Here is a 125160-nt window from a genome sequence, read left to right as displayed (position 1 = left end):
TTGGCATCTACAGTCAGTGCTTGTATGGAATTCCAATCTAGCTGTATCTTCCGGATCCATTCACATCTTAGTAGTGGTGGTCCTCCATCTGGCAATACATATAGGTCCATTTTTGGTGTTTCCTTGCCGTTATATATAACGTTCACCCTTATTTTTCCTTTGGGGTAGACTTTTTGCCCCGTGTACGTCTTCAAGACAATCTTTGTATCTCTCAAGGGTATATGTAAGAATAGCCGCTTATCGTCCCTTCGGTTTATGACTGTTTGGGCTGATCCTGTGTCCAATTCCATTTTCACTTGGACTCCTTCTATCTTGAGCGTGACCCAGATAGTTTGGTGATCCTCCGTTTTGATCACATTATGTAGTTTCAGACAACCCAGTTCCTTGCTTCCGGAGTCTGTATCACTCTTCTGTTCATCTGAACTACTCTCCGTCACCTTATGTACCTTCTTGTACTTCTCCTGTGGAGATTTCTTGCTGCTGGTTTTCTTTCCCGACCTGCAGACTCTTGCTATGTGTCCTACTTTTCCACACTGTCTGCACACTTTGTCCTTGAACCAGCAATCATTATTGTCATGTGTTGTTCTGCCGCAGCGATAGCACTTCACTGTTCCGTATGACATTTCATTTGTGCCATATTCTTGCGGTCTCCATTGTATCTCTGCAGCGCCCCGTGCGGCTGCTTCGTGTGATACTGCAATGCTGAAAGCCTTGTCCAGCGTAAGATCCTTTTCTGATAGAAGCCGTTTCTGGGTTCCTTCACTTTGAAGCCCACACACAAACTTGTCCCTTAAAGTATCTGCTTGTCCCGTTCCAAACTGGCAGTGTTTCGATAGCTTGCGCAGTTCCGTTAAATACTCAGCATTACTTTCATCTTTATGCTGGTTCCTTTTGTGAAACTTAAATCTTTCTGCTATCAGCAGCGGTATGGGGTTTAAGTGGTCCTGTAGGATTGACACGATGTTTTCAAAATCCTTTTCTACTGGCTTCTCTGGGGTTACTAGGTTTCGTAGTAAGCCATACGTTTTTGCACCCATTGAATTCAACAATACCAGCGCTTTCTTGTCATCTGGCACTTCATTCGCCTTGCAGTATACTTCTATGCGTTCGACATATGTCGTCCAATCTTCGACTTCATTGTCGAACGCTGTGATACTGCCACTCTTCGGCATTTTTGGGTGTGGTTAGACTGGCTTCAAATGGCGTCGCCCACGCTTTCCTTTCTTCCCCGCTGCGGCTTAAAATGGCGTCTCCCGCGCTTTCCTTTCTTCCCCGCTGCGGCTTAAAATGGCGTCTCCCGCGCTTTCCTTTCTTCCCCGCAGCGGCTTAAAATGGCGTCTCCCGCGCTGCTGCCAACGCCACTCTCGGCGGTCCTCGTGGCAATGGCAGCGCCTCGTGTTTTCCTGCGCGTCTCTCTCCCCCGTTGACGCTGCTCGGCCCTTGTACACCGGCTGCGCTCTGCTCTCTCTCGCCTCTCTCCCCCGTTGACTCCGCTCGGTCCTGAACACCGGCTGCGCTCTGCTCTCTCTCGTTGATGCTGCTCGGCCTTTGAACACCGTCTGCGCCCCGTGCGCTCTGCCCTCTCTCTCTCCCCCGTCGACGCTGCTCGGCCTTTTCTGTGCCGCTCGGTCGGCTCTAGCCGCCGCTGTCCGGGAAGGGCCTGCGCAGTACCTGTTGCCAGCCCGTTTCGCTGGACCACCGTGGCTGGAAAGCCAAGCCTGGCTCTCGACAGCCTCCCCTGCGATGCCCGTGCTTCTGGACTCGACCTCCTTCCACTGTTCTCCAGGAGCGAATCCCTGGGAGGTCAGGTAGGTTTGAATCTTTCTCGTCGCCAATGTTAGATCCGGATATCTTAATGTGGTGTCCTTCAATAATCAGACAAAGACTGCAGGGAATGATCAACAGGTGTTTACTGAATGAGGGTTCAAACTGCAACTGACTGTACAGAGCACCACTCAGGGCTTATATACAGGTGTGGTCACTGCCGGTACTACAGGATACAGGAGCTGTAAAAAGTAGTTCTCCCCCTTAAAGGTACATACACTACACTGGTGTGTCGGCCGACCATGGTGCAGGTGTCCTCTCTCTGCATGTGAGCAGTCCTGATGCCACCGCTGGCACGTCAGCAGTGCAGCTGCCACCACCTGCGCGGCAGACTGCTAGCAGACATTCCCAGTTGGAGCAGCCTGCTTGCGGGCCCTCCAAGCCCAGAGGTCGTCCAGGCCGTCCCTCAGGGGCTTCAGCGCTTCCAGGCACTCAGCAGGCGTCCCCCAGCCTTGACACAGCCACTGGGGTCCAATTACGGAGGAGCTGCAGGGAGGGAAGGGGCCGACCTCGTAAGAGGAGTCGGTCTCCATCAAGGGGTCACCAGTAGAGGGAGGTGCTAAGACGTGTCTTTTTCCGGATTTAAGGCCGTTCACACCTGCTGTGTTTGTTTGTTATGTTTTGGTTAGTTTCGCCGGGTTGCCAGACAGTTATCTGTTAGTTTGTTAGTTATGATTTCTGTTACCATTACGTTGTCATGCTGGAAGGAAGCACTTGTTTGAAAATAAAGAAAACTTTTTATTTACAATCGAGCTGTACACTATTTACAATCATCGAGGCCTTCATAGGCTTACTGCGAACCAGAGGGCGCTGTTCGAATCACAGCCACCATTCCGTCCGAGGGGCCTCAAACCGAGTCCTTATGAGCCTCTGACGAACGGCCCTTCCAGTTTCTGGAGCCCTCCCATCTTCCTCCTCCTCCTCCTCCTCCTGATCCTCCTCGCCCGCATGCTCCTCCTCCTCCTCCACCTCCTCCTTGTCCGCCTGCTCTGCTGGACCTTGAGGGTTGGCTAGCATTGGCTGGGTGCGTTGAATGGCCAGGTTGTGGAGCATGCAGCAGACAACAACGATGCGTGCCACATGCTCCGGCGAGTACTGCAGGGTGCCCCCCGAATGGTCTAGACAACGGAAACGCTGCTTCAGCACACCAATTGTGTGCTCCACAATGTTCCTGGTGGCCTGATGGCTGCTGTTGTAATGCTCTTCTGCCGGGGTGCTGGGCAAACAGAGCGGGGTCATGAGCCATGGGCAGAGAGGATAGCCCTTGTCGCCCAGAAGCCAGCCTCGTGGGTGAGCCGGGGCCTCAAAAAGGTCAGCCACTGAGGTCTGCCGCAGGATGAACGCGTCATGGCTGCTGCCAGGGAATTGTGCGTTCACCGCCATGATCATCTGCCGGTGATCACAGACCAGCTGCACATTAAGGGAGTGGAACCCCTTGCGGTTACGGAATTCCTCCGGATTCTGTAATGGTGCCCGCAAAGCCACGTGTGTGCAATCAATGGCCCCCTGCACCATGGGGAAGTCCGCAATAGTCGCGAAGCCCTGCGCGCGCTCCCCCTGCTTCTCCAAGGTCACAGTGAAGGTGATTAATTCGCGCCTCCTTCTGTAGAGGGCAGCTGTCACTTGCCGGATGCAGCAATGCACCGCAAATTGAGAGATATTTGATATGTCCCCAGTTGCTGCCTGAAACGAGCCGCTGGCGTAAAAGTTGAGCACAACAGTGACTTTCACGGCCACCGACAGAGAGGTCCTGCACCGTATCCGCGGCTGCAGATCCCCAGCAAGCAGGTGGCACAGCTCAGTCACAACATCCTTACCAAATCTGAGCCTTCGCAGACACTGCTCCTCCGACATGGTAAGGTACGAGACCTGCTGCCTGAAAACCCTGGCAGCTTATAGTCGGATTTGGCGACGTCCATTGGCCCTCCTCCTTCTGGCCAATCCCGGCCCTCTCTCCCTCCGTCTCTGTGCCCTTGCCAGTTGTTCAGCCAGGATGACGTTCCCCTCCAAAGCAGCTCCCATTATTCTTGCTGACAAGACGCAGTCAGCTTTCTGGATCCAACTGTTCTGGACAGGGCTGAAGGTCCCAAGGCTCCTCTGGCTCAGTAAGAACAACTCTCTGTAACTGAAGGTCTGCAACTCTCTCCAGCAGCGAGCAGGATGGCCAGGCCAAATGGCTGCCACTTTTATACTAGTGCTGTCCCCTTTAAAGAGCGCCCCCCGAGTCCGAGAAGGACCTGGTAACGTTCCATCCAACTGTCACTAATAGCGCCAGGCGGAACGGGGGGGGGCGCCACTGAATTTCCAGTACGGGACGCCAAAAAGGCATTGCACAATGAAATGATGTCATGATCTGGTTGCGCCCGCGAGCAGGCGCAAAGACTTAGCACTGGCGCTAACAGGCTACTCAATATGGCAGGATGCGCTGGGATCACTGCGCACGTCCGAAAATTGGGTAACGCCCCAAATCTCGGGCTCTTTAGGCGCTAATCGCTGGCGCAACCAACCGAATTTCTAGGCCAAAGAATCTTTTTAAAAGTCTTCCGCTACAAATGGAGTCGTATTCCAACAAGACAAAGCTAATCAACCCTCTCTGGGATTGATTACCTACGTCTGGGTAAGGTCTGAAACCTTTCCAAAGATTTTAACAATACTCACCCCAGCTCTCAGCTGGTGCGAGATCTGTTGAGGTGTTATAAGAGTCTAACAGTTGAAATTCGCTCAGTGGCCCAGAATCTTCCTCAGATATTCCGCTTTGACGTAGGGGGCATGGGTGGAGGAATCGCACCACCGCCGCCCCCCCCCCCCCCCACTCCCATGGAAAATAGTGATCTTTAAAAAAACAAGGTGGAATCCTGGTAGAATCCAGTTCTGCCCCAAACTCTGACTGCGAGAATCCACCCGTCCTCTGTCCTTGGCTCCAACTTAAATATTGGACCCTTTATCTTCATTGACAAACTATATAGAAGAGCTGTGCTTGCTCACTCAATGCTCCTCAACCTCCACTGTAGCTGCTGTTAAATATATATGTGTAATTAATTGCACAGCCACGGCTCTAGATGGTTCTGCACTCGGAGCCAATATCTAAGCTGACTACATCAGCTCTAGAATTCACCTTACTACACTGGCTATGCTACCTTTGCGATAAATGTCTAAACTTTCTAACCATGCTACAAGACTACACTGCCTTATTTTCTTCGTAGCTATCTGGTTAGAATAAGACAATGATTGTGGTAAACCACTGTATTGTATATTGCCACCTCTGGGTGGCGCTGTGTATGGAGGCATGCCTCAGCTGACTCCACCCACCACTGTGTGGGTTTCGTTCAGACTTGTTCAGTCACTCACGAAGAAGCATGGTCTCTTCTTAGCTAATAAAAGCCTTATTCATCTCTTCTTTCGACTCGTCATCTCTTCTTCGACTCATCACCTTTTATGAAGTAATTGATAAGCGTATCAATTTTATTAGCTAAAAGTTAAATGGCGACACCTGAGGAGCAACAACAGCAACGGATACAGCAGACATTGCTGAGAGCCCTCAGACCACCACGCCTGGACCTCGACCCTCAAGAGGTGGGTGCATCAGCCAAGTTTGAACACTGGCTGAGCTGCTTTGAATCCTTCCTCGCAATCTCACAGGTTACAGAGGAGGATCACAAACTGAAAATTTTGACCGCCCAGGTGAGCCATCAAGTATATATGCTAATCCGGGACTCTAATACGTACGTGGCGGCCCTCGAGCTACTAAAAGGGCAATATACGCGCCCAGTGAACACAATTTACGCCCGACACCTCTTGGGATCCCGCAGGCAGCAACCGGGAGAATCGGTAGGGGCATTTGCACGGGCGCTACTGGCACTCTGCAGAGACTGCGATTGTAAAGCGGTAACGGCTGTGGAGCACGCGCAGGGACTCGCCTGTGATGCCTTCGTCAGGGGCCTCCAGTCAGACCACACCCGGCAGAGACTGCTAGAAAGCAAGGAACCCGACCTGAAGACGGCCATTGCCCTTGCGCTCTCGTTAGAGGAGGCCCACCGAAACCTCGAGGCATACCCCCGTAACGGCGCCGAGACATGGCAATCGAAACCGTGGGACACGGGACCGCCGCCCCCGGCACCAACCGCTGCAGCGACCCAACCGAGACAGCAGCCTCCGGTAAGAACTGCTTCGATGCCCAGTAACCAGGCCCAAAAATGCTATTTCTGTGGCCAGTTAAAACATCCCAGAGCGCACTGCCCAGCTAAGACAGCTACCTGCTCGGGCTGCGGGAAGAAAGGCCATTACGCTAACGCCTGCAAGGGGAAGCCAGCCAGCAGCGCAGCGTGCGGGCCGTGGGAGCAGCCATCTTATCCGCCATTTTGTGTACCCCCGGCCGCATGGCATCCGCCGCCATCGTATCCAACGCACTCAACCGCCATTTCGTCACCGGAACCGACCACCGTCTCGGCGGATGACTATAGTGACTCACTAAGCCACATACTGGCCTCCGTGACGCTGGATCAAGCCCTCCCTCACCATCTATCCAGCTCCATGATGGATATCGCGGTAAACGGCCGCGCCACCAGTTGCCTGATCGACAGCGGGAGCACAGAGAGTTTCGTCCACCCCGACACGGTACGTAGCCACTCCCTCACGATTCTGCCAACGCACCATCGCATTTCTATGGCGTCCAAGTCCCAGTCAATGGACATCAGCGGCTACTGTGTGGTGACCCTGTCAGTAGGGGGCACTGAATATAAAAAATTTAAACTGCTAGTCCTGCCCCGTCTTTGCGCTGCCGTCCTGCTAGGGTTGGATTTTCAGTGCCACCTTAAGAGTGTCACACTAGCATACGGTGGACCCCTCCCCCCACTCACAGTCTGCAACCAACAACTTTTAAATCGCCCGCTGCAAACCACCTGCAGCCTTTCCACATTAAAAGTCCCCCCCCCTCCCCTGTTCGCTAACCTCACCCGCGACTGTAAACCCATCGCTACCAAAAGCAGGCGGTACAGTGCCGGGGACAGAGCTTTTATCAGCTCTGAGGTGGAGCGGCTATTGAAGGAGGGCATTATCGAAGGTAGCACTAGCCCCTGGCGAGCCCAGGTTGTAGTCGTTAAAACCACTGCAAAACGCCGCATGGTAATCGACTACAGCCAAACCATAAACCGGTACACCCAGCTGGACGCGTACCCCCTCCCTCGCATATCTGATATGGTCAATCAGATTGCGCAATACAAAGTATTCTCCACCATCGACCTTAAGTCAGCGTACCACCAGCTGCCCATCCGCCATGAGGACCACCAGTATACTGCCTTCGAGGCAAACGGCCGCCTCTACCACTTCCTTAGGGTCCCCTTCGGCGTCACCAACGGGGTTTCGGTCTTCCAAAGGGAGATGGACCGAATGGTTGACCAGAACGCGCTGCGGGCAACCTTCCCCTATTTGGATAACGTCACCATCTGCGGCCACGACCAGCAGGACCACGACGTTAATCTAGCAAATTTCCTCCGTACGGCCCAACGGCTGAACCTAACGTACAATAAGGAAAAATGTATGTTTCACACCAAGCGCCTGGCCATCCTCGGCTGCGTGGTGGAGAACGGAGTCATCGGGCCCGACCCCGACAGAATGCGCCCCCTAATGGAGCTACCCCTTCCCCACTGCCAAAAAGCACTGAAGAGATGCCTGGGGTTTTTCTCCTACTACGCCCAGTGGGTGCCCCTCTATGCAGACAAAGCCAGGCCCCTCATCAAAGCCACCTCCTTCCCCCTGACACCAGAGGCGTGTGCAGCCTTCACTCTTATCAAGAACGATATCGCGAAGGCCGCAATGCACGCGGTGGATGAGTCCATCCCCTTCCAAGTGGAGAGCGATGCCTCCGACTTCACCCTAGCCGCGACCCTTAACCAGGCGGGCAGACCCGTGGCCTTTTTCTCAAGGACCCTCCAGGGCCCCGAGACGAGACACTCCTCCGTCGAAAAGGAGGCCCAGGCTATTGTAGAAGCGGTGCGTCACTGGAGGCATTACCTGGCCGGGAAACGATTTACCCTGCTCACTGACCAGCGTTCAGTAGCTTTTATGTTTAATAATAAGCAGAGGGGTAAAATCAAGAACGACAAGATCTTGAGGTGGAGAATCGAACTCTCCACCTACAATTATGATATCTTGTATCGGCCAGGGAAACTCAATGAGCCCCCAGATGCCCTATCACGTGGTACATGCGCCAACGCGCAGAGTGATAGGCTGCAGTCCCTCCACAATGACCTCTGCCACCCGGGGGTCACCAGGTTTTTCCATTTTATCAAATCCCGTAACCTGCCCTACTCCATCGAGGAGGTCAGGACCATGACCAAGAGCTGCCAAATCTGCGCCGAGTGCAAACCGCACTTCTATAGGCCGGACAGAGCAAGCCTGATCAAGGCCACCCGCCCCTTCGAACGCCTGAGCGTCGATTTTAAAGGGCCCCTCCCCTCCGCTGACCGCAATGTGTACTTCCTCAACATAGTTGATGAGTACTCCCGTTTCCCCTTTGCCATCCCTTGCCCAGACATGACCAGTACCACGGTCATCAAGTGTCTGAATGACATCTTCGCTCTGTTCGGGTTCCCCAGCTATATACATAGCGACAGGGGCTCATCGTTCATGAGCGACGAACTTCGGCAGTACCTGCTAACAAGAGGTATCGCCACGAGCAGGACCACCAGTTACAACCCCCGGGGGAACGGCCAGGTGGAAAGGGAGAACGCGACGGTTTGGAAGGCAGTCCTCTTAGCACTAAAATCTAAGGGCCTTCCGACCTCCCGCTGGCAGGAGGTCCTCCCTGCAGCGCTCCACTCCATTCGGTCACTGCTTTGTACTGCCACTAATGCGACCCCTCATGAGAAAATGTTCGTTTTCCCCCGGAAGTCTACATCGGGAACCTCGCTACCGGCATGGTTGACTTCTCCTGGGCCTGTCCTACTGCGGAGGCACGTGAGGACGCATAAATCGGACCCCCTGGTCGAGCGGGTGCACCTCCTACACGCCAACCCCCAGTATGCCTGGGTGACATACCCAGACGGGCGGGAGGACACGGTCTCCATACGAGATCTCGCACCCTCGGGTACCCCTGAATTACCACCGTTATCCCCCTTACCACCGTTATCCCCCTTACCACTGTTATCCCCCACCACCCCTCCCAACCCAACCCCTGCAGACGGCATGCCAAAGCCCCAGGAATCTTCGCCAACCACCCAGACACCAGACCCGACGTCGGATGCTGCAACACCACCGCCGCCACCACGACGATCAGGACGTCAGACAAGGCCTCCTGATAGACTTAACTTGTAGTACCCTTCACCCCGCCGGACTTCACATTAAACAAGGGGTGAATGTGGTAAACCACTGTATTGTATATTGCCACCTCTGGGTGGCGCTGTGTATGGAGGCATGCCTCAGCTGACTCCACCCACCACTGTGTGGGTTTCGTTCAGACTTGTTCAGTCACTCACGAAGAAGCATGGTCTCTTCTTAGCTAATAAAAGCCTTATTCATCTCTTCTTTCGACTCGTCATCTCTTCTTCGACTCATCACCTTTTATGAAGTAATTGATAAGCGTATCAATGATATACAGCTCTCTGATGCAATTGTGCAAGAAGAAAGTAAAATGTCTGACTGAAGACATTTGGTAGGAATCAGAACTGAATTTTTCAAGACTAAGTTCAATACATGAACCAGCTGGTTTTTCTCAGTCCTGGCCTATAGCTCATCTCTTGTGCATGACTTTATTGCCAATTGTTATAAAACTTCCAACACATTCATTTCCAAATAATATGGAGTTAGCTGTTCCCTTCCCCCATTGTGGAAATTCACCTGTTTGTCTATAACTATGAGATTGGAATGTTTTATGTAAAATCCTTGTTCTGCTCCAGTGCCCAAAATGGAAACAGATTGCTTTGAGTTTTGGCTCAGTTCACTACCTTCTCTCTTCATCATAATATTTTGATATGATGTACTGTAACTCTAAATAGTAGCACATTGTACCTTCTTATCATCAAACCAAAGGGTATTTTGAATACAAGCTGTCACCACATTTTCCTGGCTGAATGTAGTTACTGCTAATGAAAGAATTTTCTGTCCACAGATGTCTCGATCCCCCAGTACAGTATCTTTATCCTGAAGTTTGACCTTTCCTCATCAAGTAACAGTCACATAGTTGGAGCCTTCAGCTGGCTGTTGCCACTCAATGGAAAGATGACATCATTCAGCTGTTGATCTGAGGCAAGACAATAGGAGGAAGAAACGGCCATGCAAAACAACTCTGGAACACTCGCAAACAACTGGCTGAATGGCATGCAGTTCTAACAGAGAAAAAGGGCAGCCATTAATCCATTTGTAGTAGTTAGAGCTTCAAATTACACCAAAGATTTTTATCAATCAACACTTTATGTTATTATTAAAGCAGTAGCAGAGATGGTTGTCGTAGGAAATGGAAAATTGTCACGCTGGTACAGTAGGTGTCCAGCTTTTCAGGTTAGGGCTGGGACAGAGGATAGCTAACACTAATCTGCATTTATCTCCTGGTTAGCTTGATCTGGGAGCTGACACTAGTGCCGAAAATGGAAAGTGTTCTATTTCCTAGCAGTGACATCCCTAACCTTGATGAACACACAAAATATTATAAATTGAACACTAACAAAGTAATATTACAAAGCTGTGATCCCAGTGCAGAGTCTTACTCATTGGGAGGCCACATCAGGGAATTGGGTGCACATCCCCCTCCCCAATTTTCAGGCACACCTGAGTTACATAAGCCATGTGGTCTTGTAGCATGCAACAGTAGTGTAGCCAGTGTAGTAAGGTGAATTGTAGAGCTGATGCAGTCACTTTAGAATTGCTGATATGCACTCCCAGAAGGTAAAGGCTCTTTGATAAGAGTGCCATTTTGTAAAATTACCCCTTATATCTCAAAGCTGCAATATTTAAAGGGATACATTGTGGTAGGAAAAATAAGGAGGTCACATACTCCTTGGAAAATAAGGGCGCGATCTTGCCAGCCCTGGGGAGGCGGGTTTGGAGGCGGGACTGCTGGGAAAATGGCAGAATCTGGGGGCGGGTGCCCATCCCGGGAGGCAGGTAGCCGACTCGTGCTGGGTCCCGTCTCCTGGAGGCAGGAAGGGGATTACAGCCACTTAACTGCCTGTTATCAGGTAGTTAACAGGCAGATAAGAGGATTATCCCCATTTTACCCACACAAGTGCGGGCTTTCCGAAGACTGCGAACCCCACTAGGGTCAGCGAGGCGAGCAGTGGGTCTGCGGGGGTCGGAGGGGTGCAAAAGTGCACTGTGAAGGTAAGTGATGGGTGCAAGTGTGGAGAAGTAAGTATGTGAGGTGAGTGGAAAGTGATAGAAAATGTTTACTTACCTTTGTTTCTTCCTGCAGGCTTCAAACATTGGGGATGCAGAGAGACTCACATCCCACCGGCAGAGATGACAGGTGGCTGCTGCATTTGAAGGGATAATTACTAGTCCTAGCCCCTTTAGGGCTACCCCGGATCAGGCGTATTCCCCAGACGTTCACTTTCAACTAAAGTTAGAGGGAGCCGAATCCCAAAGACGCTTAATTGGGTCAAAAGGTCCAGACTATCTCTCCCTAAAGGAAAGGAACAACCTGAAGATGTTACCGTCCTCCAGTTAGCACTTTTAATAAGTTTAACTAGACTGTAACCGTCTGGATATTATGAGGGTCCGGAAAACTCCCCCAGAATTCTGCAACTCCTCACCAAAGAGTGTACAGAGATTGAGTTTGCGAGTTTGATACAGAAGAACTATGTGAGACAATTCTAAAAATATATAGATTTATTAAAGAACTGACATGTAATTACAATAAGTATTTCAATCACAACATTAACAGTTTCAAATACAAAAAGCTTTTACAAACTTATTATCAGAGATTCTTATTCTCAAATCTTAACTTCGTTACATTTTTACAATTCTTAGTCTTATTCCAGGATATCCACCAAAATCAAATACAATACCTTTTTGATCCCCGAGACTCAAAGAGTTGTAGACTTACAGAGCTTGCCTTTGAAGCCGAGAATCACTTTGCCCCTTCAAGCAAAACTGTCTTCCCATTTGAATGTTCAATTTTTATACCCTTTTGCATTGGTATTTCCTTTGAAGTTTTCTGCTGATGTAAGCTAATTATCTCTAGTAATTTTTCTGTTGACTTCTGCAATCTTTACAGTCAGATCAGCTTGTAGCATTAAGAATTGTGTCTCCTGTGTAGGTGTCTCAAGCTTAACACAAAAACAATGTGATGGCTGGTGCATCTATTTGATGTCATTCTTACCAAAGTCTTCTGTTCATATCTTTTGCATTCAGAACACCTCAACCGGGTGCACCATTGTCTTCTTGGTTACCTCAACTGGTTGTAACACAGACTCATGTCGCCGTGTTTCATTTGATGTTATTTTTACGAAAGCATATGTTTCTTTAATTTATGTGATTCTTTCTGAAGTGTTGGTTTAAGACACTTTAACTGGGTATACTATTGTGTTCTTTCCAAAACTTCAGACTTTCAGGAACCTCTAACCTTCTGCTTCAATAAGGCTATTGATTCAGTGTCAACAATTTATCTTATCTTGATAGTCTGTATGCTGTTTACAGTTTTTCCATTGTTAGGTTTTTAGATTTTCAAGCCCAGTATGTCATGCTTTAGTAAAGTCAAAATTCTTTCATGGGATGGTGTATTTTTCTGAATGTGGCTTATTCCTTCACACATTCTCCATTTAATTTCTGCTCACAAAAGAGGTTTGATGAGTCTTGAATACAAGAACTCATCAAACTACAGAGAATGTCAGTGTTTGACAGCTTCACAGAGCTGTCAAACGATGACAATTCATCTGTCAAAAAATTTTGACAGATGAAACATCATACGCTGACATTCTCTGTAACCGGCTTCCCCTTGATTGGCCTGCTAAACCCACTGGGCGGGCTCATCAAGGTCAATCAAGGGAAAATAGCATGGTGGCCAGCAGTCGATGGAGGCGGGATTAAAACCCGACAAGTGGGAGTCCTGCCTCCAAAAGCTCCTCATTGGTAAAATCCAGCCCTGAGTGTCTAAATGGGGTAGAGGAGGAGAGGGATCGGAAGGGGTATAGATACACAAATCACTATATGTAGTGACACAACAACAACAACAACTTGTATTTATATAGTGCCTTTAACGTAGTAAAACATAGTAAAAAGCAGAGAAGTTATGTCAAACTTGTATAGAACCTTCGTTAGACCACACTTGAAGTACCGTGAAGAGTTCTGGTCTCCATATTATAAGAAGGATATAGAGGCACTGGAGAGGGTGCAAAAAAGATTTACTTGAATTATACCAGAACTATGAAGTTATATTTATCAGGAAAGACTGAACAGGCTGGGCTCTTTTTTTCTGGACAAGAGAAGACTGAGGAGTGACACCCCTTCCAGGTGAAACAGCGATTTACTTGTACTTCTTGCAATTTAATATACTGTATTCGCTGCTCACGATGCGGTCTCCTCTACACTGGGGAGACCAAATGCAGATTGGGCGACCGCTTTGCGGAACACCGCCGTTCAGTCCGTAAGGGTGACCCTGAGCTTCCGGTCGCCTGTCACTTTAAGTCACCGCTTCACTCCCGCTCTGATCGCTCTGTCCTCGGCCTATTACATTGTTCCAATGAAGCTCAACGTAAGCTCGAGGAACAGCACCTCATCTTTCGATTAGGCACTTTACAGCCTGCCGGACTCAACATCGAGTTCAACAATTTCAGATAATTATCCCTGCCCCCATTTTTCATGTTATATGATTTTTGCCACTCCCATTTGCAACATTTTATCTTTCCTGCCTCTTACAAAAGTACAGGATGTTCTTTCAATTCCTTCCTCCCCTCCTAAACCCCCACCCCCCTGCCTCTGCACCTGCTTAATATCTGTTACATCTCCAGCTTTTTCCAGTTCTGATGAAGGGTCCCAGACCTGAAACGTTAACCCTGTTACTCTCTCCACGGATGCTGCCTGGCCTGCTGGGTATTTCCAGCATTTTCTGTTGTTATTTAAAACTGAGGAGTGACCTGATTGAAATCTTCAAAATTATGAAAGGGTTTGATAGGGTAGATGGCCAGAACTTTGATCTTTAGAACTGCCGGGTTTTAACTCCACAGCGTGCATGTGACGTCACGGACAGGTTCCCCGTCCGAAGTTCAGCCTGATTGACAGGCTGGGATCCAGTTGGGCAGGGAACGCTGGAGAAGAGGCTGCAACCCCAGGTAGGTGCAAGCCCCGAACTCGGGGTGGGGGGTGTAGTGTATGTGCCTTTAAGACAGAACTACTTTTACAGCTCCTGTATACTGTAGTACCGGCAGTGACCTTTGCGCATGCCTCTGTACACCCAGTCTTGAGGCTACCCTCCTCCAGTAAATACCTGTTTATCGTTAAGTTACAGCATCCGTGTGGTTATTGAATAACAGCATACCCTCAGAATCACGGATCTAACAGTGGCGACGAGTGTCGAATCGAATCTACCTGCAACTAAAAAAAAAGTCGAGGCCAGGAACACGGGCGTCGACCACGAGCAACCGCCCAGTCGTCAGGCAGAGAGTGAACATCGCAGGGGAGGCTGTGGAGAGCCGGGCTTGGTTCCCCAGCCACGACGATCAGCAAGAGACTGACGACAGGTCCAGCGCAGACCCTTCCCGGGCAGCGGCGGCTGGAGCCGACCGACGGCGGAGAGATAGCCGAGCAGCGTCGATGGGGTAAGACAGAGGGTGAAGCGCACAGGGCGCAGCCGGGGGTTGAAAACCGAGCGGCGTCGAGAAAAAACAAAAAAAACAAACCGGAGAGAGAGAGGGTAAAGCAACAGCCGGGTTCAAGACCGAGCGGCGTCGAGAAAAAAATAAAATAAATAAAAAGAAGAACGCGCAGAGCACAGCCAGGGCTCACGGGCTGAACAGGGTCTGTGGGGAGAAGAAGGGAGAGCGCGGGAGACGCCATTGAGCCGCGGGGAAGAAGGAAGAGCGTGGGAGACGCCATTTTTAGAAGCCACAGCGGAGAAGAAGGGCGAGCGCGGGAAGGAAGGAAAGCGCGGGAGACGCCATATTGTGCCAGCGGAGAAGAAGGGGAAGCGCGGGAGACGCCATTTTTGACAGTTAAATCACACCCAGGGATGCCGAAGAGTGGCAGTATCTCTATGTTCGACAATGAAGTCGAAGATTGGGCGACATATGTGAAACGTATTGAGGTGTACTGCAGGGCGAATGAAGTGCCAGATGCTAGGAAAGCACTGGTTTTGTTAAATTCCATGGGTGCAAAAACTTATGGGTTACTGTGAAATCTAATAACCCCAGAGAAGCCGGTGAACAAGAATTTCGAAAGCATAGTAGAAATCCTACAGGACCACTTAAACCCCACACCGCTGCTGATAGCAGAACGATTTAAGTTCCATAAAAGGAACCAACACAAAGACGAAAGCAATGCTGAGTACCTAATGGAACTGCGCAAGCTATCGAAACACTGCCAGTTTGGAGCGGGACTAGCAGATACGTTAAGGGACAAGTTTGTGTGTGGGCTACAAAGTGGAACCCAGAAACGGCTTCTATCAGAAAAGGATCTTATGCTGGACAAGGCTTTCAGTATGGCAGTATCACACGAAGCAGCCGCAAGGGGCGCTGCAGAGATTCAACGGAGACCGCAAGAATATGGCACCAATGAAATGTCCTATGTAACAGGGAAGTGCTATCGCTGCGGCAGAACAACACATGACCAGAAGGATTGTTGGTTCAAGGACCAAGTGTGCAGACAGTGTGGAAAAGCAGGACACATAGCAAGAGTCTGCAGGTCTGGGAAGAAAACCAACAGTAAGAAATCTCCACAGGAGAAGTACAAAAAGGTACACCAGGTGATGGACAGTGGTTCAGACGAACAGAAAAGTGACACAGACTCCGGAAGCAAGGAGCTGGGTTGTCTGAAACTACATAAGGTAACCAAAATGGAGGATCACCAGATTATCTGGGTTACACGCAAGATAGACGGAGTCCAAGTGAAAATGGAATTGGACACAGGATCAGCCCTAACAGTCATAAACCAAAGGGACTACAAGCGGCTATTTTCACATATACCCTTGAAAGCTACAGAGATTGTCTTGAAGACGTATACGGGGCAAAAAGTCTACCCCAAAGGAAAAATAAGGGTGAAAGTGATCTATAAAGGCCAGGAAATACCTAAAATGGATATATATGTATTGCCAGATGGAGGACCACCACTGCTAGGATGTGAATGGATCCGGAAGATACAATTAGATTGGCATTCCATACAGGCACAGAAGGTTGAGGCCAAAAAGGGTGACGACATCACACCTGGACGAATGTCAAAAATGCTAACTGATGCAAAAGAAGTGTTCCAGGAGGGACTAGGAACACTAAAAGGCATAACAGCAATGATTAAAATTGAGGAAAATGCAAGCCCAAAGTTTCTTAAGGCCAGACCAGTGCCTTATGCGATCAGACCAGCTGTTGAAGCAGAGCTGGAAGGGTTGGAACATTCAGGAGTACTGTCCAAAGTGGACTGGAGCGAGTGGGCTACACCCATCGTTCCTGTAATGAAGAGGTCGTTGAGTAATACGCCTGGGGAACCAAAGAAGGTCCGCATCTGTGGGGATTTTAAGGTGACAGTGAACCCAGTCCTTCACACGGTACAATATCCGCTTCCACGAATTGAGGATATTTTCATAGAAACATAGAAACATAGAAGATAGGAGTAGGAGTAGGCCATTCGGCCCTTCGAGCCTGCTCCGCCATTCAACGAGATCATGGCTGATCATCCAAACCCTAGCACCCAGTCCCTACACCGACAGCCATCCCACCCAAGCCCTATCCCCGTAACCCCGTAACCCCACGTATTTAATCCCCCCTAACACTAAGGGTCAATTTTTATCATGGCCAATCAACCTAACCCGCACATCTTTGGACTGTGGGAGGAAACCGGAGCACCCGGAGGAAACCCACGCAAACACAGGGAGAATGTGCAAACTCCACACAGACGGTCACCCGAGGCCGGATTTGAACCCGGGTCCCTGGCGCTGTGAGGCAACAGTGCTAACCACTATGCCACCATGCTGCCCCGCCTCGCTATCTGGAGGTAAACACTTCACCAAAATTGATCTAGCCCAGGCATACTTGCAAATGGAGGTAGAAGAAGCTTCGAAACAATACCTTACGATTAACACTCATAAAGGTCTCTATCAATACAACCGGCTGGTGTTCGGAGTAGCCTCGGCTCCGGCTATCTGGCAAAGGGCAATGGATCAGGTCCTGCAAGGGATTCCAGGGACCCAGTGTTATTTGGACGACATCTTGGTCACGGGCGAAAATGACAGTGACCACCTCGCCAACTTGGAGAAGGTGCTCACCAGATTAAAGGAGTATGGGCTACAAGCAAATCGCCACAAGTGCGACGTTTTCCAGAAACAGATCTCGTATTGTGGCCACGTCATCGATGAAGAGGAGTTACATAAGTCCCCTGAAAAGATTGAGGCAGTAGTCAAGGCTCCAGCACCGGAAAATGTGTCACAACTGAGGTCGTTCCTCGGGCTGGTAAACTACTACCACAAGTTCTTACCAAATTTGTCCACGGTATTACACCCACTGAACACCCTACTGCAAACAGGGGTACCATGGAAGTGGGATGACGAACATAGACGAGCTTTCCAGAAGTGTAAAGAATTGATCACATCAAAAGAGGTGTTGGCCCATTTCAACCCAGCACTACCAATTCGTTTGGCATGTGATGCATCACCCTACGGTATTGGAGCGGTGCTGTCGCATAAATTCCCAGACGGGTTGGAGAGGCCAGTAGCCTTTGCGTCTCGGTCACTAACCTCAGCCGAGCGCAACTACGCCCAGATTGACAGGGAGGCCCTCAGCCTAGTATGGGGAGTAAAAAAATTCAACCACTATCTGCATGGGCAGAAGTTCACCTTGCTGACTGACCACCAACCACTTGTCTCCATCTTTAATCCTAAGAAGGGCGTGCCAGTGATGACTGCACAACGGTTACAAAGATTGCCCCTGTTTCTAGGGGCGAATCAATATGAAAGAGAATATAAAGGCAGGAAACAGCATGGGAACGCTGATGGGCTATCGCACCTGCCACTGCCTACTGTGGAGGAAGCACCAGCAGTGGACCCTATCGAGATATTTTATTCGTCAATAATTGAACGATTGCCAGTAACGAACGCGGATATAGAGAAGGAGACCCGCAATGATCCGACGCTGTCTCGGGTATATGATTTGACGGTGAGGGGATGGCCAACACATGGCGACTCATTGTTGCCAGCATTCTCATCCAGAAGAGAACAGCTGTCAGTATGCCAGGGGACAGTGATGTGTGGATCCAGAGTGGTGATTCCACCCAAGTTAAGGGAGAGAGTGCTAAATGAGCTACATGAAGGTCATGTGGGGGGAGTGAAAATGAAAAGCCTTGCTAGGGCTTATGTGTGGTGGCTGGGAATCGATCAACAAATCGAAGACCTAACTAAGAGCTGCTTAGGATGCCAGAAGGTCCAAAAGGCACCACCACATGCCCCTCTACACCCATGGGAGTGGCCCTCATCTCCATGGCAACGGGTGCATATTGATTTTGCTGGTCCATTCATGGACTCAATGTTCTTAATAGCAGTGGATGCTCATTCAAAGTGGCCTGAGGTGATAAAAATGTCTTCAACCACTACAGAGAAAACGATTGCAGTCCTACGGACCATATTTGCCAGAAACGGTTTGCCAGAGCAGATTTGCTCTGATAATGGACCACAGTTTGTGTCCGAAGAGTTTCAAAAATTTATGAGAAGGAATGGGGTAAGGCATTACACATCCGCCCCGTATCATCCAGCCACAAATGGATTGGCTGAGAGGTTCATACAAACCTTTAAGAAGGCGATAAAGGCCATGTGCGACGATGAAACTCCACTACATCATAAGATGGACAATTTCTTATTAGCCTACCGAAACGCGACACATGCAGTTACGAACCAGACCCCGGCCATGATTTTCTTTAACCAAAGGTTGAGATCTCGTCTGGACTTGCTCAGACCAAATGTGCGAAGAAATGTTGAGGACAAACAATTCCAGCACATCAATGAGAAGCCGACAAGGAGCTTCAATGTAGGACAACCAGTCTTGGCCCGTGACTATCGAACAGAGAAATGGCAACCCGGAACGATATGCACAAGGCAGGGGCCATTAATGTACACAGTGGATGTCGGGGAGAACATTGTGAGACGCCACGTCGATCAGATCTTAGCGTCACAGGAACGCGTCAACCCCATGTCTCGAGTACCTGGGAATGAACCCGACATACCGGTAGCATCTACCTCAGAACCAGTAGCAGTGGAACCCGATGAACTACCCGATCAAAAGGGGTCAGAATCACCTCTGCACCAAGAACAAGAACCTCAGGAAAGGCGCTATCCCGAAAGGGTCAGGAAGCCACCCCAAAGACTGAACCTATAAATGGACTATTGTTGTTTAATGTACATGTTAAAGTGTTAATTGTAATTTAATATTAGGGTACTACTAATCTAAAAGGGGAGGAATTGTAGTGTATGTGCCTTTAAGACAGAACTACTTTTACAGCTCCTGTATACTGTAGTACCGGCAGTGACCACACCTGTATATAAGCTTTGCGCATGCCTCTGTACCCCCAGTCTTGAAGCTACCCTCCTCCAGTAAATACCTATTTATCGTTAAGTTACAGCATCCGTGTGGTTATTGAATAACAGCATACCCTCAGAATCACGGATCTAACAGGGGGGTCCGATCCTGGGGGTGGGGGGTGGGTGGTCCGATCCCCAATCAGGGTTGGGTCCGAACCCCAACCTTGGGGGGGGGGGGAGTCTGATCCCGGGGGTCTGATCCCGGGGGGGGGGGGTTCCGAACCTGGACTCGGATGGGGGTGTTTGTATGGTGGGGTGGGGGGCTGGTTGTGGTGGAGCATGGGGGGGCCGGGATGAAGCACTCCTACTCTTCCCAGCCCATAAAGATTGTTCCCTGAGGCTGTCCTTGCTGCAGCTGCAGCTGCCGGAAATCCCGAGGCCCGGGATCCCCGGTCAGCCACCGTTAAACCTGCACAGCAGGTTAAATCCAATGCTTCCAGCCTTGTTATAATAGTTGAAGTGCCAACCCACCTCCTCGGCAGGTTTGGTTTGGGAGGAAGGTTAAAGTGTTGGAAATCTGAATCCCGACCCCAACCCGTCTCCAACCCGCCCATTTGAGGCCTTAACGGAGGCAGATGGGGGACGGCGGCCAACCCACTCCCAGGAGGCGGGTTAGCACTTTAAATATTATAATGAGGCTGCATGCCTCTTTTTAAAGCACCATTTTAAATTTAACTCTGGGCAGCTGGGTTTCCCGGGGCTTAGGGAGCCCGGCAGCTAAAGGAAGGCGAGGACTGCTGGATCCAGGAGGTAAGTGACTTACCACTTATCTGCTGGATCCAGCGACCCTGCCTCGTCAACCCCCTGTGATCGGACACAACCCCCGGCCCTTCCGATCTCCCCCCCACCTCCCCCAAGAGGCCTCCATTCTCCACCCACACCACCCCCCCTCCAAGGTCCCTGATCTCTGGCCCCCTATCGCCGACACCCAGCCCCCAACCCCCTCTCCAGCCTCCGATCCCTGGGACACGATCTCTGACCACAACCTCCCCCCGATCGGGGCCTTCCGATCCCCTCTGATCTCCGGTCCCCGACCCCCCCACCCCCGGCCTCCAATTCCGCCCTCCCTCCTCTCTGCTCCCCGGCTGTGGCCTGGCGTCGCAGGTCTACCCACCTGACAGCCAGCTAGCCTCTCAATCAGGCTGGCTGCAGGCGGGAAACAGAGAAAAAAATGTTACTCAGGCCCTGCCGTTAAATTCGTTCTCCTGGGTTTCCCGACCGCAATCCAGCCCCTCCACTCCCTACCCGCCTCCAAGTTAAAATCCTGCCCAATGCTTCACAACCAAACTGATTCCTAGCTTAATGCAGAAAGAGATTGTTTACTCTGGGGAAGAGAAGGCTCATTGAAAATAAGCTCATTGTATTAAAAAATCAGAATGAGAATCATTTTGGGAACAAGCAGCAGGTGAGATTTTTCAACCTAACTGCAAAGTGGTTCTTATAATAAACATCCCCTTTACTCTAACAGAGATCCATTAAAATTGGGAAAAAAATGTTTTAACCCCAATAAGATGAAGCCATGCCCCCCTGTCTTGCCCACTTGTCTGTTTACTCCTGTGTTTCAGTGCCTATTCTTTTGCTATTCCTAGAGCCATGATTTTGCCTACCGAGGCAGGTCCGGGGCGACTGGGGTCGGTAGTGTGGTCCCAGCCAGCTGCCTGCTCCATCCCGCTCTGTTGAACTGATGTTACGATGATTGGGCTTGTTAAGCCCGCCCAGCGAGGTTCCCAGCCAATTAAAAGGAAGCGGGTCTGCTGACGTTATTGGATGACACGTCATCAGCCGGTTTCCTTAAAGGGGCCATTCCAAACTTACTTTGACGGTTGTGCTGTCAGTGTTCTGCAGCATTGAGGTGCTGCAAACACTGACGAGCACTGCACAGAGGTGCACGGCTGCACACAGGCTCTCCCATGACTCCCTCCAGATGCTTATAGAGAGAGTCTCAGCACGCAAGGAGGTCCTTTTCCCTTCTGATGGGCGGAAGACACCTCCCCAGGAGACCAATGCAGCCTGGTTGCACATTGCACAGGAGGACACAAGCAGGGATGTTGTCAGGAGGACGAGGCTGCAACCTTTCAATGATCTCAGTAGATCACAAAATGTTATTACAAAGCCACACTCAACCTCATCCTGCTGTACCACTCATCACATCCCCATCACTCTGCCTTCCCTACCCTACTCCTGTACATCCTTACTCACATCAACTTACCTTGCACCTCCACCCATCCCTCGCTATCTATATTATCACTTCCCCATCTCACGAGCCACCCCTTACACTCACTCTCATTCTAGTCCAATCATATCAACTAACAACACACAAGGGTAGGCACTTGGATGTTTTAGCCAATGTTCATGTGAAGTTTCTGTTAATGTGCTGTGAAACATTGAAATCTTTATTTTCAACACTTTACATTCTCGGACAGATTTGTGTGCACCTTTGGAAGTGGCTTAGTGAGCTGCAGTGAATGGTGAGACATAAGGGTACCACGCCCCGCAATGGTGATGAGTGTGAAAGGACTGGCTTGGACATTGTAGGGATGCTGTATGGTGTTGGTGTGGGGTGGTGCATTATGTGGCAGCCAGGGTGTGCAGTGTTAAGTGAAGTAAATCTGGCCATGGTGATGCCATCGCTGGCATCATGAGCAGGTCGGGTGCTGATGCCCTGTGTCCTGTGCAGCATCAGTTGATTGCGGAGAAGGTTGCTGCTGATGATGTGCCCAGTGATGTTGGTGTTTGGGCTGTTCGTGGTGGGATTCTGAGATCCAAGGTGAGATTTTTTCAAGGACACCAATGCTGACGTAATAGATGGTAGGTGAAGTTGAGATGACAATCGTGAGGGACATTGTTCCAATGAGGTGACACTGGATAGGGAGTTTGCTCCAAACATTTGCTAGCTGCATGAAGTTCAATCTGTCTTCCAAAGGCAGTAAGCAACAGCTTCTGAACTTGGAAAGTGAACAGCTGTGAGATGGGAGCTTTTATAGACCATTTGCAGCTGTCAAGTTAATAAATCATCCCTTGATGACACAACACCCGACCTTCTTACCTGATGTGATCATCAAGCAGCGAGGAAGCTGTTGGTGAACTCTAAAAATCTAAAGGTAAGCTTAAATTAATACTTAATTGCCTCTTAACAATCCAGCTTAAGGTTTAAATTGCCTCCCCCGCCGCTTGGTGTCGGGTCTGTTCAGCGCTGAACAGACCCGACACCTGGGAGACTAGCGTGGAGGCGGGTTGACAGCAGGGTCCTGACTCGCTGTCAATCATTACAAATTTCACAGTTGACCCACCTCCAATCCCGTCCTCTCAGCCTTGGTAATATTCCGGCCTATATGTTTAGTGCACAACAAATCTGCTAAAAATATTAAAGTGGCAACAGGCCCAGGGAGTTTCAAGAGCTTAGGCTGAGATAAGTTTTGTGCGCTTGCACCTGCATGCAAAGGTGAGAAGAATTGGCTGGGTCTTCAGGATGTTTGTTATAACTTTGTAATTTAAAGGAAAGTTTGTTATAGTGAGATTTGCCTGGCTATAGCACCGCACTGGTCAAATAGTGCTTTCAATTAGATTGAAAGGCCTTAGCTGCTGTTTATTCCCAATGTGGTTCTCATTCATATGTTTTAACAAAAGGAGCTCTCGATGGAAAAGAATGAAAAATAAACTGTCACTAGCTGCATCTAATAAAAACCTTCTGGAGGACTATTAATGGTAGTCCTTTTCTGGTGGATTTAGACAAGTCCTTTTTGCACCAGTTAATGCTGGGAACTTTAAAGAGTTGATGCTGAAATGTTCTAGTTTTTAAATTTTGGGAGCGGAGGAGGAAAGGGATGAGGGCAGGGGCAAGAGGGGAGGGCTTGAGTTTTTTATGGGCTGGATTTGGCCAACAGGCTGTGTTGGACCATCCTGTCTTAGTGCAAGCAATAGTTACATGATCAGTTGAATAGTTTTGTTGGGTTGTAAATCGTATCAGTTATAAAGTGCCTTAAACAAATCCCTTGTGTGGCATTAAAGAACAATATATCATCACATTGGATGTCCTAAATCCACAGATATGTTATGTTTCTCATTTTTTTTACAGTTTGCTGGTAATTTTCCCCTTATTTGTCTATTTTTCTTCTCCTCAGCCCTGAAAGGCTATCTTGTGTATGGTTCATGGGCACAAGCAGCTCTCAGCCACAGGACTGAAATAACCATTCTACATGTGTGAACCAAGACAGTAAGTGTTGGCAGGATATTCCATCATGAGAATTATCACTGCTGAGCCCAAATGTGCCCTCACCCAATGTGCACACGCAAGTACACTTCCAGCAGGAGTCACTGGGGTGCAACCAGGAGCAGGAACTCTGTCTAATTTTACCGCTCTCTAGCCCAGGGACACTGTAGTGCTATCGCTGATGGTCTGCCTGAGTGGAGCTAGTTCAGCGCAGACCAGAGATCCAATTTGGAAACTTCTTTGTCTGTATGACTCAGTGATACATCAGGTGATGAGTTTGACATTAAGCCATCAGGACTGCCTTCGCCCATCCCTCATTAATATCTTTAAAATTGAAATAATAAAAATCCCTTTTTCCTCCAAGCTGTCACTATGAAACAAGCAGAGGGAATTGATAATGAACACCAGATAGCAGAGTATGGTGCTAAGGGCTGGCAAACTGCCCCTTCACCTGTTAAATCAAGCTTCAAATCTAGTCTATAATGATGGGTGCAGAGACTACTACATATTAGGGGACAGTTCAACAAAATGATTTTTATGAGACTTCTCTGTTGTATTCCCTTAATTATGTTGAAGCAATGTACACAATGAAAACAACTTGGTTTCTTGATGGACAAATCTGAATTTGTCATTACATTGAAGAATTTGTGAAACTTGTAAGACAGGAGACTGTCACCGTCAATACAGACTATATTCATACCCAGGTTCCAGGGGTTAAAGGACAGTGTGTTAAACCACTGTGCAACCCAGTGTCCCATCAGATCAAAGAAACCTTCACCCATCAGTCTTGAAAAATAGGAATGTAGGAAGAAGAGTAAGCCATTCATCCCATCAAACCGATTTGCAAGATGTTCCCTTGTTGCCAGATTGTTAACTAGTTCTAGTTTGTTACTCATTGCTGTAGGGGTTCACAAAAATCCCCTCAGCCCCGAAGATCGGGAAATATTAATACGAAGAATTGTGTGATTTAAATTGTCTCTGGGTTGGACAATGTTTTAAAGCATACCCAGAACTGCAAAAAGGCTGCATTGAAAAGCTCGTAGGCAGAGCGGCAATTGGACACTGGAATCAAAGAACTGTGTGAAAATCACACACTTTGAGAGGAAAGTCATTTTATTAAATGATGGAGTTTTGGACTGTTTTAATATCCCAGGGCTTAAAATGGCTGTCGGACCGCATGGCAGGAGACAATAGCAGCTTGTAAGTGTGTCTGTGAGAAAGACCTGCCAATCAAAGGGGGGTTTCTGTTAGCATTTGAATGGAGCCGGGCTGTCAGTCACCCTGTAGCATGGGCAGGTCCGGTCGGGGGGGGGGAGTTCCCCCGCCCTGCCAATAAAATCGATGTGTTTACAGAAACTGATCAAACCACTTAAAGCTGTCCACAGGAAATGGCTTTGTTTACTATAGCCTCCCGAGCTGTTTACACAGTAATTCAACTCCATTCAAAGCCATTCACAGACAAGGGGGGGACAGTTTAAAAGAATGGGTAATCCATCCAAACCCATGCCAGACAATGGGAGCAGTTTGGCCACTGGGAAATAGCCCGTTTGAATCAGCTAATCATCGGACAGCAAGCACAATTGGGTTGATTACACACATCCATTCACTGAAATTGACTCTACTACGTGATGTCTCATGTATGAATGGAGGAAGTTCATGGCCTTTCTCTTGTGTATTCGAACTTTTCGCCGCAAATTTGCACACATACCTTTTCAGCACCAAAACAGCAGGAGCTCCCAGGATATAAAGATAGCTTCTCAGAAGCATCTCTCTCTCTTACTCTTTGGACCACAGGTGAGCAGGTTTCTGACTTCTCAACAAGGCAACCTAGTGAGAAGTAAAGGAGTGGTAATTTAAGGGAAATGTTCTAAGATTGTACGGTTAACATTGTAGCCATTTATCCCTCATTTTTGCCATCTGCCTTCCCCCGGTAAGCAATTTTAACTGTTGCATTGATCGTGTGGTGTAGTTTATTTAGTTAATAAAGTTTGATTTTCTCGCATCCAGACCATTTTGTCCGTTTTAATATATAATTAATGATAAGTTCCTCCAGTCAGAACTGGAAGGGTGGGTTTAGCAATTTGAAACCGCTGTTTGGTATTAGCCTCAGTGAAGTGGAAAAAAGGGCTGCTTGACCAGGTAAATTACCGTAAACCAGGTAAAGGAAGGTAAATTACCGTAAACCAGGTAAAAGATGCCCCCTACATTGCTAAATCTCAGTTGGCCTGTTCACTTGTCAGTTCAAAAACATATTCTGCCAGAAAACTGTCCCAAATACTTTCTAGAAATACATTGCATTTGAGCTGTTCCGTTTGTCCCAGTCTATGTGAAAATCAAAATCTCCTATTATAACCACATTGTCTCTGCTACATGCTTCCCTGACCTCCGTATTTATACATCCCCCCACTACAACACTATTGTCAGGAGGTCTTTCGACAACTCCCACCAGAGTTTTGCATCCTTTATTGTTCCTTAGTTCTATCCATTGTGTTTCCACTGCCTGACCACTCTTACTGAAATCCTTTCTTTCCACTTCTGCAATTGTGCTACTCCTCCTCCCTTCCCAAATTCCCCATCCTTTCTAAAGATTATATGGCTTTCATTCATGCCCAGCTAGTAGCCAGATCTCTGTATTGGCTAGTATATCATATCCTTTAAGCTGAATTCTGTGATTCTAACTCATTTGTTTAATTCTTACAGACTGGATTCAAACACAGCCCTCAGAAGTGAATACTAACCAACTGTATCATAAGAACATAAGAAATAAGAGCAGGAGTAGGCCATACGGTCCCCTCAAGACTGCTCTGCCAGTCAATAAGATCATGGCTGATCTTCGACCTCAACTCTACTTTCCCACCCGATCTCCATATCCTTTGATTCCCCTAGAGTCCAAAAATCTATCTATCTCAGCCTTGAATATACTCAAAGACTCTGCATCCACAGCCCTCTGGGGCAGACAATTCCTAAGATTCACAACTCTCATAGTGAAGAAATTCCTCCTCATCTCAGTCTTAAATGGCCTACCCCTTATCCTGAGACTATGCCCCCTCGTTCTAGACACTCCAGCCAGGGGAAACAACCTCTCAGCATCTACCCTGCCAATCCCCTTCAGAATCTTGTATGTTTCAATGAGATCACCTCTCATTCTTCTAAACTCCAGAGAGTATCGGCCCATTTCACACAATCTCTCATCATAAGACAACCCTCTCATCCCAGGAATCAATCTAGTGAACCTTCGTTGCACCGCCTCCAAGGCAAGTATATCCTTCCTTAGATAAGGAGACCAAAACTGTGCACAGTACTCCAGGTGTCGTCTCACCAAGACCCTGTACAATTGTAGCAAGACTTCCTTATTCTTCTACTCCAACCTCTTGCAATAAAGGCCAACATGCCATTTGCCTTCCTTACTGCTTGCTCTCCCTGCATGCTAGCTTTCTGTGTTTCTTGCACAAGGACACCCAAATCTCTCTGAACACCAACATTTGAAAGTTTCTCACCATTTAAAAAATATTCTGTTTTTCTATTCTTCCAACCAAAGTGAATAACCTCACATTTCCCTACATTATACTCCATCTGCTACCTTATTGCCCACTCACTTAGTCTATCTATATCCCTTTGCAAACTCTGTGTTCTCCTCACAGCTTACTGTCACACCTAGCTTTGTATCATCAGCAAACTTGGATACATTACACTCGGTCCCTTCATCTAGGTCATTAATATAGATTGTAAATAACTGAGGCCCCAACACTGATCCTTGCGGCACCCCACTAGTTACGGTCTGCCAACCTGAAAAAGATCCGTTTGTCCCTACTCTCTGTTTTCTGTCCGTTAACCAATCCTCTATCCATGCTATTGTATTACCCCCAACCCCATGAGCCCTAATCTTGTGTAATAACCTTTTATGTGGCACCTTATCGAATGCCTTTTGGAAATCCAAATATACTACACCACTGGTTCCACTTTATCTACCCTGCTAGTTACATCCTCAAAAAACTCTAATAAATTTGTCAAACACGATTTCCCTTTCATAAAACCATGTTGACTCTGCCTAATCATGTTGTGATTTTCTAAGTGCCCTGAAACCACTTCCTTAACAATGGATTCCAGCATTTTCCCGATGACTGATGTCAGGCTAACTGGCCTGTAGTTCCGTTTTTTCTCTCCCTCCTTTCTTGAATAGCGATGTTACATTTGTGACTTTCCAATCTGCTGGGACCATTCTAGAATCTAGGGAATTTTGGAAGATCAAAACCAATGCATCCACTATCTCTTCAGCCACCTCGTTTAGAACCCTAGGATGTAGGCCATCAGGTCCAGGGGATTTGTCGGCTTTTAGTCCCATTAGTTTCTCTAGTACTTTTTCTCTACTTATATTAATTACGTTAAGTTCCTCACGCTCATTAGACCCTTGGTTCCCCGCCATTTTTGGTATGCTTTTTGTGTCTTCCACTGTGAAGACAGATACAAAATATTTGTTTAACGTTTCTGCCATTTCCTTATTCCCTGTAATAATTTCTCCTGTCTCAGCCTCTAAGGGACCAACTTTTGCTACTCTCTTCCTTTTTACATACTTGTAGAAGCTCTTACAATCTGCTTTTATATTTCTTACTAGTTTTCTCTCATATTCTATTTTTTCCCTTTTTATCAATCTTTTGGTCAGCCTTTGCTGGTTTCTGAAACTCTCCCAATCTTCAGGCTTACTATTATTCTTTGCAACATTATAAGTTTCTTCTTTCAATCTAATGCTATTCTTAACTTCTTTAGTTAGCCATGGTTTTCCCGTGGAGTTGTTGTTTCTCAATGGAATGTATTTTTGTTGAGAATTATGAAATATTTCTTTAAATGTATCACCTAGGCTTCATAACTAGCATTGTTTTCTCTTAATCTACTTTAATAAAATAAATTATTTTCATATCTCTTTTTTCTGCTAATTTTCTCCTCTTCTCTCCTGAAGAAGTTCACTCCTTGCTGGAGTACTTTTCCACAGGTATTGGGCTCCCTCTGGTTTCTCATGCGTGACTATTATTTGTGTACAAACCTAAACAGTAAGTAGCAACAACCTGTTCAACTGTGTGGGACTTCACAGCTAAGCCTGATTTGGTTCCTAGCTGAGGAACACACAGCACACTTTACAACAGAGGTCACTAGATGGTGTTTAGGAGCAGGAAACATGGCTGATTCTTCCCCTCCATATGGTGTTAGCCGTGGCTCAGTAGTAGCACTCTCACCTCTGAGTCAGAAGGTTGTGGGTTCAAGTCCCAATCCACAGATTTGAGCACATAGTCTAGGCTGACACTCCAGTGCAGTCAGAGGTGCCATCTTTCAGATGAGATGTTAAGCCGAGGCCCTGACTCGCTGTTTGCCCTCTCGGGTAGATGTAAAAGATCCCATGGCAACACTTGAAGAAGGCAGGTTCTCCCCAGTGTCCTGACCAATATTTATCCCTCAACCAACATCATTAAAACAGATTATCTGGTTCATTGCTGTTTGTGGGAGCTTACTGTGAGCAAATCTGCTACCACGTTTCCTACATTACAACAGTTATTACACTTCAAAACTACTTCATTGGCTGTAAAGCACTTTGGGACGTCCTGAGGTTGGGACATTGTGACCAATTGTAGCACCCCAACTGCTGACATTGATTTGTCTTGCAAGAAGAATGCCCTATATTTGTGGAGGCACCTTCTCCTATGGGAAAGCATGCTATCTCTTTGGGCACCCAGCATCAGGTTCAGCAAAAATCTGCACAGTGGGGAAGAAAATGGTGTTTAGTCAGCCCAGAGCAGTGGATTTCAGTTTGTATAACATCTAGCCTGAAACTTGAAAGATTACCAACCAATGCTGTTGATATGTTATAAAAACTAGAATAGCAAAGAAAATAAACTTTTGAAAATATGTTAAACATAATACTTTGTCTGGTTTAATAAAAGACAGTATTTATTTTAAGAATACTGCTTAGAGTGTTCTTTAGTTTTGTGGAGTTTCCCAAGCCTATCATTCACTCAACACCCCGACATTCTATTTTTTAAATATGTTGGTTAACAGGAAGATTAAATCTCAGTATAATATTTCTGGTAATTTATACAAAAAGAGCAAAATGGGATATTTGAATAAGGAGCACTGTAACAGACAAGGTGATAAAACCAGCAGAGTTGCAATTTAAAATATTTGCCAATTGACCAAAATTGGAGCCATCTTAAGGTAATAAAATATTTTTGTGCTCATCAAGGTGAGGGATGTTATGGAATGCAACACTTTCCATAACATCCCTCGTGATGGTATAGTACAGTTAAATGTAGAGTCAAGCTCCTTTACTCAGCCCCAAAAATGTTCTTCTGCACCAGTCTCAAAAGGTCACCCATTACTTCACTACTGTGACATTTTTCCATTTCCCAAACCAGCCATTCTGTGGCCTCCCACAGTGAGGTTGTCAATTTAGTGTGATACACTCCTGAGCACATAGGCTCAAATACATCCACCTTGGAGGAATCCGAGTCAAGAAGGGGTACCTGGTGCAGCACACTGCAGGGGAGAAAGCAAGTGAAGATGGCTGCAGAGTAACAGGAGCAACCCAAAATGCAGGGCTAAGCCCAGATATTCCTCTGTTGAAGGGTCCATGGATTCTTACCTTATAGGGGCTGCCTACAGAGTGGTGTTCATTAAGGAGCAGAAACACTTCAGGTATTTCCTTGAGAATGTTCCGAGTGTCCTGGATGATATGTGGGAGGCTTTGCAGAAGTGCTGCTCCAATACTGCATGCGGGTTCTTTCTTTTTTAATGAAAGCCACCACAGAGGCAGTGGCAACTCCATGGGCAACTGCAGTGAAGCCTTGAGGATAGAGCCAAGGAACAGATGCAGTTTCCCTCACAAACACTGCCTACTGCTATTGAGACCTGGGGATCCAATTTACAAGAGGCTGGCAAGGCGAGGGGGTCAGCTTGGGAGAATCTGATAGCAGGCTTCACGCTCCTAAATGGTGGTATGGGTTTGTTCCCACTCAGAATTTGTTCCCGCCCAGACCTCTGGTTATCCGCAAGGGGCACCCAACAGCCAAGCAAGGCAGGAAGGGGAATGGCTGAGGCTACCTTTCACAAAGTGATACCATAAGCACCTGGTCTAGCTCCCCGCCCGCTGCCCCCTCCCCACCACCCCCCCCCACCCCCGCCGAGAATTCAAGATGTTTCAGGTAAGAGACAGGATCAGCCAGCCAGTTTAGGGGCTAAAGTCCTGGCAGTAGTTGCAGGATCTACTTATGACCCAACACAATGAGTTATGGCACCACAGTCATGTTAAGAGGCTGGCTTTGAGGAACAGAAAGCTGCCATCTCATTTACACTTCTCACTGAGGTAGCATTAGATGTAAGTACAAATTAGGTAGGAGATGCCAACGACCCTACATCCTCACCAAAAGTAAGCACCAGGGAAGCAAACAATAAGAGCACATACACAAAAGAATCTTTGGAATGTAGAATGGCAATTTTTTTTCAGAAAGCAGAGATAAATGTAGCAAGCTATGGGTTGATTTGCATGTTTTATAATGGAAGCAGTGTTGATTAGGCAGAGCTTATTATTTATGGGATCATCAATGCCCACCCACCAGCAATCTAGAAGGATTCCCACCAGATCAGAAAATTCAACAACAACAACTTGTATTTATATAGCGCCTTTAACACAGAAAACGTCCCAAGGCGCTTCACAGGAGTATTAAAAGAAAAAAAATTGACACCGAGTCACTTAAGGAGAAATTAGGGCAGGTGACCAAAAGCTTGGTCAAAGAGGTAGTTTTTAAGGAGCGTCTTAATGGAGGAGAGAGAGGTAGCAAGGCGGAGAAGTTTAAGCAGGGAATTCCAGAGCTTAGGGCCTAGGCAACAGAAGGCACAGCCACCAATGGTTGAGCGATTATAATCGGAGATGCTCAAGAGGACAGAATTAGAGAAGCGCAGATATCTCGGGGGGGTTGTGGGGCTGGAGGAGATTACAGAGATAGGGAGGGGCGAGGCCATGGAGGGATTTGAAAACAAGGATGAGAATTTTGAAATTGAGGTGTTGCTTATCCTGGAGCCAATGTAGGTCAGCGAGCACAAGAGTAATGGGTGAACGGGACTTGGAGAGAGTTAGGACATGGGGTGCCGAGTTTTGGATGACCTCAAGTTTACGTAGGGTAGAATGGCTGGCCAGGAGTGCATTGGAATAGTCAAGTCTAGAGGTAACTGTTGAATCCGTGAATGTTAATGTATGGTATTCTTCAATAAATCGACAGAGACTGCAGAGGAACAATTAACAGGTGTTTACTGGATGCAGGTTACTCAAAAACGAAAGTACAGATCCCGACTCAGGGTTTATACACCGGTGTGGTCACTGCCGGTACTACAGTATACAGGAGCTGTAAAAAGTAGTTCTCCCCTTAAAGGTACATACACTACAATTCCTCCCCTTTTAGATTAACAGTACCATAACATTCATTTAACAATTAACACTTTTAACATGTAACATTAACGGCAATTAGTCCATTTATAAATTCAGTCTTTGGGGCGGCTTCCTGATCCTTTCTGGATAGTGCCTTTCCTGAGTGTCTTGCTCTTGGTGCGGAGGCGATTCTGGCCCCCTGTTGTCGGTTGGTTCATCAGCTTCCGATGCTACTGTTTCTGGGGTAGATGCTACCAGTATGTCGGGTTCATCACCAGGTACGCGAGACCTGGGGTGGACTCTTTCCTGTGACTCTAGGATCTGGTAGACATGGCTTCTCACAATGTTCTCCCCAACATCCACGGTGTACATTAGTGGCCCCTGCCGTGTGCATATCGTTCCTGGTTGCCATTTCTCTGTTCGGTAGTCGCGAGCCAAGACTGGTTGCCCTACATTGAAGCTCCTTGTCGGCTTCTCATTGATGTGCTGGAATTGCTTACTCTCAACATCTCTTCGTACATTTGGTTTGAGCAAATCCAGACGAGATCTCAACCTTCAGTGAAAGAACATCATGGCCGGGGTCTGGTTGGTGACTGTATGTGTCGCATTTCTGTAGGCTAACAGGAAATTGTCCACCTTATGCTGCAGTGGAATGTCGTCATCGCACATGGCCCTTACTGCTTTTTTAAAGGTTTGTACGAACCTCTCAGCCAATCCATTGGTGGCTGGATGATACGGAGCGGAGGTGTAATGCCTTACCCCATTCCTTTTCATAAATCTTCGAAACTCTTCGGACACAAACTGTGGTCCGTTATCAGAGCAAATCTGCTCTGGCAAGCCATTCCTGGCAAAGATGGTCCGTAGGACTGCAATAGTTTTCTCCGTGGTGGTGGAGGACATTTTGATCACCTCAGGCCATTTCGAGTGCACATCTACAGCTATTAAAAACATTGAGTCCATGAATGGACCAGCAAAATCAATATGCACCCGTTGCCATGGAGATGAGGGCCACTCCCATGGGTGTAGAGGGGCATGTGGTGGTGCATTTTGGACCTTCTGGCATCCTGAGCAGCTCTTTGTCAGGTCCTCGATTTGCTGATCGATCCCCGGCCACCACACATAAGCCCTAGCAAGGCTTTTCATTTTCACCCCTCCCAGATGGCCTTCGTGAAGCTCATTGAGCACTCTCTCCCTTAACTTGGGTGGAATTACCACTCGGGATCCACACATCAAGGTCCCCTGGCACACTGACAGCTGTTCTCTTCTGGATGAGAATGCTGGCAACAGTGAGTCGCCATGTGCTGGCCATCCCTTCACCATCAAATCATATACCCGAGACAGTGTCGGGTCATTTCGGGTCTCCTTCTCTATACCAGCGTTAGTTACTGGCAAGCATTCAATTATAGTCGAATGAAATATTTCGACAGGATCCACTGCTGGTGCTTCCTCCGCAGTAGGTAGTGGCAGGCGTGATAGCCCATCAGCGTTTCCATGCTGTTTCGTACCCTTATACTCGATATCATATTGGTGCGCCCCTAGAAAAAGGGACCATCTTTGTAGCCGTTGCGCAGTCATCACCGGAACGCCCTTCTTTGGGTTAAAGATGGAGACAAGTGGTTGGCGGTCAGTCAGCAAGGTGAACTTCTGCCCGTGCAGATAGTGGTTGAACTTTTTCACTCCCCACACTAGGCTGAGGGCCTCCCTGTCAATCTGGGCGTAGTTGCGCTCGGCTGAGGTTAGTGACCGAGACGCAAAGGCTACTGGCCTCTCCGAGCCGTCCGGGAATTTGTGCGACAGCACCGCTCCAATGCCATAGGGTGATGCATCACACGCCAGCCGAATTGGTAGTGCTGGGTTGAAATGAGCCAACACCTCTTTTGATGTGATCAATTCTTTGCACTTCTGGAAAGCTCGTTTACATTCGCCATTCCACTTCTATGGTACCCCCGTTTGCAGTAGGGGGTTCAGTGGGTGTAGAACTGTAGACAAATTCGGCAAGAACTTATGGTGGTAGTTCACCAACCCAAGGAATGACCTCAGTTGTGACACATTTTCCGGTGCTGGAGCCTTGACTACTGCCTCAATCTTTTCAGGGGACTTATGTAACCCCTCTTCATCAATAACGTGGCCACAATACGAGATCTGCTTCTGGAAAAACTCGCATTTGTGGCGATTAGCTCGGAGCCCATAATCCTTCAATCTAGTGAGCACCTGCTCCAGGTTGGTGAGGCGATCACTGTCATTTTCGCCCGTGACCAGGATGTCGTCCAAATAACACTGGGTCCCTGGAATCCCTTGCAGGACTTGATCCATTGTCCTTTGCCAAATAGCCGGAGCTGATGGTACCCCGAACACCAGCCGGTTGTATTGGTAGAGACCTTTATGAGTGTTGATTGTGAAGTACTGTTTCGAGGCTTCTTCTACCTCCGTTTGCAGGTACGCCTGGGCCAGATCAATCTTAGTGAAGCATTTCCCTCCAGATAGCGAGGCGAAAATATCTTCAATCCGCGGAAGCGGATATTGTACAGTGTGAAGGACTGGGTTCACTGTCACCTTAAAGTCCCCACAGATGCGAACCTTCTTTGGTTCCCCAGGCGTATTACTCAACGACCTCTTCATTACAGGAACGATGGGTGTAGCCCACTCGCTCCAGTCCACTTTGGATAGCACTCCTGAACGTTCCAAACCTTCCAGCTCTGCTTTGACGGCTGGGCGGATCACATAAGGCACCGGTCTGGCCTTAAAAAACATTGGGCTTGCATTTTCCTCTATTTTGATCATTGCTGTTATGCCTTTTAGTGTTCCGAGTCCCTCCTGGAACACTTCTTGTGCGTCAGTTAGCATTTTTGACAGTCGTCCCGGTGTGACGTCGTCATCCTTTTTGGCATCTACAGTCAGTGCTTGTATGGAATGCCAATCTAGCTGCATCTTCCGGATCCATTCACGCCCTAGTAGTGGCGGTCCTCCATCTGGCAATACATATATGTCCATTTTTGGTGTTTCCTTGCCATTGTATATCACATTCACCCTTATTTTTCCTTTGGGGTAGACTTTTTGCCCCGTGTACGTCTTCAAGACAATCTCTGTATCTCTCAAGGGTATATGTGAGAATAGCCTCTTGTAGTCCCTTCGGTTTATGACTGTTAGGACTGATCCTGTGTCCAATTCCATTTTCACTTGGACTCCTGCTATCTTGAGCGTGACCCAGATAGTTTGGTGATCCTCCATTTTGATTACATGATGTAGTTTCAGACAACCCAGCTCCTTGCTTCCGGAGTCTGTATCAGTTTTCTGTTCGTCTGAACTACTCTCCATCACCTTATGTACCTTCTTGTACTTCTCCTGTGGAGATTTCTTGCTGCTGGTTTTCTTTCCAAACCTGCAGACACTTGCTCTGTGTCCTACTTTTCCACACTGTCTGCACACTTGGTCCTTGAACCAACAGTCCTTGTGGTCGTGTGTTGTTTTGCCGCAGTGATAACACTTCACTGTTCCATATGACATTTCATTTGTGCCATATTCTTGCGATCTCTGTTGTATCTCTGCAGCGCCCCGTACGGCTGCTTCATGTGATACTGCCATGCTGAAAGCCTTGTCCAGCGTAAGATCCTTTTCTGATAGAAGCCGTTTCTGGGTTCCTTCACTTTGAAGCCCACACACAAACTTGTCCCTTAAAGTATCTGCTAGTCCCGTTCCAAACTGGCAGTGTTTCGATAGTTTGCGCAGTTCTGTTAAATACTCAGCATTACATTCGTCTTTATGCTGGTTCCTTTTGTGAAACTTAAATCTTTCGGCTATCAGCAGTGGTGTGGGGTTTAAGTGGTCCTGTAGGATTGCCACTATGCTTTCAAAATCCTTTTCCACTGGCTTCTCTGGGGTTATTAGGTTTCGCAGTAAGCCGTACATTTTTGCACCCATGGAATTCAACAATACCAGTGCTTTCCTGGCATCTGGCACTTCATTCGCCTTGCGGTACACTTCTACACGTTCTATATATGTTGCCCAATCTTCGACTTCATTGTCGAATGCTGTGACACTGCCACTCTTCTGCATCCTTGGGTGTGGTTAGACTGGCTAAAAATGGCGTCTCCTGCACTCTCCCTTCTTCTCCGCCGGCTCAAAATGGCGTCTCCCGCGCTTCTTTCCTCCCCCGCGGACGCTGCTCAGCCCTTGAAACCCCGGCCGCGCTCTGTGCGTTTTCTCTTCTCTCGTTGACGCCACTCGGTCTTCAACCCCGGCTGCGCCCTGTGCGCTTCACCCTCTTTCTTACCCGTCGACGCTGCTCGGCCTTTTTGTGTGCTGTCAATCGGCTCCAGCCGCTGCCGTCCGGGAAAGGTCTGCACCGTACCTGCTGCCAGCCCGCTGTACTGGATCGTCTCGACTGGGGAACCAAGCCCAGCTCTCCACAGCCTCCTCTGCGATGTTCAAGTCCTCTCCGGATGGCCGTCGCCCGCACTGGTGGAATCGGCCTTCTTTTACAGAATTGCAGGTAGGTTCGATTCAACTCGTCGCCACTGTTGTATCCATGAATGTTAATGTATGGTATTCTTCAATAAATCGACAGAGACTGCAGAGGAACAATTAACAGGTGTTTACTGGATGCAGGTTACTCAAAAACTAAAGTACAGATCCTTACTCAGGGTTTATATACCGATGTGGTCACTGCCGGTACTACAGTATACAGGAGCTGTAAAAAGTAGTTCTCCCCTTAAAGGTACATACACTACAGTAACAAAGGCATGGATGAGGGTTTCAGCAGCGGATGAGCTGAGACAAGGGCTGAGATGGGCAATGTTACAGAGGTGGAAATAGGCGATCTTAGTTATGCTGCGGATATGTGGTTGGAAGCTCATTTCAGGGTGAAATATGACACTGTAGGAGTCTACGTACTCCTAACAAAATATACTGAACTCGGAGAGGTTCAACAGAAAAGGTTTAATTGTTGAGACCACATGTTGAACACAAAAATGGCGTCAGAGACTACACCAAGTCCGACTGTCTTTCAGCAGTCCACAGCTTAGACTGCCCCTCCCCCGCTCTGGGTTTAATTATGTTGCAGATCGAGTTTCTTAAAGGTGTGATCCTTCTTAAAGGCATGACGCCTGATTTATAGTCTAAGGACCGAAAAGCGGATTGTGTCCTTTCTGTGATCGGTACGCCACACAGCTCCCCCCAGAATCCGCTAATAGGGAGTGTACAAACCGGCGTGGCGGCTTGATGGCACGGCCGGAACGGCTCTTGGCGGTTGGTGTCGGGAGCGGGGCAGTCGAACGCGTCGGGCTCTTAGGCGGTCTGCCCCGCGGTGGGGGTTGGCCCACTTGAACGGGTTCGTCGGGCTCTAGGTGCGCCAGCTTGAGCCGGTCGACCGACACCTTGTCAGTTCTGCCGCCCACTTGGAGGAGGAAGAACTTGTTCCCCGTCTGGAGTACCTTGTAGGGTCCGTCGTGTGGGGGCCGTAGAGGTCCTCGGTGGGCGTCGGAGGAACTCGAATAGCCCAAAAGGGGTGATTATGGCTGTCTTCGGGACGTCCGTGGGGTGGACTGGCACCTGATGGTAACCGCGCACCAGGTCGACTTTGGAGAAGACTGAGCGGCCGGCCAGTCTAGCCGAGAAGTCTTGAATGTGCGGTATGTGGTACCGATCCGGCGTGGTGGCGTTGTTTAGGCGCCGGTAGTCCCCGCAGGGGCGCCATCCCCCGTCGGGTTTGGTGATGATGTGGAGTGGGGAGGCCCAGGGGCTGTTGGAGCGGCGGATGATGCCGAGCTGTTCCATTGTGGCGAACTCGGCCCGCGCGATCTCCAGCTTGGCCGGGTCCAGCCTGCGGGCGTGGGCATACACCGGTGGGCCTGTGGTGGGGATGAAGTGTTCTACCCCGTGCTTAGCAACTTTCGCGGAGAAGGTCGGGTTGGTGAGGGCTGGGAACTCAGCCAGGAGTGCTGAGTAGTCGTCCGTTGAGCGGGCGCGGCACTGCCACGCCATTTCGGCGGGTTGGGGGGGGGCCATGGCGCCCGGGATAGGTGACATGGTGTTCATGTCCACGAGGCGGCGCCGAGGCATGTCGACCAACAGGCCGTGGGCACACAGGAAATCCACACCGAGGAGCGGGGAGAGCATCTTGGCGGTGATAAACTCCCAGTGGTAGCAGCGGCCTGCGAGGTCGATGGTGACGGTGCGGGTGCCGTACGTCCGGATGTCGGTGCCGTTGGCGGCAGCCAGCGCAGGGCTGCGGCCGCCTCACTGGATCTCGAGGGCGGACGCGGGGATGATGCTGCGCTGCGCGCCCGTGTCGCATAGGAAACGGCGTCCGGAGGCGCTGTCCGTAACGTACAGCAGCGCGCCTGCTTGCCCCACGGCCATCATGTAGGCCGGTGTGGGGGCAGTTGGAAACGTGCAGGGATGGCTGCAGCGGCGTGCCCGTGCGCCAAACCGGGTATGGAAGTAGCAGTAGCCCTGGGTCGGAGGGCTTGGGGGACGTGGGGGCCTGGGGGACCTCGTGGCCGAGCTGTGTGGCCGCGCGATAGAGGGTGGAGCGCGCGCCGACGCTGCGGAGGCCAGGTCGGGGGTGACGGCGTGGTTGGAGCCGGCGGACAGGAGCTTATCGGCTTCGTCGGCCAGGTCCTCGAGGTCTGTGAGGCTGGACGCCACGATCGCCGGGCGGATGCTGGGGGGTAGTTGGCGGATAAAGAGCGTGCAGAAGAGGGAGCCGGGCGGTTTCTCATCGGTCAGAGCAAGCATGTGTGAGAGCAAGTCTGACGGCGTGGAGTCACCGAGGCCCGGGAGGTCGAGGAGGTGGCAGTTGCGCACGAATTGGGAGGCTGTGAATTTTTTAAGGAGCGCGGCCTTGAGATGTGTGTACTTGCCTTCCTCCGAAGGGTTTTGTAGTGTTGTCCAGACTTTCGTGATTGTGGAGCTGCCCAGGGAGGCGAGGAGGTAGTCGTACATCGTTGCGTCGGCGGTGATGCTGCGGAGTCGGAATTGCGATTCGGCTTGAAGGAACCAGGCGGTGGCTAGGTTCTCCCAGAACTCCGGCAGCTTCACAGAAACTGTGTTTGTGTCAGCCATGGTTACGCTTAGGAGTCATCCTGAGCATCGGGATCACCAATGTAGGAGTCTACGTACTCCTAACAAAATATACTGAACTCAGAGAGGTTCAACAGAAAAGGTTTAATTGTTGAGACCACATGTTGAACACAAAAATGGCGTCAGAGACTACACCAAGTCCGACTGCTTTTCATCAGTCCACAGCTTAGACTGCCCCTCCCCCGCTCTGGGCTTAACTATGTTGCAGATCGAGTTTCTTAAAGGTGTGATCCTTCTTAAAGGCATGACGCCTGATTTATAGTCTACGGACCGAAAAGCGGATTGTGTCCTTTCTGTGATCGGTACGCCACAACACCAAGGTTACGAACAGTGCGGTTCAGCCTCAGACAGATGTTAGGGAGAGGGATGGAGTCAGTGGCCAGTGAATGGAGTTTGTGGCAGGGGCCAAAAACAATGGCCTCGGTCTTCCCAATATTTAATTGGAGAAAATTTCTGCTCAGAACTAGATGTCGGACAAGCAGTCTGACAATTTAGAGACCGTGGAGGGGTCAAGAGAAGTGGTGGTGAGGTAGAGCTGGGTGTCATCAGCGTACATGTGGAAACTGATGCTGTGTTTTCGGATGATGTCGCCAAGGGGCAACATGTAGATGAGAAATAGGAGGGGGCCGAGGATAGAGCCCTGCAGGACACCAGAGGTAATGATGCAGGAACGGGAAGAGAAGCCATTGCAGGTGATTCTCTGTCTACGATTAGATAGATAAGAATGGAACCAGGCGAGTGCAGTCCCACCCAGCTGCCATGGGGGGATTTGAACTCTCATTTTCCGTATTATTTGTTCCGCTTTCTGGATTAATAATCCAATAATATAACCACTACACTTTCATACCCCTATGAACAAATAAGAGCACTACACACATGTACTCCCGATGTGAAGCCTGACCCGCCAGAGGCGCATTTAGGAAATCATGTGCATGCTCTCCACAATTTTCCATCCATGAGTTTTCTCTTTCCATATTCAAACTGTGATTGTGCGCACTCAGAAAATAAACATTGCAGATATAAGGAGCAATTTATGAACTTAATCTTAATGGATGCAAAAACATAGGGAAAGCACCTGCGATATCCCAATGTGTGTCCCCAAGAGCAAAGCTCCATACCAGGAGCACGCATTCAGAAAATGCGCCCTGTAGAGTATTGATTTGCCTCCAGAGCTGGCCCTGTGTACTGTGACCTCAAGTAGTACCTACAGCACAATTTAAACCTGCCCCAACAACAGGATGCGACCATCACATAAGGTCCTACTCACAGCAGCTGTGTACAAAAGCTTATGAACTATGATTATTTCCTGTAAAGCCTTCCACATGGTGTTCCAAAAATAAGGAAAACTCCCACATAAAATTTTACAAAGAACAGATTTATCTTTGTCTGTCATAATAAAAAACAGACCCGAATGGAGATGGATTCATGGCAAGTTGCAAACAGGTACATTCGCCGCGGATTAGCTGTTGTTCTCCGTAAGTTTCCAATCCACTGCAGTCACTTCAGACCAAAATAATTTTTAATCGCAATATTTTGTGGAATGCATACTTAATGCTATTTTTTCCAATAAACGACCTGCCTTTTGTAATATTCTAACATATCTATGTTTTTATTTAAAGATCAAGAGTTGGAAATGGAAATACAGCTGCTTCCTGGCTACAGCACGTGCTCTGCATTAGGAATTTTCAGTTCCTCTGAATTAGCAAACATCTACTTTCCGTGTTCATCCGTAGAAAAAATATGTTTTAGACTAGTTTTTATCTACATTGATGTTTTATCTTGAATAGAAACAGCCAAAAAGGAAATACATATTTAATTGCTCAATCTGTTATTCAAACCATGCCACCTAAAATGTGATTAAAATGGACAATTTTGTGTAAGAATGATTAGCAGCAATGGAGGACACAAGGGGAACATTTTTCATCCTCCTTATAAATTGATAATACTATAGAATAAATATTTCGTCCTCACAAAGGGTTATTATACCCATGAATGCTTTACCACAAGTTACTACGGAGACAAAGGGGGAGAAATTCGGTTTGTTGCGCCACCCATTAGCGCCTAAAGAGGCCGAGAAGTGGGGCGGTAACCAACTAGCGCCCGGGCGCAGTGAACCCTGCGCCTCCTCCCATATTGAGCGGACATTTTGCGCCGGCGCTAAACCTTAGCGCCCGCTCGCGGGCACAGGCAGATCATGACGTCATTTCAGTGTGCAACGCCTTTTGGGCGCCCCGGACCGGAAATTCAGTGGCGCGCCCCTCTGTTCCGCCTGGCGCTAATAAGGACAGCTTACCTGGAATGTTCCCCAGTCGCTGTGGGGCTGGGGGGGTGTTCTTTAAAGGGGACTGCTGTGGTATATAAGCGGCAGCCATTTTTGGAGCACAACTTCTTCGAGAGTTAGAGAGAGTTGCTGAGCTGCACACTGAGAGCCATTTCACCACTGAGCCAGCGCTGGCAGAAGAACTTCAGCCTTCTGACCATCACCTTGCTGTTGGTGAGCATATCAAACGGGGAGACTTTCTGTGCGCACTTATTATGGGGGCTGCATTGGAGGGGAACGTCCTGCTGCTAAATCATCTGGAAAGGGCACAGAGACGCAGGGAGAGGGGGCAGGCATGGCCAGACGGAGGAGGGCCAACAGACGTCGCCACACCAGACCTTACGCTGCCAGGGTTTTCCGACAGCAGTTTTTCTACTTGAACATGTCGGAGGAGCAGTGTATCAGAAGGCTGCGCTTTAGAAAGGAGGTGGTGACTGAGCTGTGCCACCTGCTTCGGCCAGATCTGCAGGCTCAGATAAGGTGCAGGACATCTCTGTCGGTGGCTGTGAAGATGACTGTTGCCCTAAATTTCTACACAAGCGGCTCCTTTCAGGCCGCTACAGGGGACATAGCCAACATCTCGCAGTTTGCGGTGCATTGCTGCATCCGTCAAGTGACTGATACCCTGTTTAAAAGGAGGCGGCAGTACATCTCCTTCCCAATGACCCCGGACAAGCAGCGGGAGCGCGCAGAGGGCTTCGCAGCAATAGCGGACTTCCCCATGGTGCAGGGTGCCATTGACTGCATGCACGTGGCTTTGCGGGCGCCTGTATTGAATCCGGAGGAGTTCCGCAACCGCAAGGGGTTCCATTCCTTGAATGTCCAGCTGGTCTGTGACCACCGACAGCTGATCCTCGCAGTGAATGCACAGTTCCCAGGCAGCAGCCACAACGCCTTCATCCTGCGCCAGACTTCTGTTGCAGACCTTTTCGAGGCCCCGGCTCACCCAGGAGGCTGGCTTCTCGGGGACAAGGGCTATCCTCTGTGCCCATGGCTGATGACCCCGCTCCGTTCGCCCAGCACCCCTGCTGAAGAACACTACAATGCGAGCCATCAGGCGACGAGGAACATTGTGGAGCACACAATCGGCGTGCTGAAGCAGCAGTTCCGCTGTCTGGACCATTCCGGAGGAGCCCTGCAGTACTCACCTGAGCGAGTCTCCCACTTCGTGGTTGTATGTTGCATGCTCCATAACCTCGCTATCCTACGGACCCAGCCAATGCCACCAGACATTGAAGCACTAGCAGAGGAGGAGGAGAAGGAGGAGAAGCAGGACCATGATGGGAGGGAGGCACAAACTGGAAGGGCCGTCCGTCAGAGGCTGATCAGAAGTCGCTTCTCGGCCCCTCTCACGGAATGCATGCTGACATTCCAAGAAGACGAATGGAACCGTTCTGATACCCCAAAGCCTGTGAAGGACAAAATGCATGTAAATAGCAGACATGGCCATTGTAAATAAAGAAAGTTTTTTATTGTACAAAATGTGCTTCCTTCCAACAAGACAAAGCAATGGCAACTGAAAGCAAAACTAACACACTGACACATAAGTGACTCGCACACCCAGGAGACTGTCCAGAACATAACTAACATTCAGATCAGCATCCTCGGCCTTGATTTCTACAAATAAGACGTTTCAGCAGCACCTTCTACTCTTTCTGCCTTGATGGTGATTTGCTTCTCTTGTGAGATTGGCCCCTTCCCTCCCTGCAGCTCCTCCGTAATGGGACCGCAGTGGCTGCAGCAAGGCTGGGGTAGGCCTGCTGACTGTCCGAAAGCGCAGATGCCCCTGAGGGACGGCCTGGACGACCTCTGGGCCTGGAGGGCCCGGCTGCTGACTGCTCCATCTGTGCATGGGTGGAAGCAGTCTGTCCTGCAGGTGGTGGCAGCTGCAGTGGAGACGTGCCAGCGGTGGCATCAGGAATGCTGTCATCCTGAGAGCGGACAGCAGCTCCCTGGTCGGCCGACACACTGGCACTCTGACGGGGCAGCACCGCAGCATGCGCAGCAATCGGATGGTCCACAGATTGCTGGCCTGCTGTGGTGCTGCAAGGGCCCTGGGTAATCCTGCCTGATCCAGCGAGGGTGGCAGCAGTCAGTGGTCGGGTGGCCTCAATCTGCGTCTGCATTAGACCAGCGAGTGACTGCGTGGCAGCACTCAGCAGTTGCGTGGCAGGTGCCAGTGCTTCGGTGAAGCACTGGACAGTCCTTTCCAGTGCTGTCCCGAGGCCCTGGACAGTCCTTTCCAGTGCTGCCCTAAAGTCCTGCGCACTCTGTAGTGTCCGTGTGTAGATAAAGACACTGAAGACAGGAGTTGGTTCATAGGTATTTACTAAGCAAGTCTGGGGGGGGTTTCTAAAGGATATACACAGGCTTATATAGCCCAAGTGGCAATTACCGGCATTACGCACACCTGGGGCTCTTAAAAGGCACATACACCACAATTCCTCCCCTTCTAGCTAACTAGTACATCGTATTTTAAGTAATTATTAATTACATGTTATATGCAAAATAATATACATTGCTGTATTAATTAATTATAAGTTAGTCTCTCAGGAGGCTTCCTGACTCGGTCCGGATAATGCCTCGGGGGTGTAGTAGTTTCTGGTGGTGTAGTAGGTTCTTCTGGCAAGGCTGATTCAGCTTGAAGGCCAGTGTCGGGTTCATCGGGTTCCAGTATCACCGGATCGGAGGTAGATATGGGTATCTCTACTTCATCGTTAGATGTATAGCGTGGTGGTGTAGGTTGTCCCTTTTCGGATGACTTGATGATTTGGTCAGCATGGCGCCTTATTATGCTTTCTCCGATGTCCACGGTATACATCAGTGGTCCTAGTCGTGTGCAGATAGTTCCAGGCTGCCATTTCTCGGTACGGTAGTCCCGGGCCAAAACCGGTTGGCCTATCTGGAAGGCCCTAGTTGGCCTTTCATTCATGCCCTGAAACTGCCGGTTCTCCACGTCCCTTCGGATGTTGGGCTTGACCAAATCCAGCCAGCATCTTAGGTTTCTATTGTAGAACATCATGGCGGGAGTTTGGTTTGTAACCATATGTGTTGCATTCCTATATGCAAACAAGAAGTTATCCACCTTGTGCTGAAGTTTTATGTCTTCATTACCCATGGCCTTTATGGCCTTCTTAAAGGTCTGGACAAACCTTTCAGCCAATCCATTGGTGGCGGGATGGTATGGGGCGGACGTGTAGTGCTTTACCCCATTGTTCTTTAAGAACTTTCTGAATTCTTCGGACACAAATTGCGGTCCATTATCAGAACATATCTGTTCCGGCAGCCCATTCCTGGCAAATATGGTCCTTAATACTGTGATGGTTTTTTCCATGGTGGTGGAGGACATCTTTATTACCTCCGGCCACTTGGAGTGTGCATCAACTGCGATTAAGAACATTGAGTCCATAAATGGACCAGCAAAGTCGATGTGCACCCTTTGCCAGGGAGATGAGGGCCACTCCCATGGATGTAGAGGGGCCTGTGGCGGAGCATTTTGGACCTTCTGGCATCCTAGGCAGCTCTTGGTCATGTCTTCGATGTCTCCATCGATACCTGGCCACCATACAAACGCCCTAGCTAGGTTCTTCATTTTCACTCCACCCAGATGCCCCTCGTGAAGCTCCTTTAGCACTTTATCCTGGAGTTTGGGTGGAATCACCACTCTGGATCCACACATCAAGGTTCCTCGGCACACTGACAGCTGTTCTCTTCTTTGCGAGAATGCTGGCAACAGTGGTTCGCCATGTGCTGGCCATCCCTTCATTGTTAAATCGTAGACCCGTGAGAGAGTAGGGTCATTTCTGGTCTCCCTTTCAATGGCAGAATTTGTCACCGGTAGACATTCCACTATGGTAGAGTGGAATATCTCTACTGGGTCTACTGTAGGTGCCTCTTCTATCGTTGACAACGGCAGGCGCGATAAACCGTCAGCATTCCCATGCTGTTTTGACCCTTTGTATTCAATGTTGTATTGGTGTGCCCCTAGAAAAAGGGACCACCTCTGTAGTCTTTGTGCCGTCATAATGGGGACACCTTTCTTAGGGTTGAATATGGAGATGAGGGGTTGATGGTCAGTCAGCAAGGTAAATTTTTGTCCGTGTAGGTAATGGTTGAATTTCTTCACTCCCCATACCAGGCTGAGTGCTTCCCTGTCTATCTGGGAATAGTTACGCTCAGCTGAGTTCAATGAGCGTGACACAAAAGCTATCGGCCGTTCCGAGCCATCAGGGAATCTATGGGACAATACCGCTCCTATGCCGTAAGGGGATGCATCGCACGCCAGTCTGATTGGTAGTGATGGGTTGTAATGAGCCAAAACTTTCTCGGATGTGATTAAGTCTTTACATTTATGGAAGGCACGTTTACAGTCTTTGTTCCATTTCCAAATCACTCCTGTGTGTAGAAGATCATTAAGAGGGTGTAGAATAGTTGATAAGTTTGGTAAAAATTTATGATAGTAATTTATTAATCCCAGGAATGACCTCAATTGTGAAACATTTTCAGGTGCTGGGGCTTTTATAACTGCTTCAATTTTTTCAGGTGACTTATGCAACCCTTCCTTATTAATTATGTGGCCACAATATGATATCTGATTTTGGAAAAATTCGCACTTGGGGCGATTTGCTCGTAGGCCCCATTCTTTCAGCCTAGTGAGCACCTGCTCCAAATTGGCAAGGTGCTCGTTGTCGTTTTCTCCTGTTATAAGGATGTCGTCTAGGTAACACTGAGTCCCCAGAATCCCTTGCAGGACTTGCTCCATAGCTCTTTGCCAGATAGCTGGAGCTGATGCTACTCCAAAAACCAGTCGATTGTACTGGTACAGGCCTTTGTGTGTGTTTATTGTGGGATACTTTTTAGAGGTCTCCTCAACCTCCATCTGTAGATATGCCTGTGCCAAGTCAATTTTTGTGAAACGTTTTCCTCCGGATAGTGAGGCGAAAATATCTTCTATCCTCGGAAGAGGATACTGTACCGTGTGAAGGACCGGGTTTACAGTCACCTTAAAGTCCCCACAGATGCGAATTTTTCTCTGTTCCTCAGAGTTATTTTTCAATGCTTTTTTCATGACTGGAACGATGGGTGTTGCCCATTCGCTCCAATCTATTTTGGATAATACGCCTGCCTTTTCCAAATTCTCCAGCTCTGCCTCGACTGCCGGACGTATTGCGTATGGCACCGGTCTTGCCTTAAAAAATTTTGGAATTGCTGCATCTTCCACTTTTATTGAGGCGGTGATGCCTTTCAAGGTTCCTAGTTTCTCTTGAAACACTTCTTTGGCGTTGGCCAAGATGTCTTTTAATCGTTCAGGTATGATGTCATCATTGTTTTTTTCCTTACTGGTCACCGTCAGTGCCTGAATGGAGTGCCAGTCTAAACGTATCTTCCTTATCCATTCACGTCCCAACAACGGTGGACCACCATCTTGTAGAATGTATAAATACAACTTTTGTATTTCTTTGCCGTTGTATACCACAGGCACCTTTATTTTTCCTTTGGGGTATACTTTCTGCCCCGTATATGTTTTTAAGATAATGGATGTGCCTTTTAGAGGTATATGCGAAAATAGCCTCTCGTAATCTCGTCGATTTATTACGGTTAGAGCTGATCCTGTATCTAGCTCCATTTTAACTGGGGACCCTGCTATTATGAGGGTAACCCAAATGGTCTGGTAATCTTCATTGGCAATTACATTATGTAATTTGAGAGAGCTTAGTCTCTTGTTCCCGGAGTCGCTATCGCTCTTCTGGTCTTTGGAGCTACTGTCCGTCATCATTTGTACCTTTCTGTGCTTTTCCTTATTGATTCTTTTCCCGTTAGTGGATTTTTTATTTTCAGATCGGCATACACGTGGAATGTGTCCCATCTTTCCGCATCGCCTGCATGCTTTTTCTTTGAACCAGCAATCCCTCTGGTCATGGGTGGATCTGCCGCAGCGATAACATCTCTCGAAACCCCGTGTCATTTCATGGGTGCAGAAGTCCTGTGGCCTTTGCTGTATCTTTGCCGCTCCTATTGCACTGAAAGCCTTGTCCAGTGTTAAATCTTTTCCAGAAGATACCTTTTTTTGTGTTTCTACACTTAGGGGATCGCAGATGAATTTGTCTTGCAGAGAATCTGCAAGTCCTGCCTCGAATTGGCAGTGTAGGGTATCAACAATCTTCTCAAAATTCTTGTCCATCGGTTCAGCTGGAGTGATTAAGTTGCGTAACAGCTTGTATGTTTCTGCGCCCATTAGATCCAGAAGCACTGAAGCTTTTTTTTCATCTTCTATTCCATTTGCGGTGCAAAACACCTCCACTCTTTCTACATATGTGGTCCAATCCTCTATCTTGTTATGAAAAACATCAATATTGCCAAAGTTAGGCTCTGTTTCGTTATCAAAAGCATCAATATTGCCAGACTTAGGCATTTCAAAAACGATATGGCGCTTCCTGCGCTTTCCCGCCGCTGCTACCGATAACAACGCTGTTTTACTGTGGTTTCCGTTTATTCACTGTTGGAGACTCGTTCCCGACGGAGGTCTAAACGCTGACCTGCTTGCCGCGCCGGCCATCTCCCGAGTGCACCCTCCCAGTCCGTTATTGCTTGCCTCCGATTTCGCTGCCTGTCTCAGCTGTAGAGCCCGACGCTGGAGCCCCAGCCTGACGCCCAGGAAGGATTAACGCAGTACCTGCCACCAGCTTGGCCAGCTGGTGAAACCACAGTTTCTATTACTTCCTTGAGTCTTCTGGACGCTGGAGGAATCGATGTCCTTGAGGTGCTGCCGAATTGCAGGTAAGTCCGTTTCCACTTCGTCGCCACTGTAGTGTCCGTGTGTAGATAAAGACACTGAAGACAGGAGTTGGTTCATAGGTATTTACTAAGCAAGTCTGGGGGGGGTTTCTAAAGGATATACACAGGCTTATATAGCCCAAGTGGCAATTACCGGCATTACGCACACCTGGGGCTCTTAAAGGCACATACACCACAATTGCTCTTAAAGGCACATACACCACACACTCCTTGCCTGTGCTGCGCCGAAGTATTGGACACTCCTTGCCTGTGCTGCGCCGAAGTCTTGGACACTCCTTGCCAGTGTCTCGATGGATTCAGGCATCCTTGCCACTGCAGCCATGAGCTCAGTGTGCCTCAGCCCAGCCTGGGCGCTCATTTCTGCGCGGGCACGCACCTCCTCTGCGCTCTGTGCAGCAGCACTCGCGGTCTGACTCGCCCTCCGGGGAGACGGCCCCCGAGATTCCCTACCCCCCTTGCGTTGCTGCAGCCCGCTGGTTCCTGGAACTGGTTCCTCCTTAGAGCATTCCCCCCCACTCCCCTCCAGGGAAGTAGTCTCCCCAGTCTGCAGAGGGGCTGGCTCGCCTGAGGGTGGTAGGGATGGTCCGGCTTCCCCCTGCTCGTCGCCTCCGGAGTCAGTGGCAGTGGCAGCTTGAGGGCCCGGATCCTGAGCTGGTGATGCAGCATCTGAAAGCAGGGAGGTTGAAGAGTGGCTTTAGCAAAAGGACAGGGTGGCAGCAAGGGATGCATGAGTGCTGCAATGCACTGACTTGGGTCCAAAGTGAAAAAGCATGCTGGTGGGGGGAACAAGTGGAAGGAGAGAGCTCAAAAAGGTGATGACCTTACCATCGCTGTGCACAATGGGATCGGCAGCTCCAGAGGTGACAGGACCACTCATCCGGCTTCCAACAATCTGGTGAACTTGCTCCTCGAGGTCTGTGAGGGTCTGCAGGTGAGGCCGGCCTCCTCCGGTACGAAGCTGCTCCCTACCGTTCCTGGCCAGCTTGGCCTGCAGGAGAAAGGCCGGGAAGTGATGAAACATGCTGCCCTGAGCTGACATCACATGCCCCCCGTGGTAGAATAGCCCTTACATTATGCACTGAGCTGAATGTGCGTGTGTGTTTCCAGAAAGGGCCATGGGTGCTGGCTGGCAGATGGCCATTGGGACTTCGCGCACCCTCTGGCCATAAAGTCAGGTGCAGATGGAGGGATGAAGATGAATGTGAAAAAGGCACTCACCCTAACGACCCGAGTGAGGTTGTTGAACTTCTTCCTGCATTGCACAGGAGTCCTGGGCACCACGCTGCCGGAGGTGACTCTTTGGGCAACATCCCTCCAAGTTCTGCGGTATTCGCTCTGATGAGGCCTCCTGCCATTCTCGGGGTACAGCACAGCTCGCCGGCGCTCCACTGCGACAACCAGATCATCCAATGCCCCATCGGCCATCGCTAAAGCCCTCCGCTCTCTGCCTGACCCTCTCAATGTCTTGGAAGTTTTGAACGCCACAGGTAGGTCACCGCCGATTTTGAGGCCTACAAGGCGTAGAGTGTGGCTGCTGATGTTAATTGACCTGCCCCTTTAAGAGCTGGCCGGCGCCAGCATGTCTCGGGGAAATCGATTATTGACAGCATCTGCGCTGCGCCCGGCTGCCGAGAAATTGAGTAGCGCCGCCGGGTTAGCGCCTTAAGAGTACCGCGCAGCACCTGATTTAGCACCGCAATCACCTTCAGGGGCGCTGCAACCCAATATCGCTCGAGGTGGCGATAAGTTGCGTCTGGCGCTAAACTTTGCGTACCGCCAATACTAGCGCCCCAAGCGGGGCGATACCGAATTTATCCCCCAAAGGCTATAACATCATTTAGAAGGGAATTCAAAAAGGAAGAATATAAAATGATTTGGAGGAAAGACAGTAAAATAGTATTAGAGTAGCAGCTCCAGCTGGAGAGTTGGCATCGGCACAGTCGCAATGGGCCAAATGGCTTCATTCTGTGCTGTAAATTCTTCGGTTTTAATACTTGTTACATGAGCTTGTCATTGTGGCTCTTTGTTAAGTAGTCTCCCAATCAAATCTATTTTTCCAATTTCCTCTGCTCCTCCCCTGACAGTACTGATATATACTGGGAACGGTTCTACGGGCACTGGCAGCTCTTTAGTACCTCGCCCAAGTGCCCATTCTTCGGGCATGAACCTAGACTCTGATGTTGACAGGGTATTCAACCATCAGAGCTGAGCCCAATTCTGTCCTCATCTGATGTCCACACACCCGTACTTTTTAGTAATAGTGACTGCACAGTGATTGGGAGTCGTAACTCTGGCTGTTTGCATCAAGCTCGCGGCTAGCTCCTCGGGGACAGGGATAATCCACTCTCCACCTGGCTGATGACACCGCTCCATATCCCCAACACTCCTGGTGAGCCCGCCTACAATGAGAGCCATAGCGCCACCAGGAATCTCATCGAGCAGGCCATCAAGCAGACCATCGGCCTGCTGAAGCAACGGTTCCGGTGTCTTGACAACTCTGGAGGAGTCTTGCAGTACTCCCCTGACGGAGTGTCGCTGTTCATAGCCGTTTGCTGCAGGCTGCACAACCTCACCATTCTCCGGACCCAGCCATTGCCACCAGGGATAGCTGGACATTGCGTTGCCTCGGCATGTGCTGCAATAGACGCTGCCACCTCATCCATTGCACGCGGCATGGTGTCTGGGTCCCCATGGTCCTCCAGCAATTCGACCATCCTCTGCAGAGTTGCAAGGATGGGCTCAAGGGTTTGCGCACAGATGACAGCTGTGCTGCTGGTGGACTCCTCCACTCTCCTAGCCAGCACATCAGTGTGTATGTTCATCGCCTGCGTATTCATGGCCGCGATGTCGGGGTCCTCATCCGAGTCCAAGAACTCATGCGCGCACTCACTGTAAAGTCTGTGGGTTGTATAGCGAAGTAATACACAGGCTACAAGAGTAACTTTAACAGGACTTTACTATTCGAAGGTCAGGGCGAATCTGCCCCATAAATCCTGACACAGCACTTATATACTGGTGTGGTCACCATCGGTATTACAGTATACAGCAGCCAAGATAAAGTAGTGCCACACCTAAAATAGTTCTCTTAAAGGTGAACGGTTACGTACGATAGTTCTCTTAAAGGTAAAACAGTTACATACACTACAATCCTCCCTTTTTAGCTTACAACATACTTATTCCCCATTAACCATATCATTAGAACATATATACAAATTATGTAAAACAGTTCACAGGTTCAGTCTCTCTGGAGGTCTCCTGACTCTGTCCGGATAACGCCTCGGTGGTGTAGTAGTTTTCGGCGGGGTAGTAGGTTCTTCCGGCAAGGCCGATTCAGCTTGAAGGACAGTGTCAGGATCATCTGATTCCAGTATTACCAGATCGGAGGTAGGTGCTCTGGGTATCTCTGTTTCTACATTAGCCGTGTAAGGTTGTGGAGTAGGTTGGCTCTTTGTGGATGACCCTATGATCTGGTCAACATGGCGCCTTATTATGCTGTCACCAATGTCCACTGTATACAGCAGCGGCCCTAGCCTTTTTACAATAGTTCCCGGCTGCCATTTCTCGGTACGGTAGTCCCGGGCCAAAACTTGTTGACCTGTCTGAAAAGATCTAGTTGGCCTTTCATTCATGCCCTGGAATTGCCGGTTCTCTACGTCCCTTCTGACGTTTGGCTTAATCAAATCCAGCCGGCATCTTAGTCTTCTATTGAAAAACATCATGGCGGGAGTTTGATTTGTGACCGCATGTGTTGCATTCCTGTACGCCAACAAGAAGCTATCTACCTTATGTTGTAAGTTGATGTTCTCATTACCCATGGCCTTTATGGCCTTCTTGAAGGTCTGGACAAACCTTTCAGCTAAGCCATTGGTGGCGGGATGGTATGGGGCTGACGTGTAGTGCTTGACCCCATTGCTTTTTAAAAACTTCCTGAATTCTTCGGACACAAATTGTGGTCCATTATCAGAACAGACCTGTTCCGGCAGCCCATTCCTGGCAAACATGGTCCTTAATACTGTGATGGTTTTTTCCGTGGTGGTGGAGGACATCTTTATTACCTCCGGCCACTTGGAGTGTGCATCCACCGCTATTAGAAACATTGAGTCCATAAATGGACCAGCAAAGTCGATGTGTACCCTTTGCCAAGGAGATGAGGGCCACTCCCATGGATGCAGAGGAGCTTGTGGTGGCGCGTTTTGGACCTTCTGGCATCCTAGACAACTCTTGGTTATTTCCTCGATGTCTCCATCAATACCTGGCCACCACACAAACGCTCTTGCTAGGTTCTTCATTTTCACTCCACCCGGATGCCCCTCGTGAAGTTCCTTTAGCACCTTATGCTGAAGTTTGGGTGGGATCACCACTCTCGATCCACACATCAAGGTTCCTCGGCACACTGACAGCTGTTCTTTCCGTTGCGAAAATGCTGGCAGTTTTGGTTCGCCATGTGCTGGCCATCCCTCCACTGTTAGATCGTAGACCCGTGAGAGAGTCGGGTCATTTCTTGTTTCATTCTCGATCATCGAATTGGTTACTGGTAGACATTCTACTATGGATGAGTGGAACATTTCTACCGGGTCCATTGTAGCCGCCTCTTCTACTACCGGCAACGGTAGGCGCGATAACCCATCAGCATTTCCATGCTGTTTGGAGCTTTTGTATTCAATGTCATATTGGTGTGCCCCAAGTAACACGGACCACCTCTGTAACCTTTGCGCTGTCATAGTGGAAACGGCCTTGTTAGGGTTGAATATGGACACCAACGGCTGGTGGTCTGTCAGTAATGTGAACTTCTTGCCCTGCAGGTAATGATTGAATTTCTTTACTCCCCACACAAGGCTGAGGGCCTCCCTGTCTATCTGAGCGTAATTTCGCTCCGCGGAGGTCAACGATCGGGACGCAAATGCGACTGGCCTTTCCGAGCCATTTGGTAACTTGTGTGAAAGTGCTGCTCCAATTCCATAAGGGGAAGCCTCACAAGCTAGACGAAGAGGTAACGTTGGGTTGAAATGAGCCAACACTTCCTCAGAGGTAATCAACGCCTTGCTTCTGCGAAAGGCCTTTTTACAGTCCTCGCTCCACTTCCATGGCACTTCTTTCCATAACAGAGCATTCAGCGGATGTAGCACCGTGGATAAATTTGGCAGAAACTTGTGATAATAATTAATCAACCCCAGAAACGATCTCAACTGTGAAACGTTTTCCGGAGCGGGGGCCTTCACGACAGCTTCTATCTTGTCAGGCGACTTGTGCAGCCCCTCTTGGTCAATGACATGACCGCAGTACGAGATCCGTTTCTGGAAGAACTCACATTTCTGGCGATTAACTCGAAGGCCATATTCCTTCAACCTGGTGAGCACCAGTTTCAAATTTGTGAGGTGTTCCTCCTCGTCTTCTCCCGTAATCAGGATATCGTCCAAGTAACACTGCATGCTTGGAACACCTTGTAAGACCTGCTCCATTGCCCTCTGCCAAATTGCTGGAGCCGAAGCTACTCCAAAAACCAGTCTATTATAACGATACAAGCCTCTGTGCGTGTTGATTGTGAGATACTGGCGCGACTCTTCCTTGACTTCCTTTTGTAAGTATGCCTGTGCCAGGTCTATCTTGGTGAAGTGTTGCCCGCCAGACAATGAAGCAAAGATATCCTCAATCCGCGGAAGCGGGTATTGTACCGTGTGAAGCACCGGATTAACTGTGATCTTGAAATCTCCGCAGATGCGGACCTTCCCCAGTCCCCCTGGCTTGTTACTTGATGAAGACTTCATGACGGGAACAATGGGCGTGGCCCACTCACTCCAGTCCACCTTAGACAGTACCCCTGAACGTTCAAGCTCTTCCAGTTCTGCCTCCACAGCAGGTCGTATCGCGTAAGGTACCGATCTGGCTTTGAAAAATTTTGGGCTTGCATGTTCTGCAATCTTGATTTTTGCTTTAATGCCTCTCAGTGTTCCCAGTCCTTGCTGGAATACCTCTTTAGCTTCGTCCAATATTCTGGACAACCGTTCAGGTTTGACCTCTTCCTTCCCGGAATCTACCGTCATTATGTTTAGTGAATGCCAGTCTATCTTTATTTTCCTGATCCACTCCCGTCCCAGAAGTGGTGGACCTCCCTCGGGCAGCACATACAAGTCCATCCTTTGGTGATCTTTGTCTTTGTATCTCACCTTGACTTCTATCTTTCCAATGGGGTATACTTTGTGCCCCGTGTATGTCTGCAATACTATCTCCACATCCCGTAGGGGAATATGTTTGAATAACTTTTTGTAATCATGCTTATTCATGACCGTCACCGCCGATCCGGTGTCCGCTTCCATCTTCACTTGGACTTTTGCAATCTGTAGTGTGATCCAGATAGTTTGTCGGTCAGCTTCTTTACTCACATTATGAATCCTCAGACTACCCAGTGCCTTGCTGTTGGAGTCTGAGTCCGAATTCTGTTCATCTGGACTCTTCCCAGTCACCTCATGTACCTTTCTGTGCTTCTTCTGCGGTGACTTATTATTGTTTCTCTTCTTTCCTGACCGGCATACCTTAGCTATGTGGCCAAGCTTGCCACATTTCCTACAGTCTTGGTTTTTAACCCAGCATTGGTTCTGGTCGTGTGTTGTCTTCCCACAACGAGAACATTTTGTTGTACCCGAAGTCATTTGATCCACACTGAGTACCGCTGTCTTCCGCTGCATTTCCGCCGTGCCTCTCGCTGCGGCTTCGTGCGATGCTGCAATAAGGACAGCCTTATCAAGTGTAAGATCGTTCTCTTCGAGTAGTCGTTTTTGCATTCCTTCCTTTGACAATCCACACACGAACTTGTCTCGCAATGTCTCTGTCAGATTTCCTCTAAACTGGCAGTATTTCGCTAGTCTACGCAGCTCGACCAAGTACTCCGCGTTGCTTTCCTCTTTTCGTTGCGTTCTCCCGTAAAATTTAGATCGTTCCGCTAACATCAGCGGTGCGGGGTTCAAGTGATCCTTCAGAACAGCAACAATATTAGCGAAGGTCTGATCCGCCGGTTTAGCTGGTGATAGAAGATGCTTCAATAACCCGTATGTCTTCGCGCCCATCGAGTTTAGCAAGGTTATAGCTTTATCATCATCTTCTATTTTATTGGCCTCACAATATATCTCGATACGTTCTACGTACGTGGCCCAATCTTCCACCTCGGCATCGAAGTTGTTGATGTTACCATGCTTAGGCATCTTCACTATCTCTCACTATCTTTCTGTGAAACAGGATTTCTCTTTAACTTTTTAACTTTTTCTTTTTTTTTCCAAAATGGCGGGTTCCCGCGCTTGTCTTCTTCCCCGCCTACTGGCAAAATGGCGGTTTCCCGCGCTTGTCTTCTTCCCCCCTACTGGCAAAATGGCGGTTTCCCGCTCCTGACTTCTTCCTCTGGTGGGAGGGGTAAGCTTTGCCCTCTGGCGACGACCGCTGGTTTACGGGGTTTGTAGCCTGTGCGCCGGCTTCAGTTTATTCTGAAGCGCGCGCTAGAAAAGCCGATCGCGTTCCTTGTCCCCCCCCCTTCTTCTTTTTGGCAGGGGCAACCGGCGCTGGGGACAACCAGTTGGCGTCGGACAGATCCAGCTCCTGGTCCTTCACGGCAGCTGCTGCAAGCCGCTGGCCGGAACCTCGCTCGGTCTCTCTCTCGGGCTCTGTCTCTCCCGCTCGCGCGGCTCTCGCTCGCTCTCTCTCGGGCTCTGTCTCTCCCGCTCGCTCAGCTCTCGCTCGCTCTCTCTCGGGCTCTGTCTCTCCCGCTCGCGCGGCTCTCCCTCAGCGGCTTTAAACGCCTCTCCCAGACCTCCCGCAGTCCGGTCCTTTCCTCCCCGGCTGCGGCTGATTCTTTGCGGGTTATTTAGTTATTTATTTATTTATTGCCTCCGCGCCTTATGATCCCGGTCGCAGCGCCTCGCGGCCTCGGTAGGTGCCCGGCCTTTTTCACCCCAATCGCGCCTCCCAGCTTCTCGCAGTCCGGTGCTTTCCTCCCCGGCTGTGGCTGAGTGCACCGCCCTTATCCTCCATTTATTTGTTTCTATTTTCCCTTTACTCACAGTCACCATGGCCGACTTGCTTCTCGTGCTAATCGGCTCACTCCCCACCGTGGCAGAAGGGACAATCAGTGCCTGTTGCTGATGGAAGGCGTCTTGTTTGAAGTCTTCCTTCCTTCTTGCTCTGCAGCCTTGAGTTTTCTCTCAGCAAAACGACGAGGGCGGTTGCCTCTTCTCGACGCTTCGTTAACTGCTTCGGACGTATTGCTGCACGCAGGGTAAGATCGAACTCGTCGCCACTGTAAAGTCTGTGGGTTGTATAGCGAAGTAATACACAGGCTACAAGAGTAACTTTAACAGGACTTTACTATTCGAAGGTCAGGGCGAATCTGCCCCATAAATCCTGACACAGCACTTATATACTGGTGTGGTCACCGTCGGTATTACAGTATACAGCAGCCAAGATAAAGTAGTGCCACACCTAAAATAGTTCTCTTAAAGGTGAACAGTTACATACGATAGTTCTCTTAAAGGTAGAACAGTTACATACACTACACTCACCCTCCGGGAAGATGGCCCCCAAGCCTCCCTTTCCCCAGGGCGTTGCTGCAGGCCACTGGGTCCCGGAGCTTCAAACACATCAGAGGCCACTCCCATGCTCCCCTCGAGTGACCGCGTGGCCCCGGCGTCCGATGTCTCGGGCTCGGGAGATGCAGGCGCTGAGGCTCTGGGTTCGTCTTCTTCCTGGTCTCCAGCCTCGCTGACACTGGCAGGCTGAGGGACAGGCTGGTCAGAGGCTGGCTCACTGTCTGAAAGCAGGAAGGCACAAGAGTGGGTTTAACATTAGGGGAGGGGGGCAGGGAGGAAGCGAGGAATGGAGACAGTATAATTAGATGGAAAGTGGGAGGGGCTTGTGTTGTGAAGGGAAAATGGTATGAGGGAAGAGGGAGAGGTGATGAACATACCGTTGCTGTGCCCAAGGGGGTCGACCTTTCCAATCGCCACAGCACCCACGACATGGCTTGCGACGATACTCCGTACTTGTTCCTCGAGCCGTGTGTGCGGCCGCCGCTCCGCCTGCCCGCCTCCCGTGCGCTGCGGCTCCCTCCTGTTGTGGGCCAGCTTGGCCTGCAAGAAAAAGGACAGCGTGTGAGTGATTCTGCAGCCATGTGTTTGTCACATGTGCCCACCATAGTTGCATAGCCGTCAATGTTCTGTGGGTGTGAGATGTGGATGTGACATTTAGTATGTGGGCATAGTTGGTGGGTGTGCTTTGGGGATGTGGCAGTGTATACAGTCTGTGCACTGTGTTGGGATGGTGGGATGGTGGAATGAAGAGGTTTTTGAAGCACGTACTCACCCTGGCCACCCAAGTGAGGCCGTTGAACATCTTCCGACACTGGGTGCGCGTCCTTCCCACCACACTTCTGGAGGAGACATATTGGGCCACCTCACTCCACAGACTTGAAAATTCCCGGGGCAATGGCCTCCTGCCAGTGTGTGGGAACAGCAGTGCCCGTCGCCGTTCGACTGCCACGACCAGAGCCTCCAATGCCTGGTCACTGAAACGGTGGGCTCTCTCCCTGGGCCTCTGCAATGCCATCACTGTCTCAGTGCAACATTTGAGGCTCCCTCCAGGCCCAGGTCACAAGCAGCAATGAGAAGGGTGCGGCTGTGCAGGATGCTTGAACCTCCCCTTTAAGAACTGGAAGGCGCTGGTATGTCTGATTAGGTGCGATTAACAATGCCTGGCCTTGGGTAGCGCTCTGAGGTAGTACCTGCTCCCCGACGGTAGCGCCCTAAGAGGGGTGTGTGGTGCTTGATTTAACACTGCAATCACCTCCAGGGGCATTAGAGGCGAATATCGCGGTGTCTGGCGATAATTCTCGCCGGGCGCTAAAGGTTGCACCCGGCCGATGTTAGCGCCCCAAAATGGACAATACCGAATTTCGCTTACTGTTTGGAACAGTTTTAAAGAACTATTGTAAAATCAAGTATTCTATCACTATACTCATTCTACTGATTGATCCATTTTGCTTCTGGTTTATTTCTGTCTCTTAAGAAATACCAATTAGTATTTTCAGCCTGAACTGTATGGTCTGTCAATGTATTATTTTCTCCCAGTTTCAGCATGATCAGGAGCGATCAAGATAACCTATAATATTTCCAGTGTATATAACAAATGAAAAAAGGTTCATTGTTCACCCTGGGCATGCTACATTAGGTCAGTTTCTGATCATAGGGAGTATGGGCTTCCCAATGGAGCTGACTTCTGCATTGAGAGAGGACCAAAATCATGACATCTATATTCCTTTATTCTGTAGCAATGCACATTTGTGTTACCATGTGCTGGCCCAACACACAACCTCTGCTAGGAACAGAACTGCTAAAATGAAGTCGGCCCAGCTATGTTAAGGGTTCCCAGTTTTAGGTTTAAATTGATAAAGATTCTGCCAAATATTTTGACGTCAGTATTTATAAATCACCAAAAATAAGGCAAAAAGCTAAAAACCTCAGCAAGTTTTCTCTCCCAACCCCCTAATTTCCCTCCCCCGCAAGCCTCAAGATGCTGACTCTCGCTGGGATATAGTTACATGGCTACCACACTGATCTCAGCAATAGGGGCTCTACAATTGGCCTCAACCAACAGTTGTGATGCAAAGTCACCACCCAAAACAATAACCAATCTTTTCTGTTTCATATGCTGATGGACCTGCTGTGTAGTTCCTGTATTTTCTGTTTTTATTTCGAATTTTGTACTGCTTGCAGTTATTTTTTTTTATCTCTCAGGGAAGGAACACTGCAACTTTTAACTCTAACCACATGACTCTTCCTCAGTGCATCTACAATCTCTTATTTGTTTCTCCAAGTCCAAATTATTCTGCACTGACCTCAACAAAACTATGTATTCAGCAAAAAAAAAAGCTTTTAAGCAGCCGGCTCCATTTAGATTAATGCTGATAAATTCAGCTTGATAAAATATTGTATTACCAAACATGCAAAACGTTGATTAGCAACTTCCTTCAAATGCAGATATAGACTAGGACTCCGGAGTGGGAAGCCTTTCTGATTCGCAGTGCTTTTTTTTTTCAAAATCTGTAAGATAAAAACTTTTGAGTGGTACAAGGGCTGATGGGGAGGTACAGCTGCTGGAGCATTCTTTAAATCTCTTGGGGGAGATGTTCCCCCAGAGGGCCATTTGGGGCGCTAAGTCAAAAATGTTTCGAACATTTGAGAAATTCCCATTTTTTGCTCCAAAGGGAAGTGGAGCACTAAATCAAGCGCGCCGCTTGCCTCTTGCCTCTTGGAGTGCTAGAGGCGGGGAATGTCCCAATCCGGGGCGACGTGCTCAGTTGCAGGGGCTCTTCCCTCAATTAAAAGGAAGGGCTCCCCGCTGCGAGCTCTGCATTTTTATTTGGCATCTGCTGGTGCGCCGGGATGCGGGAGTGCCGCGAGATCAGCCTGGCACTCAAGCTGAGTGCCGGGCTGACCGATCGCGGCACTCAGCCCACGTCCGGTGCTCAGAAATGTTTTTTTAAACCGCCGATTTGTTTCATGTCGGCCGGCCACCGCGCCTTTAAGTTGCGCCCCGCGAGCGGCCGGCCTCGCTGTTCGCGACCCCTGCAGCAGTCAGTAACATCGCCCGGCACTGCTGCGGGGCGCGAGGGGGAATTTTTCTCCTGAGGCATTACCGCGGCGCTGCGCCGGGAGATGACGTCATGCTCTCCGGGCGCAGAAGATCGGGGCGCTACCTGGTTGCGCCGCCATTAACCTCCCACGGAATTTCCGTTAGGAGGAAGGCGCTAACGATGAGAATTTCGGCCCCCTTGAGTCTTAACATGTCTATTAACACTGATGTCAGGATAAAATATTTCTCCCTGTAAAGGAAATGGTCAACTTCAGGAATAATGTATAAAAATTCCAATTTGCACGATGCTCGTCCTGCAATTCCTGCATTATGAGTTTCCTACCCCTGGGGGGCAGGGGGTGGGGAAGAGAGAGAGAGACAAGGCAGATGGAAAGAGTGCAAGGGAGAGGGAGGGACCGGGAGAGAGCACGAGGGGGAAGGAGGAAGGGAGAGAGATTGGGGAAGGAAGAAGTCAAGGAGAGAGAAAAGAAGAGAGACAGCAAATAAAAGGGACAAAAATGGAAGGAGGGCGATGGGGGAGGGGGGGGGAGAGAAGGAGATATACAGGGAGAAAGATAGAAGGAAAGAGGCAGAGATTGAGGAAGAGTGTCAAGGAAGGAAAATGGGAGAGAGGGAAAGAGAGAAAGAAAGGTAATACTGAATGACAGGTTACCTGTTAGGTCTAATTACCTCCTCTTCTTAGCTGTGGAATGGGGGATGGTGTTTAGAGACAGAGTACGGATATGGAATAGGGGGATAGAGCGGATAGATGGAGCGGGGTGTGTTGAGGTAGGGGCATGATTTGACTGGGATGGCCTGGGAAATAGAATGGCGTGGGGAGTGAAGAGGGGGGAGAATGGTTTGAGTGAACATATTTTTGTCATTCATCATAATGCTATATACTAAAAGTAGGCAAATTGTGAATACCCTTACCTAGAAATGTCTTACTCATCCGCCCTCATGACTGCTTGGACATGAGAGATAACATCTACTTACTCAGCCACCTCCATCCAGGCATTGCTCCTCAGCCGAAGATGTCACTCAGTTCCAAAGCGGGCAATTCTGCTTTGCAGCACCTCATGGAGTAAGATCTGCAGGACAGGAGTCTCAGAAGGAGCTGTTCTATTCCAATCTATCCTTACTTTCAACCTCAACTGCTAGTAGTAAATCTTTAGAAAATTCCAAAATGCGGCTTTGCTTTAACTGTAAGTAAGTAGCAACCTTTTAACATTGCAGTCACATGAGATATCCTGCCGTGCGTACCCGGTATGCCCCTTGCATACAGTCAAGCTGTGGAGAGAGCATATGATAATTATTAAATCCAGTTGATCTTGCAAGTTCACGTAAAATCCTACGTCAACTGAGAGCCAAGTTACATATCTGGAATTTATTCTTAGTAATGAAATTAGGTCCATCATATAATTTCACAATGTTTTGGCCGAGATTGCACTGTTAGCTGCGTAAGCACATTCTGAATAGGCTTGAGGGAAGTGCCATCAATGAGATAGGTCTTAACGGGAAAGAGACTTGGGCTGGGCTTTTTCTTCTTCCTTTTCATTATGGACTTAAGATACTCCCCAAAAATTAAAAACTTAAAGACACGTGATAATTGAGTGTGGTGTAAATAAGTGTTTAATAATGGTGCAATTTTTATTTCCACCCATTAGTGACTATTTTTCTGTCCTGATAAAAACATTCTATTGTTGTCCAATAAGTCACCAGAAAGCTGATGGTAAGGGAGTCATTGACAGGATCACAACGCAAGAATAGATGAAAAAATATTGTCCATGGAACAAAGTTCTTCCAGTACCATCGGAGGTCAGGGGGTTACAAAGCTACTTGGTACAAGTTGCAGAGTCTCTTGGTCGTTTACATGTCAGGTTATGATGGGGGCTGCTTTAGATGCTCCCCAAAGTAGTGTCACAAGATGAAAAGTGGCGTGCCAGGGAGATCAGCAGGTACCTGAGCCGCTTTGGCTGCACTTGACATGCTACCAACCATATCTGCAGCTCTTGGCACATCTACCTTAAAGTGACCAAGGGCAACTGGTCATGGGTATGTAGGGCAATAGTTGCAGAGTTGTGTCAACTGCTGCGGGGACACCTGCAGCCCAACCTGGGTGTCAGTAAGTGACCATGCATTATGTAGCTAGGCTGTGTTACAGTGATGTGAGTGTGGCAAGGCTTTCAAATGCACATTCCGGCCGGAATTTTGCCAGTGCTCAGAGACCGGGTTCGGAGGTGGGTCGGCTGTCAAAATCTAAAAGATTAACAGTGGGTCGGGTTCCCGCTCTGAACCCGCCTCTGTGTCAGTTTCCCAAGTGCGGGGTCTGCCTGAGCTTTACAGACCCAGCATTACGCAGCAGGTCAGCCAATTGAGATAGTTAAGAGGATCTTTAAAGGTCGTTGAACAGCATTTTACCACCTTCTAGCTATTTTTCCAACTTTTCCACGAGCTTCCCATCGCTCGGGGCTCACGTCAGGTAAGTGTGTCGGATTCTCTATGACTCACCATTACTGTGAATAGATGACAGCTGCATAAGTGGTAAAAAAGCTACCATTTCACAGCTGTTCACTTTCCAATGTCAGAAGCTTGAACCTTCAGGATTTGGAAGACACTTTTGAGTTGTATGCAGTTTGGAAGTGTTTGGAGTAAACTCTCTATCCACTGTCACCTCCTTGGAGCAAGCTCCCTCACTAATGACAGACCACTTCTATCATCTCAACTTCAGCTGCCATCTATTCCAGCAGCATCGGTGCCCTTAAAAAAAATCTCACCTTGGTCCTCAGAATTCCACCACAATCGGCCCCAACACCAACATAACCAGGCACACCAGCAGCACCAACAACAACACCAACCTTCTCTGCAATCAGCTGGTGCTGCACAGGACACAGGGCATCAGCACCCGACCAGCGATGGCCTCACCATGGCCAGATTTACTTCACTTGATGCTGTACACCCTGGCTTCCACATGATGCGCCAGGTTGGCACCACCCCACACCAGCACCATAAAGCATCCCTACAACATCCAGGCCATTCCTTTCACACTCATCACCATTGCGGGGGGTGGGGGGTACCCTTATGTCTCACCATTCACTGCAACTCACTAAGCCACTTCCAAAAGTGCACAGAGATCTGTCCAAGAATGCAAAGTGTTGAAAATGAAAATTTCAATGTTTCACAGCACATTACCAGAAACTTCACATGAACATTGGCTAAACTACCCAAGTGCCTACCCTTGTGTGTTGTTAATTGGTATGCTTGCAGTAGGATGTTGGTGAGTGTGAGGAGCGGTTAGTGAGATGGGGAAATGATAATGTAGATACAGAGAGATGGGTGGAGGTGCAAGGTAAGTTGGTGTGTGTAAGGATGTGCAGGAGTAGGGTAGGGAAGGCAGAGTGATGGGGATGTGATGAGTGGCACAGCAGGATGAGGTTGAGTGTGGCTTGGCAGTAATCTTTCGTGATCTACTGAGATAATTGAAAGGTTTGTGCCACTGCAGCCTGGTCCTCCTGACGACATCACTGCTTGCACCCTTCTGTGCAATGTGTAAACCAGGCTGTGTGGTGTCCTGGGGAGGTCTCTTCCACCCATTGTAAGGTAAGAGAACCTTCCTGCATGCTGTGACTCCCTCTATAAGCATATGGAGGGAGTCATGGGAGAGCCCGGGTGCAGCCGTGCACCTCTGTGCTGTGATTGTCAGTATTTGCAGCACCTCAATGCTGTAGAACACTGACAGCACAACTGCCAAAATGAATGTGGCCATGGCCCCTTAAGGAAACCAGCTGATGACGCATCATCAGATAATGTAATCAGACCTGCTTACTTTTAATTGGCCGAGAACCCCGCAGGGCGGGCTTAACAAGCCCAGTCAGGGCAAAATCACTTGGAAGAGGCAGGATGAAGACGGGAGTGGGGTTTGAAGCCGCCACCTACTCCGACTGCACTGGACTCGCCGCGGCTGGCGAAATCGCAGCCTGCAAGTTGAATATCTGCTCTGCTCTGGGTATGCATGAGATGCATTGAAAAAGACAAAATGTTGTCTGAGGGCTTGGCATGTGGGAGCAGTAAGTGTGAACAAATTGACAGGCAACACTCCGCAATACCTATACTTCGGCCATCTACCTGTTAAGTGACATTGTGGGTAGTCCTGCCTTGTCCATCTTAGACTGGGTATTATGTAACGAGAAAGGATTAATTCGCAATCTTGTTGTACGAGGCCCCTTGAGTCAGAGCGATCATAATATGATCGAATTCTTCATTAAGATGGAGAATGAAGTAGTTGACTCAGAGACTAGGGTCCTCAATTTAAATAAAGGAAACTACGATGATCTGAGGAACGAGTTGGGTAGGATTGATTGGGGAATGTCACTCAAAGGGTTGAAGGCCGATAAATCCCCAGGGCCTGATAATCTACATCCTAGGGTGCTTAAGGAAGTGGCCCTAGAAATAGTAGATGCGTTGCTGGTCATCTTCCAGAACTCGATAGGCTCTGGAACAGTACCCATGGATTGGAGGGTAGCTAATGTTACCCCACTATTCAAAAAAGGTGGTCGAGAAAAAGCGGGGAATTATAGAGTCATATCATAGGCCTAGAAATTGGGTATAGCCCCGCTTGAGGCGTTAGAACTGGCGCTGCGCAAAGTTTATAGCCAGACGAAATTTATCGCTGCCTGGCAAGATATTGGGTTGCATCGCCCCCAAAGGGGATTGAGGCGCGAACTCAGACGTTGCACGGGGCTCCTAAGGCGCAAAAGTTCAGGCGCTACCCAATATCGGCGCAGACGGGCGCAGCGCAGGTGATCTCAATTACCGGAAACCACGAGACTTCCAGGCGCCGGCCGGCTCTTAAAGGGGTGGGTCAGTCAGCCTGAGCTGCCACACTCAATGCCCTGTAGGCCTCAGAATCGGCGCTCGCCCTTCTCTGGCGCAAGAAACTTGTTCAGGATGGAGAAGGTGAGACAGAGAGCAGAGCGCTTCAGCACTGAGGCTCTGGGCCATTTGGTGTCTGCAGTTGAGCGCCGTCGAGATGTTCTGTATCCTGACAATGGCAAGAGGCTGAATCAAAAGGCTTACCGGCGATCTTGGAGGGAGGTTTCGCTGAGGGTCAACTCCAGCAGCATGGCGACCAGGACACCTGTTCAGTGCAGGAAGAAATTCAACGACCTCACTCGGGTCGTTAGGGTGAGTGTTGGTTATGCAAACTTCTGATTCCCTCCATCTGCACCTGACTTCGAGCACCCTGTTGCCATGATGCCCCAATGGCCATCTGTCAGCAAGCACCCATGGCCCTTTCTGGGCACACACATGGACATTTCATTCAAGGCCACATGTAAGGGCCCTTGCACCATGGGGGGCATGAGATGATCTCTCAAGGCCTCATGTAAGGGCTCTTGCACCATGGGGGGCATGCGATGATCTCTCAAGGCCTCATGTAAGGGCTCTTGCACCATGGGGGGCATGCGATGATCTCTCAAGGCCTCATGTAAGGGCTCTTGCACCATGGGGGGCATGCGATGATCTCTCAAGGCATCATGTAAGGGCTCTTGCACCATGGGGGGCATGAGATGATCTCTCAAGGCCTCATGTAAGGGCTCTTGCACCATGGGGGGCATGCGATGATCTCTCAAGGCCTCATGTAAGGGCTCTTGCACCATGGGGGGCATGAGATGATCTCTCAAGGCCTCATGTAAGGGCTCTTCCACCATGGGGGGCATGCGATGATCTCTCAAGGCCTCATGTAAGGGCTCTTGCACCATGGGGGGCATGCGATGATCTCTCAAGGCCTCATGTAAGGGCTCTTGCACCATGGGGGGCATGCGATGATCTCTCAAGGCCTCATGTAAGGGCTCTTGCACCATGGGGGGCATGAGATGATCTCTCAAGGCCTCATGTAAGGGCTCTTGCACCATGGGGGGCATGCGATGATCTCTCAAGGCCTCATGTAAGGGCTCTTGCACCATGGGGGGCATGAGATGATCTCTCAAGGCATCATGTAAGGGCTCTTGCACCATGGGGGGCATGCGATGATCTCTCAAGGCATCATGTAAGGGCTCTTGCACCATGGGGGGCATGCGATGATCTCTCAAGGCCTCATGTAAGGGCTCTTGCACCATGGGGGGCATGAGATGATCACTCAAGGCCTCATGTAAGGGCTCTTGCACCATGGGGGGCATGCGATGATCTCTCAAGGCCTCATGTAAGGGCTCTTGCACCATGGGGGGCATGAGATGATCTCTCAAGGCCTCATGTAAGGGCTCTTGCACCATGGGGGGCATGCGATGATCTCTCAAGGCCTCATGTAAGGGCTCTTGCACCATGGGGGGCATGAGATGATCTCTCAAGGCATCATGTAAGGGCTCTTGCACCATGGGGGGCATGCGATGATCTCTCAAGGCATCATGTTACAGAACTTCCCCTTCTTTCCCCTGCAGTCCAAGCTGGCGGCCAGGCGAAAGGAGCAGACTCGAACCGGTGGCGGACCTCCACAAGTCGTCACTCTGACAGATCTCGAGGAGAGAGTGCACCAGATTCTTGGAGGACGTCTGTCTGGTCCTGTTACCACTGCAGCTGCCGACCCCATTTCCGACAGCGAGGGTAAGGCTCTTTCCTTTTTCAGCTGTTTCCTTCCAATTGGTCCCCCCGCCAGCATGCTTCCTCAGTGTGCAGCCATGTCAGAGCCTTGCTGCAATCTGGCATGCCTTTCCACCAACCTGTCCTTTTGCTAAAGCCACTCTTCCACCTCCCTGCTTTCAGATGATGCATCACTAACTCGGGCTCAACGCCCTGAAGCTGCCAGTGCCAGTGCCTCCGGAGGCGAGGATCAGGAGGAAGCCGGATCATCCGTTCCAATCTCAGGGGAGCATACACATCTACAGACTGGGGATAGTAGTTCCCTGGAGGGGAGGGGGGTACTCTGAGGATCAGCCAGTTGCTGGAACAAGCGGCATGCAGCAACGCAAGGGGGGTAGGCAAGTTTGGCCAGCGTCTCCCCGGAGGGCAAGGCAGGTAGTGATGACTGCTTCACAGAGTGCAGAGGAGGTGCGTCGCCTGGCTGAAATGAGCACCCAGGCCTGGCTCAGGCACACTGAGCTGATGGCTGCAGTGGGGAGGATGCCTCAGTCAATAGATACACTGGCAAAGAGTGTGTTGGACTTCGGGGCAACAATGGAGAGGACTCGCCAGGGCTTCGGGGCAACAATGGACAGGACTCTCCAGGGCTTCGGGGCAACAATGGACAGGACTCTCGAGGGCTTCGGGGCAACAATGGAGAGGACTGTCCAGGGCTTCGGGCCAACAATGGAGAGGACTCTCGAGGGCTTCGGGGCAACAATGGAGAGGACTGTCAAGGGCTTCGGGCCAACAATGGAGAGGACTGTCCAGGGCTTCGAGGCCGCTATGGAAAGGACTGTTCAGGGCTTCGGACAATCCCTGGAAAGGTCTGTCCAGGGCTTGTCCGAGGCAGTGGAGCGGTCGGCACCAGCCTTGTCCGAAGCAATGGAAAGAACTGTCCAGGGCTTCTCCGAAGCACTGGCACCTGGCTCACAGGTCCTCACTGCTGCCACGCAGTCACTTGCCGGCCTCGTCCACACCCAGATTGAGGCAATGCGAACTCTCACTGCAGCCACCCTATCTGCATCAGCTAGGATCACCCCAGGCCCTTCCAGTCCCATACAAGGCCAGGAATCAGTGGAGCATGCGATTGTGGCGGATGAGCCGAGCCGGTCCCCTCAGAGAGCCAGTGTGTCGTCCGACCATGGTGCAGGTGTCCTCTCTCGGCAGGTGACCATTGCACATGCCAGCGCTGGTACGTCTGCAGTGCAGCTGCCACCACCTGCAGGGAACACTGCTTCCAGCCATGCTCAGATCAAGCATCCTGCGTCCGCACCCTCCAAGCCCAGAGGTCGGCCAGGCCGTCCCTCAGGGGCTTCTGCGCTTCCACACAGTCAGCAGGCGTCCACCAGCCTTCACCCCGCCACTGGGGTTCAATTACGTAGGAGCAGCAGGGAGGGAAGGGGCCGTCCGCGAAAGAGAAGTCGTTCTCCATCAAGGGGCCAGCAGTAGAGGGAGGTGCTGAGATGTTTCCTTGGCCAAATTCAAGGACACCCTCACCTGTTGTAATTGTTGGAAATGGTTTGTTTAGTTTTGCGGCTTTGCCGAAGAGTTAACTGTTATTTTGTTAGCTATGGTTTCTGTTGACATGACGTTGTTTTGCTGTAATGAAAGACTTTTGTGACAATAAAGAGAAGTTTTAATGTGCTATGGTGCACGTGACTAATTACAGTGATGCTGGCCTTCAGAGGCTTTCAAACATCCAAAGTGCGCAGGAGTAAAGACACTCATCATTCTGCCAGAGGGGCCTCGAAACGAGTCCTCATGAGCCTCTGACGGATGGCCCTTCCACTTTCAGGAGCCCTTCCATGTTCCTCCTCCTCCTCCTCCTCGTCCGCATGCTCCTCCCCCTCCTCCTCCTCCTCCTCCTCGACCGCCTGCTCTGCTGGTCGTTGAGGGACAGCTGGAATTGGCTGGGTGCGTCGAATCACCAAGTTGTGGAGCATGCAGCAGACGACGACGATGTGACCCACTTGCTTCGGCGAGTACTGCAGGGCTCCCCCCGAATGGTCAAGACATCGGAAACGCTTTTTGAGCACACCAATAGTGTGCTCTACAATGTTCCTGGTCGCCTGATGGCTGCTGTTGAACAGCTCTTCTGCTGGGGTGGCGGACACACGGAGTGGTGTGATCAGCCATGGGCAGAGAGGATAGCCCTTGTCCCCAATAAGCCAGCCTCGTGGTCGAGCCAGCCCCTCAAAAAGGTAACAAACTGAGGTCTACCGCAGGATAAAGGCATCGTGGCTGCTCCCTGGGAATTGGGCGTTGACTGCCATGATGATTTGGCGGTGGTCACAGACCAGCTGCACGTTGAGGGAGTGGAAGCCCTTGCGGCTGCGGAAGTCCTCAGGATTCTGGAATGGCGCCCTCAAAGCCACGTGTGTACAGTCAATCACCCCCTGCACCATGGGGAAGTCCGCAATAGCAGCGAAGCCCTGCGCGCGCTCCATCTGCTTCTCCAGGGTCAGAGGGAAGGTGATGAATTGACGCCTTCGCCTATAAAGGGCAGCTGTAACTTGCCGGATGCAACAGTGGACTGCAACCTGAGAGATATTCGCAATGTCCCCAATGGCTGACTGAAAGGATCCGTTGCCATAAAAATTGAGGGCAACAGTCAGTTTAATGGCCACCGACAGAGAGGTCCTGCACCGTAGACGCGGCTGCAGATCCTCAGCAAGCAGGTGGCACAGCTCAGTAACAACGTCCCTCCTGATTCGGAGCCTTCGCACACACTGCTCCTCCGACATGTCAAGGTATGACACCTGCTGCCTAAAGACCCTCGCAGCACACCCTTGGATTGGCCGACCTCCATTGCCCCTCCTCCTTCTGGCCAATCGCGGCCCTCTCTCCCACCGTCTCTCTGCCCCTTCATAGTGTTCGGCCATGAGGCGGTCACCCTCCAAAGCATCTCCCATTCCGATGCCAGTTGGTCAAAAGGCTGTTAGGTCTAGTGCTCCAACTGCTCCGGACAGGTTTGAAAGTCCCAAGTACTCTAATGCTAAATTCCAAAAACGCTGCTCCACAGTAGCTCACCAACTCTCTCCACCAACGATCGCAATGAACAGGCCAAGTGGCTGAAGCTTCTATACTAGAGCTGTCCCCTTTAAATAGCGCCCCCCGACTCCGAGAAGGGCCTGCTAACGCTCCTTCGAACTGTCACTAATAGCGCTAGGCGTAAAGGCTCCGGGCGCCACCCAATATCCGCTCAGGCGCCCCTAAAAGGCGTTGCACACTGAAATGACGTCATGATCTGCTTGCGCTCCCAGCGCGCGCAAACACTTAGCGCAGGCGTTAAATGTATAGTCAATATGGGAGTTGTCACTATCTTCATTGCGCCCGCCCCAACATTGGGTAACGCCCCAATTCTCGGTCTCTTTAGGCGCTAACCACTGGCGCAAACAACCGAATTTCTAGGCCTATAGAGTTATACAGCACAGAAAGAGGTCCTTCGGCCCATCGCGTCCGCGCCGGCCATCAAGCCCTGTCTAATCTAATCCCATTTTCCAGCATTTGGTCTGTAGCCTTGTATGCTATGGCATTTCAAGTGCTCATCCAAATGCTTCTTGAATGTTGTGAGGGTTCCTGCCCCTACCACCCTTTCAGGCAGTGAGTTCCAGATTCCAACCACCCTCTGGGTGAAAATGTTTTTCCTCAAATCCCCTCTAAACCTCCTGCTCCTTACCTTGAATCTATGCCCCCTTGTTATTGACCCCTCTACTAAGGGGAAAAGTTCCTTTCTATCCACCCTATCTATGCCCCTCATAATTTTGTATACCTCAATCAGGTCCCCCCTCAGCCTTCTCTGCTCCAAGGAAAACAACCCTAGCCTGTCCAGTCTTTCTTCATAGCTGAAGCGCTCCAGCCCAGGTAACATCCTGGTAAATCTCCTCTGCACCCTCTCCAAAGCAATCACATCCCTCCTATAGTGTGGCGACCAGAACTGCACACAGTACTCCAGCTGTGGCCTTACCAGCGTTTTGTACAGCTCCATCATAACCTCCCTGCTCTTATATTCTATGCCTCGGCTAATGAAGGCAAGTATCCCATATGCCTTTTTAACCACCTTATCCACCTGTTCTGCTGCCTTCAGGGATCTATGTACATGCACACCAAGGTCCCTCTGATCCTCTGTCTTTCCTAGGGTCTTACCATTCATTGTGACCGGTAAGCCTGACATCGGTAGTGGGGAAAATGCTAGAGTCCATTATAAAAGATGTAATAGCAGAGCACTTGGAAAGCAGTGACAGGGTCGGACAAAGTCAACATGGATTTACAAAAGGTAAGTCATGCTTGACTAATTACTGGAATTTTTTGAGGATGTAACTGGTAAAATAGATAAGGGAGAACCAGTGGATGTGGTGTATTTGGACTTTCAGAAGGCTTTCGATAAGGTCCCGCATAAGAGATTAGCGTGCAAAATTAAGGCACATGGGATTGGGGGCAAGGTATTGACTTGGATAGAGAACTGGTTGGCGGACAGAAAGCAAAGAGTTGGAATAAACGGGTCGTTTTCCGAGTGGCAGGCAGTAACTAGTGGGGTACCGCAAGGATCGGTCCTAGGACCCCAGCTGTTCACAATATATATTAATGATCTGGACGAGGGAATTGGATGTAATATCTCCAAATTTGCAGACGACACAAAGCTGGGTGTGAGGGTATGCTGTGAGGAGGGTGTCGTGAAACTCCAGTACGATTTGGACAGATTGGGTGATTGGGCAGAAACATGGCAAATGCACTATAATGTGGATAAATGTGAGGTTATCCACTTTGCTGGCAAAAACAGGAAGGCAGATTATTTTTTGAATGGCAATAGATTGGGAGAAGGGGAAGTGCAAAGAGACCTGGGTGTTCTTGTGCACCAGTCGCTGAAGGTAAACATGCAGGTGCAGCAGGCTGTTAAGAAGGCAAATGGTATGTTGGCCTTCGTAGCAAGAGGGTTCGAGTACAGGAATAAGGATGTCTTGCTGCAGTTGTACAGGGCCTTGGTGAGACCGCACCTTGAGTATTGTGTGCAGTTTTGGTCGCCTTATCTGAGGAAGGACGTTCTTGCCACGGAAGGAGTGCAGCGAAGATTCACCAGGCTGATACCTGGGATGGCAGGAATGACGTATGAGGAGAGATTGTGTTGATTGGGCTTATACTCACTGGAGTTTAGAAGATTGAGAGGGGATCTCATCGAAACCTATAAAATTCTGTCAGGCCTGGACAGACTAGATGCAGGAAGGATGTTTCTGATGGCCGGGGAGTCCAGAACCAGGGGTCATAGTCTAAGGATAAGGGGTAAGCCATATAGGACTGAAATGAGGAGGAATTTCTTCACCCAGAGAGTGGTGAACCTGTGGAATTCTCTGCCACAGAGGGCGGTGGAGGCCAGTTCATTAAATATATTCAAGAAGGAGTTGGATATATTTCTTAAGGCTAAAGGGATCAAGGGATATGGGGAGAAGGCAGGGACAGGGTACTGAATTTGGATGATCAGCCATGATCTCATTGAATGGCAGAGCAGGCTCGAAGGGCCGAATGGCCTACTCCTGCTCCTATCTTCTATGTTTCTATGTTTCTATGATTTCTTAAAGTGTGCAATCTTGTCCTGTTTCTGAGCCCAGGTACTGCACAAAGCATTGCTCCTGGCTGTCACCTCATGCCAGGCATGGTGGATTGTTGTCTTCGGGGGAGGTTGCACTAGGGTGACAAACAGGGCAACAACCCCACTCCGCCCCCACCCCCCACCGCCCCTCAGCCACTTCATGCAGCAGCACGCCCACTTCAGCAGCCACAAAACAAAGGTTTAAGTCTTGCATCACTCCATCACTTTTCCTTTAACTCCATTTTTGCCTCGTAATTCATTTTGCTCCCTCTCCAGCCTTATCAACGGACTCAAACACATGTTCAGCCCAATACTGTTAAGTGGGCACATCTTTTAAATTTTTGCTACAGAATTTTCAGGGCTGTATGCCAGTGAGATTGTCCTTACCTTCCACTGGCTAGCGTCTTACACAAAAACAAAGCTGCATAGACAGCTCATGATGATTATTAAAATGAGCTGACCCTCCAAAATTGCAAGAAGTCAGCTTAGTGCATTTTTTGCTTGTGTTCACTAGCTACAAATCGATTCTGACTACCCAGCTCCACCCAGGCAGGACCGGAAAATCATCCCTATAGTTGTTTCTCTTCTCTTCACTCCTTGGAAATTAGGTATTAGCAGATGATTCTACACAGGGGACATCACAGTGAAGGCCAATCCTATTCTCATGCAATATCGGCACAGCTGAACTTCCCAGTATGGGACACTGGACAGCAAGTTGTCCTTGTTGATTTTTCTCATCCCTAAACATGGAGTGCCAATGACAAATATAGCACCCCTCTGCTACCAATACCACACCTGAGATCAGTACTTACTGGGATTTGAACCTGGGATTTTCCTGGGCATTAGTACTCAGCTACTGAGCTAGCTGATAAACCATACTTCCTAAAGTTGAGTTTTCATAAGGTGGCATTGCACAAATCAATAAAGGAAGCGCAAGGCAAAATAAATAAATGGCACAACGGCTCTTTAAAGCAAAATGCCAGCTTGTTATGGGGGGTGGAGGACGGGGTGGGGGGGGTGGCGGTGGGGGGGGGAACAAAGAGAAACTGCAAGAAGGGTCTTTAAAAAGCCTAATGCACTTACCTTTAAAGTCTGCAGGTCTACCCAAGACCTCTGTCCTGCCAGATTTTCATGGGTGTGCTACACATTTGCTGCCTGTTTCAGGTGAGAGCTTTAAATGCCCACTCTAGGCTTGACCAGAAGCTAGAGCAAGGCGTAAAACCAGAGGGACTTTCCGCCAGACTTCCCAACCTCTACCATCAGTGAAATTAGGAAACATTTCTAGACGCAAAGGGTGGTAGAAGTTTGGCACTCTCTTCCGCAAACGGCAATTGATGCGAGGTCAATTGTTAATTTTAAATCTGAGATTGATAGATTTTTTGTTAACCAAAGATATTAAGGGATATGGACCAAAGGCGGGTATATGGAGTTAGGTCACAGATCAGCCATGATCTCATTGAATGGCGGAACAGGCTCGAGGAGCTGAATGGCCTACAACTGTTCCTGTGTTCCTATATCCCACTAGTGCCCCAAATTGGAGTACTAAGAAAACATAAATCAGCCCCGTTGACCATCAGAGAAGCCGGGGGGCGAGGGGAGGAAAGAAATGCAAAAAAAAATTATTTTGTAAATGATGGGAAGCAAAGTTATGTTTTTGTGTGGCCGAGGATAAAAATATAATTGCAGCCCTGTAATATGATTTATGGATTTCTGTCTCTGGGATCATATACAATTCAGGGTGTGAATACCCATTACGAATCGTGAGGTGGGTGTGTTGGATGATTTTGTGTGACCCCCTCCTACGCTCTGATGGAAACTGGAGGAAATGGGTGTATCGCATTTAGGTTTTCATTCCACAGGATCCACAGTTGACGACGGTTCTCTTGTTTTGACTTGTCCAGTCTCCCAGACTCTGAAAATGGGGGGATCTTTCAGTGAGAAAGTTCAGCTACTTTGAACTTCTGAAACATAGGTTATCTTTTGCGAAGATTTTAAACCAGAAGATTATCTGAAAGGGGTTCAAAAGAATAATATTGTGAAATCATTAGAAACATTCTTTGTTTTTCTATTGAGCTGTGCTAATGCCAGTATAAACAGCAGCAGATTATGAAGTGTTCTGCATTAAATAAACAGGACTTATGTGTAAATGCTAAACAGCTAACAGCAGTAGTAACATTGAGCTGAACTGTAGAATGTAAAAATATAACCCCTTACCTCTGTGCCTGGAGTGAATTAGTTCCACGTTACATCAGGTGCTCATCTTGCGAATACTGGGAATGATCAGGGTAAAGAAAGTGCTCCTCACGTCAACTGCTCGTTTCATTTAGTTTTTTGACCCCTCTTCTGAAAACACTGCCTCCTGCTGGATTATGGTTCCACGGGTGCTGACAGCCCTCCCGTGCCTCACGTAACTAATTATTCAGTATGTGTCAGCCTAGACAGTGAGTATTGGTTGGCTATTCAATCAAGGGGACATCACAGTCAAGGCCAATACAGTGCTCACCCAACATGCACATACACACCAGCAAAGGGGTCACTCGACAGTAATCAGGATCAGGAATGCTGTCTAATCTTCTCCATTCCCTTACCCTTTCGTGGCATCTCAATTGGTACTACGGCTGAGATCAATTAATTCCACACAGACCAGGAATTGAACCTTGAATATTGAATATTATACTGTGTCTGCTTGGCTCATTTGCTTTTCAGTCACAAGGTTGTAGGTTTGAGCCCTACTCCACGACCTGAGTGCATAATCCAGGCTGATACTCTACAACAGTTGTTGTTGTTGTTGTTGATACTCTAGTATATTACTGAGGGTGTACTAGATTGTAGGAGGTGCTGTCCTCCAGATGTGACATTAAACTGAGGCTCATAAATCTATTCTAGTGGTTCAGGTGGGTGTTAACAACAACAACTTGTATTTCTATAGCGCCTTTAACGTAGTAAAATGACCCACAGTGCTTCACAGGAGCGTTATATCACAAAATTTGACACCGAGCCACAAAAGGAAATATTAGGGCAGATGACCAAAAGCGTGGTCAAAGAGAGGTAAAGAGGCAGAGAGGTTTAGGGAGGGAATTCCAGAGCTTAGGGCCTAGGCAGCTGAAGGCACAGCCACCAATGGTGGCGCAATTAAAATCAGGGATGCTCAAGAGGCCAGAATTAGAGGTGCGCATATATCTCGGATCACATAGCAACAGTTGGAGAGGAGCAGAGTTCTCTTGGTGTCCTGACCAAGATTCTTCTCTCAACCAAAACAAATTAATTGGCTATACACCCTATTGCTGCTTATAGAATCTTGCTGTGTGCAAAATGCCTGTCATGTTTGCCTATATAAGATGGGGGAGGGACCCGGTGTGGCAGTGACCCAGGTTGTTTCTGCGGAGTCTGGAGGAGCACACCTGCTCCCCCTGGCTCCATAAAATGAGATAGAACCATACCTTCTGGGCTCTTCTTAAACTGGACCGTCAGCTGAAGCGTGACGCACATTCTGCTCAGCTGAGTCCTAAAATCGCAATCAGTGTCCTATGTAGCAATCGGACCTTGGGAAGATCGCGCAGCCACACTGTCAGCAGGAATGGGGCGGTAAGTCAAACCCCACCATTTTCGGGGTGCTACTGTCCCATTTCTACAGGGCAGGAGGCCTCAGATTTTCCCCTGTGATAAGGGGCCATATAAATGCAAGTCTGTCTTTTTATACACACAGAAATATTTTCAGCGAGACACTAATTTAATTATATATGCATCTTTCGAAAACTCGAGCAGTAAATCAGAACACTGGAGATTAAAAAAACAGCCTATATTTAAATACTGGATCTTATTTCATGATGAACTTTGTTGAGTTCTGCTTTTGGCCTGCCTGCAGATGTCACTTTGTGCTGGTGTGCTATAACAATAGTTTTATATTGTTCTGTGCGGCTATTTTTGTCTCAGCCAGGAATTAACCTTCAGTCCAATGGTCCTTGCGGGAAAGTATATGTGTGAACATAGGTTGAGGAGAGGGCCAGGATCAGCTTTAGTGCCCACATGATCAAATACCCTGCCCACACTCACTGTCTAGCATCAAACTTGTGGAACGGTCACTTTTATAAGGTACTGGAGGGTAGCTGGTACCCATGAAACCAAACCCCAGCAATGGACAGCACCTTCAGAAAAGATGGGGGAAGGCGAGGGGGAATTGGACAGGAGAAGAAAAAAATCCAATAGCGGTTTCTGAAACATCAAGTAAAAAAAAATCACATTTTATTATCCTACATCTGCACAAAGAGACAATGTTTAAATTGGTATGTTAAATATCTGATTGTATTTAAAGTACAGGTATATGCAACATAAACTTTTTCTGAAGACCTATTGGAATTTGATGTAATCCTAAAGATTACTGCAGTAGAATTTCTGAAGTGATAGATTCTGATGCACTGTGACAAGCTCCCCAACATCTCAATTATTAATGCGGCATGTAATTGAGCCATACAGACCAGCGGATCCAATTGCCAGTCTGTGCTGTTAGCTCAACCAAGAGGGCAATTGGGCCACTATGAATGGCACCTGGACCTCTGAGCTAGGGAGGGGAAAGTCAGACAGGCTGCCCGCTCTCGGTCACTATCCGGTGACTCCTACTTGAAACAAGCTCAGTTGTGATGCCCTCTATGATGGAATAATCTACTGATACTTTATGGATTCACACATTAAGAATGGCTACTTAATGAGGTTCTAAACAGTTCCCAATGTCTGTGGAAATGCACTCCAGCAGGGAGTCAAAATGCCTTCAGGGAGGAAAAAGAGTGGAGAGGGAGAAAATTTTTTAAAAAGTGTAGTGGCCATACTTTATCCTAACTGTAATAATTGTATATTTTTTTAAGTGGTAGAATAATGTACTGCACTGGCTGTTAGACAAGTTACATAAAAACAAGACTTACTGAAATCCCATTGCAATGTTATAGTTTATTTTATTATAAACATTTAAATATTTTCCACTACCATCACATGCAGATGCAAAAGTTTGACTAGGTTGTGAACTCCATTTGTTCAATGTTACAACACTTTATGTCCCAGTCCGGATTCCAGGAATCCGATGACTTGGATATCAGTGTATACTATAGTGTCAGAGAGCCTGGAAGAGACCCAAAATGAGATTGCAAAGACAAGAACTTCGACGTACTAGCTCCAGAACTCCAAGTCAACAAGCAGAGATCTGGAGTAATTTTACAGATACTGTATATAGTCTCATAATACAAACATTCTTTGGAATACAGTACTGAACAGCTAAATATTATCAAAGGGTGACTTGAAAACAATGACAATGAAGCACATTTACCCTTTAAATAAAGTAACTTCAACTGCAGTGTGCCACTCAAAAGAATGGAATTCAACAACAGAGAATGCCCAGCAGTCAACCTCACCTATTTCCCTTCACATCATATTCCTCAATCCCTTCTTTCCTCAAGAGTGCATACCATTGTCTGTTGAAGTCATTTGTATTGTTCACTTTAATGCTTCCTCCCTGGTAATTCATCCCACATCTTTATTACCGTTTGGGTGATAAATTCCACCTGATTTCCCTTCTCACACCTAATTTAGTATGTTTTCCTTGGGTCCTCTGGTATTAGTATACTTCACTATAATGAACCAAGCAAAAAAAATACCTAGAAGCCAAAAACCCACATTGCTCTTCAGCAATGAACCTGCCAAAGTTTGTTAAGTCAGTGGAAGGGCACTTCATTACCATGGAACAACCAGGTACAAGCACCACATTAGGAAAATCTCTGGTGCCTTCCTGCTTATAGTAACCAGAACCTTTGGTGCCCACCCACCTGTGGAGGAGATGGGTTTCCCAGGCTGCCCCAACCCCAGCCATGGTATCCGGTAAAGGGACTGGTCTGTAAAAAAAAAATCAAAACATTTTCTCTTTGGAGGTCCAGTCCACTTGCCCGTCGAACAGTCACTGCACTGACTGTCAGGCAAAATCAAAAAGGAGATAGGATGTTTAAACATTTATACTAAAATCCCATTGCAATGTTATAGTTTATTTTATTATAAACATTTAAAGATTTTCCACTACATAGAAACATAGAAGATAGGAGCAGGAGTAGGCCATTCGGCCCCTCGAGCCTGCTCTGCCATTCAATGAGATCATGGCTGATCATTCAAATTCAGTACCCTGTCCCTGCCTTCTCCCCATATCCCTTGATCCCTTTAGCCTTAAGAAATATATCCAACTCCTTCTTGAATATATTTAATGAATTGGCCTCCACTGCCTTCTGTGGTAGAGAATTCCGCAGGTTCACCACTCTCTGGGTGAAGAAATTCCTCCTCATCTCTGTCCTAAATGGCTTACCTCTTATCCTTAGACTGTGACCCCTGGTTCTGGACTCCCCGGCCATCGGGAACATCCTTCCTGCATCTAGTCTGTCTAGTCCTGTTAGAATTTTATAAGTTTCAATGAGATCCCCTCTCATTCTTCTAAATTCTTCTAAATTGTTCTACCATCCCATGTAGATGCAACAGTTTGACTAAGTTGTGAACTCCATTTGTTCAATGTTACACTTTATGACCCAGTCAGGGGTGCTGTAATATTCAACAAATGTCCTCCACAGTTACACTGGGTCCCAACTGAAGCTAAGGAGCAATAACTCCATTCTAGGGACTCCCCACCCCAGCTCTGTCCTCTTAACTTCATTTGCCTTGTAAGGGGCGGATGGAATTTCCACCTCTTACAAGGCAAAAGGAAACTCCAAGAAACAGCGAAGACCTGGTGAAACTGACGGCAGAACCCCTGGGGAATTTCAGGATCATAATTGCATTTGTATTCTCTCTGAAATTCTCAAAGTACTACACATAGAGGGAATTATTTTCAACCACAGTGACTGTTATGTCGGCAGACACCATACCTGTCTGCACTCAGCAAAATCCTATAAACTTCAGTTAGATGAATAACCAGTTAATCTGTTTGAGTGGTGTTGGTTGAAGGAGGAATGCTGCCATGGACAGTGGGAGAACTCCCTACTCTTCTTTGAATAGTGCCATGAGATCTTTAAATATCAGATCACCAGAGCAGCCAGACAAAGCATCAGTTTAAAGCTACTGATGGATGATGCTTTTGACAATGCAGCACTCTCTGTACCAAATTATATGTTCAAATACTGTGGTGCTTGAACCCACAACCTTCTGATTCAGATGTGTGAGTGCTGGCAACTCAGCCAAAGCTGAAGGTCATTGATCAGAGCAGTGTACTTGTTAGAATTATGTCACTGCCTTTTTCATGTCAGCACTCACTAGTAGAAATCCATTGGAAATAATTTATAGCATACACAGCACCATTGACCGAAGAAGCCAGTATTTTCCAGACAAACATAATATGAATAATGTGATGCTACTGCTTATTTTGGTGTCTTTATCCCAATTGATTTCCTGGCATTGTCACGGAATCATTTAAGTTGTTTGTTGGGACAGCTCCCACACTGAGAAAATACCAAACTGAGACTGCAATCTAGCTGCCACTAGGGTCTTTGGCAGCCTCTCTGATGACTGGAATGTCTTTGATGATCTATGACTGTAATCGTACATCTTGCTCCTTAAAATACATTTACTCTTGATGATTGTCAGAGCTGCCAACATGGGACGAGTACAAGTTGTGATATTTTCACTCACCTTCCATATACCTGAGGCACCAGCTTGCATCAGAAACATAATCAAGATTAAAAGTGACAAAAGCTGTAGACGAGGAGACAGTTTTCCTCTTTTCTTTGTCTCTTTCATTTTTTTTCTTTCCGCTCGCAGCCCAATGCAAGTTATTTTCTCTTTCTTTGACTACAGAGTGAGAGAAGGGAAGAGACAGCCATGTGATCTATAGTTTTAATAGTGGGCTTTCACTATCTTCAGGAAAATAATTCTCAGGTCTGGAAAATACTGGCTTCCTCAGTCAATGGTGCTGTGTATGCTATAAATTATTTTCAATGGATTTCTACCAGTGAGAGTTGACGTGAAAAAGGCAGTGACATAATTCTAACAAGTACACTACTCTGATCAATGATCTTCAGCTTGGCTGAGTTGCCAGCACTCACACATCTGAATCAGAAGGTTGTGGGTTCAAGCACCACAGTATTTGAACATATAAACTCGTACTAAGGAGACTGGAGTCAATTCACGTGCAGTGAAGCTCCAACCCATTGATGCATCTCACTCTTAAACATAAACATATGGTTAAATAAGTGGATGATAAATTGCTGACTTTTGAATGCTGGGATAACTCTGACTTTTTGCAACCTCTTGGGAGATCCAGATAAATTAAGAGAAATGCTGGGATTTAACAACAAAGTTGATATGTGGGGGAGGGGAGAGGTCACAGTCCTCAGGTAAGAGGACAGGACATTGAAATCCCCTGTGTGAGGCACCCTTCAAATGCAGGATAGTTGGTAAACCAGATAGTGATGAGGTGGTCAGCTTATGATTGGTTCTAAGGTCTAGTTTTACAGTTAGGGTAACATTTCCCTAAGTGATGTCATATGTACATGTGTACTCTGATAACACTTTTTTCTATTTTCTCCTTTCTCCTCCCTCCCACCTCATATACAACTGGAGTTTCTGTGGGTGTTCTCCAGTGGGAGATTGGTGAAACCCCAGAGAAACTGCAAAAATGGCTAAAGTCTGCTGCTTAGTGAGAGCGGTGATTGGGTCCTTTAATGTGGGGTGGGAAGTGTTACATCGTTATATTATGACATCGTTAAATGGAACTACTTGTTACATCGTTATATGGAACTACTTTGGTTAGTGTATTTATATTGCTATGTGGCACACTGTGAAAGGCAGTGCGCAGTGCAAGGTCGGACATCTTGTATCACTCCGCACCATGCGGCAGCAACATCATAAAAGCAAGAATACAACTGAGTGAAAGTCATAAACTAAATGAGTTTAAAGTGTCTGTATTACATAGTAATAAGAACACAAGGAGACACAACATGGTGGCAGCGGTATAAGTGAGTACAACTTGTGCCATACGAACTACGAATAAGACGAAAAGTGCATATATGAGCTGATCGTGAGTGCCGGTGTCTGTGGTGATTGAGCGTGAATCGTACGGGCAACTAAGATGGTGGCTGCCACTGCACTGACTGCGCAAATGCAACCCCTCATGAACTGGGAAACCGACGATATAGTTGAGGCATTCCGCAAGTTCAAACAGAAATGTGTCCTTACATTCAAAAGCTTCCTGAAGGGTACTGCCAACGAAGAAAAGGTTAGTTACATTCTGTTGTGGACAGGAGAAAAAGGCCTAGATTTGTATAATAGCTGGAGTTTGACTGAAGAGAAAAAGGAAAACCCTGCGACAATCTTTGAGAAATTCAGCAACCATCTAGAGCCTAAATCCAATCACCGTATACACAGATACAAATTCCAGAGTCTAAGACAGGAACCCGGTGAAACAGCTGACCATTTCCTGACAAGGCTGAGAAATGAAGCCAGCAAGTGTGCATTTAAGGAAATGGAGGAAAGGCTTGTGGACCAGCTGATATGGGGGTCAGCGCATGCAGAGATACAAAAAGCCCTGATAGGGAAAGAAAAGCTCGAAATAACAGAGGCTATAGATACTGCGAGAGCTCATGAAGCCATGAAGCAGCAAATGAGAACGCTGATTTCTCAAACGGCTGACATGCGGACGGCTTCTGAGACGGACCAGGAGAGCACCGAGGCGGCAGTACAAAAGGAGGAGCGAGGCGAGGCCCGGCCAGATCGGACCAGGAGAGCACCGAGGCGGCAGTACAAAAGGAGGAGCAAGGCGAGGCCCAACCAGATCGGACCAGGAGAGCACCGAGGCAGCAGTACAAAAGGAGGAGTGAGGCGAGGCTTACTAACTCAGCAGCGGGAGAGAGGTAAAAAGTAATCAGAGTGTGACGTCACCAGGGAGCAGGTAAGTGATTGGTTGCTGAGTATTTCTCTTTTTTAAACTTTAACTCTGTAGTTTATAGTTACTAAGGTCTTTTCTGGTGTAGCAGGGACTGTTGGTAAACCATACAAGCGCCTTAGAGTTATCTTTAATTGGTGATAGTGAATTAATTTAAATTAATTAAAGGGTAAGTCATGCCAGGAGAGCCCAGCCCCGTGTTATGCTCCTCTTGCTCTATGTGGGAATTCAGGGACACTGCTGGTGTCCCTGATGACCATGTGTGCCAGAAATGCATCCAGCTGCGGCTACTAGCAGACCGCATTGCGGCGCTGGAGCTGCGGATGGATGGGCTTTGGAGCATTCACGATGCTGAGAGGGTCGTGGATAACACGTTTAGTGAGTTGGTCACACCGCAGGTAAGGGCTGCACAGGCAGAAGGGAAATGGGTGACCATCAGGCAGAGCAGTAGAGGCAGGCAGGTAGTGCAGGGGACCCCTGTGGCCATCCCCCTCTCAAACAGGTATACCGATTTGGATACTGTTGAGGGGGATGACTTACCAGAGGAAGGCAGCAGCAGCCAACTTCCTGGCACCAGGGGTGCTTCTGCTGCTCAGGAAAGGAGGAAAAAGAGTGGGAGAGCAATAGTGGTAGGGGATTCTATCGTAAGGGGTACAGATAGGCATTTCTGTGGCCATAGACGTGACTCCAGGATGGTTTGTTGCCTCCCTGGTGCCAGGGTCAAGGATGTCACTGAACGGCTTCAGGGCATTCTGAAGGGGGAGGGTGAACAGTCAGAGGTCGTGGTTCACATTGGGACCAATGACATGGGTAGGAAGAGGGATGAGGTCCTGCAGCAAGAATTTAGGGAGCTAGGTAGCAGATTAAAGAGCAGGACCTCAAAGGTTGTAATCTCTGGATTACTCCCGGTGCCACGTGCTAGTGAGTATAGGAATAGGAGGATAGAGCAGATGAATGCGTGGCTAAAGAGTTGATGCAGGAGGGAGGGCTTTAGTTTCCTGGATCACTGGGCCTGCTTCTGGGAAAGGTGGGACTTGTACAAGTCGGACGGGTTGCACCTGAACCAGAGCGGGACAAATATCCTTGCAGGGAGGTTTACTAGCACTGTTCGGGGGGGTTTAAACTAAAATGGCAGGGGGTTGGGAACCTGAGCAGGGAGACAGAGGAAAGGGAAACAGGGATAAAAGCAAAAGATAGGAAGGAGAAAAACAAAAGTGGCAGTCAGAGAAATCAACGGTTTAAATCAAACATGGCCACAGTAAATAATAATTCTAATAGGTCTAAGTGCATTAAAAAAACAAGCCTGAATGCTTTGTGTCTTAATGCGAGGAGCATTTGTAATAAGGTGGACGAATTGGCTGCGCAAATAGAGGTAAACGAATATGATTTGGTTGGGACTACGGAAACGTGGCTCAAGGATGGCCAAGACTGGGAACTCAACATCCAGGGGTATTCGATATTCAGGAAAGATAGGCAAAAAGGAAAGGGAGGTGGGGTAGCATTACTGGTTAAAGAAGGGATTAATACAATTGTAATGAAGGATATTAGCTCTGATGATGTGGAATCTGTATGGGTAGAATTGAGAAATACTAAGGGGAAAAAAACATTAGTGGGAGTGGTATATAGACCACCCAACAGTAAGGCGGAGGTTGGGGATGGCATTAAAAGGGAAATTAAAGGAGCGTGCAATAAGAGCACAGCAGTCATCATGGGTGACTTTAATCTACATATAGATTGGGCCAACCAAATTAGTAACAATACTGTGGAGGAGGAATTACTGGAGTGTTTACGGGATGGTTTCCTGGACCAATATGTCTAGGAACCAACCAGAGATCAGGCCATCTTAGACTGGGTATTATGTAATGACAAAGGATTAATTAGCAATCTTGTTGTACGAGGCCCCTTGGGTCTGAGCGATCATAATATGATTGAATTCTTCATTAAGATGGAGAATGAAGTAGTTGACTCAGAGACGAGGGTCCTCAATTTAAATAAAGGAAACTACGATGGTCTGAGGAGCGAGTTGGGTAGGATTGATTGGGGAATGGCACTCAAAGGGTTGACGGTGGATAGGCAATGGCAAACATTCAAAGACCGAATGGATGAGCTACAGAATTTGTTCATCCCAGTTTGGCATAAAAATAAAACAAAAAAGGTGACTCAACCGTGGCTAACAAGGGAAATTAGGGATAGCATAAGATCCAAGGAGACGACATATAAATTGGCCAGAAAAAGCAATAATCCTGAGGATTGGGAGCAGTTTAGGATTCAACAAAGGAGGACAAAGGGATTAATTAAGAAAGGGAAAATAGAATATGAGAGTAAGCTTGCAGGGAACATAAAAACTGACTGTAAAAGCTTTTATAGATATGTGAAGAGAAAAAGATTGGTAAAGTCAAGCGTAGGTCCCTTACAGTCAGAATCAGGGGAATTTATAATGGGAAACAAAGAAATGGCAGACCAACTAAATTCATACTTTGGTTCTGTCTTCACAAAGGAGGACACAAATAACCTCCCAGAGATGCCGGGGAACATATGGCCTGATGAAAGGGTGGAACTGAAAGAAATCAGTATTTGTAGGGAAATGGTGTTAGGAAAATTGATGGGACTAAAGGCCGATAAATCCCCAGGGCCTGATAATCTACATCCCAGGGTACTTAAGGAAGTGGCCCTGGAAATAGTAGATGCATTGCTGGTCATCTTCCAGAACTTGATAGACTCTGGAACAGTACCCATGGATTGGAGGGTAGCTAATATTACCCCACTATTCAAAAAAGGTGGTCGAGAAAAAGCGGGGAATTATAGACCGGTAAGCCTGACATCGGTAGCGGGGAAAATGCTAGACTCTATTATAAAAGATGTAATAGCAGAGCACTTGGTAAGCAGTGACAGGATCGGACAAAGTCAACATGGATTTACAAAAGGTAAATCATGCTTGACTAATCTACTGGAATTTTTTGAGGATGTAACTGGTAAAATAGATAAGGGAGAACCAGTGGATGTGGTGTATTTGGACTTTCAGAAGGCTTTCGATAAGGTCCCGCAGAAGAGATTAGCGTGCAAAATTAAGGCACATGGGATTGGGGGCAAGGTATTGACTTGGATAGAGAACTGGTTGGCGGACAGAAAGCAAAGAGTTGGAATAAACGGGTCGTTTTCCGAGTGGCAGGCAGTAACTAGTGGGGTACCGCAAGGATCGGTCCTAGGACCCCAGCTGTTCACAATATATATTAATGATCTGGACGAGGGAATTGGATGTAATATCTCCAAATTTGCAGACGACACAAAGCTGGGTGGGAGGGTAAGCTGTGAGGAGGATGTCGTGAAACTCCAGTATGATTTGGACAGATTGGGTGATTGGGCAGAAACATGGCAAATGCACTATAATGTGGATAAATGTGAGGTTATCCACTTTGGTGGCAAAAACAGGAAGGCAGATTATTATTTGAATGGCAATAGATTGGGAGAAGGGGAAGTGCAAAGAGACCTGGGTGTTATTGTGCACCAGTCGCTGAAGGTAAGCATGCAGGTGCAGCAGGCGGTTAAGAAGGCAAATGGTATGTTGGCCTTCGTAGCAAGAAGGTTCGAGTACAGGAACAAGGATGTCTTGCTACAGTTGTACAGGGCCTTGGTGAGACCGCACCTTGAGTACTGTGTGCAGTTTTGGTCGCCTTACCTGAGGAAGGACGTTCTTGCCATGGAAGGAGTGCAGCGAAGATTCACCAGGCTGATACCTGGGATGGCAGGAATGACGTATGAGGAGGGATTGTGTCGATTGGGCTTATACTCACTGGAGTTTAGAAGATTGAGAGGGGATCTCATCGAAACTTATAAAATTCTGTCAGGCCTGGACAGACTAGATGCAGGAAGGATGTTTATGATGGCCGGGGAGTCCAGAACCAAGGGTCATAGTCTAAGGATAAGGGGTAAGCCATTTAGGACTGAAATGAGGAGGAATTTCTTCACCCAGAGAGTGGTGAACCTGTGGAATTCTCTGCCACAGAGGGTGGTGGAGGCCAGTTCATTAAATATATTCAAAAAAGAGTTGGATATATTTCTTAAGGCTAAAGGGATCAAGGGATATGGGGAGAAGGCAGGGACAGGGTACTGAATTTGGATGATCAGCCATGATCTCATTGAATGGCGGAGCAGGCTCGAAGGGCCGAATGGCCTACTCCTGCTCCTATCTTCTATGTTTCTATGTTTCTATGGATACAGTGAGAGAAAAGTACAACACACAAAGACATGCACATGAAAACGGGAGAAACATGTGCAGAAACTGTGGAAGACCGCACGATTATACAGACAGGAGGAAATGTCCAGCATATGGAACAAGCTGCAATGCATGTGGCAAACTAAACCACTGGGAAAAGAGGTGTAGAACGAAGAAAGAAGGAACATACATCAAAAACAAAAGCGGACAGCAGAACCAGAGAAAGAAACACAATATCCATGCCATGGATGAACAGGATGATGATGATTATGGTCATGACAGTGCACTAAACATCGAAACCATAAAGGTACAGCTTCACGAGATGTCCAGAGCGGAAAATACTCCGAAGTGAGAATTGCACACCATCATCCAAATCGAAAAGAGGGTCAAAGGTCAGCCCACAACCATCAAGTTAAAGTTGAAGCTGGACACAGGGGCTCAGAGCAACATTCTCCCATTGAGACTGTACCAGCAGATCTTTCCCAAAAACTTAAGAGAAGATGGCTACCCGAAAAAGGGTTGTTTAAAGGCAAGTAATGTCACGCTTGTTAGATCCGTGAGTCTGCGAGTATGATGTTTTTCAATAACCACACGGATGCTGTAACTTAACAATAAACAGGTATTTACTGGAGGAGGGTAGTCTCAAGACTGGGGGTACAGAGGCATGCGCAAGGCTTATATACAGGTGTGGTCACTGCCGGTACTACAGTATACAGGAGCTGTAAAAGTAGTTCTGTCTTAAAGGTACATACACTACAATTCTTCCCCTTTTAGATTAGTAGTACCCCTAATATTCAAATAACAATTAACACTTTAACATGTACATTAAACAACAATAGTCCATTTATAGATTCAGTCTTTGGGGCGGCTTCCTGACCCTTTCGGGATAGCGCCTTTCCTGAGGTTCTTGTTCTTGGTGCAGAGGCGATTCTGGCCCCTTTTCATCGGGTAGTTCATCGGTTTCCGCTGCTACTGGTTCTGAGGTAGATGCTACCGGTATGTCGGGTTCATCCCCAGGTACTCGAGACATGGGCTGACTCATTCCTGTGACGCTAAGATCTGATCGACGTGGCGTCTCACAATGTTCTCCCCAACATCCACTGTGTACATTAATGGCCCCTGCCTTGTGCATATCGTTCCGGGTTGCCATTTCTCTGTTCGATAGTCACGGGCCAAGACTGGTTGTCCTACATTGAAGCTCCTTGTCGGCTTCTCATTGATGTGCTGGAATTGTTTGTCCTCAACATTTCTTCGCACATTTGGTCTGAGCAAGTCCAGACGAGATCTCAACCTTTGGTTAAAGAACATCATGGCCGGGGTCTGGTTGGTAACTGCATGTGTCGCGTTTCGGTAGGCTAATAAGAAATTGTCCACCTTTTGCTGTAGTGGAATTTCATCGTCGCACATGTCCTTTATCGCCTTCTTAAAGGTTTGTACGAACCTCTCAGCCAATTCATTTGTGGCTGGATGATACGGGACGGATGTGTAATGCCTTACCCCATTCCTTCTCATAAATTTTCGGAACTCTTCGGACACAAACTGTGGTCCATTATCAGAGCAAATCTGCTCTGGCAAACCGTTTCCGGCAAATATGGTCCGTAGGACTGCAATCGTTTTCTCTGTAGTGGTTGAGGACATTTTTATCACCTCAGGCCACTTCGAATGAGCATCCACTGCTATTAAGAACATTGAGTCCATGAATGGACCAGCGAAATCAATATGCACCCGTTGCCATGGAGAGGAGGGCCACTCCCATGGGTGTAGAGGGGCATGTGGTGGTGCATTTTGGACCTTCTGGCATCCTGAGCAGCTCTTAGTTAGGTCTTCGATTTGTTGATCGATTCCCGGCGACCACACATAAGCCCTAGCAAGGCTTTTCATTTTCACTCCCCCCAGATGACCTTCATGTAGCTCAATTAGCACTCTCTCCCTTAACTTGGGTGGAATCACCACTTTGGATCCACACATCACTGTCCCCTGGCATACTGACAGCTGTTCTCTTCTGGATGAGAATGCTGGTAACAGTGAGTCGCCATGTGTTGGCCATCCCCTCACCGTCAAATCATATACCCAAGACAGTGTCGGATCATTGCGGGTCTCCTTCTCTATATCCGCGTTTGTTACTGGCAATCGTTCAATTATTGGCGAATAAAATATCTCGATAGGGTCCACTGCTGGTGCTTCCTCCACAGTAGGCAGTGGCAGGCGCGATAGTCCATCAGCGTTCCCATGCTGTTTCGTGCCTTTATATTCTATTTCATATTGATTCACCCCTAGAAACAGGGACCATCTTTGTAACCGTTGTGCAGTCATCACTGGCACGCCCTTCTTAGAATTAAAGATGGAGACAAGTGGTTGGTGGTCAGTCAGCAAGGTGAACTTCTGCCCATGCAGATAGTGGTTGAATTTTTTTACTCCCCATACTAGGCTGAGGGCCTCCCTGTCAATCTGGGCGTAGTTGCGCTCGGCTGAGGTTAGAGACCGAGACGCAAAGGCTACTGGCCTCTCCAACCCGCCTGGGAATTTGTGCGACAGCACCGCTCCAATACCATAGGGTGATGCATCACATGCCAAACGAATTGGTAGTGCTGGATTGAAATGGGCCAACACTTCTTTTGATGTGATCAATTCTTTACACTTCTGGAAAGCTCGTCTACGTTCGTCATTCCACTTCCTTGGTACCCGTGTTTGCAGTAGGGTGTTCAGTGGGTGTAATACCGTGGACAAATTTGGTAAGAACTTGTGGTAGTAGTTTACCAGCCCGAGGAACGACCTCAGTTGTGACACATTTTCCGGTGCTGGAGCCTTGACTACTGCCTCAATCTTTTCAGGGGACTTATGTAACCCCTCTTCATCGATGACGTGACCACAATACGAGATCTGTTTCTGGAAAAACTCGCACTTGTGGCGATTAGCTCGTAGCCCATACTCCTTTAATCTGGTGAGCACCTTCTCCAAGTTGGCGAGGTGATCACTGTCATTTTCGCCCGTGACCAGGATGTCGTCCAAATAACACTGGGTCCCTGGAATCCCTTGCAGGACTTGATCCATTGCCCTTTGCCAGATAGCCGGAGCCGAGGCTACCCCGAACACCAGCCGGTTGTATTGATAGAGACCTTTATGAGTTTTAATCGTAAGGTATTGTTTTGAAGCTTCTTCTACCTCCATTTGCAAGTACGCCTGACATAGATCAATTTTGGTGAAGCGTTTACCTCCAGATAGCGAGGCGAAAATATCCTCAATTCGTGGAAGCGGATATTGTACCGTGTGAAGGACTGGGTTCACTGTCACCTTAAAATCCCCACAGATGCGGAACTTCTTTGGTTCCCCAAGCGTATTACTCAACGACCTCTTCATTACAGTAACGATGGGTGTAGCCCACTCGCTCCAGTCCACTTTGGACAGTACTCCTGAACGCTCCAACCCTTCCAGCTCTGCTTCGACAGCTGGTCTGATCGCATAAGGCACTGGTCTGTCCTTAAGAAACTTTGGGCTTGCATTTTCCTCTATTTTAATCGTTGCTGTTATGTCTTTTAGTGTTCCGAGTCCCTCCTGGAACACTTCTTTTGCGTCAGTTAGCATTTTTGACAGTCGTCCAGGTGTGATGTCGTCATCCTTTTTGGCCTCAACCTTCAGTGCCTGTATGGAATGCCAATCTATTTGTATCTTCCGGATCCATTCATGTCCCAGCAGTGGTCGTCCTCCATCTGGCAATACATATATATCCATTTTAGTTATTTCCTGGCCTTTATATATCACTTTCACCCTTATTTTTCCTTTGGGGTAGACTTTTTGCCCCGTATACGTCTTCAAGACAATCTCTGTAGCTTTCAAGGGTATATGTGAAAATAGCCGCTTGTAGTCCCTTTGGTTTATGACTGTTAGGGCTGATCCTGTGTCCAATTCCATTTTCACTTGGACTCCGTTTATCTTGAGTGTAACCCAGATAGTCTGGTGATCCTCCATTTTGGTTACCTTATGTAGTTTCAGACAACCCAGCTCCTTGCTTCCGGAGTCTGTGTCACTTTTCTGTTCGTCTGAACCACTGTCCATCACCTGGTGTACCTTTTTGTACTTCTCCTGTGAAGATTGCTTACTGTTGGTTTTCTTCCCAGACCTGCAGACTCTTGCTATGTGTCCTGCTTTTCCACACTGTCTGCACACTTGGTCCTTGAACCAACAATCCTTCTGGTCATGTGTTGTTCTGCCGCAGCGATAGCACTTCCCTGTTCCATAGGACATTTCATTGGTGCCATATTCTTGCGGTCTCTGTTGTATCTCTGCAGCGCCCCTTGCGGCTGCTTCATGTGATACTGCCATACTGAAAGCCTTGTCCAGCGTAAGATCCTTTTCTGATAGAAGCCGTTTCTGGGTTCCTTCACTTTGTAGCCCACACACAAACTTGTCCCTTAACGTATCTGCTAGTCCCGCTCCAAACTGGCAGTGTTTCGATAGCTTGCGCAGTTCCGTTAGGTACTCAGCATTGCTTTCATCTTTGTGTTGGTTCCTTTTATGGAACTTAAATCGTTCTGCTATCAGCAGCGGTGTGGGGTTTAAGTGGTCCTGTAGGATTTCTACTATGCTTTCGAAATTCTTGTTCACCGGCTTCTCTGGGGTTATTAGATTTCGCAGTAACCCATAAGTTTTTGCACCCATGGAATTTAACAAAACCAGTGCTTTACTAGCATCTGGCACTTCATTCGCCCTGCAGTACACCTCAATACGTTCCACATATGTCACCCAATCTTCGACTTCATTCTCGAACGTAGAGATACTGCCACTCTTTGGCATCCCTGGGTGTGATTTAGCTGTTAAAAATGGCATCTCCCGCGCTTCCCCTTCTTCTCCGCTGGCACAAAATGGCGTCTCCCGCGCTTTCCTTCCTTCCCGCGCTCGCCCTTCTTCTCCGCTGCGGCTTCTAAAAATGGCGTCTCCCGTGCTCTTCCTTCTTCTCCGTGGCTCAATGGCGTCTCCCGCGCTCTCCCTTCTTCTCCCCGCGGACACTGTTCAGCCCTTGAGCCCTGGCGATGCTCTACCCTCTCTCTCTCCGTTTTTTTTTTCTTTCGACGCCGCTCGGTTTTCAACCCCCGGCTGCGCCCTGTGCGCTTCACCCTCTGTCTTACCCCATCGACGCTGTTCGGCTTTCTCTCCGCCGTCGGTCGGCTCCAGCCACCGCTGTCTGGGAAGGGTCTGCGCTGGACCTGTCGTCAGTCTCTTGCTGATCGTCGTGGCTGGGGAACCAAGCCCGGCTCTCCACAGCCTCCCCTGCGATGTTCACTCTCTGCCAGACGGCTGGGCGGTTGCTCGTGGTCGACGCCCGTGTTCCTGGCCTCGACTTTCTTCCACCGCCCTCCCGGAGCGAATCCTCGAAGGGAAATGCAGAGTTGCAGGTAGATTCGAATCGACACTCGTCGCCACTTTTAGATCCGTGAGTCTGCGTGTATGATGTTTTTCAATAACCACACGGATGCTGTAACTTAACAATAAACAGGTATTTACTGGAGGAGGGTAGTCTCAAGACTGGGGGTACAGAGGCATGCGCAAGGCTTATATACAGGTGTGGTCACTGCCGGTACTACAGTATACAGGAGCTGTAAAAGTAGTTCTGTCTTAAAGGTACATACACTACAACGCTGACAGCATATGGGGGGAGTGAGATTAAACAACTCGGAACTACCTTTTTCAAAGGGACACATAAAAGAGAGAACATCAACTGCATGTTCTATGTCACCGACACTGAGGGGCCAGTGATCCTGGGATTAAACAGCTGCGAGAAGTTGAGAATGATCTCCATGAATCACGAGCTGGTGGAAACGTCACTGAGGATAGACAGCAACACCCCGCTGGAGAATCGCCCACAAATCAAGAGTAAAAAAGACTTGATAGACATGTATCCGGAATGTTTCGATGATACAGTGGGATGTTTCGGAGATTTCCAATACCATATCACCATCGATCCAGAGGTAAAGCCCGTTATCCATGCTCCACGAAAAGTACCCATCGAGCTGAAGACAAAGCTTGAAAGAGAGCTAAAGGAGATGGAAGAAAAGGGAGTGATCGTAAAGGTCACTGAACCCACAGACTGGGTAAACTCAATTGTGGTACGAGAAAAGCTAAACGGGCATCTCAGAATATGTTTGGACCCCAAAGATCTAAACCAGGCGATAAAGAGGGACCACTATCCCACCCCAACGCTAGAGGAGATTACGCCATCACTGGCAGGAGCCAAGGTTTTCTCAAAGCTAGATGCCAGAAATGGATACTGGAACGTGAAGTTGGATGAGGAATCAACAACACTGACAACATTCAACATGCCATTTGGGCATTACAAATTCCTGCGGCTACCATTCGGGTTAAAGGTCAGTCAAGATATCTTTCAACAGAAAGTAGACGAGACATACAGAGGCTGTGGAGGAGCTATAGGAATAGCTGATGATATTCAGATCTATGGAGCAGATGAAAGAGACCATGATATGCACCTAACTGAGGCCATGGAGCATACCAGGAAGGCTGGCATCAAGTTACATGCTGATAAGTGCATAGTTAAAGTCAAGGAATGCCAATTCTTCAGTATGATTTACACACCAGAGGGAGTCAAGCCAAGTCCTGAGAAGATTGCGGCGATTGCTGAAATGAAACCACCCAAAGATAAGAAAGAGCTGAGGAGTTACCTCGGCTTGGTCCAATACATGAGTTCTTTCATCCCAAACATGTCAGAACATACAACAAATCTCAGAGAGCTAATGAAAGAAGATGCCGAATACCAGTGGTCTGAATCACATGAAAGGAATTTCAAACAACTTAAAGAATTGTTGTGCAAAGAAACAAGTCTGTCATATTATGACAGAAGAAAACCAGTCACTCTACAAGTAGACGCTTCTACCAGAGGACTAGGGGCAGCTCTTGTGCAGGAAGGAAAGCCGATAGCTTTCGCATCAAAGGCCTTGACGTCAGCCGAGACGAGATACGCCAACATAGAAAGAGAACTATTAGCAGTAGTGTATGGATGCGAGAAGTTCCATACATACCTGTATGGAAGGCAGTTTACAATAGAGAGTGACTATCGTCCACTAGAACAGATCTACAAGAAGAATCTGTGCAAAGCACCTACAAGACTGCAAAGACTACTTCTAAGGCTCCAAAGCTATGACTTCACGCTTAAATATAAGCCAGGAAAGGAAATGGTGCTAGCAGATGCGTTGTCTCGATTGTCACCATATGAGAAACACAAGGTGGAGGGTCTAACAGTAAAAATCCACCACCTAGTGAGTGTTACCCCTACAAAGCTCAGTCAAATCAGAGATGAGACTAGTAAAGATGAGGAATTGCAACTACTCACACAACAAGTGATACAGGGGTGGCCGGAGAGAATCCAGCAGGTACAGGCGACAATTCATCAATACTGGACGATTAGAGACGACATCGCAATAGAAGACGGTATTCTCCTTGCTGGATCGAGGATCATCGTGCCAAAGACGATGCAGACAGAACTTCTCCATCTAATACACGAAGGCCACATGGGAATGGAGAAATGCAAGCTGAGAGCCAGATCAGCTGTATACTGGATAGGCATGTACAAAAATATCGAACAGATGGTTTCTGCATGTGGTATATGCCAGAAATACAGAAATGCACAACAGAAAGAGATGATACCTAGTGAAATACCATCAAGACCATGGCACACTGTTGGGGCAGATCTCTTCATGTGCAATCAAGAATGGTATCTCATAGTGACAGATTACTATTCCAAGTTTCCTTTTGTGAGAAGGATGAAAGATCTGAGAGCCACAACTACCACCAGAATTGCAAAGAGCTTGTTTGCTGAACAAGGAATCCTGGAAAAGGTCATCTGTGACAATGGAACCCAGTTCACATCGAGCGAATTCAGAGCTCTGGCAGAAAAGTATGGGTTCAAAATAGTAACCTCATCCCCACATTTCCCAAGGGGACACGGGTTCATCGAAAGACAGATCCAGACTGTCAAGAGAACTTTCATCAAAAGTAGTGAGATGGGGGAAGACCAAGACCTTGCCCTCCTATCACTCAGATCAACACCACTGAAAGCAGACATGAAATCACCTGCGGAATTGCTGAATGGGAGGAAGTTTAAGACTACACTACCAGCAAAAATACACCCTCCCCAGGACTAGGAGGACTTTAGACAGAAGCTGGCAGAAGCACAAGTCGTAGGGAGCAAACATTACGACAAACATGCAAAGATGCTACCAGAATTGCTGAATGGCCAATCGGTGCATGTGCAAGACCCGGTGTTGAAAACCTGGAATCCAGCCAAGGTCATTGGAAAAGCTGATACTCCAAGATCCTACTTCGTAGAGCCTGAACCTGGTAACCAATACAGACGGAACATACTCCACATCAGACCTTCACCGGAACTGGTTAAGCAGCAGACAACATCAGCAACATTGACAACACCAGCTACCACAAGCAGTACAATGCCAGAAACAAGCGCCACAAATCAAACAACCACGAGCATGCACACTCCAACTCCGAGTGCGACAGCAACAACAACAACAAGAGCGGAACACACCAAAACACCGCAGAGAGGGGTGGTCACCACCAAATCCACAAGATGGAGGGACGACATCCAACCACCTGAGCGATATCGCGAATAAGAAAAGAAAACTCACGATTCTTTGTATTTGATAATAATAGTTTAGATATAATGGGGGAAAAATTGGGTGAGTAGCGCCACCTGTTAGCGCCTAAAGAGGCAGTCAGTAGCTGTAGCGCCACTGGCTGCGCCTCCCGCGATATTCAGCAGGGGCGCTAATGGTGGCATTAGCCTTTTGCACTGTGCCACCACCGATGACGTCATTGGTGTGCGCAGCGCCCCATTCGCGCCCCGATCGCGATATTTGGTAGCGAACGCCGCTGTAGCGCCGTTCGCTACCCGCGCCCGGTTCACGGGGCCTAGCTGCGCCGGCAGAGGCGCAAGTTAAGGTGGAGTTGCGGGGCGGCCGCTTTTTCGGCGGCCGCCTGCCAGCACCTTCGTCCCCGGCCTCCTGGTCCCCCCCCCCCCCGCGGCATTGCCGGCTGTTTCCCGAGAGCCCGGCACTTCTCCTTGGTGCCGGGCTCTTTTGCCGGCACTCGCGATCGGGGCTCGCGCTGTTGCAGACCCCTCCCTCTTAACAGTGGGAGGAAGGCCTGCAGTACCGCAGCGTGCCGTGCCGCAGTGTGTGGCGCTGCGGCACGTTCCGCTGCAAAATTCACTTTCAGTGCCCTAAGAGGGACTCGGAGCGCCTCGAGCTGCGCCCCGTCTCCCTCTAGGGGCACTTCAACTGAATTTGCGGCGATCGTTAATGCGGCGATCGTTAATGCGGCGATCGCGGCGCAAATTCCAGCGCCCAGGCGAACTTTGCGCCGCTTGGGCGCCTCAGGTCAATTTCTAGGCCAATATTTTTTTAATTAAATTAAATTTCATGTTTTAGTTTTTTGAGAAAGAGGGATGTTACATCATTATATTATTACATCGTTAAATGGAACTACTTGTTACATCGTTATATGGAACTACTTTGGTTAGTGTATTTATATTGCTATGTGGCACACTGTGAAAGGCAATGCGCAGTGCAAGGTCGGACATCTTGTATCACTCCGCACCATGCGGCAGCAACTTCATAAAAGCAAGAATACAACTGAGTGAAAGTCGTAAACTAAATGAGTTAAAAGTGTCTGTATCACATAGTAATAAGAACACAAGGAGACACAACAGGAAGGAGCACTCCTGCTCCTCCATGCTCCACATTCAGATAAGTTACTTACCTTCTTGGTTGGCAGGCGTTCAGTAGGGTTGTTATCCATGAATGTAGCCCACGATAGCGCTGGCTGCCTCAGGTCAAATCATTGTTGGAGCGGGGACCTTAAGCAGATGTTGGGCCCCTTATTTGCGTATGCAGTGGGTTTAATGCCTGCATCAGGCATAGGTAAGGGATGCCACTTGTTTGTTCTTGCACAATATGGCGCCTGGGGCACTTCTGGCCGGAGATGTGCACCACCATTTTGGGGCCGTAATAGGTTCTCCCCATTTAATTTTACTTCTCTCAGTTGGGACAATTTTTTTAACACTTCATCTAGAGCCATCTTTTGTTTCTTATCTTGTCCCATTACCATCTCCTTTTGCCTTGCACCATCTCTTAATGTCTCTTAATGTCTCTTAATCTCTCCTGCCTTCCATCCTATCACAGACCTTCCCATTTGTTCTTTCCTCCCCTCCCCCCTTTCCCTGCCCCTGCACTTGCTTAAAAATCTGTTCGATCTCTAGCTTTTTCCAATTCTGACGAAGGGTCATCGACCTGAAACGTTAATTCTGTTTCTCTCTCCACAGATGCTGCCTGACCTGCTGAGTATTTCCAGCATTTTCTGTTTTTATTTCAGATTTCCAGCATCCGCAGTATTTTGCTTTTGCAATTTTGATCTTATTTGTCTTAGGTATTTCTTTTTTGATTTTACTTCTCTCTTTGGATTTTCTTGGGAGTCTCCGTCGAATTTTCCTTCTCTGGGGTGCTCCTTTTTATTTTACTTCAGCTATAATTCAAAAGTAATCTGTGGCACTGAGGGCTTAATGGTAGCGATTTATAAAATCATCAGGCAACTTTGAACATGCGGTTCACACATCACAAAACATACACCCATTTCTAAATTCCAAAATGTTCAGATAGCGTGAGATGCCTGCAGTTCCTGTTATTGTTTGCATGAGTTACATAATGATTTAAAAGTCCCATTGCTGAGGCTGCTCCCAAAACTTGGTCTTCTAAGCCTGATTCTATTGGGCTGATAATACGCCCTGGCTGGACTACACATGTGCATCACATCCACAAGCAGGAAGTAATTAAATTCTTTTCATCTTTGTACAAACAACATATATTTGTTGTACCAAATCACTGCCACTGTTGGGGGAAGGATCATTTCTACTGCTCAGCGACATACAATATTAATTTTTCCGAATGTTTAAACAAGGAAAGTAAATGGAGACTAAATCTAATTAAGAGATCTGAAAAATATCTAAAGAAAAAGACACATAAGGAACAAAAACTATAATATTCCACGCTGGTTTCTTACAAAATCTTACTATAGCACAGAAATCTACTTACCCCGCTGTTTATATCATAACCTATTCTTAATTATAACACCAAACCATTTACTGTAACTATTTGCTTAATTAATCACATTTTGTATCATTCAGTAATATTGTCCATTTATTTTAGGTTAAAACACAATTGTTACCCACACGCTTCCCTCTTTTTCTTTCCTCTTCTGAAAGTGCTGACTCATGCTGAGATATTCTTCTACCAACAACGGCAGCCCTCCAGTACCTAGCCTAAGTGGCCATTCTTCAGGTGTCTGCATAGGCACTGATTATCGGCAATATTTTTGACCACGGAAGGCATTACTGCCGAGCCCAATCCATTTGCCAGTGGAGTATCGATCAAAAGTGGTAACACCGGCTGGTTTCGTTTTTCTGCAATCTGAATTTTAACATATATACATATTTTTGTGTCTTAACCCAGGTCTTGACACCCTCTTAGATTAAATGTACTATTAGTCTCCTGATTACAATATCCTATAAATAGCTGTAAATAAACCCTTAAATCTGCAATGCCAATAGTTGCATTTTTCTATCTATATCAAGTTTGAATAAATCTTAAAATGCTATCTATAATTTTTATTTAATATGCTTTTAAATCTGTTTAATTTATATTTTACTGCATTGGAATCAAGTCTCACTGCACCCTCTCCTATTCTAACTCATTATCAAAACTCATTTCTAGAATTTAAAAACCATGGAACTCATTCTTCCATCTTCCGTTCTTCCTACAACCTTTTAAAACTCAAGCTTGATGTCAATTAATTATCTTGCCTTCTCTCCTATTATTTCCAATCTTGCATGTGTCTTGTGTCATGACCCTTGCCCCTTCACTTAGATCTCTAAAAAAATTTTTAAAGCCTAGCTATTATTATTTGCAATGTTAATACAAGCACTTAACATGCTAATATGAAATTCCTTTGTTATTTTAATAGAGGAGTCTATAGAGGGTTAATGCCTCGGTTAAGTACTCATACACTAATATCACACAGTAATTTCTAAACTCATACATTCAACATACTAAATTTTCTTAATATGAAAAATATCATCACATATTGGACCCAGACCATATAAAACATGACCTAAGACTTTAAACTACGCACCATTCGATAACAATGACTTAATTCAAACCAAGGAATGGTTGCAATAAAACATTTCCTAGAAAATGACAGAGATTTAAGCATTTTGTAACATTCCTGTCTATCGACAAACGAATTGAATTCAGGTTTCTGTGTAACAACAGGCGCAAAAGAGTATTATTTTGCCATTAGACCACATGCAGTGGAATGGCAGTCTGTTTCCAGAGGACATTAATGAGCCAATTAATTGCTGTATTTATTCCAATATTCTGCAGGATTTGTGTAGAACTCCACAGTATTTTTTTTAAATAGGACATTATTTCTTTGTCCTGTTTTGGCTGAGTCCAAGCTCCAACTGCAACCAAATAAATTGTAATTTAAATCAGATATACTGTATTAATTTTATATATTATCTGAAATTCCACTAATGTAAACCAGTTCCCTTGCTGATAAATCTACCCCATTTATAATGTGGATACAATGGAATAACTGTGCCTGTGCCACTATTTGTACATGCAAAGTTTTTTTTATTGAGAAACCAAAATGAAGGGTGAAGACTCATAATGCAGGAAAACCACCAAAGTTGAAAAAGAGTAGAAGAGATGAGGTAAATTAGGGAGCTTCGTAGCTGCACAGAGCAGCCTGATATAAAGATGATTGGGTGTAAGTGTTTGTGATGAAATGTTCATTCTGGAGCATTGCTGGCCCACACTCTGTTAAACACCCATTGAAAAATGTAGTTAATTTGTTGGTTTCATGAATATGTATGTTTGTCATCTTGCGTGCCAGTCTCAGAAGCAGTATACTTATCTCATCAACAAATGTCGATAAGATCTATAGACCACATAAACAATCGTCGAGAACAGGCTGCACCCCCAGTGCAGCTTCGGGTTCAGAGATCTGGATAACAGTTACTGTTGCTGAAATGACCACTTCCAGTTCACTTCTGAAGATGTAACTACGTTGTATGCTTACTGAGTTGAAAGAGCTGGTGGAGTGAAGCGGATTTTGCTATTACAGTACACAGAAAAAACAAGATGAAAATGCTTCCCTTCATTCTCATTTCCTTTTCCAAACTTACTCCAGACACACTTGCATATGAATGAACTCATCTATATCTATCTTTGCCAGAATTTCTTTAACCCTTATAGCAATGATACTCAAGGGTCACAGTCCCAAACAATTGGGGTGAAATTGTTGTTTGTCGATAGAGGAAAACGGGCGATAATTCGGCAGCTCGTTTTACACCCCGCCCGATTATCTTTTCCACTGAACCCTAAACACAGTGAAATGTAGTATGAGAACATCAAGCATTCATACTTCACCAACTGGAAAACCTATTCCTGCACCTGCCTGTTATATAAAATTTAATCTCGGTCGAAACTGGTCAATTTAAACTGGTTTCTGGAAACTGGTTTCTGGAAGGGGGTTGCTCTGCCTTTGTAGGTGTGGGTGTGAGCTAATAATGTGCCACTGTTATCTGATTTGGAACTTCAGCAGCCTTTGAACGTTGCTAATCAAGCCACGGATCCTTTATAGGGCAATGGGTGTTTGATTTTGCCGTTTCCTGTCAGATGGATGTCAAAGAATGCAAGCTTTCGAATATAGTTGTAATCCCTAGGGCATAAAAAAATAAACAATTGTTTAACAAATAACAGGGCAGATTAATGATCTGGTAATCAAGCAGTTGAGAGGAAAGGGGTGGCAGTTAAAACATTCATTTATATGGTGTTGAGAAAGGATATCGGGCTTCTTCAAAGAAACTTGCTGAGGAAAAAACCTTTTTGCTTTTGAGGTGTGAGGAGCTGGATAGACCAGCTATGTCTGAGCAGCAGCCCAGGTTCTTCAGGTCAGTCATCCGCCATATTTCATTGTGGTGAGATGGATCTCTGACCACAATAGCCTGGATTTAAAGAAAAGTCCATCAAGAATCAGTTGAAAGGAGGCTGGAAAAAGGCTAAAAATACAAAATTATTTGCTGTGTTGAACTCAAACAAGTAGTTTAGTGAAAGCTAAGTAATTGTTATTTCACCTGCTATTTTACTCTGTGGCTGGGTATATTGCTTTCTCATAATAAACAGTTTGTAATTTAGCCTGATAAACATTGGGGGTAAAATTGGTCTTGGGCTGTAGCAAAAAGTAGGCAATAGTGAGTCGACAGCCTGTTTTATAACTGATGCGCTATCAATTACTCATAAAAGACTGAGAGTTAAGAGAGTAACTAAAGGCTTTTATTAACAAAAGAATGAAGGTCTGCCTCGAGTGGTCGACCGGTCCAGAAATACAAAGGGCTGCGGAGCAGTCACCTTTATACTAGGACTTGTGGGAGGAGTCAGCCGAGGCATGTCCAGGCATGTACACAGTGGAATACAAACAGTGGTTTACCACATTCACCCCTTGTTTAAAATTGAGTCCGGCGGGGTGAAGTGTATTAAAAGTTAGTGTATTGGAGTCTCTCCGGAGGTCTTGTCTGCCGCTGTGATCGGCGTGGCGACGGCAGGGGTAGTGGAGCTTCCGGCGTCGAGTCCTGCGTAGGCTGTGGCACAGGCGTGTCATCCTCGTAGATGTCGAGCGGGTCGCGGGGCCCAGGCCTGCCGTCTGCTGGGGCTGGATATCGGATCGTGGGGGGGGGTGGTAGTGAGTAGCGGGTTACTGCGGCCCCCGAGGGTGCAAGGTCTCTTATGGAGACTGTGTCCTCCCGCCCGTCCGGGTACGCAATGTAAGCATACTGGGGGTTGGCGTGGAGGAGGTTGACCCTCTCGACCAGGGGGTCCATTTTATGGGTCCTCACGTGTCTTCTCAGTAGGACCGGCCCTGGGGACGTCAGCCATGGCGGTAGCGATGTCCCCGATGTGGACTTCCTTGGGAAGACAAACATTTTCTCATGAGGGGTGGCGTTAATGGCAGTGCAGAGCAGTGACCGAATAGAGTGGAGCGCATCGGGGAGCACATCCTGCCAGCGGGAGGTTGGAAGGCCCCTAGACTTTAAGGCTAGCAGGGCGGCCTTCCAAACTGTCGCATTTTCTCTTTCCACCTGTCCGTTCCCCCGGGGGTTGTAACTGGTGGTCCTGCTTGAGGCAATACCCCTAGTTAGCAGGTACTGACGGAGTTCGTCGCTCATAAACGATGAGCCCCGGTCGCTATGGATATAGCTGGGGAAACCGAACAGGGTGAAGAGGTCGTTCAGACATTTAATGACCGTGGCACTGGTCATGTCCGGGCAGGGGATGGCGAACGGGAAACAGGAGTACTCATCAATAATATTGAGGAAGTACACATTGCGGTCGGAGGAGGGGAGAGGCCCTTTAAAATCAACGCTCAGGTGCTCGAAGGGGCGAGTGGCTTTTATCAGGTGGGCCCTGTCTGGTCTATAAAAGTGCGGTTTGCACTCAGCGCAGACTTGGCAGTTCCTGGTCATGGTCCTGACCTCCTCAATAGAGTAAGGCAGGTTGCGGGCCTTGATGAAGTGGAAGAACCTGGTGACCCCCGGGTGGCAGAGGTCATTGTGGAGGGCCCGCAGTCTATCGATCTGCGCGCTGGCGCAGGTGCCATGCGATAGCGCATCCGGGGGTTCATTGAGCTTCCCGGGCCGGTACAAGATCTCGTAATTGTAGGTGGAAAGTTCGATTCTCCACCTCAAGATCTTGTCATTTTTGATTTTGCCCCTCTGCTTGTTGTTAAACATGAAAGCAACTGAACACTGGTCAGTGAGCAGGGTAAATCGTTTTCCGGCCAGGTAGTGCCTCCAATGACGCACAGCCTCCACAATCGCCTGGGCCTCCTTCTCAACAGCGGAGTGTCTGGTCTCCGGGCCTTGGAGGGTTCGTGAAAAGAAGGCCACGGGTCTCCCCGCCTGATTGAGGGTAGCGGCCAGGGCAAAGTCGGACGCGTCGCTTTCCACCTGGAAGGGGATGGATTCGTCCACTGCGTGCATGGTGGCTTTGGCAATGTCCTCCTTGATACGGTGGAAGGCTAAGCGGGCCTCTGCCGTCAAGGGAAAAGAGGTGGACTTGATCAGCGGACGGGCCTTGTCCGCATAGTAGGGGACCCACTGGGCGTAATAGGAGAAAAACCCTAGGCACCGCTTCAGGGCCTTGAGGCAGTGGGGCAGTGGGAGTTCCATAAGGGGACGCATCCGGTCGGGGTCGGGGCCGATGACTCCGTGTTCCACAACACAGCCAAGGATGGCGAGGCGGTTTGTGCGGAATATGCACTTCTCCTTGTTATATGTCAGGTTCAGGAGTTGGGCGGTGCGGAGGAATTTTTCGAGGTTTGCGTCATGGTCCTGCAAGTCACGGCCGCAGATGGTCACATTGTCCAGATATGGGAAAGTGGCCTGCAACGCATTTTGATCTACCATCCGGTCCATCTCCCTTTGGAAGACGGAGACCCCGTTGGTGACGCCAAAGGGAACCCTAAGGAAGTGATAGAGGCGGCCGTTTGCCTCAAAGGCGGTATACTGGCGGTCCTCAGGGCGGATAGTGAGCTGGTGGTACGCTGATTTCAGGTCAATGGTCGAGAAGACGCGGTACTGCGCGATCTGGTTGACCATATCAGCTATGCGGGGGAGTGGGTAGGCGTCCAGCAGGGTGTAGCGATTTATTGTCTGGCTGTAGTCGATGACCAGGCGCTGCTTCTCGCCGGTCTTAACGACCACAACCTGGGCTCGCCAGGGGCTGGTGCTGCCCTCAATAATCCCTTCCTTCAGGAGCCGCTCCACTTCGGTTTTAATGAAAACCCTGTCCCCGGCACTGTATCGCCTGCTCTTTGTGGCGATGGGCTTACAGTCGGGGGTGAGGTTAGCAAACAGTGGGGGCGGGGTGACTCTGAGTGTGGAGAGGTTGCACCTGGTGCGCGGCGGGCAATTTGGAAGCTGCTGGCTGCGGACTGTGAGTGGGGGTAGGGGTCCACCGTACGCCATCGTAACACTTTTAAGGTGGCACTGAAAATCTAACCCCAGCAGGACGGCAGCGCAGAGGTCGGGCAGGACCAGAAGTTTAAAATGATCGTACACAGTCCCATCTACTACGAGTGTCACCACGCAGTAGCCGCCGATGTCCGCCGACTGGGACTCGGAGGCCATAGAAATCCGCTGGTGCGCAGGCAGGACTGGGAGAGAGCAACGCCGCACCGTGTCGGGGTGGATGAAGCTCTCCGTGCTCCCAGAGTCAAAAAGGCAGATTGTATCGTGACCATTTACCTTAATGTCCATTGTGGAACTGGCCAGCTGGTGCGGTCTCGCTTGGTCCAGTGTAACGGATGCCAGCGTAGGGGTCGGTGTGTCGCTGCGGGTATCAGATGAGGCGGTGTTGGGGGCCTGCTGTGTTCCGGCTGTCGTCCAAGATGGCGGCGTCCATGATCCCCATGTGGCTGGAGGCGTCCAAAATGGCTGCTGTACCAGTGGTTCGCACATGGCCGGGGAGGCCCAAGATGGCGGCCCGCATGGCCCACACGCAGCGCTGCTGGGGTTCGGGGTGGCTTTGGCCCTGCAGACGCTAGCGTAGTGTCCCTTCTTCCCGCAGCCCGAGCAGATCGCGTTTTTCGCCGGGCAGCGCGCTCTGGGGTGTTTTGCCTGGCCACAGAAGTAGCATTTCTGGCCTTGGGGCACTGCTGCCTGGCCTTGGGACACTGCTGCGGTAGTTGGGCCGTTGCTGGGGTGTGGCTGGGGTGGCACGGCGCTATGAGGCGGTCCTACCGTGTCCCAGGCTGTCATTCCCCGCGGCGTCCACGGTGCAGAGGAGTAGGCACCCATGCCCCGGTAGGCTGCATCCAATGATAGTGTGAGTTCAGAGGCCTTGTTGAGGTCGAGGTCACTCTGCTCCAACAGTCGCTGTCGGGTGTAATTGGATCTGTGGCCCGCTACAAAAGCGTCCCGGATAAGTTCCTCTGTGTACACGGCGGCCTTTACATCCTTACAACCACAGGCCCGGCCAAGCACAGACAGTGCCTGAAGGTATTCCACGGTCGATTCCCCAGGTTGTTGTTTACGACTCCCCAGAAGGTGCCTGGCGTACACTTCGTTCACTGGGCGCGTGTACTGGTCCTTGAGGAGCTTGATAGCATCCGCGTACGAGGTCGCGTCTTGGATGACTGAGTACACTCGGTGGTTCACTTTGGAGGTCAGGACATCCAGTTTGTCCTCGTCCAATTTGATTGCTGCGGAGGCGGTCAGGAATTTTTCGAAACACTTAAGCCAGTGAGTAAACTTGGTGGATGAGTCCGCCTCCCGATGATCTAAGTCCAGGCATGCTGGTGTGAGGATCTTCTCCATTATAAAAATTTTGTTAATAAAATTGATGCGCTATCAATTACTCATAAAAGACTGAGAGTTAAGAGAGTAACTAAAGGCTTTTATTAACAAAAGAATGAAGGTCTGCCTCGAGTGGTCGACCAGTCCAGAAATACAAAGGGCTGGGGAGCAGTCACCTTTATACTAGGACTTGTGGGAGGAGTCAGCCGAGGCATGTCCAGGCATGTACACAGTGGAATACAAACAGTGGTTTACCACAATAACTCACCCAATTTTCTTTACCATTGAAGTCAATGGAATCTATCCATTGACTTCAATGAAAATTAAATTGGGCAGGGTATACAACTATCGCCCAATTTGCAGAACCACCCAAGACTAATTTTACCCCCATTGGTTGTCAGCATGAAGCTTTCTGCCTATCCTGATATAATCAAGTAGTAAACTGATAGTTTATTAGGCCTGGGTCAAGCTACATCCCATTCACTACACGCATAAGGTTAAGTTTTAGTTCATAAAAGTTGTAGGCTTGATTACCATCACCAAGCTCATTTACTTCCTCCTCCGTAATATCGTCCATCTCCGGCCCTGCCTCACACCATCTGCAGATGAAACCCTCATCCATACTTTTGTTACCTCCAGACTCGATTATTCCAATGTTCTCCTGGCCGGCCTCCCATCTTCCACCCTTGGTAAACATCAGCTCATCCAAAACTCTGCTGTCCATACCCTAACTTGCTCCAAGTCCCATTCGTCCATCACCCCTGTGCTCGCTGACCTACATTGACTCCCGATCCAGCAATAAGAACATAAGAACATAAGAAATAGGAGCAGGAGTAGGCCAATCGGCCCCTCGAGCCTGCTCCACCATTCAATAAGATCATGGCTGATCTGATCCTAACCACAAATCTTCTATCACTCTGCATCCACCCGAACCCATGTGATCGCCCGGGAGAGGCGAAAAACCAGATAAAGACCCAATGGCCAATTTGGGAGAAAAAAATCTGGGAAATTCCTCTCCGACCCATCTAGGCGATCGAAATTCTTCCAGGAGATCACTCTGTCCCTATATTTTCTACAGTACTTACCTTCTGTAAAGGCGATCTCCACCCCAGCCAGGAACAGGAATAAAACCATCTCCTGAAATCTAACACAGAATTAGAACACAGTAGGAGCAGAACAAGGCTACACGGCCCCTGGGCAAAATGTGTTGAATTTAAAATTCTCATCAATGAATTCAATTCCCTTCATGGCCTCGCCCCTCCCTATCTCTGTAACCATCTGCAGCCCTCCAACCCTCCAAGAACTCTGCGTTCCTCCATTTCTGGCCTCTTGTGCTTTCCCAATTGGCTTCACCCCACCATTGGCGACCATGCCTTCAGCTGTCTAGGCCTTAACCTCTGGAATTCCCTCCCTAAATCCTTACGCCTCTCTACCTCTCTCTCCTCTTTTAAGACGCTTCTTGAAACCTACCTCTTCGACCAAGCTATAAGTCAGATATTTCTTTGTGTGCCTCGGTGTCAAATTTTGGCTGATAACACACCTGTGAAGCACCTTAGGACATTTTACTACATTAAAGGTGCTATATAAATGCAAGTTGTTCTTGTTGATTCGGGAAGCTGACTTTCATGGTGAGCACAAGTAAAGAGTCTTGGGTGATAGCCTGAATTGCAACATTTACAAATTTCTCTGTTGCATGACAGAAATTCCTGATTGCAACTGAACTGCCCTGTTGAGCATACCCCTTTAAGAGAAACTGCTAAATCTATATGGGGTCGATTTTGAAGTTAGGGTGGCCGACCGACGGAGTGCATTGATCAGCCAGCCCTTCTGGCAGTGAATAGGCCCTCGCAATTTTGAGGCCCCAACCTCATTTAAATTTGGCAAGCGAACTGCAGAGCATCAAGCAGGTGTCCCAATGCAGCTTGTCAGATTGAGGCCTCAAGATCTGGTCAGGGCAGCCGTCAGCAAGTTAAATTGCTGGAGGGGTTTCACAATCCTGGAATGGCGGCAACAACCTAGATTATTTTTTTGTAATAATTCGATACTCACTTTTGGTGGGCCTCTTCGGTTCCATCAAGAAAAAACTTTTTTACGCAGCGAGTGGTTAAGATCTGGAATGCACTGCCGGAAAGGGTGGTGGAGGCAGACTCAATTTTATCTTTCAAAAGGGAGTTGGATAAGTATCTGAAGGAAAAGAAATTGCAGGGCTACGGGGAAAGGGCAGGGGAGTGGGACTAGCTGAGAGTCGGCACGGGCTCGACAGGCTGAATGGCGTTCTTCCGTATCCATTCTATGATTCTATGATTCTACCTGTGGAACTGATCAGATCCTGCATACCAACCTATTTCGACCAAAAATGGCAATTGGGGTCCTATTTACATTATAAGATCCTGAATTCCATGTTAGAAGGGGCCTATCGCCTGAAACAGGAAGGCGTTTTGGACACCTGGCAGTAGGACCCTTTCAAAATGGAACCAGCAGCATTGCTGGTGTTAATGGAGGAACACTGGTCCTTTACAGGGGAATAGATAAGATCACTTTCCTCACAATATTTATTTTTAAACTATGCTTGTCTTTGCAGTAGGGGCACTATTATCGGTCTCAGTGCTCTGTGCTAGGAAGGATAAACATCACTCAGGGCTCCTGCTCCTGATTGCTATTCAGTGACTTCTGTTTGAAAGTGCACATTTGTGGACATCTCTTGACGACAAGATCGGGCCTGGCTGGCATGTCTCACATGATGAAATATCCATCCGCCACTCTCTCTAGACCGGACAAGGTGCCAAAGTGTGGTCAGTGCCGTTCAACTGTTTCCCTGCAAAAATCGGCCACTTCAGAAGAGGAGAGGGATAAAAGGCATACTATTGAAAGATAATATGGAACTGAATATTTACATTTTTTTATTGCTAAGTAGCATGACCTTTCATATGGTTATAGGTCTGTAGGTGTGTGAAATTGGTCTTGGATGGTAGCACAATGGAAAAGAGAATTGGGTGGGGTGTAAAGTGGACTGCCGGTTTGCTATCACCCGTTTTGCGCTACTCACCTAGATCAGTTACACCCCCTGTGTGTTTGTGTGTGTTATCAGCCTGCAGAAATTGCTGCTGGCAGTACAGCATGCCCACACTGAAAGTTAACAACACTGATATTCCATGATAAGAGAATAAACAACAAAATGGTAAGGATTGATCATTTAAGATTGTCTAATCCTGATTTGTAGTACTGTAACATTTATTGAAATTGAACATTTTTCAAATGACTCATGTTGGCTGTAATGTGTCTTATACAAAAAACACACATTCAATAACCATTGCATAAGAATGGTAAAGGAATGTACATTTAATTGTTCAAACCAGGCCCCAGCAAAATAGATCACATTAATCATGTGGCAAGTTCTTGCATTGACATAGTTGCTTAGTGATCTGTAATTCCCCAATGAATTATCTGTGGCCTTCACAGTTCACAAAATTAAAGTGCCATTTGCCATTTGAACATTCCTGGAAAGCTGATGATTGTTAGCTTGTGTTATTTTAATTGACTTTGCCTATTTAGTGCTGAATTAGGAGCAGTTTTGTGCAGTGAGGCATCCCCTTTAGAAACTGAATTGAAGCTGCCCACACTTATTGAATGTAGGACCCTTGAAGCCAGCAGATGGAGGGGAATTTGGGGGTGAATTTGTGAGAAGGCTTCTCCATCATCTATGGCAGAACCTTGGAAAAACAGCATGAATGCCATTTACACCATTTTCTCAAGGTTACCAGGACTCTTCTGCTGAAGTTCTGCGGGAGAACACCAGGAGAAATTCATCCCCTTTCATTCCATCCATCTGGGTTGGATTTGATTCCAGGACCCAGAGATTAAAGGCCATAATCAAACTCAATGTAGTACCCAATCCCATTAGACTCCACTTCAAAAAAAGTACTTCATTGACTGTAAAGCGCTTTGAGATGTCCGGTGGTCATGAAAGGCGCTATATAAATGCAAGTCTTTCTTTCTTTCCCCGCTGTGTAGTGTATGTAACCTGTACCACCTTAAGAGATTACCTTAAGGTGATGAACTACTTTCTGATGGCTCCTGTATATTGTAGTACCGGTGGTGACCACACCGGTATATAAACCCTGTGGAGCAGTTTGTATTTCAGTTCAGCCCTGACCCTCAATTACTAAAGACCTGTTTAAGTATTCTGTTGTCTGTGTCCAGTTATTCAGCATAACTACATTTGGAAAACACAGACTCAACAGTGGCGACGAGTCTGATCGTACCTAGCGGCAGTTTTGCATCCAAGGGAGCTTCGTCCTCAGAACGGGCGTCGAAAAGGGGCATCCGCCCTCATCATCCTGCTGAGCACCGCATCGCACGGGAGGCATCGAGAACCCGGCTTGGATTTGCTGGCCACGAAGTCCACCATCAGCAACAGGCAGTGATCATCCCTTCTACGACAGCGGCGGGTAAGCCCGATCTAGCGACACGGAGAGAAAGTCGGCCGAGTTGTCAGTGGGAGAAGGGGAGGGAAACCGAAGAAAAGGGCGGAGAACACGACCGCAGCCGGTGAAAAGGGCCGGACTGCAATCGGGCAGAGACGCGCAGCAGCCAGAAAAGCGTTAATGTCCACGAGGACCGCGGGAGCGGCGGGGACAAGAGCAGCAGCGTCAGGGGAAATAAGGACCGCTGGGAGGCGAGAATGGCAACAGCGCGGTAATCGCCATTTTAGTCGGCGGGGGAAAAAGATAAGCGCGGGAAAAGCCGCCAAGCGCGGGAAGCCACCATTTTGGAAAAATAAATAAAATAAAGGAAACTCAACAAGATGCCAAAAACGGGTAACATCACTGCTTTTGATAGCGATGTAGAAGATTGGGCCACTTATGTGGAACGCGTTGAAGTTTACTGTACAGCGAATGAGGTACCGGCGGATAAGAAAGCACTAACCATATTAAACTCGATGGGTGCGAAGACGTACAGGTTATTAAGGCACCTTGTAACACCAGATAAACCGGTAGGAAAGAGTTTCGCTGAGATTGTTACTATCCTGCAAGAGCATTTAAACCCCACGCCGCTGCTGATAGCGGAACGATTTAAATTTTACAAAAGAATTCAGCTTAAAGAGGAAAGCAATGCTGAATTCTTAATCGAACTGCGCAAGTTATCAAAGTACTGTCAGTTCGGTACAGGACTAGCAGACGCTCTGAGAGATAAGTTCGTGTGTGGGCTACTAAAGGAAGGAACCCAGAAGCGATTGCTAGAGGAAAAGGATCTTACACTGGACAAAGCTTTCAGCATTGCAGCATCGCACGAGGCAGCAGCACGAGGCACTGCGGAAATGCAGCAAAGGCCATCGGAATTCAGCACCAATGAAATGGCATTGGGTGCAGCAAAGTGTTATCGTTGCGGAAGGACAACGCATGATCAGAACCAGTGCTGGTTCAAAGATAAAGAATGCAGGAAATGTGGCAGACTTGGTCACATAGCGAAAGTATGCCGGTCAGGAAAGAAGACCAGCAACAAAAAGTCGCTGCAGGAGAAGTACAAGAAAGTACACAAGGTGACAGAGAACAGTTCGGACGAACAAAAGACGGATTCAGACTCCAGCAGTAAGGAACTGGGTTGTCTAAAAATACATAATGTGGGTAACACAGCAGACCACCAAACTATCTGGGTCATGCTTCGGATAGCAGGAGTCCAAGTGAAGATGGAATTGGACACTGGATCGGCATTGACGGTCATGAATAAGCAAGAGTACAAAAGGTTATTCTCACACATTCCCCTGAGGGATACGGAGATTGTATTGAAAACATACACGGGGCAAAGAGTATACCCCATCGGAAAGATAAAGGTAAAGGTGGTCTACAATGGTAAAGAAAGTCAGGGAATGGACTTGTATGTGTTACCTGAGGGAGGTCCACCACTACTGGGACGGGAATGGATCCGGAGAATAAATATGGACTGGCATTCCTTACAAGCACTAACTGTAGATTCCTGTAAAGAGGACGATGTCAAACCTAAACGACTGTCCAAAATATTGGATGATGCTAAGGAGGTGTTCCAACAGGGACTGGGAACACTGAAAGGAATTACGGCAAACATCAAGGTTGAAGAACATGCAAACCCAAAATTTTTCAAAGCCAGACGGTACCTTATGCGATACGACCTGCTGTGGAAGCAGAGCTGGAAGGGCTAGAATGTTCAGGAGTACTGTCAAAGGTGGACTGGAGCGAATGGGCCACACCCATTGTTCCCGTCGTGAAGCGTTCATTGAGCAACAAGCCGGGGGAACCTGAGAAGGTTCGCATCTGTGGCGATTTCAAGATCACTGTTAATCCGGTTCTTCACACGGTGCAATATCCACTTCCGCGGATTGAGGATATCTTCGCTTCGCTGTCTGGCGGGAAACACTTCACCAAGATAGACCTGGCGCAGGCGTACTTACAGATGGAAGTTGTAGGGGGTTTCTCTTGCTCGTTCTGGTCTCCTACCAGGCTTCGTGCAATAATTACCCTTGAGTGGTTCGACCCACTCTCCCCTACGGTTCTAGACCTTGGACTTAGGTGCAGGGAACTGTAGTGCAGAGAAAAACTCAATAGACCAGGTTGAATAGCACGAAATGGATGCTTTTATTATTAAACAGTTTGCAGCATTATAAAATACATGTCATAAGCACAGATTAAAGTAACTACAAGCATGCACATATTGTGGTAAACCACTGTTATTGTATCCTACTGTTATCGTTATTGCATATTGTTACCTCTGGTTGGCGCTGTGTACCAATGCATGCCTCAGCTGGCTCCGCCCACATGACCAGGTATAAAGGTGGGTGTTTCGGCAACCCACTTCCTTCTTGGAACCAGTTGGCCACGAGAGGCATGCTCTGTTCTTTAGTTAATAAAAACCTCTTCATTACTTTCCTAATTCATCGCCTTTTATGGAGTAATTGATAAGCGTATCAATTTTATTAACTAAAAGTAAAATGTCCGGAACTGAGCAGCAACAACAGCAGGCGTTGCTGCGAGCCCTCAGACCAGCATGCCTGGACCTCGACCCTCAAGCAGCGGGTTCATCGACCAATTTCGAACACTGGCTGAGCTGCTTTGCATCCTTCCTAGAAGCCTCCGCCGTGACATCGGAGGAGAACAAACGAAAAGTTTTGACCGCCCAGGTGAGCCCTCAAGTATATACACTCATCCGGGACGCTACTACGTACACGGCGGCCCTCGAACTACTAAAAGGGCAATACACGTGCCCAGTGAACACGATTTACGCCAGACACCTCTTGGGATCCCGCAGGCAGCAACCGGGGGAATCGGTAGAGGCTTTTTTACGGGCGTTACAGACACTCTGCAGGGACTGCGACTGTAAGGAGGTAACGGCTGCGGGGCACGCGGAGGGACTTACCTGTGGTGCCTTCGTTAGGGGCCTCCAGTCCGACTACTCCCGGCAGAGACTGCTCGAAAGCAAGGAGCTTGACCTGAAGACGGCCATAGCCCTTGCGCTCTCGTTAGATGCGGCCCACCGAAACCTCGAAGCATACTCACGTAACGGCGCCGCGCCATGGCCATCGCGACCTTGGGACATGGGACCACCGCCCCCGGTACCAACTGCTGCAGCGATGTCCCGAAATCAACCGGGACCGCCGCCCCCAGTACCAACTGCAGCGATGCCCCGTAACCAGGCCCAAAAATGCTATTTCTGTGGCCAGTTAAAACACCCTAGAGCACGCTGCCCGGCTAAGACCGCTACCTGCTCGGGCTGCGGGAAGAAAGGCCATTACGCCAATGCCTGCAGGGGGAAACCCGCGAACGCCAGCAGCGCCGCGTGCAAACCGTGGGGGCAGCCATCTTATCCGCCATTTTGTGCACCTCCGGCCGCGTGGGGACCTGAATCATGGCCGCCGCCATTTTGTCTGCCGCACTCAACCGCCATTTTGTCTCCGGACTCGACCACCGTCTCGTCGGACGACCATATCGACTCACTAAGCCATACACGGGCCTCCGTTACGCTGGATCAAGCCCTGCCTCATCATCTGTCCAGGTCCATGATGGACATCACGGTAAACGGCCGCGCCACCACTTGCCTATTTGACAGCGGGAGCACAGAGAGTTTTATTCACCCCGACACGGTACGTAGCCACTCCCTCACGGTCCTGCCAACGCGCCATCGGATTTCTATGGTGTCTAAATCCCATTCAATGGACGTCGGCGGCTACTGTGTGGTGACCCTTTCGGTTAGGGGCACAGAATATAAAAATGTTAAACTTCTTGTCCTGCCCCGTCCTTGCGCTGCCGTGCTGCTAGGGTTGGATTTTCAGTGCCACCTTAAAAGTGTCACATTAGCATACGGTGGACCCCTCCCCCCACTCACAGTCTGCAACCAACACCTTTTAAATCGCCCGCCGCACACCACTTGCAGCCTTTCCACACTCAAAGTCCCCCCCCTCCCTTGTTCGCTAACCTCACCCGCGACTGTAAACCCATCGCTACCAAGAGCAGGCGGTACAGCGCCGGGGACAGAGCTTTTATTAGCTCTGAGGTGGAGCGGCTCCTGAAGGAGGGCATTATCGAAGGGAGCACCAGCCCCTGGCGAGCCCAGGTTGTAGTCGTTAAAACCACCGATAAACGCCGCCTGGTCATTGACTACAGCCAAACCATAAACCGGTACACTCAGCTGGACGCATACCCCCTTCCTCGCATATCTGATATGGTCAATCAGATTGCGCAATACAGAGTATTCTCCACCATTGACCTTAAGTCAGCATACCACCAACTCCCCATCCGCCATGAGGACCGCCAGTATACTGCCTTCGAGGTGAACGGCCGCCTCTACCAATTCCTTAGGGTTCCCTTCGGCGTCACCAACGGGGTTTCGGTCTTCCAAAGGGAGATGGACCGGATGGTTGACCAGAACGCGCTGCAGGCCACCTTTCCCTACCTGGATAACGTCACCATCTGCGGCCACGACCAGCAGGACCATGACGCTAATCTAGAAAAATTCCTCCGTACGGCCCAGCGGCTGAACCTAACGTACAATAAGGAGAAATGTATGTTTCGCACCAAACGCCTTGCCATTCTCGGCTGCGTAGTGGAGAACAGAGTCATCGGGCCCGACCCCGATAGAATGCGCCCCCTTATGGAGCTCCCCCTCCCCCACTGCCAAAAAGCACTGAAGAGATGCCTGGGGTTTTTCTCTTACTATGCTCAGTGGGTGCCCCACTAAGCGGACAAAGCCAGACCCCTCATCAAATCCACCTCCTTCCCCCTGACACCAGAGGCATGTGCAGCCTTCACTCTTATCAAGAGCGATATTGCGAAGGCCACAATGCATGCAGTGGATGAGTCCATCCCCTTCCAAGTGGAGAGCGATGCATCCGACTTCGCCCTAGCTGCGACCCTTAACCAGGCGGGGAGACCCGTGGCCTTTTTCTCAAGGACCCTCCAGGGCCCCAAGATTCGACACTCCTCTGTCGAAAAGGAGGCCCAGGCTATTGTGGAAGCGGTGCGTCACTGGAGGCATTACCTGGCCGGAAAACGGTTTACCCTTCTCACTGACCAGCGTTCAGTTGCTTTTATGTTCAATAATAAGCAGAGGGGCAAAATCAAGAACGACAAGATCTTGAGGTGGAGAATTGAACTCTCCACCTACAATTACGATATCTTGTACCAGCCCGGGAAACTCAATGAGCCCCCAGATGCCCTATCACGTGGTACATGCGCCAACGCGCAGGTTAATAGACTGCAGTCCCTCCACAATGACCTCTGCCACCCGGGGGTCACCAAGTTCTTCCATTTCATCAAATCCCGTAACCTGCCCTTCTCCATCGAGGAGGTCAGGACCATGACCAGGAACTGCCAAATCTGTGCCGAGTGCAAACCGCATTTTTATAGGCCAGACAGAGCAAGCCTGATCAAGGCCACTCGCCCCTTCGAGCGCCTGAGCGTCGATTTTAAAGGGCCCCTCCCCTCCTCTGACCGCAACGTGTACTTCCTCAACATAATTGATGAGTACTCCCGTTTCCCATTCGCCATCCCTTGCCCAGACATGACCAGTACCACGGTCATCAAATGTCTGAATGACCTCTTCGCCCTGTTCGGGTTCCCTAGCTATATACATAGCGACAGGGGCTCATCTTTCATGAGCGACGAACTTCGTCAGTACCTGCTCGCGAGAGGTATTGCTACGAGCAGGACCACCAGCTACAACCCCCGGGGGAACGGCCAGGTGGAAAGAGAGAACGCGACGGTTTGGAAGGCCGTCCTCTTAGCTTTAAAATCTAAGGGCCTTCCGACCTCTCGCTGGCAGGAGGTCCTCCCTGCGGGGCTCCACTCCATCCAGTCACTGCTTTGTACTGCCACTAATGCCACCCCTCATGAGCAAATGTTAGTTTTCCCCAGGAAGTCCACATCGGGAACCTCGCTACCAACATGGCTGACTTCTCCTGGGCCCGTCCTACTGCGGAGGCACGTGAGGACCCATAAAACGGACCCCCTGGTCGAGAGGGTGAACCTCCTACATGCCAACCCCCAGTATGCCTACGTGGCGTACCCAGACGGGCAGGAGGACACGGTCTCCATACGAGACCTCGCACCCTCGGGTGCCCCTGAATTACCACCGTTATCCCCCACCACTTCTCCCAACCCAACCCCTGTAGACGGCATGCCGGAGCCCCAGGACCCTTCATTGACCACCCAGACACCAGATTCGACGTTGGATACTGCACCACCGCCGCCGCCACCACGACGATCAGGACGTCATACAAGGCCTCCTGATAGACTTACCTACACGAACTTGTAGTACACTTCACCCCGCCGGACAAAATTTTAAACAAGGGGTGAATGTGGTAAACCACTGTTATTGTATCCTACTGTTATCGTTATTGCATATTGTTGCCTCTGGTTGGTGCTGTGTACCAATGCATGCCTCAGCTGGCTCCGCCCACATGACCAGGTATAAAGGTGGGTGTTTCGGCAACCCACTTCTTTCTTGGAACCAGTTGGCCACGAGAGGCATGCTCTCTTCTTTAGTTAATAAAAACCTCTTCATTACTTTCCTAATTCATCGCCATTTATGGAGTAATTGATAAGCGTATCACATATCTATAAGCTTAACCTGGAAAGCTGAGGATGGGATGTTGAGGCACGGGAGTGCTAGGCCTGGAGTGTCCTTTTTCTCCGGCCTGGATCGTCGGTTTTCCTGAGGGTGTCTTCTTCTTCGGCCTGGGTCGTCGATGATCTCCCGACAAAAGTACCCGGACCACCCTCCTTCGTCTTCTCGTCGTGGCCGAGCCTTGCCTGGCCGAACACCGACCACGCTGTCTTAACCGAAGAGTCCGTCCCGAAACGTGAATCTGAAGCGAAGCGTAATCGTACTCGTAATTGTTGAAGAAATGAAAAACCGAAGTGAAGCCCCAAGTGTAGCGTCGCCAAGTGTAGCCCCGATGAACCTTTCAATCCATAGTTATACCCTTTTGGGACAGTCTTATCTCCCGCCAAATCATAGTCCTGTCTTTGTAATATTTTTGGCAGGCAGAAATCTCTGCAGGGGCGCTTTGTCTTGTAACGGGAGCCGGTGATAGCTTAACTGGCCTTCCTGGCCGATAATGTCTTTTACTTTGTCACCGTAACTCGGTTCATATGTTGATCGGTCTGGAGATTGCCCTTGATGGCTGTTAAACGGTCTTTCCTTTGTACAGTAAATGGGTTTAAGTGTTCATTCAATTGTCCGCCCATTTCTTGATGGGCCCCATCCTGTTACCTGAAACTGTCTTGTACTTAGAATCCAATTAATATGTATGCTCAGTTCCCTGAGTTTCGTTTTCCCGATACTGGCTTTCGCGGGCTTACTGTCCTCAATCCACAAGCCTGTCTGGCTTGCAGTAACAGAAATCAAATGGTCCCAGAAACTGATCACGAGGTCCGGCGGCCATTTTGTATGCCCTTTTATCAAAGGTTTTTCTGTACAAGCTTTCTCTTGGTCAATAAACTGTCTTATTAACCCTGTTTTGTTGCGTGATTAAATTACGGAAAATTTCGAATTTTACAAAGTTGATGAAGCGTCACGCCAGTATCTCACGATCAACACACATAAGGGCTTATATCGGTATAATAGACTGGTTTTTGGAGTGGCATCGGCTCCAGCGATTTGGCAAAGGGCCATGGAGCAGGTATTACAGGGAATTCCAGGCACACAATGCTACCTGGACGACATTCTGATTACAGGAGATGATGATAAGGAACATCTCGCGAATTTGGAGCAGGTGCTCACCAGATTGAAAGAATATGGACTCAGAGTTAATCGCCAGAAATGTGAGTTCTTTCAGAAGCGAATCTCGTACTGCGGTCACGTCATTGACCAGGAGGGGCTTCATAAGTCACCTGACAAGATCGAAGCTGTTGTGAAAGCTCCCGCTCTGGAAAATGTATCCCAGTTGAGGTCGTTCCTTGGGTTGATTAACTATTACCACAAGTTTCTTCCAAATTTATCCACGGTGTTACACCCGCTGAACACTCTTTTGCAAATGGGAGTACCATGGAAGTGGAGCGAGGACTGTAAGCGGGCTTTTCAAAAAAGCAAGGCACTGATCACCTCTAAGGAAGTGTTGGCTCACTTTAACCCAACGCTGCCTATTCGTTTAGCTTGTGATGCTTCTCCATATGGTATCAGGGCAGTGCTCTCACATAAGTTGCCAAATGGCTTGGAAAGGCCAGTTGCGTTCGCATCCAGATCATTGACCTCCGCTGAGCGCAACTATGCTCAGATAGATAGGGAGGCTCTCAGCCTCGTGTGGGGAGTTAAGAAATTTAACCATTACCTGCAAGGCCAAAGGTTTACGCTGCTGACAGATCACCAGCCGTTGGTTTCCATCTTTAACCCTAAGAAGGGTGTTCCGGTTATGACGGCACAGAGGCTTCAGAGATGGTCCCTTTTCCTAGGGGCACATCAATATGATATCGAATTCAAAGGTACAAAGCAACATGGTAATGCTGATGGGCTGTCGCGCCTGCCACTACCTACAGCGGAAGAGGCACCGGCAGTTGACCCTGTCGAGATATTTCACTCGACCATCATCGAATGCTTACCAGTCACCAATGCGAGTATTGAGAGAGAGACCAGAAACGACCCGACACTGTCTCGGGTCTACGATTTGACAGTGAAGGGATGGCCAACACATGGCGAACCACTGTTACCGGCATTCTCAGCCAGACGAGAGCAGCTGTCCGTCTGTCAAGGAACATTGATGTATGGAACAAGGGTGATTATTCCTCCTAAATTAAGTGAGAGAGTTCTGAAGGAACTGCATGAAGGTCATCTGGGGGGAGTCAAGATGAAAGGCCTTGCTAGGGCTTATGTGTGGTGGCCAGGTATCGACAAACAAATAGAGGATCTGACTAAAAGCTGCTCAGGGTGCCAAAAAGTTCAAAATGCACCTCCAATTGCACCGCTGCATCCGTGGGAATGGCCTTCAACCCCATGGCAACGTGTGCATATCGACTTTGCAGGTCCATTCATGGATTCCATGTTTTTGATAGCGGTAGACGCACATTCTAAATGGCCAGAAGTGATTAAGATGTCGACCACTACCTCTGAAAAGACAATCGCAGTTCTAAGAACCATATTTGCAAGGAATGGGCTGCCGGAACAAATATGTTCAGACAACGGACCACAGTTCGTGTCAGAAGAATTCCAGAAATTCATGAAGAAGAATGGGGTGAAACACTATACATCTGCCCCATATCATCCGGCTACAAATGGGTTGGCCGAGAGATTTGTACAAACGTTCAAAAAGGCGATAAAGGCCATGAGCGAAGACCATATTCCACTACAACACAAGGTGGACAATTTCCTGATGGCATATCGAAACGCCACGCATGCAGTGACAAATCAAAGCCCTGCCATAATGTTCTATAACAGGAGGTTGTGGTCCCGATTGGATTTGTTAAAACCCAATGTGCGTAGGGAAGTCGAAAACAAACAATTCCAGCACGTAAATAACAAGGGCACTCGGAGTTTCGAAATAGGACAACCAGTGTTGGCCAGGGACTATAGGAATGATAAATGGCAATCCGGAACAATTCATGCCCGACAAGGACCCTTGATGTACACGGTAGACGTTGGTGAGAACGTAATACGACGTCATGCTGACCAACTTGTGGAATCGAGAACAAGGGTCGACCCCATGTCTACGGCAGAGACACCAGTTGAAGAAGTTATTGAGCCTGTAGCATCTACCTCAGACTCGAACGTACATGATGATGTTCAATCCATAAGAGATCAAATGGATGAGTCACCCCAGCAACGAGAACCAGAGACCCCTGAAAGGCGTTATCCGGCCCGGATCAGGAGGCCTCCTCAGAGACTGAATCTTTGAACAGTTTTGTATGAAAGTTGTATATATGTTATCCATGTTATGTTTAAATTGGGGTGTACACTGTTAAGCTAAAAGGGGAGGAATTGTAGTGTATGTAACCTGTACCACCTTAAGAGACTACCTTAAGGTGATGAACTACTTTCTGATGGCTCCTGTATATTGTAGTACCGGTGGTGACCACACCGGTATATAAACCCTGTGGAGCAGTTTGTATTTCAGTTTAGCCCTGACCCTCAATTACTAAAGACCTGTTTAAGTATTCTGTTGTCTGTGTCCAGTTATTCAGCATAACTACATTTGGAAAACACAGACTCAACACTATGTAACAAGAATAAACCTAAAATGTAAATGTTCACCGAGCTGACATAAGGGGGTCGATTTTAACCCTACCCAACCAGTGGAAAGTAACATTGCCCTTTGAAGAACTAGTTGCTGGGTGTAAGGGTTTAGCAATACTTATGGAGCTAAGAGGAGTTCTGACAAGTTTTACCCTGCCTGCATCAACCTTTTGCTGCCATTATGCCTCTAACCTCATTCTCTTCTGCAGGATCTCCTATGTGTCTGCCCAGAAGTTGGAAAGTTTCCTCTTTCTGCAGACTCAGGGTTATACATTGTAGTGGTCCTCCCCTGGTGGTGTTTCTCTGGCTCTGGTTGTAGGCCAACTTTTTCTTTGGCGGGAGACTGACTCAGGCCAGAAACACACCGCCAGAAACAGATAGGTGTCTTATTAATAAGTTCAAATAGGGGTCCAATTATGCCATTTGGAACCCAATGCGATTTTAACTGGGTAGGTCAGAAGTTCCGCCCAGCGGCAGCTCTGCTGAGTAAAAAATAGCGGGATTGGCTTCACAAACTTAACAGACTCCCTGGCCCCGATTTCAGAGGGAGGATGGATATGGTGCACGAGAGCCCCAAAGTAAATGTCAGTGGGCCCGGGGAGTCTGGGGATGTGGAGGCCCAGCCAATCTTAATGACCTTAACTGAATTTAAAGGGCACTTACCGCAGGTTCTTAGGTCATTAGCATCTGTGTGCCATTGTGAGTAGTGCATTTCCAAGGCAGTTCACAGCTTCTACTTTGCTTTTTTTCAAACTTTTCTTTCCCTTACCTAACCATTAAGCATTCATTGCTTATCAGGTGCTGTTTCTGCTTCACTCCTTTGGATGGACAAACAGTTGGAGAAAGAGGAGCAGCAGCAGCAGGAGCCTGAAGAACCTGGACAAGCAGTGGGTGAGGAAAGCTGCCTGTACAAGGTCTTGCCATCCCACCAGTTACTTTCTGACAGCAGTGCAGGAGGAGGCTGCACTTCACTGAGCAGGCTGTTGTTCATCTCTGTAGCCTGTTGCAGCAGAATCTCCTGCCTGCTGAACCAGGGGGCTATGCTTTGCCAGTGACTGGGAAAGTCACCACCATTCTTGTCACTTTTGCAACAGGCTCCTTCCAAGATAATGCAAATCTGCGCCAGTTTCACTGGCAACTGCCACAAGGCCTTCAATCTGCGACACACATTCTTCCCCCACTTTTCTAGCCTTCCAACAACTTCAGAGGATTTGACCAGATGTCTAATGCTAGATTGCCTACTTTACAACAATGACTACACTTCAAAAGTACTTCATTGGCTGTAGAGCGCTTTGGGACATTCTGAGGTCATGAAAGGAGCTCTATAAATGCAAGTCTTACTTTCTTTCCTCTTACTAGATGCTAGTTGTCTTGTATCAGCCTCATACTAGATGTTCAGTTTAGTTTTCTTCAAATTGTTTCAAACCGATTAAACTCAGAGCCAGATCCACACAGCTAATGTTCAGATATTAAAATCCAAACCAAAGAGTGAAAAGATGGCTCAGATCCAGCTCTTCAAATTTCTTGTTAAAATTAACAATTGTGCCCTTTTACAAGAAATTCAGCCTCAACCTCGAAGAACGTCCATTTTGTCTCAAGCTGATCAAGCAGTAAAATTCAGATTAAATAGGATATTTCTCCCAGATTTGTGTTTTCCCCTAGTTTTTGACTGTGTACCTTCGTCAGTCACTACAATGGTTCTGGTGCTGAAGTTCCCGAGAGATTTTGTGCACTGCCAGGCCACATTTGACCCTTAATGTGTTTGGAGAGTACCCAGCAATAACAAAGCTTATGAACCCTTTCTATGTGCTATTGCCATTTTTGGAATTAGATATTTTTTCCATGATGTAGCAAATCTGTTGCATTGACCTGAGAGGCACCTGACTTAGGCACTCAAACGAGGATCTGACCAAGGACCTTTGCACATGGAATATGTAGCTGCAGCAATGTCACAACTGTGCTTCGTTAATCACAGAACTTTTACACTGAGTGAACGTCAATTTAAGTCACTGTGGGACTATTTTCCAGTATAAGCACTATTTTTTATATCAACTTACAGTCAATTGATGTCAGCTTGACTCAGTGGTAGCACGCTCACCTCTGAGTCAGAAGGTTGTGAGTTCAAGCCCCACTCCAGAGACTGAGCACATAATCAAGGCTGACACTTCAGTGCAGTGCTGAGGGAGTGCTGCATTGTCGGAGGTGCCGTCTTTCGGATGAGATGCTGAACCGAGACCCCGTCTGCCCTCTCAGGTGAATGTAAAAGATCCCATCGCATTATTCAAAGAAGAGCAGGGGAGTTCTCTCTGGTTTCCTGGCCAATATTTATCCCTCAACCAACATCATTGAAACAGATTATATGGTCATTACCACATTGCTGTTTGTGGGAGCTTGCTGTGTGCAAATTGGCTGCCATGTTGCCATTACAACAGTGATTATACTTCAAAAGTGCTTCAGTGACTGTAAAGCACTTTGGGACATCATGAGGTTGTGAAAGGAGCTATATAAATTGCAGGCATTGGGTTTAATTACCTCTGTGCTTTTTAATGCAAGCATTAACATATTCACATAAATCCCAGCCTGTACTGTTTTAAATAGCTTAATGTCTGTGTTAAAGTAGTGCAGATAGTGGTCTAGAGCTTCCACTGGAGTTACCACAGAGAAATCTGCTTATGAGCTGCTCCACTGGCTCTCTGCTTGTCCCTGCCACTTCCAGGATTACCAGCTGGGAGTAACTACAGAATTTGTCCACCCAAATATAGCCAGGCATATTCAAGGACACAGAATGTACTCTGGGTGGGGGACTTCAATGTCCATCATCAAGAGTGGCTCGGTAGCACCACTACTGACCGAGCTGGCCGAGTCCTGAAGGACATAGCTGCCAGACTAGGACTATGGCAGGTGCTGAGAGAACCAACACAAGGGGAAAACCTACTTGACCTCGTCCTCACCACTCTACCTGTCGCAGATGCATCTGTCCATGGCAGTATTGACAGCAGTGACCGCCGCACAGTCCTTGTGGAGACGAAATCCCATCTTCACACTGAGGACACCCTCCATCATGTTGTGTGGCACTACCACCATGCTAAATGGGATAGATTCAGAACAGATCTAGCAGCTCAAAGCTGGCCAACCATGAGGCGCTGTGGGCCATCAGCAGCAGCAGAATTGTATTCCACCACAATCTGTAACCTCATGGCCCGGCATATTCCCCCACTCTACCATTACCATCAAGCCAGGGGACCAACCCTGGTTCAATGAGGAGTGTAGAAGAGCATGCCAGAAGCAGCACCAGGCGTACCTAAAAATGAGGGGCCAACCTGGGGAAGCTGCAACACAGGGCGCCGTGCATGCTAAACAGCAGAAGCAGCATTCTATAGACAGAGCTAAGTGATCCCACAATTAACGGATCAGATCAAAGCTCTGCAGTCCTGCCACATCCAGTCGTGAATGATGATGGACAATTAAACAACGAAAGGGAGGAGGAGGCTCCATGAATATCCCCATCCTCAATGATGGCGGAGCCCAGCACGCAAGTGCAAAAGACAAGGCTGACGCGTTTGCAACCATCTTCAGCCAGAAGTGCCATATGGATGGTCCATTTCTGGTTTCTCCTGCGGTTCCCACTATGACAGAAGCCAGTCATCAGCCAATTTGATTCATTCCATGTGATATCAAGAAACGGCTGAGTGAACTGGATACAGCAAAGGCTATTGGCCCCGACAACATCCCGGCTGTTGTGCTGAAGATTTGTGCTCCAGAACTAGCCGCGCCTCTAGCCAAGCTGTCCCAGTACAGCTACAACACTGGCATCTATCTGACAATGTGGAAAACTGCCCAGGTATGTCCTGTCCACAAAAAGCAGGACAAATCCAATCCGGCCAATTACCGCCCCATCAGTCTACTCTCAATCATCAGCAAAGTGATGGAAGGTGACATAATAAAACTCACTACGCACTTGGTTTGAGCATAAAGCAAGGCTTTAATCAACTTGTTTCAGAACATGGAGGTCTAGTCGTACTTCACTAGTTCCTTGTCTTACAAAATGTCCCTGGGCAAGCTGGGCCCACGCCCGAGTATTTATACACCTTGGACGGCGCCACCAGCTGGCCGTCCAACGTTATTTCATGAGTAGTTTCTTGATGATGATGAGATTTATAACAGAAGGTGTCATCGACAGTGCGATCAAGCGGCACTTACTCACCAATAACCTGCTCACCGATGCTCAGTTTAGGTTCCGCCAGGACCACTCAGCTCCAGACCTCATTACAGCCTTGGTCCAAACATGGACAGAAGAGCTGATTTCCAGAGGTGAGGTGAGAGTGACTGCCCTTGACATCAAGGCAGCATTTGACAGAGTGTGGCATCAAGGAGCCCTAGTAAAGTTGAAGTCAATGTGAATCAGGAGAAAACTCTCCACTGGCTGGAGTTATATATAGCACAAAGGAAGATAGTTGTGGTTGTTGGAGGTCAATCATCTCAGCCCCAGGACATCGCTGTAGGAGTTCCTCAGGGCAGTGTCCGAGGCCCAACCATCTTCAGCTGCTTCATCAATGACCTTCCCTCCATCATAAGGTCAGAAGTGGGGATGTTCGCTGATGATTGCACAGTGTTCCGTTCCATTCGCAACTCCTCAGATAATGAAGTAGTCCATGCCAGCATGCAACAAGTCCTGGACGACATTCAGGCTTGGGCTGATAAGTGGTAAGTAACATTCGTGCCACACAAGTGCCAGGCACTGGCTATCTCCAACAAGAGAAAGTCTAACCACTGCCCCTTGACATTCAATGGCATTACCATCACCGAATCCCCCACCATCAATACCCTGGAGGTCACCATTGACCAGAAACTTAACTGGACCAGCCACATAAATACTGTGGCTACAAGAGCAGATCAGAGGCTAGGTGTTCTACGGCGAGTATCTCACCTCCTGACTCCCCAAAGCCTTTCCACCATCTACAAGGCACAAGTCGGGAGTGTGATGGAATACTCTCTACTTGCCTGGATGAGTGCAGCTCCAACAACACTGAAGAAGCTCGACACCATCCAGGACAAAGCAGCCCAATTGATTGGCACCCCATCCACCATGGCTGCAGTGTGTACCATCTACAAGATGCAACTCGCCAAGGCTTCTTGATTCTATGAGGTCTTGGCAGGGCCAGCAGTAAATGTGCAATTGGTTGACAGACAACAGTTTACAGCAAACATACTTGGGCAGTTTCTTGAAGGTGTGCCATATCCTTCCATATTTGTCACCAGGTCCTGTGAGTAGCATACACAGCATTGACCCTGGCCACCAGCTCCTGCCAAGCATGCAACACCCCTGTCCTCTGGGGTGAAAAAGGAGGGCGACTCTCCTTGCAGCCACCTCAAGCAGGTACAACAAGCAATTAGGAAGGCAAATGATATGTTGGCCTTTATTGCAAGGGGTTTGGAATACAAGAGTAAGGAAGTCTTTCTGCAATTGTACAGGGCCTTGGTGAGACCACACCTGGAGTACTGTGTATAGTTTTGATCTCCTTACCTAAGGAAGGATATACTTGCCTTAGAGGCGGTGCAACAAAGGTTCACTAGATTGATTCCTGGGATGAGAGAGTTGTCCTATGAGAAGAGATTGAGTTGAATGGGCCAATACTCCCTGGAGTTTAGAAGAATGAGAGGTGATCCCATTGAAACATATCAGATTCTGAGAGGGCTTGACAGGGTAGATGCTGAGAGGCTGCTTCCCCTGGCTGGAGAGTCTAGAACTAAGGGGCATAGTCTCAGGATAAGGGGTCAGCCATTT

General features: G+C 48.3%; 1 protein-coding gene across 1 annotated transcript; it reads right to left on the bottom strand.

Moving 5' to 3' along the window:
- Positions 1-9992: 9992 nt before the first annotated feature.
- On the bottom strand, positions 9993-58860 carry LOC147125185 (uncharacterized). The gene is made up of 5 exons (XM_085992832.1): positions 57677-58860; positions 57282-57444; positions 53096-57125; positions 50959-51232; positions 9993-10145 (listed from the first exon to the last, which is right to left on the bottom strand). The coding sequence occupies exons 3-5, from the start codon at positions 55528-55530 to the stop codon at positions 9993-9995; spliced, it is 2862 nt and encodes a 953-aa protein (XP_085848958.1). The 5' UTR covers positions 55531-57125; positions 57282-57444; positions 57677-58860.
- Between the last annotated feature and the right edge of the window lie 66300 nt (positions 58861-125160).

This window comes from Somniosus microcephalus, chromosome 1 (genome assembly GCF_052327205.1).
Source record: "Somniosus microcephalus isolate GS21.2 chromosome 1, FLI_Smic_1.0, whole genome shotgun sequence".
NCBI classification, from domain to species: domain Eukaryota; kingdom Metazoa; phylum Chordata; class Chondrichthyes; order Squaliformes; family Somniosidae; genus Somniosus; species Somniosus microcephalus.
The sequence above is the reverse complement of the archived record's forward strand: the minus strand, read 5'-3'. Positions and strand labels throughout refer to the sequence as shown.

Coding starts and splice junctions, on each gene's coding strand:
- LOC147125185 (XM_085992832.1), bottom strand. CDS start 55,530: ATGCCTAAGCATGGTAACATCAACAACTTCGATGCCGAGGTGGAAGAT. Junction 51,233..53,095: donor TTACTGACAGACCACCAGCC/GTTGGTGTCCAT, acceptor TACAACCCACAG/ACTTTACAGTGAGTGCGCGC. Junction 10,146..50,958: donor CTATTGCAGCACATGCCGAG/GCAACGCAATGT, acceptor TTTCTCTGTTAG/AACTGCATGCCATTCAGCCA.